This window comes from Vicugna pacos, chromosome 33 (genome assembly GCF_048564905.1).
Source record: "Vicugna pacos chromosome 33, VicPac4, whole genome shotgun sequence".
NCBI classification, from domain to species: domain Eukaryota; kingdom Metazoa; phylum Chordata; class Mammalia; order Artiodactyla; family Camelidae; genus Vicugna; species Vicugna pacos.
Genome location: NC_133019.1, coordinates 14495998 through 14640176, shown reverse-complemented (window position 1 = coordinate 14640176; position 144179 = coordinate 14495998). Strand labels below are relative to the sequence as shown.

Sequence of the window (144179 nt, the reverse complement as noted above, 5' to 3'; positions counted from 1 at the left end):
CCATTATTTCTGGAGAAATAAGGTATTATTTAGTTGACAGTGAGAAAATAACAATTTTATGAGTAAGAATTAATTTTTCACTTATTTTTTCCATACATATTTATTGGAGATTCTGATTTGTACTGAGTATTGTTTTTAAAATTGGGGGTCCAGCTAAGACTTAGACACATCCCTGCTCTCAAAGAGTTTTTGTTCTAGTGTGCTAACCAGATAATACATAAGTAAAAAAAATAACTGTGCTATTTAAAAAAGGTGCTGTGGTAAAGACAAATGGTGGAGGGCTCTGGGGAGCAGGAAGGGCTACTTTAATTAGAGTGTGGGCTGCCTTAATCAGGTAGCATTTTAGTCTAGTCTAGATAGACGGGAAGGAGGCACAGAAAACTATATCCTTGAGGTAGCAAAGAACTTGGTGTATTCTTGGAACTGTCAAGGTCAACGTGGATGGAGCTTAGTGAGCTAAGGGAGAAGGGACACTCGGCTCTTTTTAATAGGGCCCTAGTAAGTACTCAGTGAATGAGCCAATGAGTATAAGATTTTTATAGCAAATTCTTATTGCAGACTACAAGAGGGTGATCATGAGTGAGAGGTGGGTATCACTGGCGATAACGGTCAACTGATCAATTCAGAGACTCCAGAACAAGCTCCTAGTTGGGCGGCCAAATTGTAGGTTCCATGTTACAGGCGCAGAAATTTGATTCCATCAGTGCATCAGCAGTAGACCAGTCCCTTAAAGAGGAACTTATTCCAACAGACACACAGGGACTGCTATGTAATTCTGAATGCTGATCAGTTTACACTGGGGTTTCCTTTTCTAATGACTAAAATACCATATTAATGTGTGCTATATGGGGCAGCCCTTTTCCCCACATCAGAGCATCAGGAAGATGAGTTTGTAATCAGAAGCCTGCTCAGTAAATTTACAATAGGATCAAGAAGGTCTTGAATATTCTATATGGATCCAGTTGAGGCTTGATGATGAAATATCTTTGCTTCACAATGAAGAAAACTTTTTAGATCTTTTTAGAATAGGACTGGATATATGTGTACTTTTAGGTCGCTGGTTTGCCTTTTTTTCACGCTTCCTTTCTTATTATCTTCTTTTGACACAATCTTTCTTTTTTGTTTTGTATGTTTTTGTTTTATAGGTCAGTTTTTTTCTTATTATAAAATAACAGGTGAGTGTTGTAGAAAATAACCACCCTGCACAGAGAAGACGTTAATATATTCATGCCCGTCCTTTTTCCTTTGTGTTTATATATGTAACAGGCTGCTCAGGGAGGCTGACTTTGAAATGTACTTCCCCTACCATAAATATTTAAAGTCGGTAGCAGATTGTGTCAGAGGTGACAGCAGATCATCTTTGAACAGACTTCTGCTTTAGTAAGGTTGTCAGAATGCCTCTTAGGTTATACAATTATAATACATTCTTGTATTTTTTAATAATGTAGATAAAGCAATCAGAACAAGTCAAATGGGTATGCGAAGTAATCTGTTTAAAGATGTAAATGGTTCTCAGTGAAGGAGGGTACATCTCGACAGAAATTTATTTAAATTTTTTTATAGAAAGTTCTAGACATATGTACAAGTTAAGAGGCTAGTATAATGAAGCCCCACAGATTTCCCTTCAGCTTGAACAGTTCGCTCTGCTCTTGTGTCATTTTTATTTCCATCTGGTCTCTCCCCTCAGAGATTATTCTGTACTAGTCTCCAAACTGCGTGCCATTTCTTCTGTAAATACTTCAGTATGTCTCTCTATAAGGACTCCTAAAAAAATTAAAATAGTAACCATGATATGATTACTAATACCCAAACATTTTAACAGTGATTTCTTAATATTATTATACAGCAAATGCCTGTGTTTCCCCATTCTGTATTTCCCACATACAATTTACAGTTGTATCTAGTGAGTGGATGAGACTTAGGTTTGATTTTTTTTTTTTTTTTTTTTTTACCATTTCCGTTTCTATTCTCAGAATTCTTTGAAACTAGTTGCTAAATGCAGCCCACGAAGCCCTACCTTCTGGAGGAAGGGAGGAAGGGAATCCAGAGAGTTATTTTGAAGTCAAATAATTTTTTTTTCCCTAGTCATCTCCTTGGGGCTGGTAAAGAGTGGAAGGCAGAAGAAAGGACTCAGCTGAATAGATACTCTAGGAGAATGTAAGGAGAAAGAAATGGCCAAAGGGAGTTCTTCTGTTGGTTGATGAACTGTAGGAGCTGTGATGACTGATCCATAATTTTAGGTTTTCTTTTCATGTGTTATAATTTGTAACTTTAAGTGAAATTTATTAAGTTCCTGCTGTCTAGCATCCACATCAGTTAGCAAAGCAAAGTTGAAAAAGTGGAGCAGGTCAAGCTGTAGTAATAATAGTCATAGTAACAATAATAGTAATTTGTAGTCAGTGGTTCTCAGAAAGCAGCTGCAGAATAGCAGTCACCAGTGAAAGGCGACAAGGGACAACAATGAGACACAGCAGTCCCTCACAGGAATCCTCAAACATTCAGGAGGGACTTGAAATTCCTATCGTAAAAGAAGGGGCTTGATTTCTTTTCATTAGATCTCAACGACAAAGATGGCCCCAGCAGGCTGGAGTTCTGGGGTTACTCATGATACGTACATGTTTTCATAAAGCGAAACGGATATAACATGATCAATCAGTGAGGGATTACGGTGCGAAACAGTCTCATTTACATGGACCTCTGTTTGTTACAAAGTGGTCGTGTTTTGGATATAACACAGGGCCCAGTAGGAAAATAGCTGTGGAGCAACTCATAGGAACAATACTTACTTTTTACTTGCATGGCTGGCCACTTAGTTTTTTTTAAATTAAATTAAATTAAATTTTTTTTATTGTTCTTTTGTTTACTTTTAGTGGGGGTGAACTGCTACCAGAATTGTTAGTTCAAGGCCAACAGTAACAGAACTTGAGAAAGCTCATGAATATATACATTTAAAGGCTTATGAGGTTTGTTTTTTCTCCGATTTTATCGAAAATTATTTACTTTCTTTCTTGGGTCCCACATTTACTGAATTAAATTCCACACATTCCATTTCCTGAATTCCACTCCTCAGTTAATTCCCAGTGCATTATTATTGGTCAGTGCAAAATCCCTCTTTTTTTTTTTTTTAATAGACTATTTTTTTAGAGCAGTTCCAGGTTTACAGCAGAATTGAGCAGAAAATACAGAGTTCCCACATAGCCCTCCCTATCCACACATATATACTCCCCTACTCTCATCATCTCTCATCAGCGTGGCATATTTGGTACAATTGATAAACCAACATGGACACGTTATTATCAACCAAATTCCATAGTTTACATTAGGGTTCACTCTTGATGTTGTACATTCTGTGGGCTTTGACAAATGCATAATGACATATAGCCACCACTATAGTACCATACAGAATAATTTCATCGCCCTTAAAATCCCCTGTGCTCCATCTATTCATTTCTCCCTCCCTCCCTCTCCCCAAAAGCCATCTTGTTTTATATATTAGTTTCTCCATTTCTGCCTCCGTTTCCATCCCCCATCCCTGTTTTATTGAATGTATGTTCCATCATTCTACCTTTTTCTTAATGTTCATGATATTGTATGTATGTGTTTTACTTGACATAAATGGTATTATGATATAACACATTTTGTATCTTTTTTAAGCCCTACTTTGTTTATGAGATTGGACATATCACTAAGTGGACACATAGCTTCCTAAGTCTCACTTTTGAAAGTATTTCTTTATATGCAAATTCCTACATTTACTTTACCACAACCATTTCTGCCTATGAATATCTTGGTATATGTGTCCTTACGGGCCTGGGCAAGAGCTGTCTGCGCTACAGAGCCAGAAGTAGGATTTCCGGGTCACTGGTCACCCTGTACTTAATTTCTCTAAGCACTGGCAGCATTTGTGATGGCTGCAACAGTTTTAATTGTGACCAGAAATGCAATTTTACCATCTCCCTAGATCTTTGTCAGTAATTGGAATTATATGAATTTATAATTTCGCCATTTTTACGTGTATAAAATATTACTTCCTTATTTAACTTGCATTCCTCTGACTGAGTGGGTCTGAGCATGTCTTCACATGTATTGCAGTTTGTTTTGTAAATTGCCTATTCCTATCCTTTGTCCATGTTTCTATGGGATTTTTTTTTGTCTTAATTATTTTATTTTCAATGATTTACTCCCAGTCTGTTATCCATCTGCCGACTTTGTGCGTGGTGGCTTTCTTTTTTAACTAGGGACCTTTGATTTTGTTATTGTAACGTCTGTCACTTTTCCTTCTTAAGGTTTGTTCTTTGAGACTATTGTGTAAGAAATTCTCTTCATCAAGATCATGAAGACATTCTCCTATATAATCTTTTATTAGCTTTATATTTTACTTTTGCTTTTTATGTTTTGGTTTCTAATACATCTGGAGTCCACATCTGGAGGCTGTGTGAGGTAAGGATCCAATTTAATTTTTTCTGTAGAGTGTACCAGTTTTCCATCACTATTTGCTAAATAATACATCCTTTTCCACTTACCTCCGTCACACACCATGTTTTCATACACAGTTTTTAATTTTAGTCCATTGGTTTTTGTCTGATCCTATGCCATTTTTTTTAATAAACTGTGGTTTTGTACTATGTCTTAATTTCTTATAAAGTCTTTTAATTGGATGGTGACTATCCTGGATTTTCTATGTGGATTGTAAATTTACATAACAATCTCTTTTGGTTTTTGCCTGTTATTTCTTTTTCCTGTCTAATTACATTGGCCAGAATATCCTATACTATGTTGAACAGTATCTGTGGTGGTGGCAGTTTTAACTTGTTATTGACCCGAAAAGAAATGTGTCAAAATGTTTCCCATTTTAACATGTTTGCTATAGGGAATTAATACATAGCCTTCAAAAAGTTAAATAAGTTCTGTTCTAGCCTTGTTTTTCTTTTTAGAAAAAAATTATAATTGAATGTTGAACTTTATCAAATGTCTTTCCTATGTCTTTTGAGATAATGTGCTTTCTTTACTCCATTGCTGTGGTGAAATACATTTATAGACCTTCTGATAGTAAATCATCTTTCCATTTCTTGAATAAACTCTTCATAAAATACTTAATGAATGAAAGTATCATTAGGGTTTTTTTCCAAACTCTCAGTTGGATTCTATTAGCAGTGAAAATAACTTTGGTATTGGCAATTTTGAAACTTTCTACTTTATTCCCCCGTTTCCCCGTTATAGCTTTGATTTTAATATCTCTATTTTTGTTAATCTGAGGTTTCTTAGTAATCATATAGACTATGATTTTTTTCTGTTTTAATGTATTTTTTTAGTATCAGTTCAGACTACCCCTTGCAATGTATGGGAGTGCTCACTTCCTTGTCCCTTGGTGAGTATTGGATAATATCTTTCAAAAATAATTTTTGGCAATTTGAAATAGATATTTTTCCAGTTATATTTTATTCTTTGTAAGTAAGGTTTAACTTTATCCATACACTGTCCGGTTGTCATTCAATGTGAATTGTTCATGTCCTTTACTAATTTTTGTATTGTAGGGGCAATTTTTTAAAAATTAATTTTTAAAACCTATATATGTACTTATGTTGCTATCATCCCTTGTTGCAACCCCAGCATTTGGTATTTGCTTTTTAATTTCAACTTATTCTTTTTACCTTCTTTTTTCCCCTTTCTTCTGGAACAAATATCCCCACATTTTTCTTCTTATTTCATGTAGAGCAGTTTAGTCTTCCTTCATTGCAGGGAGAAGATGATCGTTTGGCAGAGATAACGTAGCCCAGATTGCAAAACTGAGTTGGAGGCTGAAGAATATGAGTGCTGATCCTCTCCAGTTCTGTAAGTCAATGAATATCACATCTATTCAGACAGCTTCCAGATAATAGATAACTCTGAAATATAATCTTCCTTATGATACAGTAGTGACCTCGAATTTAAGCATGTCAAGACAATATGACCTTCGGACTCCTTGACAAAGTTTCATCTCAAGTGACTTCATAAATACACCGTGCACTCTTCATCAGACAATCCAAGGGAAAACATCTATCTATAGTGAAAGAATAACATTGACATTTGACAAAGGTCAGAACTTCAGAAATTTAACTTATTGACAAATCTGTGAACTGCTACTATTTTTATATTGAGACGGTAAAAGAAAATTGCAGGAGTTTTTAAAAACGTGTTTAACCTCTACCAAGAGTTTCTAAGCACATTGTTTTTCTACTAAAATCCAATCTGTTCCACATTTTTGAGAAAAGCTAATCTTTCTTTTTGATACATAAAGAGGTCTTTTTTTTTTTTTTTATAAGGAGATCTATGTAGGATAGAGGTCTAGGAACTAGGTGAGCCTCAGCACAGGCTTCCCCACATTCCCCAAAACTGCCTTAAGATGACCCCCAAATAGGGCAAATCCTAAAGAGCCCTGGAAGTGGCGAAGAAAGACGTCCCCATGCCGCAACATTAGAGACCATCTGCTGTAACACAGGAGGAGCCAAGTTGAAAGAAAACACTGGAACTGGCCTGCAATATTGCTTTTTTAAAAAAATCACCAGTTTCACATGAAAGGAGGAGGGGAGATTATGGGAGAAGTCCACAGACAGCCCTTATTTAGAGGGGTGAGAGCGAGAGGTGGGGTGAGGGCTGTGGGACAAAAAGTAAACACTGTGATGTGAATCGATAGCGTCTGAAGCGGTTAAACCGAAGGACCCCTGTGTAAATATGGCCGCATCAAGTAGCAGTGTGTGGGCAGTGGGGCTTCTGACTGATACATCTGGGCTCTTCCATAGTGTGGTGGTCTGGGGCCTTGGAAAGGAGGAAGGCCATAGGCAAAGCCACAGAACAATTTAACAAATACGTACATAGCCTGTATTATATGCCAGGCATTGCTTTAAATTAGTGGTTCTCAGCTTGGGGCGATTTTGTCCCCCAGGGGACATTGGGAAATCTTTTGAGACATTTTTGGTCATCACAACTGGGCTGCTACTAGCATCTGGTGGGGAGAGAGCAGGGATTCTGCCAAACTCGCTAAACTGCGCAGAACAGCCTTCCCAGCAGAGAACGATCTGACCCAGAATGTAAACAGTGCCAGGACTGAATAACCTTGTTTTAAATAGTTTAACAAATATTAACTCATTAAATCCTCATGTCAACCCTTGAGGCAGTTAAGTAATACTTATCATCTTGCCCAATGTCATCTATCTCATGGAGAGGCCAGGCTAAAGGGAGAAAAATGCAAGCACTAAAGAGAGGGGCTATTACATTAATTCCAGCCTAAATAAAATTTTAGGAAAGGTGATTTGTAGAGAGGGTGATTTTTTTCTTAGGGAAATTAAGGTATAATTCCCAATGAAAACATTTTAGTCATGAAACTTCGGACACTAAATAATATAATCCTGAAATATATAAGGCAAAAACTGTTGGCCATGGAAGAAATAATTGAAATATAGTAGAAGGTTTTTTTGTAAACAGCCTTATTGAAGTGTAATTGATACACAACTGCACAAAGCGTGTAATTTCATAGATTTTGATCCATGTCTATACCTGTGAAATCTACTACAGTCAAGACAATGAACATCTATCCCTCCAAGTTTTCTCCTTTCTTTACAATGTATGATTCCTCCTTCCACTCCCTTGCTGGTCCTCCAAACCTAGTCAACCTCTGATGCATTCTGTCACTGTAGATTAGTTTGCATCTTTTGGAGTTTTAAATAAATTAACTCATATAATAATGTACTTTTATTCTTTGGGCATGTTTTCTTTCACTCAGCTTATTGTGACCCATCCATGTTGTTGCATGTGTCAACAATTCATTCCTTTTTATTGATAGATGGTGTGTCATTGTATGAATACACAACAGCTTGTTTATCCGATTCACCTTATGATGGACCTTTGGTGGTTTTCAGTTTTGGGCTATTACAAATGAAGATGCTATAAACATTCACGAACAGGTCTTTGTATGTATGGACAGACGCATTTGTTTCTCTTGGGTGAATACCTAGGAATGGAATGGCTGGGTCACATGGTTAGTGTAGGTTTACTGGTTCAAGAAGTGGCCAAACTGTTGTTCAGAGTTACCGTTTCATTTTACATTCCCACCAGCTTTGCAGGAGAGTTCCAGTTGCTCCACATCCTTTCCAATGTCTGTTATGGTGAGTCTTTGTAATTTTAAACATTCTAATAAGTGTGTGGTTGTCTTAATGTATTTGGGCTGCTGTAACAAAATACCATAGACTTGGTAGCTTATAAACAAGAAAAACTTACTTCTCACAGTTCTGGAGGCTGGAAAGTCTAAGATCAAGGCTCCAGCAAGGTTGGGTTCCGGTGAGGACATGCTTCCTGGTCCATAGATGACAATAATTTCACTGTAAGTTTACAGGGTGGAAGGGGTGACTGAGTTCTCTGGGGTCTCTTTTAAGAGAGCACTCTTCCCATTCATGAGGTCTCTACCCTCAAGACCTAAGCGCAGCTCAAAGGCCCTACCTTCTGATACCATCACCTGGGGGTTAGGATTTCAGGATTTCAGCACATGAATATTGAGGGGGCAGAAACATTCAGACCAGCAGTAGTGATATCTCATTCTTTAACGTAAATGACTAAAGATGTTGAATATCTTTCCCTGTGCGTGTTTATTAATAACTATGTGTCTTCTTTCATGAAATGCCTATTTAAATCTTTTATTTGTGTTCAAGTTATTTTATATATATATTTGAGCGATTGAAAAGTCCTGTGATCTGAAAGCTGGAGGCCCAGGAAAGCTGGTGATGTATTTCCAGTCCAGGCCCAAAGTCTTGAGGACCAGGGGAACCTATGGTGTAAGCCCCAGTTGGAGTCTGTAGATCCAGGAACCAGGGGAACTGATGATGTAAGGCCCAGTACGTTCTGAGTGCAAAGACCAGTGTCCCAGCTCAGTGGTCAGCCGGAGGGCCAGTTGTCTTCCTTTGTTTCTTCATTTTATTCAGGTCCTCAGTGGCTTGCATGATGCCTACCCACACTGGAGACAGCAGCTTGCTTTACTCAGGCTACCAGTTCAGATGCTAATCTCATCCAGAAACACCCTCACAGGGACACCCAGAAATAATGTTTAGCCAAATATCTGGGTACCCCATATCCCAGTCAAGCTGACACGTAAAATTACATCACAGTATTAATCAAGTTTCTTCAGAGAGAGAGAACCAATAGGGTGTGTTAGTATCTATCTGTCTGAATGTCTGTCTATCAATCTATTGGTCAATATAAGGAATTGGCTCTCATGATTGTAGAGGCTGCCAAGTCCAAAATCTTCAGGGCAGGGTGGAAGACTGGAGACCCACGGAAGAGCTAATGTTTTAGTCTCAAGTGCAAAGAGTCTGGAGGCAGAATTCCTTCTTCCTTGGGGACCTCACTCTTTTCTCTTCAGGCCTTCAAGTGGTTGGACGAGGCCCACCCACCTTATGAAGAGTATTCTGTTTTATTCAGAGTCTACTGATTTAAATGTTAATCTCATCTAAAAAAAAAAAATCTTCATAGCAGCATCTTGACTGGTGTTTGACCAAAAACTGGGTATCATGGCCTAGCCAAGTTGATATATAAAATTAACCATCACAGGTTTTTTTCTTATTGAGTTTCAAGAGGTTTTTTTTTTTTTTTTTTGTATTTTGGATTCAAATCCTTTATCAGATGTGCGATTAAAAAATATTTTCTCCTAGTCTGGCTTAACAAAGTTTTTCTAAGAGAGGTTCTTAATTTTGATGAAATCTAGGTTAGCAGTTTTTTCTTCAGTGGATCAGGCTTTTGGTGTCATATCTAAGAAATCTTTGCCCAGCCAGCCAAGGGCGAAAAGATTTCTCCTAGATCTGTTTTCCTCTTGACGCTTTACTGTTCTAAACGTCTAAGTTCTATGATCTGTTGTAAGTTAATTTTTGTATATGGTATGAGACATAAATTGGAGTCCACTTTTTGCATATGGACATTCAGTTGTTCCAGCACCATTAGTTGAAAAAAACTAGTCGTTTTTGACAGACTACATGTGCAAAACACAAATAAAGGTATAAATAACAGAATTAATATAGTCCACTTACTTAGAGATTACAGATTCTTTAAATGTTCATAGGGTATTTGCAAAAATTAATCTTATTAACCATATTTAAGCTCTCAATTCAGGCCATGATATAATAAAATTGTAAATTAATGATAAAGCATGAACAACAACAGCACAGAAGAATCTCCTGTCCTCAGCCCGTTCTGCTGTGGTCAGGGAGGCCCTTCCAGCCCGGGTACCGCAGCAGCTGCTGCTGATGTCCAGTTCCCACTGGTTGTTCACGACCCTTTTCCTGTCTCCTCCAAGCATCCTGTCAGTAATTAATGCCGGCCGTAGTAAACAATTCATGTGATGATCAGTTTATAGAAACCCTTGGCTGAATCACTGGGGCACAGTGACTTGGAGGAGAGTCATATGTTTCCTAGGGACTGAATGGAATTAAAAGCAAAACCAAACACACACACACCCAAAACACTAGAAGTGTTGATACACTCTGTCTTGCAGGTTTGCCAAAATTAGATGCAATGCCCACTTTCTGGTCTTAGCTTTACTTTAGTTCTTTTAATCCTCAATTATTTGGAAATTTTAGGATACCAAGAGATAATGATTCATTAAGGGGTTTAATGTCTTTTGATTCTCCATAAAAGACAGTGTGCTGGGCTGCATTCAGCTTCTAAGCCCCCCGACTACTTCAGCACTCACACAGTCTTTGTGCAGATGACAAAAAGGCACCCCTTCTGGGCTGAAGCAGCGTCATGCTAGCATGCCCAGGCTTGGAGGACAGAACACACACTGGGTTTCAACCCCCTTTATTCCTCGGGCAACATCCTGTTGGTCTTGCACAAACTGCAGAGTTTGTACCTGGCTGTCTAGCTCTGTCCCAAAGATGGGACTCTTTACTTTAATTGTTCTGGACCTTCTAAATAGTGTTGGGCCAGACACAGAGGAATTTGTTAGCAGCAAATGTCTAAGGGCAGGGCACTGTTTCAAATGGAGCAAGTTAGGACTTTTTTATTTATTTTATTTTATTCTTGTGACGGACGTAATGGGCCCACAGTGTCGCCCTGTCATGACTGACTTTCCTTGTTTGCGAAATGAGGGGCAAGTTTTTGTTGTTGTTTTTAGATCTGTTTTCTAATAAAAACTCCAGTCTTCAGAGAAGTTTTTGAGCCAGCAATTTTGAGGTGCTTTTTTCCTCATCCTTCGGTGTAGAGCATCATTTGGGAAAGAGACACACAGGCATTGCTCTAATGGAAGAAGAATAGACACTAATCATAATCTGCTAATTTCATCTCTTTCTCTGAGAAGATAAATAACATTAAATGATGAAGGGTGTCCAGTTTATTTTGAGGGTCTCCCATTGACTTCAGGTCAGTCTTGGGACAGTGATTGGATCAGCTTAGATTAGACCAAGTGTCTAGTTTTCTTGCCTCCTTCCTGAGCATTTTTAGCTTTCCATTTTCTCAATATTTCCTTTTTCAGAGTAGGATCTTAGCCTCATCTTTGCAAAACCAAAGAGTGGTTTTGTCAAAACAGTGTTAGAAGTGAGGTCAGTCCTCCGTTTCCGGAGAAACAGAAAAACTTGGCTTGCAGTTTTAAAACAGCAATATTTCTAACTTCTAATCCTTAGGGTTTCCAAAAAAATTCAAGTTTAATTTTACTGAGGGCATTTTATTACAATGGGTGAAAACATTATGATATATTTGAATTAAGAGAAACAAAAACAAAAAAATTCTAATTTTTAAAAATTATGTATACAAACACAAAAGCTATCAAACTGAAAGGGAAATTCCATTACAGACTGTTAAAGCTATGTTTTGGTTTACAAAGCTATGTTTTGTGTTAGGTGTACATTTACTTTCTGAAATGCCTAGTTGGAAGAAACGGTTGGAAAATGGTTATTTTTGTCTTTATCAAAAGTACTCTTGAAATTAGACCTCAGTATTTGGGGAAACCTTGATGTCTAGATTGAGGAAGTTTCCCATTTTAAAGCTCTTAAAGCTAGCCTACCTGGGTACACATCCCATTTCTGCAATTGTGACTAACTGTGTGACTTTGGACGAGTACGTAACTTTTCTGTGGCTCAGTTTCTTCATCTGTAAAATAGGGGTAATTCTAATGACTAGGAAGTACCAGTTTGACAGGATATGCCAATGGTTTTGATAAGGGTGTGTGTGTGTGTGTGTGTGTGTGTGTGTGTGTGTTGTGTGTATGAGCGCGAGAGAGAACTAGAGAAATTCAAATTTAGGAAAGGAAATTGAAAAGGATCAGCCTACACAGTAGGAGGAAATCAGGACCGTGTGGTCTTTAGAAACCAAAATGGTTTGTGATGAATTGAATTAAATGCTGCTGTCAAGTGTATTAAGTAAGACTCACAGTTACAATTGGATTTAGCCATTCAGCAGTGATCGGTGACTTTAAGGAGAGCAATCTTGGTGGAGGGGTGTGGACAAAAGCCTGATTGGAATGGTTTCAAGAGAGAATGGAAGGAGAGAAATAGGAGCAGCAAGTAGAGACATTAAAAAAAAAAAGGTTTTGTTTTAAAGGTGATTAATAGTATGTAATGTAATTAAAATAATAGGTGACGTTTATTGAGCACTTACTGTATGACGGATGCTGTTTTAGGCACTTGTATTAACTTGTTTAATGAGGAATAAGAAACAGCCAGACCTTGGTTTGCGTACTAGAGCAAGAACAGGCACGCTAAAACCACACAAAGCAATCTTGAAAATCAGTGGGAAAGATTTCAAATGTTCTGTGACCTTCAAAAAATTTTGGTCCAAACATTCAGCATTTTAACTAGCTCTAACTGTTGGTTATTAATGTATTGAGAAATGAAAAAAAATGTAAAACTAATCTTTATTTATGGTACGCTGTAATTTAAAACATTAGAAACGTTAAAAACGAAAGTGTTCTATTTCACTGTAACAAACGAAGATCAGTTTGAACACTGCGTGCTCTCTCGTCTGTTTGTGGATCTGCTTCCAACATTTTCTCCTTTCCTCTTTCAGTGTTGTGAAATACTTCCAAGAGTTCATTTAATGTGAGGTTTTTGCTGGTATCCCTCCCTCTGGGACATCTCATCCTTTTCATGACAACCACTTCCTGCTTCATGTTTATAAATTCGCCTTCACTAAGTCCCTCAGGCTGCACATCCACGCCTCTGTGGGTCTGGGTCTGAGCGTGCCCTGCCTGATCTCTCTATGGCTCATATGCCAATGTTTAAAAACAAAAATTCTGAGACCAGGAGAGAGAAGTCAGTGGGGACAGGAGCACAGTGTGTAAGTAACCTCCCAGTGGAAAAAAACTGGATTTTAAGGGCAGGATGTCTGACCCAGACTCAGCTGCGCAGGGCTCTCCGGGTGCGCTGGCTCTGATGAAGCAGGCAAGCAGCTCCAGCTTACCCTCTCCCCTGGTTAACACCCTTCCGGACACAAATTCCCCACCTTCCGTTTGGTCACCCTGACTGGTGATTGATACTGTTGGGGAAATAGAATTGAAAACAAAATCTCTTGCTAACCCAGAAAACCTCTCCACAAACATGGAAGATAAAACAGTTTTATTAAGAGTTTAAGCAGCGTGGGATGGACATCACAGGCAGTCAGCTAGAGAGACTGTAAAGGCAGAGGGAACCCTCACCGTCTCATGCAGCCGGGCAGTTACAACACACTACAGCCACGTTCTCAAGATAAACAGTAACCAGTCCTCAGGTAAGAGGATGTGATAACACCATTTGTCACAAATAGTTCATCCTGGATGCACTTGGTAATTGGGGTGGCCATCTGTATTTGTTAACTGTCTTCATCTGGAAGAGTAAAAGAAGCTTCTCATATCTCTGAGACAGCTAGGGAGTTGGAACTTGGAGCCAGAGGGCTAAGTTAAACTCTCATGGAGACTGGGAGATGGAGATGTTATCTCCCCTTGACATTTACACTTTGAAGAGGTGGCTGCAAGGTCCTTGAGAAAGACACCCCAGGGTTGCAAAACTGGCAGGAGGCTTGTTTAGCTTTTAAAAAGATTGACATGCATTTCAAAAGGACAGCAGGAAATTCACAAAGACAAGCTTTCTAAAGGGAAACCGAGGCAGGGGAGGTGTCTTTCCCTATGTGCCATCCCAGTACTTGGGATCACAAACGCTCTGAAATGTAGTCCAAAGCTTGTTTCTGTCCTCCTGATCTCATTGGAGGCAGGAGAAGAGCTTGTTACCAACCTCCGAATAATTACTTTGATTTTGAAGATTAAACTTTCTCCTTCAGGCCACTAGTTAATTACACCAATCATTGTTATCTGAGCCCTTTCTTTTCTGGGTCTGTGCGCTGTATCAACAAATGAAGATGTTTTCAGGCATATTTAACTAACCACGTTAAGGAGAAAGTCCTTCACGATAAATTCTGAATGGCAATGAAGAGTAGAGAGCAGATGTTGTGTCCCACTGTCGTGGGCACGAGGGATAAATGGTAAACACGGCAGGCAGGGTGCTTTTCCTCCTGGAGCTTAATCTCTGGCAGGGAATCAGAGTTTAACGGGCAGAAACCAGAAGTAGCTTGGAATAGTGAATAAAGTACCTACCTTAGCCCAGACCACAAGAGGACAGGTTACAGAGGGCCTGTGAACTTGAGAAAGACCTTGTAAAAGTGAGGATTTAGGTTTATGAATTCAGTGTCTTGGGCCTGTCCCTAGAGATTTTGGTTCTTTGGGTTTGGTGCAGCTCAAGAGCCAACATTCTGACAAGCTCCTTTATAGGACTCTGGGGCACTTAGTCCCAACATGTCCTTTCAAGACTCTCTGGACTTTTATCACCTTTGAAGATTTTTACAGGAAGAAGTTGACATAATTGGATTTCTATGGATTGGTGGAGGGAGGGGACAAGAATGGTCAGGTGGCTACTGCAGTAGTTGAGGAAAGAATGGTAGCTTGGGCTAGTGGGCATTTAGAAAAATGGACAATTTTGTGATATTCAAGAGGTAGAAAAGGACTCTGATTATTTAAATGTGAAAGAAGATGCTGAAGGAGAGAGAGGTATCAAGGATGAATCTGACTCTAGGTTTCAAATTTAAGTAATGGGCTGGATAGCGATATCATTTTTTGAGATAATGAACATTGGAGGAAGAGTGTATTGGGGTTGAGGGGGAGAAACGAGGAATTAACTATTTGGACACAGAGACAGCCACAGGGACATGTGTAGAGGCAGTGGGCTGTAGCCGTCTGAAGCTCAGGAGCCCTCGACGGGTCTATAATAGAGATGTGGGTTTGAGAGTGGTCAGCTAATAGATGGTAATTGAGCGGAATGCATGAGATCACCCAAAGAAAGGCTACAGAGGAGAAGGGAACAAGGTCTGGAACAAAGCGTGAGCAACATCAAGATACACTTTTGTAGGAAGACGAAGAGGTTCCAGTAGATGTTGAAAAGGAATGGCTGGAGGGACTGGAGAGAACTGGGAGCGTGTAGAATCCATGTGAGTATCCATGGAGAGTGGCCCTGGGTGATTTTTTATGTTTGTGATTTAGCAAAAACAAGTTAAAACCATTCTGTGTCATTTCCAATCACATGATCTATCTGGAGGGTGGACATTCTCAGTGCCACATGCAGTGGTTTTATTCCTGGCATCAGTCACACTCATGTTGAGATCTTATCTTCAGGCTAAGTGAGCTAGTAGAGCCACAGAAGTCACACGTCTCTCTCCTTCCATATGCGTATTGTGCATGTTTGCCGTCTCACTATGGTGTCTGGACTTCTCAGGAGCAGACATCCGATGGCTTTTTGACCTTGCGAAGGAAAACATTGATAGGAAAGGGTCTGAAGTGCTGGCCAAGAGGAATGACGGTGACTGCATCGTTTGCTGCCATCGGGTCAATTTCTGGGGGATGTATTTATCTTTCACTGAGAAGTGCTTCCGGGTGATAAAGTCCTTACCTTTTCCACTAAATGTGAATGTTTTTTCTGCATCTGGAAGTACATGTTTCTTTTCTTTTTCTTTAAAACCATTTTTATTTCAATAAGTCTGCCTGACCTCAAACTGTTGACCAGACCCACCACTTGCTTTCGTATAGCCCACCAGCTATGGTTTTTACATATTTAAATGGTTGTGTTTTAAGGGATTACATAAATATTACATAACCTCGATTTTTGCCTCTTGGCCCACAAAACCTAAAATGTTAACTGTTTAGCCCTTTATGGAAACATTTTGCAATCCCTGCTCTTGTAATTATTCCTTAACTACCTAAGACTGAAAAGAAATCTTTTTTTTCTCAATGGAAAAGGCAACAAGGCCAGTGGTTCTCAAACTTTAACGTGGGTCAGAATCCCCCGGAAGGCTTGTTCCAATGCAGATTGCTGGGTCCCATCCCCGGTGTCTGGAGTGGGACCAGAGAAGTGGCATTTCTTTCTTTCTTTTTTAATTAATTTTTTTAAATTCAGGTATATTTGACATATAACATTATATTAGTTTCAGGTGTGCAGCGTACTGGTTTGATATTTGTATATATTGCAGAATGATCACTACCGTAAGTCTAAATTAACATCTGTACCCAGAGTTACAAAATTTTCTTATGATGAGAACTTTTAAGATCTTAACAACTTTCAAGTATGATAGTATTGTTACTAACTATACTCACCATGGTATACATTATATCTTCATGACTTACTTATTTTGTAACTGGAAATTTGTACCTTTTGACTCCCTTCATCCATTTTGCCCAAAATCCTCTCTCTGTCCCCCACTTCTGGTAAATAGCGATCTGTTCTCTGTATCTATAGATGAGCTCAGGTTTGTTTGTTGTTTTTGATTATACATATAAGCGAGATCATACAGTATTTGTCTTTCTCTGTCTCACTCATTTCAGTTAGCATATTGCCTTCCAAGTCTCTCCATGTTGTCACAAATGGCAAGATTTCATTCTTTTTTATGGCTAAATAATATTCCATTGTATATATCTACCTCATCTTCTTTACCCAGTTATCTGTTGGTGGACACTTAGGTTGTTTCCATGTCTTGGCTATTGTAAATGATGCTGCAGTGAACACAGGGGTGTGCATATATTCCCTCGAATTAGTGTTTTTGTTTTCTTTGAATAAATACCTAGAAGTGAAGTTGCTGGATCATATGGCAGTTCCTGCCTACATCCTTGCCAACACTTGTTATTTCTTGTCTTTTTGATAACAGCTGTTCTAACAGGTGTGAGGTGATATCTTTCTGTGGTTTTGATTTGCATTTTCCTGGTGATTAGTGACATTCAGCACCCGCTGGCTAAGTCTTCTTTGGATAGATGTCTATTCAGATCTTTTGCCCATTTTAAACCAGGTTTTTTTGTTGTTGTTGTTGTTGTTTTTTTTTTGCTGTTGAGTTCTATGAGTTCTTTGTATATTTGGGATATTAGCCCTTTAGCAGGAGTACATATTTCTTAAGTAATCCATTTCCATGACAACAGAAAGACACACACTCAACTATTAAACTATTAAAATAGTTTTTTTGGGGGGAAAAGAATAGCATTTGTCACTTAAAATATTTGACTGTAGTTGTCGTATATCTGTCAAATCTGTCCTTCTCGGGGAGCCAATCCCCCTCATTCCACCAGGTGAGCTGCCATACTGTCAGCCTGTCTGGCCTGGTGCCCTGCCTCCCCACCATACGGGCTGTGGGCACCCGACTCTGTCCCCAGGGCCAAGTGATTGGTTTAGGGATGGCCACGTGGCCCATTCAGAGTCCTTCCTGGAATAGGTACCTGGATGTTAGCAGAGGGAAATCTTATTTTCCTGTTGTGGTTGCTGAGCTAGAAGGATGTGAATCTGGGTCCGTGGGCAGCCGCCTTTCTTGCCGCATGGTGAGGGACTTCCCTGAAGAAGGAAGACAGCCCACAGCCAGAAGCAAAGTTGAGAGATGGAGAGAGGTGAGCTCCAGGGACACTGTGTGAGTGGTGGGTCCAGCTGTCATTTTGAATCCCTGTATCCCAGTTATGTGATAATATTCTTTCTCACTTAACTGATCAGAGGTAGATTGCTATTATGAACAACTGAAAGAGTCCTAATTAATTTAGTGACCTAGTGGTTAAAGTATTCACTCTAATTTTTTCGGAGATGTTTATGAAACATCCTTTTATGGGCCTTAAGCCTACTACCTTGTTCCCCTGTACTTACCATGAGAAAAGAAAAGGGATCATCAAATTGTGACCTGTTAATTTAAGTCACTTAAGAACAGTATGCTCCCATTCAGGAAACTAAGTGATATTTATACAACAAGAGAAGAGAATATACAATATTTGCTAATTTCTCTGAGCACTCTCTCTAGACATGCTGCTTGCTTGCTGTTTTAATGTTTAATTTGAGATCAGAGAGGGATGACTGTGTCTGCCGAACTTGCCTCAAATGAGATGCTGGGGTTATGATTGGATTCACCAAGGACCATTTATTTCTCTCCCACGGGATGAGCAAAAAGAGTCAGAACCTTCGCCTTATTGTGTGCACGGAACTGGGTCTCTAGCCTTGAGTGCCAGGTGAGTTCCCAGCTTAGCGTGGGGGTGGGGTGAAGGCATCACACTGTGGCAGAAGGCTGAAAACTGTGAGGTAATATTTAATATTGCTCAGTGTTGCCTTGGGAAAGAGTGAACGGAGACCTTTGATTGGTGTCCTGAAATTTCCATCTCATTGCTTAACAAATTTCAAAGTAAGCCCAGCACAGTAACGAAACTTGTCCCAGATTTTTTGGTGAGCTTTTAAAACACATGATAAGATAACCAAATTTACAGCACGTTGCCTAAAAAGGGCAGAACCCTAGCTCACATGCATTAAAATTGCAATGACAAAACTCTATCGCAACAGGTGAAGAGGAAGAATATTTTTAACATTTCTTGTGACAGGAGAAGTGAAATTTTAAAAATTACTCATGAGTCTGAAAAGGTGGATGAGCCCAAATAAGACCAAGAGCAGAGGAAGGTCACATTTAAAGAAATTCAAAAAATGAGGCTTGAATTTAAAATTAAGATAGAAGAAACATGCTTTCAAAACCTTTTGGGAAGGAGTCAGTCAGGTGGTGTAGAATCTCCCATGAGGAAGAAATCAAATTTCGTTTCAGTCGGTCATTGATGGCATTTAATTCTTAGTCTGTTAGCAAATTTCTGAAATTCATCCCCCTTTCCAAAGGGCAACCGCTCGGAACTGAAAACTTACAGCCACCCGCCCACCCCGGGCCATCTTTTCACTCTCTGGTAAAACACATTACCTTGAAGTAATATTCAGCACCAGCATTTTTGTTACAGACCTTTCTGTACACTTGCAAGTATCAGAAAAATCAGCCCTATGTTTCTCCTACCTCTGCGTGTGGAGAAAGGATGCTCAGGTACCGTGTTAAGAGTATCCGTGCACGAGGTGGGGATCAGGGTATAGCTCAGCGGTAGAGCGCATGAGGGCTTCAATCCCCGGCGCCTCCATTAAATTAAATAATCTCCCCCCCCCCCGCCAAATAAAAATAGTAATAAAAGATACCTTTCAAAAAGTTTCCTGGACCTTTGGTGTTTCTGGTTGTTGTTTGAAGTGGGACTTTTTTCCCTGTTAAATTTCTTAATTGATTACTAGAGGTATATAGAAAAAAATATTGTTGACTTTTGTATATTTTAAAACTGGTTACCTTACTGACTCCTACTAGTGAATTTTCCTTTGATTTACTTAGGTTTTCCATTTAGAGAAGCATCGTCTGAGAATAGGTGAATTTTGTCCCCATGTTTCTAAAATTTATTCATTAAAATTTTTTTCTGTCCTTTATCACATTGGCTTAGAGCTTCCAGAAAAGTGCTAAATAATAACCAGCACACTGCTCTTCTTATTGAATTTAATAAGAATGGACTCTAGTAGTTCATCATCAGCTGGAATACTGGCTTTCTGTATGCAGTAACCAGGAGATTAAGGAGGTTTTCTTCTGTTAGGAAGCTTTTGTATTTATTTTAATATTGCACTTATTTTAATTATTTTTTAATCTTTGCATTTATTAAAAGAATTATTTTTTCATTTCTGAGGTATCGAAGTGACTAATTAATTGACTGGTATATTGAACATGCTACTGGATTAGCACGTTATTTATATCAATAGGGAGATTAGTTTGTGATTTCTTTTTTGTGCTGTGTTTGTTGGACTTGGATATTAGAATATTGCTGGTTTGGAAAAACGCGTTGGGAAGTGTGCCATCTTTTTCTGTGCTCTGGAACAGTTTAAACTACATGTGAATTATTTTTTCTTGAAGCCCTGCTAGAACTCATTAGTAAAATTGTCTAGACACGGTACAGCATTTGGAATTATTCCCTAGGCAAAAGTTTTCATTTCTTCCATGGTTATTGGTATCCAGATGGACTACTTTCTTAAGTCATTTCTGGAAGTTTATGTGTTTTTTAGAAAATCGTGTGTTTTATCCTTATTTTCAGAATTTTTAGCTTAGAGTGGTACATTTCCATTTCTTATCCCATTATAAAGTACTTGAATATCTGTGAATAAAGCCTGATTCTCATTTTTAACGATTTGAATGTATTTTCTATTGTTTAAATCTGTAAGGGCTTTGCCTATTTTATTGATATTTTCAAAGACATTATTTCTAGGATTTATTTATCAAATCTATTGTTATTGTCTAATGATTTCTACTTTATATCATTATTAACTTATTTCTCCTCCTTTCTTACGCTTCTCTTTTTTGATTTTTGTTTCAAATTTAGTTTCATTTTCTATTTTAAAAAATTAATTTATGTAAGGCTATGAGATTTCTTCTGAATATAGTTGTCCTTATATCAGTTTTGATTTGTAGATTTTGCTGTGTTTATAGGTTTAATGTTCTGTAACTGCATTTTTTTATCTTTTGTAAAAATCGAGCATAATTTACAAGCCTTAAAATTCACCTATTCGAAGGGTACAATTTGATAGGTTTTTCATTGATGTGAAATTTACATACAGTGAAATATATGTATCTTAACCGTGCAGTTTGATGAGTTTTGACAAGCCTGTGTACCCAATACACCAGACAAGATGCAGAACTTTTCCACTCCCCCAAGCATCCCCCTGCTCTCTTCCAGCCAGTCCCCTGCCGGGCAACCATGGTTAGGATTTCTTTCACCAGTCATTCTTGGTTCTTCAACTTTGTATAAATGAAATCATACAGTTGTGCTCTCTTGTGTCTAACTTCTTTCTCTCAGCATGATGATTTTTAGATTAACCTGTGTAGTTGCTTTTATCAGTGTTTCATTTTTTTTTCAATCTGCTGAGTTTTAAAAACTGCTGAATTTTAAAAACTGTATGGTATGACTCTTCCACAATTTGTTTATCCTGTCTCCTCTAGATGGAGTTTTGGGGTGTTTCCAGTTTTTGGCTATCATGAATAAAGCTGCTTGGACATTCCTGTTAAAGTCTTTTTGTGGACATGTTTTCATTTCTTCTGGGTAAATGCTTAATGGAATTGCTGAGTCAAGGGGTCCATGTATGCTTTGTTTTGTAAGAAAGTGCCAAACCGTTTTTCTAGTATTTGTGCCATTATATACTCCATCTGGAAATGCATGAGATTCCACTTGTCCACATCCTTGCTAAAAATTGGTATTGTCAGTTCCTAGTTTTAGCCATTTTTGGGGGGTATAAAATAGAATCTCTTTGTGGTTTTAATTCATTGTTCTCTGATGGAAAATGGTATTAGGCATCTTTTTGTGTGCTGCTTCTTGGCCATTTATGTAACATTTTTTGGTTAAATGTCTGTTCTAGCCTTTTGCCTGTTTTTAAATTGGTTGTCTTTTTGCCTGTTTGAATTATAGGAGTTCTTGATATATTCTGGATATAAGTTCTTTGTCAGACATATATTATAAATATTTTCTTATAGTCTGTGGTCTATCTTTTTTTTTTTTGACAGTGTCATCTGAAGAATAGGAGGTTTTGACTTTAATGGAATCCATTTTTATAATTTTTTTCTTCAATGGTTATTGCTTTTTGTGTTTCCTTTAAGAAATCCTTACCTACCTGAATATTGAGATATTCTATATTTTTAGCTTGTTTTTAGGATCTTACTATTCATCCCAAATTAACTTTTGGGATGAAATATAGAGGTCAAGATTTATTATTATTATTATTATTATTATTATTATTATTATTATTATTATTATTATTATTTGCATTAGCTATGTGGTTGTTCCAATGCCATTTGTAGAAAGAACAATCCACTTTCTATTGAATTATCTTAGTGCTTTTGTTGAAAATCGGTTGAATGTACATTGCAGGTCTATTTCTAGACTTTCTGTCCTGTTTCTATAATTGCAGTTTTGATATTCTCTTTGACCCATGAATTGCTCAGGGATATGCTGCCATCTTTAACACCATCTCTAACTTATGACCCTGAAAATGATTATGTTGGGGCCATATCAGGACTGAGGCTGAATGGTTATAGTGCTGAATAAGAATGTCCGTCCTCTAAAGAAGTAGTTCTCAAACCTAGCAGCATGTGCGAGGAGTTAACAAGCAAGAGCAGATTCTGAGACTCCATCCAGACCCAATTTTCTGTATAAAAACTGGGGAATTTCTGTTTTTAAAAAGCTCTCCAGATGATTCCAAGATACCCAGTCAATGTGGGAACTATTGCCCTAAGCACTACCTCTTACAGCAAAGAGCGGACTTTTACACGCTGGAACCTCAGGGGGTTCAATGTGTTCCATTATTTCAGTGTGTAGACTGGAGCTGCAAAAAAGGGAAACAGAAAATTAGCCTGATATTTCTTCTGGTGTCGAAATGAACGTGAATCTCAGGTCATCTTTGAATGAACTTCTTTTTTTTTTTTAACATTTTTTATTGATTTATAATCATTTTACAATGTTGTGTCAAATTCCAGTGTTCAGCACAATTTTTCAGTCATTCATGGACATACACAAACTCATTGTCACATTTTTTTCTCTGTGATTTATCATAACATTTTGTGTATATTTGAATGAACTTCTTTTTAGTTTAGGAGGATACAATATTTATTATTGTTGTAGTACATAGAAGATATTTTGCATGTTACAAAACTGTTAGATTCTGGATGGCTGTTCTGCTGTTCAAGTGTGGTGACTTAAGGTTTTAGGGAGGAATCTTTCGGGGTGTGGAGGCAGGTTATCTATTCCAGGGCTAATAGATCAGGGATGCTCCAGAAAAGCCAAGAGAAGTATCAAATGAAGTGTACTACAGTTCAGCAACGGAAGGAGGGACTTGGGAAATAATGGCTTTTGGAGAGACTTAAGACCTCAATGTATGAGTGTGAATATTAAAAAAAAAATTAGTTTCTAAGTAGATGCAATATTTAAAATGAAAATTTTTTGTTAGGTAAGTGCTTTTCAAATCTGTTAGATAAGTGTTTTTTTCTCTTGAGAAATTGAACAGGCCAAGACAGTGTCTTCCAGATATTGGTGCTTGGAGGGCTGTGTGTATTCCAGTGAATAGGCCTGTTTGCTACATTATCACTGCACAGTGAGACTGTCCTGTTGACCAGCCCCATCCATGTACGTGGAGCACCCAAGTGGCTTTTTAAGTGCACAGTGAAAAATATATGAACAGGGATCTAAGGATTTCAGGCATTTGATGAACACCTCCTACATGAAAGAGAGGCTGAATAATCACACATTTAAAGGAACCCAGAAGAAACAGAGACAATGCAAAGAAAACTTCAAAAACATAATGTAATAATAATAATAATAATAATAATAATAATAATAATAATAATAATAATAATAATAATATAATAAAAGCAACAACTGAATATTCTCATAGTGTAAGAGAAAATATTGCATCCAGGAAACAATAGGATGCTGTGAGAAAAGAATATTCAGAGAAAAAGTAGGAGTTCTAAAATGAAAAAAAAAATGATGACTGAAAAAAACATCAAAACAGGAGTGTCAGAAGATGAGATCAAGAAAATCTTGCAGAAAATATAGCAAAAAGTACAGTGCTATCCAGGAGATCTCATATTGGACTATTAGGAATTCCAGAAGAAGAGAGCAGAGAAAATAGCAGAGAGGCGATTGTCAAAGAAGCACTTCTGAAATTAAGAGCACGAGCCTCCAGTTTGAAAAGACCTGTGGTGTGTCCATCACCATAAATGAAAAAGTCCCTACACCTACCCACCTCAGATCAAATCATCATAACCCCAGGATGCAGAGATGATTTGAAGAAAAGAGATGAGAAGAGGAGAGAGAGAACGATGGCATAGAAAATAAGATGAATCACAATGGCACTGAGCTTCTCTGTAGTTACAGAAAACTGGAAAATAGCGGACTTTAAAATTCTGAAGGAGAATCGTCAGCAACTCAGAATTCTAAATTCAGCCAAACTATCCAGCAAGTGCCAAGGTAGAATAAAGATATTTTTAGATATGCAAGATGTGAAAATTAAATTTTCTTTTTCCTTTCTTTGAAAGTTTTGGGAAGATGGGCTTGAGCCAAATAAGCAGGAAACTCAGGAGACAGGAGATGGTGAAAAGGAAAGTGGTGAGCAGAGTCTTAGGTCATTTTCTACCCTGTTCAGAAGGCAGAAAGCAATCAGTCATTCCTGACCAGAGTAGACGGACAAGGGACTCTGGGAAAGAATTCTGCAGGGATAAAGGTAGACTAGAAACCTTAGCTGATGCCTTTGATGTTTTGGAAGATAAGAATGGAAGAATTTAGACAGATATGTTGGAGGATGTAGACAAATCAAAGATAAATACTTAGAAAATGAAGCAAGTGAAATTTCAGTATAACCAAAAAATCTGAATTTTTTTTTTTGAAAGATTGAAGACAAGTGTACTACTTGGCTCAATAGATAGCAATTTAATTAGCAAAATATTACTAATTTAACTTAAAAAAGCCCTTGTGTATAGTTAGAGAAAGTAGATAAGGGAAATGTGGTACACATATGAAGTAAGAGATGCAGTCTCTTACTACCAACCCAGGGAATTGATCTAAAAGGCCCAAATGGAAAAATCATGACAGAGCAGTGTTGTAAACACTGTTAGAGACCTACCCAGCATCCTTTCTTCTCTTTTCCTTCCTAACAGAACATAGAGCGGCAAACATGCTTACTGAAAAAAATTTTATTTCCCTTTGTTGTCAGTAAGGGTGGTCATTTTACATCATTCTGACCAATGATACATGTGATATGTGATCAGAAGTCACTGGGTGGCAGATGCAGCTGAAGTGTGCCACTGGCCCTTCTTCTTCTTGTTTGGAACACAGGTGAGTTGCTGGAGTTGCAGCAACCATCTTGAGACACTGAGGTGACGAGGATGAGCAAGAAAGTCATATGCTAAGGAGGCAGAGCAGAAAGGTCTCAGATGGGTTCTTGAAGGCCTGTTGGGTCCTGTGCCAGCCCTGCATTGCCTCTGGACTGCTTTTACCTGAGAAAAATAAATGTATTCAGAAAATTGAGATTTATATAGTTCGTCAAGCTATATATGCATAAGTTTTAAAAATATGGTAGTAAATAGCATTTAAAACAGTTTAAACAAGGGTAGGGAGAGTGTGGTAGAAATTGCTGGGTTTATAGTGAGCTCAATTTGATATTTTGGACCATGTATATGTATTAGTTTAGTAAAATACAGATGAATAAAAAAGCAAAGTATCTTCCTGCATGGAGCACTTTGACAGCTTCCCATTTTACTTGAAATAAAATCCAAACTGCTTTAACAGATTCTTCAGGCTGTGGCCCTGGCCACCCTCCTACCTCATCTTTCATCACTTTCCTCCTTGTCTATTAACCCCCAGCCACAGAATTTCATCTTATTTGGAAATGATCTAGATATTTAATGAATATCTTATTAACTTATCTCAATATAACTTGAAGACTTCAAATTTCTAAAAAGATTTAGAAACCATTTTTTATGTAAACTTACCATAAAGCATAATTACTGTTGAAAAGTTCATTTATAAACCTTTATCTTACATACATCTATTTATTTATTCTTGACAACTGTGTTTAGATTACTCATGAAATCTTCATGAGACATTAAACGCTAACCATCCTTTTAAGTTACCTTTCTTGCTGACAAATTGTGTAACAGGTAATGTGAGTAAACCTAGGTAGAATAAAAGTTATATGTCTGCATTATATTTTAACACTGAAAACTCTAAAGACATTCCTGTCTTAATTAAACCAACAAACTTAAACTAGCTTTTACTTATGAAAGATTATCTTAGATCATGTGAACTTGAAATACATTTGAGTAGTTTCTGTATTCCTTGGAGTACATTTAATTTGAGCCAATAAAATAGAGCTAAATGTACAAATTAATTTTGGCAATACTGATGAAGGAAAATAGACGTGGGGCATGAGGAAGGCCATGTCCCAGGTCTCGGATGAACCCCTGGGATGTGCCCTGCCAGGTGTGGGTCCTTGGCTTCACGCAGGAAAGAATTCAAGTGCAAGCCACAGTTGAGTAAAGGTAGACTTATTTAGAGAGATACATCAAAAGGCAAGAGAAAGGCCACGAGGTGTGGGGGTTGGGTGCTAAGATTAGTGTGGGGGTTGGGTGCTAAGATTAGTGTGGGGGTTGGGTGCTAAGATTAGAGTAGGTACACACTCCATAGACAGAGTGCAGGCCGTCTCAGGAACAGAGAGAGAGAGGGCATATTGCCAGTTTTATGGGCTCAGTGGCTTAATATGCTAATAAGTAGAAGGACCAGTCTAACTAGTCTGGGGAAGGGGCTGGGATTCCCAGGAAGTTGGCCATCTCCCACTCTTTGACCTTTTGTGGCTAGTTTTGGGACTGCCATGGTGCCTGTGGGCATGGTATTCACCATGTTAATATATTACAATCGGCGTATAATGAAGCTCAAGTTCTGCTTGAAGTCAAATCTCCCACCATCTTGAGCCTCAAGGCCTCCTGGAGGTTGAATCTTCCACCATTTCGATGTTAACTGCTGTATCATTCCTTGAATGGCTGTGCACTGTCCCCTTCCTGTCTCAATTCCATCCAGAGGGAGAAAAATCTCACATAGCTGTAACATATGTATATAGACATATATAAACATACAGACAGATGCACACAGAGATCTTACAGCTTTCATTTTAAAATTATAGCGATGAGACAGACATGATAATACAAAACACTAGTTTATAAAAGAACAGTGGGATCTAAATTGTGTTTCTGGCAGATGGAATAAGTTTAGGTTACATTTTCGGGTGGCTAAAACTTTTCACAAATATTTGTGGTGAAGATTATAAAGATTTTTTTTTAACTTACCTAGTTTCCAAATAGCCTTTCTTTTTTTCTCTCTCTCTTTTTTCCTTCCGATAGGAAGGACCCCCCTGAAGTTTGCAGTTTAAAGAGACAGACTTCAGTTCCTAGAGAAGAGAGGGTAGAATATTTATATCTCAAAGGCACAGGGAAAGAATACAAGTTCCTCCAAGAAAGACTTTTGTTACGTAAAGCTAGAGTTTTTTCAATACCTACAAGCCTTTTGAGATAAATAGGGGAGTTTTGGGGGTTGGTAAAAAGGATAGGTGAGCTTTTTCATTCTTGTAAAGGCTCCATTTGTAAGACAAATTGTACAAGTTGTCCCCAATTTGTATGATAGTTTGTAGGACAGTTGTTTTTAATTCGTCAAAGATTTCGGTTGCAACTTGGATGATGTGAAGGTGCCAACCCACCCACTTAAGTACATTATCTTCAGCTTGTTCCTTTACATCAGGGAGAAGATCTTGACCAAGATGGAAGTTAGAAGATTCCTGTGTTCCAGATTTAGCCGTGTTTGTCTTTGGAATGTTTTAGTAAATCCTCTCACAACTTCAGAATGTTTTTCTTTCCCTCTGGATATGTGGTTTCACTTTAGCTTAGGGGAATAGTCTAAAAGGAAATTTTCAGGCTCTGAATATCGGTTCTTAATTTGGCCAACTTCTGACCGTAAAGCTACTTTAAAAATCGTTTCAAATATCTTGTCAGGTTTCAGCGAGGACAAACAGTAAATACTCCTGGCAGTACTGAACAACACCATGGATGCAAGAGGTATCTCCAGAGAGGGTGCAGGAAACACTAGTTTTCCAAGATCCAGAGATAACCAAAAGAAAGAAAGATTTAGGCAGTACCCCTGAGAGCTGGTGACCGCTGGTTGAACCCTTGCTGTAAATGGTGTGCAAGCCCACATTTCTGTCCAGCCGTGTCTAGTTGCTAGTTGGGTGTCAGCCACATTTCTGTCTGGCCATATTTTGGGGGCCCCAAACCTGATGGTTGCCAAGTCAGGTTCTCAGGACAGAAAACAAGGCAAACACGAAGGCTGTCGCTGTCCCTGGGAGAGGAGGGCTAGACAGCCAATGGGTACCCAAAGCAAATTCACGATTCAAAGATCTAATTCTTACAGATGTTTTTTTACTGCCAATCTGAATTTGAAAAGAAAAAAACATTGTGAATTTTTTTCTCGACTAGGCACCACAGACAGAGATCTGGGAGAGCTGACTTTGGTGAGAAATCTTACCCTTTGCTGGCTTCTGCCAGTCTTCCCAAGATTGCGTCTGCAGACTCTGGAGTGAGTAGAGGGTCCCAGCAGGTCTCATCCTGGTCACTAGAAATTTGTAGAGGAGGAAAAATAATTTTCCCTCTACTTTTTATGGTGAGTTCTTGTCTGAGACCTCCTTTTCTCTAGGGCATCTGGTAAACAGATAAGCATATCTAGTTTAAGCGATCTCCACCATGGCTACTGTAATTCTGGATTATCTTTGGTAAGGTTAACCTACTTGTTCAGCCTTAAGACAAAATTTTATTCACCTGAGGCCTCACATTGGGCCCAGCCCAGTTTAAGTCAAACCCAATCTAACCGCAGACCCATTCCAGTTTTTAAACTGGACCCAGTCCAATGCTGGTTGTTTTCTGGACTCAGCCTGGAAAAGAAAATGCTCAAGAAAAATCTAAAAGCTCGAGACACAAAAGCTGCAGAGCTAGGACCCAAGAGGGACATACCCACCACCTCCAGAGGCAGCAAGAAAGCAAAGAGCTCAAGGAGCTTAGCAGGTACTCTGCCTGGTTGCTCGTTGCTCCTGGGAGCCGTTAGGGCTCTCCTTGAGTTCCCTCTTCTGACTCTAGAATTGCCAAAAGATATACTGAGGCTTACTAAAACCTGTACGAGCTTATTTGGGCAAAAATTGATTTGGGTTGAGCAGCATCCAATCTAGCAGATAGAAAGGAGTTCTGAGTTGCCGTGCAGAATGAATGACTTTCATAAGCAGAAGGGAGCTGGAACACAGGAAGTTACACTAGGTTAAAAAGTGGGCTGGTTATTTCAAGGTTACTTTCCTTTAGGGGATCGCAGGGGTCTGTCAGGCAGATGACCTAACTGATGTTATACAGGCTATCCCTGATTGACTGGTTTAAGATTCCGTTCCTGGGAGAGCTGAATCTGTGACTCAGTTTTGGCTTGGTGCCATGGGGCTTAGCATAAGCAGTGCCATTTTGGGTCTTTTTTTTTTTTTTTTTGAATAGGGCCTTATGGCCAGATCATCCCATTTGATTCCCAAATCAATGTCTCACTCAGATTCTACTCCTAAACTTGAGCTCTGCATGTGCAAATATCTTCAGGATGTCCCTCCTTGGAAATCCTCACCCTCACAAGCAGACGTGTTGCGGATGAGGGCCCTGTGTGCTCATGTCTTCCCAAATCCTTGTGCTGTGGCATCATCTTGGTGGCTTGAAAGTGGCCATGATGCAGACTTTTTTTTCCATCATCACTATTGCTACCTGGTACAGTCGTTACCGAGGCCTTGGTTAAGAATTGCAACAGTTTTTTTTTTTTAAACTTTATTGAGGTATAGTTTCCATATAACAAGAATACATGCATTGTAAGTGCACAGTTTTATGAGTATTAACAAACGTATACACCTGTGTAGAATCAATATAGAGAGTATTGCCTTTACCCCCAAAGGTGCCGTTGTGCCATTTCTCCATCAATTCTGTCCCCCTCTCTGCCACCTACTGTGCTTTATTATTTTTGTAGTGTTTTTGTGTCAGCAGAACAAAGATGATCAGAAGGGACCATGTTGGGCAGCTTTGGCTTGTTCCCATTGTTAATTTCAGTATTTCACCATGTTTGATGAAATGTATGATGTATATGATATTTGCTATTTTTTTTTAATACCTTCTATTAGATTAAGGAAGCTCTCATCTAAAAATCAGTTTGCTAAGTGTTTTTATCATTAACAGAAGTTGAATAATTGTCAAGGCTTTTTCTGACTTATTGAGGTGGTTATACTGTTTTTCTCCTTTATCTTAGGTGTTTTCTAAAGCTAAATCCAGCGGGGAGGGTGTAGCTCAAGTGGTAGAGTGTGTGCTTAGCATGCATGAGGTCCTAGGTTCAATCCCCAGTACCTCCTCCAAAAATAAATAAACTGAATTACCTCCCCCAAAAAAAATTGTTTTAAAAAAAGTGAAGCTAGACCGCATGACCTTGCTGGTTTAAACCCAACTGGGTCATAATATCATAATATATATTTCACTTTTTGTTTGTTTCTGTTTTCTTTTTTTTCTTTTCTCTTTTTTCATTCTTTTTACTTTTTTTGTTTTTTTATTTTTCTTTCTTTTTTGTTTTTATTTTGTCTTTTTAAAATAATCTTTTTGTTATATGGATTTCATCATTATACCTAATGCTGTTGTACTGTTGATGAGACTACAAATGAATAGAGTCATTTTTGAAAGCAACATGGCAGCAATTTTTTGTTTGGGAGTGTTTTTTTTTTTTTTTGAAATTGTATATACCTGTGTCCTAAGGTCAAGCAGTCCAATTTGGGCATATCACAGAGGACTTCTCACCTATAAAGAATCATGCACAAAATTTTATTTCAGTTGCTTGTGTATGTGTGTGTGCAGTTGTAGAAAATTAGATAGACTTTAATATGTATCACTGTGAAATGATTAAAAAGAGTGTAGTCAATGTGTAATGTGGAACACTATACAGCAGTTAGAAGCAATGTCCTGGATTTATATACAACACAGAATGTCACACACATGAAACAAGGCGAAGACTTATTGACTAAGCTGGTGCTTTTGACATTCGTCTTTCTCCACCTAGATGTTAGGTTGAGTGACTATAAACGTGCTTGCTCCCTATGGTGCACTGGGTACTTTGGCTGGTTGGTTACTAGAAAAGTAATTTAACTTCAAGACCTGTCAAAACCAGCCTGTCCTCATCAGGAAGAGAGGCTCTCACTATTGTCTTTTGTTTGCTTCCCACACTTGTCTTCTGAACTCTCTCCCTTTTCTTCCTTTCTCTTGCTTGAGAGAAGATATGTGCAGAGACAGTCTTTCTGATTCCTTTTGCATTTCTTTTTCCCCTCCCTTGCTGACCACAGGCAAGAATAGAGAGAGAAAGTGATGGGGTCTCCACAGTTTGGCTTACTCACCTGTTTTAATGACTTCTCCACCTGGGTTGTTAGAACAATACCTGTGAACTCTTAACTGACTGTCGTGGCTGCGGAAAACTCATTTTTTTCTTGTTTGTGAAGACATTTATTTTCATCCGCCTGTATTCACTGTCACTTTAAAATAATATATTTTCGTGGGGCGTAGATTTGAGGAGGCAATAAAAAATAGTGCAATTAGATGGCAGTATAATCCCACAGGCTCTGGTACTGGGTGTTTCCCAGAAATTCTTTGAGATTCCTGTTTCTCTTCTCATATGTTACCAGAGACCCTTGAGAATGGACATTGCTTAGTTCTAAGACAGCTAAGGTCCTTGTGGTCATAGTGTAAAGATGCCTTAGTGGTTCTACTGTATGGGTATACTTCCCCTTGAAAACCTGGGGTCGTAAGACAATTCCAAATAAGAGGACATATTGTCCTTGGACACCATGCAGAGAACTGATGAATGGTTGTGCTATTTCTACCAGTTTGAAAAGGATCTAATGAAAGGGGAAGGATGATTTGCTCTGTGGGATGGTGAAGGTGGGTGCAGGTCACTTTTCTCCTGAGGATCCTGGTTCCCCATGCCTCAGCCCCTTCCCCCTTAGCAGCTTCAGTTTTGTCACGTGACTGTCCCTTCAGCTCTCTTTCTGTGCCTGGATGCCTAAACCGTGTGCCAATTTCTAAGATGTGGTTTCAGAGATCACAAGTGACACATATTCAGCAAACAGCCCTGGTGCAAAGCCTCTCAAACTTGTTTGTGGTGAAAGACTATTTAGTTATTTATTTCCAAACCATCACCCACCGTGACTTTTGAAAACATAATGAAAATCTGCATGAATGTCATGGCAACGTGAACCTGTCTAGAAAGTTTCAAATGCTTACTCTCAATTTCCATGCGTTATCTTGATGAGGACCAGTAGCAAGCAGTCCATGAACTGGCACATGGACTGTACGTAAATGTCTGTGGACCATTCCTTGAGAAGCACTGCTGCTGAGGAAGGGCTGTGTAAGAAAAGAGGGTGGTAGAAATACACTTCAGGATGGAGATTACAGTGAAAGGCAGGAAGCATGAGAAAGTGGGGAGCATGAGAAGCCAGAGCAGGACTTTTCTGGGTATTCTGATATCTTTACATTCCCTTTGCCTTCATCATAAGCCTTTGGCGTGGAGTACAGCAGTATTTGCCATATTGATGAATTTGATAATGATAATCAAGAGTTAAGTCATTACACTGCATTATGTGCATATATTAATTCACTCATTTATTCATCCAACATGTACTTAGTACCTATGATGTTTAGGTACTAGTGAATCAAACATGGATAAGTAAACATTCTTGCTCTTAAGAATCTCATAGTCTTGTGATCCCAAGATTGTAATCTTTACGGCATTAATGAGCTGGTCCGAGGACATCTCATTTTACCCAGAGCTTCACCTGCCTCCTAGGTGCTGTATTCTTTTTTTTCTTTCATTTTTTAAAAATTGAAGTATAGTCAGTTTACAATGTTGTGTCAATTTCTGATATACAGCATCATGTTTCAGTCATACATGTACATACATACATTCCTTTTCATGTCCTTTTTCATGATAGGTTACTACACGATATTGAATATAGTTCCCTGTGCTATACGGTATAAACTTTTTCTTTGTCTATTTTATATATAATAGTTAGTATCTGCAAATCTCAAACTCCCAATTTATCCCTTCCCACCTCCTTTACCCCCTGGTAACCATAAATTTGTTTTCTGTCTGTGAATCTGCTCCTATTTTGTAAATAGGTTCACTTGTCTTTGTTTTTTTTTTTTTTAGGTTCCCCATATAAGTGATATAATATAGTATCTTTCTTTCTCTTTCGGCTTATTTCACTTAGAATGACAATCTCCAGGTCCATCCATGTTGCTGCAAATGGCATTATTTTATTCTTTTATGCCTGTGTAATATTCCATTGTATAAATATACTACAATTCTTTTAGGCATTTAGGTTGCTTCCGTGTCTTGGCTATTGTAAATAGTGCTGCTGTGAACACTGGGGTGCATGTATATTTTCAAATTAGTGTTTTCTCTGGATATATGCCCAGGAGTGGGATTGCTGGATCATATGGTAAGTCTATTTTTTTGAGGAATCTCCATACTGTTTTCCATAGTGGCTGCACCAAACTACATTCCCACCAGCAGTGTAGGAGGGTTCCCTTTTCTCCACACCCTCTCCAGCATTTATTGTTTGTGGACTCTTGAATGATGGCCATTCTGACTGGTGTGAGGTGATACCTCACTGTAGTTTTGATTTGCATTTCTCTGATAATTGGTGATAGTGAACTTTTTTCATGCCAGGCACTGCATTCCTGGATTCTTGTGTCTAGATATTTCCTGAGGACAATATACCCTTCTGGTGACTCACCTTTCAGGTGCCAGATGCAGATTGGAAATGTCCCAGTCTTGATTCTTGATCAAGTACTATGATCTGAGTAGAAGAATTTGTTAGAGGATAGCAAGATTAATTAGTCGTTATGCTCTCCCAAGATTGTTTTATGTTAAAATAGACATTTCAGCATCCCATTTATTCATGTTTACTATTTTCCCGTTTCTTGGCTTTCAACCTTTTTGTGTCATTATGTTTTAGATATATTTTTTGAACAACTTAAAGAAGCATTTTACTTTTTTAATTCTAATTTATAAATCACTGACATTTAGCATGAGAATTTAGAACATTTCAAGTTTGAATCGATTTCCACCATCTTCTTTTTCTTCATATTTGCCATACTCGTTTTCTCCCCTCTTTTCTGTCCTCCTACTGGAATGATTGCTTTTAAAAACAGACTTTATGTTTTAGGCCAGTTTTACATTCACAAAACTGAGCAGAAAGTACAGAGAATTTCCATACGCCTAATACCCCCACACATGCATGACCTCCCCTACTAGCAACATCATGCTCCAGAGTGGTACATTTTATACCTGTGGACTTTTCCTTTTATAATTTTGATCTCATTTTTGTTTCATTCTGTCTTCTAGAGGAATTCTTGATTTATTATCTCATCTCACCAGTTTATTGTTTTCATTTTGATTTTTAGTGTGTCCCTCAAGTTTTCCTTTATTTCATCTATCACATGTTTAGTTTAATGGACATCTAGTTAACTCTATGGCTGCAACATCTCATGTCACTCTAGAAATTAACTATGTTTATTTTAAATTTCTACACAACTTGCTGTGCTTATAAATTTCTTCTGATTGTTGTGCTTATGATTGCTTAATTTTGATTATGTGTCCATCTTTGACTTTGAGATTCCTTACTAGCCTTCCTGTAAGTTTTATATCTGTTTCTTGCAGTTTATTTCTGGGAGAATTTGTATCTGGTGCTGTGTGCCAACACCTAATCTTTCAAGAATCCAGGCTGCCTTTTTTTCCTAGATGTTGTGTATCATACTGCTTTGTTTTACCAACTCAAGCACATACCTTCAGTGCTTTCATATGAAGTGTAGAGGGGTCATACCTCCTGGCTTCTTTGTCAATCATCCCAAGGCTCCCTCCTGATCCTGGTGTATGAAATTTCTGTGGCAGTAGGGTCCTGTATTCATCTTGGACTGTAGTTACATATTTTAATCTCTTCAGATTTTAGTCTTTACATTATTGAAGGGAATTCTTTTCTACCATCACAATGAAATTTTTATAAATCTCCTTCCAGACATTTCTGTGGACTTATTTGAGAGGGAAGGTGGAAGCATATGCCAACTCCACCATTTTGAATAAATTCCACAGTTTTTTCTGTTTATCCTCAGCTTCCTACTTTATACTGTTAATCTCTTGTTATCTCTTTGCACTGTTAATCACTTGCTTATCAGAGCCTGTTTAATATTGGTACCCAATAGCTGATAAAGAAAGGTTCTCTTTAGACTGGCTGTGGAATCTTGGACAAATTCTTAACTTTCTAAGGCAGAACTTACTCATCCATAAAGGAGGGTATTTTAACAATACTAACTTCTTAGGGTTTGTGAGGATTAAGTGTAAAAACATAAGTGGGTGCTTAGTAGCTCCTTGAATCTGTTTCTTTCACTCTTTGTTTCAAAAGAAATCTGCAAGACAAAATCACTCAGCCTCCTTATGAACTCTTTATGTCCACCTTTATTCACCTCAGGAAGATTCACAGCAAAAGATAGACATACTCTCATCTCAGTTACTTCCCATATGTAGAAAGTTCTCTTTGGTATCAAACATAAATCCTGGCACTGTTTAATTCTGCTAATTTCCTGTGGTTATAATGACTTTTACAACTGCATCTGTGGTGTCTCATATTTATTACTATCCAGAGGCAAGTTGACTTCATAGAGATGTGTTATCCAGGACTCTTCCTATTGTAGTTTCCAGTTCATGCTAGTAGTTTCCATGCCAACTAAAGGAAGAAAAACATTTAATGACTAATCTAGGGGTTCAAATAAGGATAATCAAGCTCTCTAAGCCTCTGGGCTCTACTGTTCTCTTTTCTTGGCTCTATTTTCAGGCTGCTCCTTTTCAAATTCTAGTTCCAAGAAGCTTAAGCCACACAAGGTCTTCAGTGTTCAAGATCTCACAGTGAGAGAGGCCCATATCTCTTCAGAATTTATATTAAGTCAGAAAAAACAAACAAACAAAACTCCAATAATTCCAATAGATTCTGCTAGGACCAATCACTTATGCAGGGAGTAGAGTCTTTTGATGGATGGGTAGGAACCAAATGGCGGCAGAATCACACGATTGACAGCTCCACTACTATGATCTAAAGTGGGGAAGGTGCAGTTCTCCAAGAAAAGAGGAGCTCTGTTAGGAGAAGTAGGAGTGTTGTGCAGGACAGAAACAATATATGTTCAATACAAGAGGCAGATCAGAGAGGGAGTCGTATTTTCTACCATTAATCTGTTGTCTCTCTATCTCAAAGGAAGCTTGATCTGAAAATTTGCTTTCTCTCCATATGCATCTAATAGGGTACTTAGTTATTAACTCATTTTTCAGTTTATTTAGTCCCAGTCATTTATTGCATGCCTGTAGTTGCAAACTTGCAAATAACTGGGAATCCATGTATAGTCTCTGAGCTTGGAAGGTCTGGAGCTGTTTGTAAGTGAGAAAGATATATTCCCTGCCTGCAGGAAATATACACTTTAGTTTTAGTGTTGTCTATGTTATCCAACACCTACAGAATTATTTCTAACACAATAGAACATGTGTTCTATGAGCTATGAGTGTACAGATGAGGAAGTGGTTGAGTGTAACTGTGGATCTGGGACTTGAAGGATGACTGAAATCTCTTTAACTGGAGAAAGCTATGAAGGATGTTCCTTCCACTAAAGAGGAGCAGTTTGCACGATGGATTGAAGGCAGGAATTTATAGTCAGTATGCTCCTTACCTAGCTCTGGAAGTAGGAAATCCATTAAAAAGGGCCAATTTTAGAGCCTAATTTAGTCTGAGATATGGCAATGTAGCTTATGCGGCAGACCTTGGTTTCATTTGTAAGTTATTTCTGTGCAAGTTTGTCTCTTTAGTTGGATTACGAGTACTTTCTGGGCAGGGATCAAATCTTAGTCCTTCTTGTTTTTCTAAGTGTGTCGTCTTTTCCAGGAACCACTTGTATCAGTATCATAGTTTATGTTCCAAAGGAGCAAATCTTTTCTGGCAACACAAAGAGCACAACTCATGTATCCATGTTCTCTTTTGCCTTTTAAAGCTGCAGTCATCCATAAAGACGAAAAATACAATGACTGTCCCTAAATTCTTCATTTCTCAGTCACAACATCAAAATATTTTGTGATAACAAATCTCATGGGCTTTTGCTTATCTGATAAATCTTGGAGGCGCTCTGTCGTATCATGGATATAGTGCCCTAAATCTCCTTATTTCGTTATTACATCCTATGTCATTTTATACATAAACATCTTCTTAATTCTAGATAGGTGGTTATTAGCTATCGCATCCAGCTTCCTCCCTGGCAAATGTAAAAGGAATCTTTATTTTATTGAGCACATACAGACTGAACTAGTAATATATTCTAGGCATTGTTCTAGATGCTATGGGCAAAGCATCTAGTGAACAACACAAAGCCCTGACAGTTAGCTCTGAATCTAGCATTGAGTAGAATAGGAAAAATAACATACAACTGAACTTAATGACAGCACTTTGGCTGGTGATACAGATTCATGTGCAGAGATGGCATAGTCAAATAATTAACAAATGGAGATACAGGGAGACCTATTTCTAGGTTGTGTAGTCAGGAAGAACTGTCTCCCAGGAGGGAGCTGACCTGAGACTGGATTAACAAGAAAGACAGACTTGTGAGTCATTGGAAGGGAATTAAGAAGCCACTGAAAGACTTTACCTAAAGATATGGAATAATTTGATTTATGTTTTACAAGATCAATGTGGAGAGTGACTTGTGGAAGTTTCAAGATTATAAGCAGAAAGACCTGTCAGCCTGTCATTGCCTAAGTCCAGGAAGGAGGTGGTATAGCTTGGGCGACTATGGTAGCAATGGGAGTAGAGAAGAGACAGATTTTCTAGATATATTTGAAGAAAATATGGCAGGGCTTTGGAATGACTGGGAGAAATGGATGAATCAAGGACAGCTTCTGATTACTGTATGGATCTTGCTAACATTTTTTTGAATTGGAGAAGACTGAGAACAAATGTGTTTCAGAATATAAATCAGGAATTGCATTTTGATCATGTTGGGTTGAGATGCCTTCTAGGTAGGTAAATAGAGAGTTAAGTAGGTAATGGGATATGTAAGTCCTAAACTCAGTGGAGAGATCAGAGCTGGAGACAGATATTTAGAAGTCATTGAGTAGAGGTGAGATTTAAACCAGAGAGCCGATGTCACCCATAACGAGACCACAGATAGAACAGAGCAGGTGGTAGGACTGAACCCCAGCATATCCTAAATTTAGAGCCCAGAGGTGGAACTGGCAAAGGGGAGTGGAAGGAGTCTCCAGGGAGGCAGAGGGAAAGCACAGAGTCATGTCCCACAGACAAAGGAAAGTGAGGGTTTGAATAAAGAATGTGTAATCACATTTGGTTAAAAGCTACTGAGAGGCTGCATTGGATGAAGATAGGTAAGCGGCCACCGGGATGGACAACAGGAAGGTGACCTTACCTGGGGCAGCATGGAACACAAGTCCAACTGGAGCATGTTGTAACAGAGATGTGGAGGTAGTGAGGGCATTTTCAAGAAGGTTTTTGGCAAAGGGGAGAAGCTGTGTGACAGTATCTGAAGAGAAGGGTAGTATATGTATATAAAACTTTTTAAAGATGCAAACTATTATTGAAGCATGATCTTATTTTTTTCCAAAGTTCCAATTTCGCAGTAAATAGGAATGGGTTGAAACATACAGATTTATTGCCTCTCAGCTCTGAATTCACCCTTCAATATATTCTCTGCAGTAAAGCACAGAATTGTTTTAAGCATCTCTCCTTATAGGCAGCATGTTGTTGAGCTTTGTCAGTAGAGGGCTTTAGAGGAACATTACAGGAGGAAGGAGCTGGAAACACCCCATGGAGCTCTTCCTTATCTTGTCCGCAGAGCCGGATAATTCCTTGGTGACCTTGCATTCTTGTCCTGGCCTAGCGATAACTTTCCCTGGCCTTTGCTACACAGAAGACAGTGCCTCAAGGCTTCGCACTTGCAGGAGCACAGATTTCCTCTGCAGGTCCCCTGGGCAGCTTGCCTGTCCCGGCCCCAACCTGCGCTGCATGTGCACACCCCTTTTGCTGATCACCTGCACCCGCCCCGCACTACAGAGCTTTCTGCAGACCACATGGCCTGGGCAGACGAGCAAACTTCTCTGCTACCCAGTGCGCTGAACTACACCTTCTCCAGTAAGGTCTGAACCCCAGCCTTGGGGAGGGCCCCCTTCCAGGTGGCCTCTTCCTTGGATACCTTCCTTTTTTCTCCTTCAGGTACCATATAGAGTTTCCTTATATCTTACAGTCACTTGTTTATCCGACTGTAATACTTTTTTATATCAGACTTCATCTGTTTAGCCCACTGTGTGGTTTCCACCTCCTAACTGGATCCAGACCATACAATGATGAGAGAGATTAAAACTGCAGGAATTCAGCACCAACTGGTATTTAGAGTATAGCACTTTTTGAAACAATCTGCTTGGAAATTTACATGTAATTCTTAATCTCAGTTTCTTCTCAGTATACTCTTTAACATCCTTGCCTCGGGATAATCATTTCCCGGAAGTATTACCTCTCTGTTTCCTTTAGGAGTATTTATCCATCTTGTCTAAGAATCCATTCTGTCCAAAAGGCTGTGTGCCACTTTTACTTTTGGAAGTAAACTTGGCATTTGCTATATACATACTGGGTTACCACCTCAGACAGGAAATGGCCCGTCAAACATCAAGCAGACATGGTAACAGTCACCTCTGTGTTTATAACGATTCATTTTTGGAAGAACTGATAACTCTTCATGGAGTCCCCTAGAAAGTACTAAGTTCTGAGGGCTATCATTCGGAATATATTTTCCAGTCTGAGCTTACACTCCCTCTTTGGGTTCACACATTACAAACAAGCATTTCTTTCTTCTTTTCTTTAAAAAGAAAATCTCTGGGTCACATTCTAATTTTAGTCCCTGTTCTAAAATTATAGTCCTCTTGTGTTCTTTATCAAAACAAAACAAAACAAAACAAAACACCAACTGCCTCTTTAGCAAGAACTTCCACGCCCCTTATCCATCCTTACCCAGTTGGAGAGTGGTAATGGAAAGTCACTTTACTTTATTAATAGAAAGAAACAGATGCTGTTCCAAGATTCCATGGTTTCACAAGTCTTGTTCCTTCTGACCTTAGCAACTCTAGCAGCCTATGGTGATGGCTGAGTTATGGCTACCAGTAATTCCCTGCGTCCCTTCTAAACTCTTTCTCTCTCCCTCTGTCCCTCCCCACTCTTTTCCTTCCTTTCTTTTCTTCCTTCTGTTTCTTTTTTCCTTTTCTTCCTTTCTCCTTCTCTCTCTCCCATCCTTGCTCTTATTTTCCTTCCTTCCTTTTCTCCCTCCCTCAGCTGCCTTCCCATTATCATTGGGACAGGATCCAAACTCCTTGCGATGGGCAACAAAGGCCGGATGTGACCTGGCTCCTGCCTTTCTCTTCAACTTCGTCTCCCTCCATATTTCTTGCATTGACAATTCTCCAGGCTTAATGGGCTCCTGTTCTTGAAATAAACCAAGCGCCATCCTGTCTCAGGGGGTTTGCACTTGTCATTCTTTATTTAGGATCTCTGTCTCCACTTTGTCTCATGGACACCCCCTTTCCATTATTTTTTTCTCACTTGAAATGCCTTCTCCTCTGAGATGCCTTTTCTAACTGCTCTAACTAGCCACCTCCATGCCGTCACTCTCCATCATGTTACCCTGTTACATACTTTGTTCATTCTACTTTAGTAGTGGGGGATTGCTTTGTATCATTTTTGTTATTTATCTTTTTCCTTTATTACAATATGAAGTGTTCAATGGCAGAGGATTCATGTGCCCTTTGACCACCGAATCCCTAAAGAATAGAAAAGTTCCTGGAACATGCTAGGGGATTTAATAAATACTTTTGACCATCTGAGTGTTTACCGGGCCCTGAACTGTGAATTTTGGTTCATGAGCAAATACATAGAAAAATGATTATCCCCTGCCTGGAGGAAACCGGGTAAGTAGATTTAAGATGTTCCTACTATAATTGTTTTTTCCTAGATGCAGCAAGGGTAAGTGAGGGGCCCAGTGATATCTGGGGCATGGTTTAGAGGGAAAAATTAAGGAAGAATATGATACCAAGTTGCTTTATAATGGTTATATCACCCTATTCAACTGAAATTCTCATATCATTCGTTTCGGGAAGGCCTATTAAAGCGCAAGTGGGAGTGATGAAAATATTAACTAATCTGTATGCGTAGATTAGAAAAACCATTGTTGTTGATTATCTACGTAATGGTTTTCAAACATGTGTTAAGCAGTGGAACTTTTTTCAGCTCATAAGCCTGCCTAGAAGCCCAATACATGTACAGGTAAAAATGGCTGACATCCTGGCTGCAGTGGTGTGGCCGGACTTGGACCCTGCCCCGCCCACCAGGCACTTCTCTGACCTCCTGTCCCTCCAGTCAGTACCTGAAGTATCACCTACAGCACCCAGAGCTGCACAGAGCAAGGTCCGAAAGTCACACATCTCAGAATAACCCCTTCATTTGAGAAACTGAGGCCCAGAGAGTTGAAGGGACTTACCCAAAGTTATACAATTACTGTCAGCCAAAGGACTGAAGCCGAGCTTCCCGAATCCTAGAGCGCTGTGCTGTCAACTTTTTTATCCTTTGTCCCTGGAGGATAAATTCTATAGAATAAATGAGCTTCGAGGACTGAGAGTCCCTCTAGGGAGAGAAAAGTCAGAGGTTTTCGGTATCTAGCAGTTCTTGCTTCAAATTCTGCTGCTCCTCCAGGACTGTGGACATGGAGAGTTGCCTCATAAGACTTTTCTTGGAAATCATCTTGAGCTTATCTTAGAAATAAGGAGATGGGGCTTTTTTCTCCAAATGTGTATTTTATAATGATTTAATTGCTCTGAATTTCCACGTATCAGAGAGAACTTTCAACTGTTAGGTGTCTTGACTTCCTGTTTGTGAAAAGTGGCATGACTCTGACCAAAAAGGGTAGCTCTTTTTATGTTTATTTTTAAGCCCAAATTAGAAATAACTGACTTGGCTGAATTGCTAGTTAATAGATCAGCCATGGTATAGATTTTCCATTGCTAATAGAGAGATCAGAGCCAAAAGCATTTGGCATGATAGCAAACACATCTATTAAATGAATTCATTTCAGAGATATGTGCTATCTAGCAAATAAAGTTTAACATTATATTAATCTGATTTTTAACTACAGATTGAGGTGGGTGGACATCATTTGTACCATATGCAATTGTTATGTCCCAGGCATCAATGATGCCCACGTTGAGATCCTGGAAGATGTCCTTGATGGCAAGATGCTGGATGTAACCATGGAAGTCACTAAACCTCTCTGCATCGTTGTGCATCTCCCTGATGTTTTCTGCCTTGATGATAACCATAGTGTCTGGGCTTCTCAGAAGAAGACGCTGAACTGCATCATGGACGTTGAGGGCCCTTTGGATAAAAACATCAATGGGAAAGGGTCTGAAATGCTGGCCCAGAGAAATAACAATGATAGTATTCTTTTCTCCTCCAATTCTGTCAATGACCCGGGCGAGGTACTCAATCTCTTTGACTGAGAAGTTCAGTGATCCAACCAAGGGGTAACCATGTTTTTGCCACTGGATTTTGATATTCTTATCCAAGTCCACACCAAATTGGTGTTGAAACTTTCCAGTTTCGTGTAGATCCACTGACTTCAGTGCTGACGACAAGCAGGCAATACCAAAATGAAAGGAGAATAAAGTTACAAAGATCATAAAAATAGAAGAAAAGATTTGGTGTTTATGATGAAAAAGTTACTCATGGCTAATTTACAGTAGGTTTCAATGAAAGAATAGTTTGCAAATTACTGAGCAACCAGAAGTGCTATACAGAGAAGAAATTATATATGCCCCCTTGTAGAACCATGTAGAACTGAGTGGACTGGGTGGTAGGCAATGGGGTAACTTCATTAGATGATGATGTAGTCACTTTTGTAGGTATTATTTTATACATTTTGTTAACTATAGAAAAGAAAACCAAGAGCTGAAATGAAATGCTCAAGATTACACAGCTAGTAAGTAACAGAACCTGTGCTTAAACTTGAAGTTCCTCCCAATTCTTGAGGGAGGTCTACCCAATCTTAAAACTTTTGAAAATGAATTTAATGTAAATAGAATAAAATGAAGTCCCTCTATTTTTCATCATATTAATTAGACCCTTATCAGACGATCAAGGTCAGCTGCTTTGTAGCTAGAACTTCCAAGGAAAATTATGTAGAAAAGGATTATTAATGCTTTGTAATATAAGCCATCTTAGAAGCAAAGGGCTGCATTTAAAGCCTTAACCCAGTGAGGGTTGAAAATGGAGATGCTGGAGGGTTGGTTGGAGGAAAATGGCAGCATTTTTTTCTTCATTCTGTTTCTAACATGTTTCAATTTCCTTTTCCAAAGCACACGATGGCTGTACACTTTGACTTTGAACAAAATGTGCAACAGATGTTTTGCTACCACCACTTAAAAGGTCAGTCAAGAGGGTTGGTAATTCAATAATTCAGTGCTTTCTGTAAACTAAGAGACCCACTGTTACAGAACGTGATGCTAAGTTATCATCAGACCCTTAGTTTTATAGATGAGGAAACTGAGGTCTGGAGGAGTTTAGTCATTTACCAGAGGTCACAATTTAAAACTCTCCCCTTCTGTTGAGGGCAGGGGGCAGGTGCTACTGACTTGCCGTTTTCACTGGGAAAGTCAGCTTACTCTCTGAGTTGGAGATCACAGGAGCTAGGTATCATGGCAGGAAGGCCAGAGGAGAGCCACACCAGCTGCACCGTCCCTGATAGGAGCCAGGGCCCACGACACAGAGGGCAGGCAGTGACAGCTGTCCAGGTAAGAGTGCTAAGATCTGCTAGTGGATTCTGAGCTATCGCTGATGAATTCTTGGTTTAGTGAAAGGAACAAGTGGGACTAGGATTCTAGCAGTTGGATTCCAGCCCCAACTCTGACATCAACTAATGATAATAATTGCAATAGCTTTTGTTTACAAGGCACTTTCTAAGTGCCCATGTGCCTTGCAGTGTGTTAAATATTTTATAACCATCACCTCATTTAATCCTCATAATGACCACCAGATACTGTTATTATTTCTAGTTCATCGATGAGGAAAATGAAGGAAGAAAAAATAAGTACTATGAAGAAGAGGGGGAGAGGATAGCTCAGCAGCAGAGTATGTGCCTAACATGCACAGGGTCCTGGGTTCAATCCCCAGTACTTCCATTAAAAGATAAATAAATTAATAAAAACCTAATTACCGCCCCCCCCAAATAAAAACAATTAAAAAGAAAAAAGAAATATGAAGAAGAAGAGGCATTTCCCGTATTCCTTTCTCCCCTGGAAATGAAAAAGAAGTTTCTGAACGGGGAAGGAATGACAGCTTAGACAGAGGCATACTGTTGATACTGCTTTTGAAGTATTCCATCCACTGGCGGATCGTGGAATCGCCCAAGAGGTACACGAATTTTCCTTTCAGGCATTCTTTCATTTCAATCGGAGCCAAACTACAAGAGATGGGATTCCAGGTGTTTTTCCAGACATGTCCACTGGGGACTGTCGATGTCATTCCAAACTTGCATTTCTTTTGCACTGGAGCTGTCTTTTCTGCTAAAGAATCAACAGGGTAAGACCTTCTAAAATATCATTTTGCCCATCAGTATTTAAGAACCTACCATCTTTTCTAAGTATCCTTTTAACAGGGCATGAGGGTGGTGGGAAAGTCTTATTGAAACATCATCATCTTAATGGGATAGTTATTTTTCAGTAAAATTTTTCTCTGTTATGAATTTTCTAAATGACACCCATTAATGTACATTAGAGAGAACATGTTTTCTTCCAAGAAAAAAAAAAGGCCTTCTCGGTAACATTTAAGTATTTGTTTGCCTTCTTATGGAAGGAAGATCATCAAGTCTTGCTTAGTAATAAAAACTGAATTATGTTGTTATTTTATCCCACTTTACTCTCGTTTGTCACACACTGTCATAGTGTTTTAAATGCCACCATCAAACCATAAATCCTTTAAGTGCAGGGTGATATAAAAAAATTAGCAACTAATTTGGTTTGGGACTTGGACAGTCCTCGAGGATATGGCTGTAGGCTGGAGCAGAGTCCTGGAGGTCTATGGCTGGACAGGTATTAACCCGTTAATCACTGATTTGTGAAGAGTCTGGGAGTCTGAGGGACTGAAGTATCTAACCTTGGTGGGCGTGGGGCAGTGATTATTCACCAAAGGAGGTAGTTTAGTATTTTAATAACCAGTATGAGCATGCTTGTATATCCTGGGTGAAAATGCCATTTCTACCTCTAGGTACCTATGTACACTTCTGTGTAAACGAGTTTAGTAGCAGTTAGCAAGCTCTTAATGCTGAACTTAAAGAGACAGAAATGTTCTTGCCTTAAGTCATTTTAGGTAGGGATTTCCTAGGACGTTTTGAGCCAAAGGAATTGAAGAGCAATTAATAAATATAAGTGTGGGAGTGCAATTTTTTATGTTAAAGTGGTTTGAAAAGTGGCAGAGACAGAGGGGGAAATTGTAATGAATTGATTTATAGAAGGTAGGTTAGAAACTTCTAGATGGTGATTCTCGGGCTCTTAGTATGTGGGAAGTGCTAATGGTGGTGCTTTGGGGAGATAAAGACCTAAGTATAAATTGGGAGAGGGTTTTTTTTTTAAGTAACATTTTATTACAGTTTAGTTCCAGGGAGAGAGTTTTGACATTTGAAGATTGTCATGGCTGATGGGCAGGTAATCTGTTGCCTAATAAGTAGGTAGATGATGAAAGTTACAGTGATTTGTTAAAACTGGTTTATGATCCCAATCATTTATGCACTTAGGGATATGGTACTTTGGCCCACCATAGACAAGCCTGATGAGCAGTGTAACAATAGGACTGGTAACAGTGAACGAGTCCCTTGAAAGAAGAAACCCTTTAAATGGGACTAGGACCAAGGACCACCCATCAAACACGGAGAGAACTTACTGTTGCAGTTGGAGACAGTAATGGCGTCAAACTTTTCCATAATCTCTACACCCACATTTGACCTTAAAGAAACAAATTTAGAAATTAATCTGCAAATGGCCCCAAGATCAGGAAACGCAAGAAGCCATAGTACCTGATGCTTTAGTTATTTCTCGTGATAATAATTGTCTACTGTGCTCACGGTTTCAGGCCATTTATATGAATTTCCATTTCTTTGCATATTAGTCCAGGGAATACAGATCCCCAGAAGGTGTACAAGGTAATTTACTGAGATGCAGAAGGAATATATTACATCCCATACATATTCACATGTGTGTATTTCTCATCCTCTTTTAATTTTTATTCTGTTTGTATTTTTCATTTCAATGATGTGTTAAAATTCCAAAATATTTAGGGACTACTGGTGAGTGGGCACTGTCCCCAATGAATTCACAGATCTTTTCTAAAATGGCTCTTCACAGAGTCCCAAAGTTGTTTTTTAAATTGAAGTATGATTGATTTACAATGCTGTGTTAGTTTCAGGTGCACAGCAAATTGATTCAGTTATATATACATATATTTCTATATATACATGTCCGTATGTATATCTGTTCTTTTTCAGATTCTTTTCCGTTATAGGTTATTACAAGATATTAAATATAGTTCCCTGTGCTCTACAGTAGGTCCTTGTTTACGTACAGTCCCAAAGTTGATATACTCACAGCAGTTTCCTTTGGATCAACATATTTGGCAAATCATTAGTATATTTGCCCAGCTAGTCTCCAGAAGTAATAATTTACCTTTCAAACAGGCTCCTTTCTTGTTTGCTAAGATAAGAAACATTCTTGTTCTTGGAACGCATGTGGGTGAGTGCAGCACAGGGTACGCGTTGAGGCTTCACACAGTAGAAGGCTTCTTGGTCTCGAGTATCCAGGTACTCGCAGAGTTCAGTACTTGAATTTAAAAACAGGGCACAATCACTATTGACCTGGGAGGTGCCATTGGCAAACTGGCCTGTGAAGATCACCCTGTCGTAGCCTTGTTTCCTTGCCCTCCAGAGAGCCGACACCCCTTCACTGGGGTGGATGAGCAGGAGAGACAGAGAGACCTTGCCCACCCAGAACAGAGTGAAGCTGACCAGGTAGGTGCCATTGTTGAAGTCTGTCACCTTTCCTGAAGCGCCTGCCTTCAGGGCTGGGGAGAACATCCTGGCCCTCAGGAAATCCCCGCCATATTGTTTTCTGCGTCCCAAGTGGTCCTTCACTTCCAGCAGGACGTCTAGCTGGTCCCCCCTGCAGTATGTGTCTTGAGGGTTGAGGATGGTGGCTCTGCTCTGTTTGGCGCTGGTGGTGGAGGTCACATGGGTAAAGGGTCTGTTGGGGATCAGCTGGTCTAGTTTCTCCATGATTTTCTTTATTCTCAGCTCAGTCTTTCTTGGTGAAACTACTGGATTCAGTGGTGCTTCAGGACATGATTTCATGAAGAAATTCCAGTGAGGGAGGGAGATGGGCAACTTGAGTGCAGTCCATAACTGAAATGACAAGGAATACAATGGAGAACATAGAAAATGTACATATTTAATGTAATAATTTTAGTAGGTTAGCCAACTCCTATCTTGTATAAAATCATGGGAGGTACAAAAATGAAAATGCTATTGATATTTCATCATCATATATGTTTCATAGGAAAAGTGATTTTCCTTAGATCTGGTGGTGGGACTCCAGCTCTCACCAGCTAGTCTATTTTGAATGAGCCACTCAAACCCAAAGAGCCCTGGGATCTTCTTCCTTAACGTGGTGATCACAGAATATATTTTTGAATGGAAAAGAATCTGAAAAAAAATAATGTATGTATATGTATAACTGAATTGCTTTGCTTTACACCTGAAACTAACATTGTAAACTGACTACACTTCAATAAAAAATAAGAATAAAAAATATATACTTTAACTGGACATATGTGAAAACCAAATGAGAAAAAAATGTTTTAACTATACAGCAGAAAACAAATGTTTATTATTATATTATTTTTTGTCTTAAAACTAGAATTCAGTTATTTAAATAAATCCTTAAGAAAATGTTTAAGATGAATGGTGCTTTTATGAAAATTATAATTATCTATTTTTTTAATTTCTTTTTTTATAACTTTGTTTAAAGATTCTATAATATTTATTGATAGTTTTCAGCTTGTTTTAGCTAATAGGACAAAAGAAACATAGGATTATAAAAATCTGTATTTTCTAATCGTAAAATAACACTGACTTGTTATTTAAAGTTAAAAAAAGCCAAAACTCTCTAGGAAATAAAAATCAGTCACAATCATGACAATTAGCAACAACTGCTGTTAACATTTTGGAGATTTTTCTCTCATCATCTGTAGACCATTTCATATGACTGTGAACAAGTTGAATGTTTACCAGTGAATTTTGATTTTTTAAAAAAATAGTGTCATTAAAAACTTTTCCACCTTATGTCAAAGGCCCACATAATATTCCAGCCTGTGAATATAGCTTAATGTTTTACCTATTCCTATCTTTTTAGATATTTATTCAATTCAGCTTTTCTCAAAATATTACTTATAATTTTGAAAAGAACCCTTTTTAGTATAAATCTTTCATAGTAATATCCCCAAATTTCCAATAAAGGCAGAGGAGCTCATGTGGACTAGGTTACTATGATCAACATTATTACTGTTTTATTATTTGACATGTTGAGCTTTTTAAAAATAAAAACTTTCTTATTTATCAAATTATAGAGATAGAATAGAAAACACTTAGTATTTGCCTGGTACCATTCTAAATGCTTTTCATATGTTAAAACATTCTAAATATTTTCATAAGTTTCATATATTAGCCCACTAATCCTCACAATAACACATAAGGTGTTTATTTTTATGAGCCAATTTTTAGATAATGAAACTGGTTCACAGAGAAGTTAAGTAACTTACTTAGAAAAGCTTGCATAGCTGGTCAGCAACAGAGTTAGGTTTTAATCCCAGGCAAATGTCTCTAAAAATGAGCTACCCAGTGTTGCGAGCATGAAGTTAATGGCTAGAATTCTCTTTTACTGCAGGTTTAGGTGCAAACTGACACCAAGTCTCTGGAAGACAATTCTGTAGCATGTACTAACATCTTTGACAGTGTTCACTATATTTGACCAATAATTCTATTTACTGAGAGCTTGGTGAATCATAGCAATATCTCTGAACAATAAAGTTGGAGTAGCTTGTATTGGACTACAGGAGAGCTCCTATAAGTAATAGCAAAAAGCTGCAGATCAAAAAGAAACTTCTCTGGAGAGCACTGGAGAGCAACCACAAGCAGACAGACACTGGAGGAGAGTTGAAACTTGGAAGAAGGGACAACACTGGACTTGGATTATAAAGAGTGCTAATTAAAGTTCTCCAAGCTAAAGTCAGATTACCCCAAAAAGAAACACAGATCTTCAGGAAGAAATGAACAATCACCAGAAATGGTAAGTATATGGATGAATATAAAATACTATGTGTTTATCTCCCAATTTCTTTAAAATGCATGTAATTATTTAAAAACTGTAATTTTATAATAATATGACAACGATAGCATAAAGAATGGGGTGGGGAATAAATGGAAATAAATGATTGAAAGGTTATTACAGATTAAGTGAATTAGCACAATATTAACTCTAAAAGTTACGAATATGCATTGTAATCTCTAGAAAGATCACTTCAAAAAACAACTTAGAACTATAAAAATCATTGAGAAACTTAAAGGAAATAGTAAAAACAAAGCAAAGCAAAACAAAATAAACCCTCAACCCCAAATAAGGCAGGAAAGGGGGAACAGGAATAAAACCAGAATGGCAAAACAGAAAACAAATGGCAAAATGATGGTCCTAAATCCACTTATATCAATAATTCCATTAAAAGTAAATAAACTAAATACTCCATCAAAAGGCAGAGATAAAACTCTTCTTAGGATTAAAGTAATGTTACCAAATGCAAAAGAAAATACTATTTTGAAAGAGTAGAGTTTGCATATTTTTAAGGACAGTATGTATAAATAAAATAATGTTTTACTATCAATGCATTCACTGGCATATCTTTTAATATTTTTGAAATAGTTAAAATGTTTTGATATTAAAAGTTATGGTTTGGCATTAAAACTTACAGTTTTATCAAATTTTGGAAGAATTTTACTAAGTGAGTTTTTAATCAATGAATATTTGAGATAATTCATTTATAAAAAGGCAAAGCTGTTATATTTCCAGCTATGTAATACAGTCTAGGAAAAATGTGTTTTATTAGAATGATATCTAATAAATGGATTTTTTAAAATTGAAGTATAGTCAGTTACAATGTATCAGTTTCTGGGATACAGCCTCATGTCCCAGTTATGCATATATATATACATATATATATTCATCTTCATATTCTTTTTCATTAAAGGTTATTACAAGGTATTGAATATAGTTCCCTGCGTTATACAGAAGAAATCTGTTTTTTAAATGAAGTGTTAAACAAAACTTTTTAAAAAGGCAGAGATAAAACAGCAACAACCAACTATTTGCTATCTACAAGGAACATAGTTTAAGTATAAAGATACTTGTAGGTTGAAAGGAAATGGATAGAGAGCTGTGTACCACGTAAGAATAAAAAAGCTAATACTAATGTTAAAGTAGACTTCAAGCCAAAGAGTATCACCAGACATAAAGATGGACATTCCACAGAGATAAAAGGGTCAGTTTGTCTGAAGACATAGCAACCTTAACTGTATGTGCCTACACACACATCTATTTATATGTGAAACAAAAATTGACAGAACTAAAGGGAGAAACAGGAAAACCCACAATCATAATTAGAAACTGAAATCTCTCAGTAGTTGCTACAGGGACTAAATTAAAAAAATGAGTAAGGACCTAGAGGATCTGAAAAATATTATCGCAGGAACATCTTTTAATCATCACAGTATGTTGTCAGATATTTTTATTGATTGATAGAAGAGGTACTATGGATTCAGTTATTTTTAAATTGCTACAACTTCACCTGAAAATTGTAAGTGACTTTCAGTAAGGTAGAATATTATTCTGTGCACAGAATTTTTTGGTAGGAAAAAAACTGGAACATTCTGATTCAAGAAGGAGGACTAGGTATATTTTAGCCTTGCTTTCCCACCATAATAAAATCCTATAAAAGAAAGAAAAGAACTTAAAAAAAATTCTCTAATTATTCTGGGAAATAGGAAGAGATGCTTAAAGTAGACCAGAACTTATAAGCAATCTCCTGAAAAATGAAAGGCAGGTGAGATTAGATCAAGCAAGGAAATCATAGCTCTAAATGCATGTAGATGAGGATTCTGCAATCTATGGAAATCTCTCGAAGGATATCACCAACGTGGAGGGGGTTGATGAGAGGTGGTGAAGGGGAGCCCACGGGAGGACAAACCAGGAAGGCTGACACCTTCCCATTTCCCATCTGTGCCTGAGCCAGGCAGGAACCAGGACTTTTTACTCTGGTGTGAGTAAAAACTATATATATTTAAGTTGGAGAGGTCAATAGGCCCTTTGTTCCTGGCAATGCCTTAGACAAATAGGGAACATACATTGCCCTGCGGCTTTTTGCATCTCTGCCACGAATGTGCTGGAGAAAACAGGCAATGGCACTCCAGACTGGCCACCACAGAATCTCAAGTATAAGAGTGTACACAAAACCAAGAACTAGCAAACGTTTTCACGAAAGCCAACTCATGAGAGAGACGCATCAAGTTCAATAAAGAGAAGACACCAAAGGGAACAGAATTACTAGAAAAATCAAAACAGAATTTTAGAACCAGTATACTTTCTGTCCTCAGAGAGATGCTAGATGAGATTGTATCTATGAACTAATGAGTCTTCAGAGATCTTGGAAAGTAAACTCTTACTGTTCAATATGTAAAAGTCAGCTACGTTAACATGGATAGACCTAGAGATCATTATATTAAGTGAAGTTAAGTCAGACAGAGAAAGAAAAATGTCATATGATGTCACTTATATGTGGAATTTAAAAAAAAAAGAAGATACAAATTTTATTTACAAACCAGAAATAGACTCACAGACATAGAAGACAAACTGTGGTTACCAGGGAGGAATGGCAGGGAGTGAGGGGAGGGAGAGGGGTAGATTAGGAGTTTGAGATTAACCGATACACATTACTATATATAAAATAGATAAACAACAAGGACCTACCATATAGCACAGGGAACTAGATTCAGTTTCTTGTAATGAGCTGTAATGGAAAAGAATCTGAAATATATATAGCATATAAATAATGTATAACTTACGTATAACCAAATATGTTATATATATATATATATATATACATATATATGTATAACCAAATCACATTGCTATATACCTGAAACTAACATTGTAAATAACATGCTTCAATAAAAAATAAGAATTATAAAAAAGTCAATTGTATTCCTCTACGCTGCAGTAAGCAATTAGGAAATTTATTTAAAAGGACACTATTTACAGTAGCAATCAAAAAATTATAAAGTGCCTGGGTATCAGTCTTCCAAAAGATGTATAAGACCTGAATGCAAAGATTATACAATTTAGTGAAGGGTCTTGAAGAAGACCTATAAATGGACAGCTATTACATGTTGATAGACAGCAAAATAATACTATAAACATCAGTTTTCCTGATTCGATCTATATGGCTAATATAGATCTATATGGCATATAATTTAAGTAGAATTCTTCGTTACATTTGACAGGCTGAGTCTAAAACATGTAAGATAGTGAAGGTCCAAGATGGCTGAAAACCTTCTGAAGTAGATTAAGTAAGGGTAACTTGACCTACAAGTTTTCAAGACTAATTATGAAGCTCTGTTAATTATAGCCATGGGGCATTGATACAGGGAAGACAAATTGATCAATGGAATAGAACAAAGAGCCCAGGAAGGGACCTGTACATATTAGAAGTTTTGATACACAACCAAAATGACATGATAATCAGCTTGGAAAGAAAGGGCTATAAAATAAAAAGAGCTGAGGAAGGTAGGGTATAGCTCAGTGGTAGAGCACGTGCCTAGCATGCATGAGATCCTGGGTTCAATCCCCAGTACCTCCATTAAGTAAGTAAATACATAAGTAAACCTAATTACCTTCCACCACCACCACCAAAAAATAAAATAAACTAAAATAAAAGCTGAAAAAGTGGTTATCCATCTGGAAATAGAAGAAAGATTCAGCAACAAAAATCCAGGTATATCTCAGGGTGAAATGTCTAAAGCAACCTTTGAAACTTTAAGTAGAATATTTAGGTAAATAATTGGATGTTGGAGCAGAGAAGGGTTTATTAGTACTCAAAAAGCATTAACAGTAAAAAAAAATACACAGGTAAACATTATTACATAAACGTGAAAATATTCTGTTGTTCAGAAGTTCCTTAATAAAAAGAAGAATGTATGTGTTCACACACACACACACACACAGACACACACACAATATTATCCCCTCCCATGTTGCACAATGATGGCTATCAATTATGTTGGCTCTTAAAGTTTGCATAAGCTGTAGAAACTCCCCTAGCACAATCTATAGGTCTATTTGGAATTTGCTAGAACAGGTGAAGGGTCAAATAAAAATAGACTTGTGTAAAACATAGGGAGCAAGCAATTCCTACCTCTGTGGAGTTTCGGAAAACTGTAAAAGTGATCCAGGAGGCTAATATAAGCAACAGTACCAACAGTGACTTATGATTTGCCATTCTCATTGTCATGATTAGGATCCTATAAGAGACAACACAAAAACAAACACAAACACAAAACAAAACCAGAAAAGGAATGCGGAAATACTTGAAAAGTTTATGCTTCCTGACTCTTTTTGTCCTTAGATAAGTTACTCTCATAAACATCTGCCCATCCCTCCTCTTGTCTCCCCGCTGCCTTTGGTTATCAGCTCGTACCTTCAAGAGAAGCACTGTTTCCAGACACGCAGCCTTCCATGGACTCTTAAATTGAGCAGCTAAGGGCCTGAAGGATGCAAGTTTGCTCCTGCTTAGTTGAAATTTCCAGGTTATATGCCAACTAACAGGTTTCCTGTTTTCTTTCCTTACAAAGAGCTTTCGATACTGACGCTGATAAGCACATTATTCCGGGATCCTTTTGGTTTTTTTTCCAGAGTTATCTTTTTTTTTTTAAATTGTTATAGTCAGTTTACAATGTTGTGTCAAATTCCATTGTAGAGCACAATTTTTCAGTTATACATGAACATATATATATTCATTGTCTTACTCTTTTTCGCAGTGAGCCACCACCAGATCTTGTATATATTTCCCTGTGCTGTACAGTATAATCTTGTTTATCTATTCTACATATGCCTGTCAGTATCTACAAATTCCGAGACCCTTTTAATGTGACTTGATTTTTACCAATTTCCTTTTTACTAATCTGTTCAAATGTCCCCCTTCCTTGTCTTACCAGCCTTCCTTGTACCTGTGAAGCTTGAAAAGATTTATTTTAAAATTCAGATTTCTTTCTTTCTTTAAACAATCTTTTTGGCTTTTTCAGTGTTTTTCTTTGATTACATTTTAATTTCTGTCTTGGTCCTGGAATTTCAAGGTTACCTTTTAACATCAGATTGCTTAAACGCTACCCTTCTAACATTTTCCATCTCTCAAAATTTACTCTCCCTTAGAAGTACCTCCTACTCTAGATTCCCAGTTTACTCATGGACATTAGCAGTTTCTGCACCCAAGAATAAATGTTACCCTTTTCCCTGAGATACCCAATTTTGTAGATATGTTCATACCTTTAGTGTACAGACTTTGTTCAATCCCATATACAGGAACTACGGTGAGCTGGATGTTAAGGCTTTGCTCTGAAGCCACCAGTGTATTGCTGGAGTGTGTCTCCTCTGTATCAAAACAAGCCACAAGTGTAAGTTACAGTCTGCACGCTTAAAGCTTCGATCCCTGACCTGCTTGTTGCAGGTAAGGTGAGTGTCAGGCCTGCTGGCTCCACCTTAGGGAGGTGCCTGGATTACAGGCAAAGTTGTCATTTCATGCAGCGGCGGAGAGGAGAAAATAAGTTCTTAGTGGATTAGATAATTTTAATGTTCTGAGACTTTTGGTCTAACTTTAGTAAGTGTGCATTAAATACCTGACAAAACAAAGAGTGGATGAAGCTGGAAGTTTGAATGAATAGCTACCCATGGGAAACTGAACCGCCTCGTTTCCATCTGAGCCTTGTCATTAAGACCCAATTGCCAGGATTCAAGTGCATATTCTATCGCATGTAGTAAGTACTCAGTAAAATTTGCTGAGTGAAACTGAAAGAACCGCAAATACCATGTAGGCAAGACAGTGATACTGATTCTCTCTCAGACCAACAGAGTGATGGCTTGCAGTCATGGGTTGGAATCCATCTGGAATTTGTATTCTTGACATGATAGAAATGATGCCAGAAAGAACAGGTCCCCAGGATGAAGGCACTGGCACCCACAGGAGGTGATATCTGCCTACACTGTGGGTCCTGCCACGTTTCCACTTGTGTCGTCCAACCCAGGAAGTTGAATATCCTCATACATCACCATCAATCCTTCCGTTCATATGTATAAGCAAGAATGAAGACCTGTTTCACAAGGATCTTTGTGTATTTTGATAATCCTTCCAACATCCCCGGTCATGCCCCAACTGGCCTTAACAATACTTCTTTATGTCTTTCCAACATGACTGTTGGAAAAGCTGTTGGAGGTGTGGTTTGGCTCCTCCTCGGACACTGGTACCAGCAACCACCCAAGTTCACAGCCTACTCTGAGACACATAGATTGATGGATTTTAATTTCCTTTGGTTATATCAGTATTGATATTTAATGTTACCCTTGGGTAGGCATAATAGATGTGCTTGACTTAAAGAACTGGGATTACAGAGGAGAGTTTAAATGATTTGTCCAGGTCATCTAATGAGCTCTGAAACAGAGCTGAGACCAGGGTGCCTGTCACTTTTTCCTCTGAGTCAGAGCACTTTACTTAGCCTGACTCCAACACATATGGCAGAACAGAGTTCAAGTAGATCCTGTGATTCATATACTTATTGTCCATTATCCTTTAAAAAAAGAAAAGATTCTTTCAATTTGCTCAGAATCCTGATGTGAGCACATATATGTGCTGTCTTTGCAGTTAGTGTGTGCTTTCCTTATCATCTTGGCCTGAGTAGTTAGTTTCCTCTCCCCTACACTTATGGGTCTAAATGAGGGATCGGAACATGAGAACTCAGTCAGAGGTAGGAACATGGAGCCATGAGTTTACACAATAAAGTATAACCCAGGAGATCATCAGTTCTTTGCGGGAGTTGGTGAGGGGGGGTGAGTAGAGTGAAAGTGTCTTACCTTGGCCCATGTCTAAACGAGCCCAAGTGAAATAGGCAGACCATCAGCATCAGGCAAAGCAAAGCAAAGCAAAGCAGTTATCCAGGGAGCACACAGTGGGGACTGAGCCACAAGCTAGGGAAATGGTTGTCATGGCCTCGGGAATTAAACAAGAAGCACCCCATTGCCAAGGAGGCGGCACTGCATGGTAGGAAGTCTTGTGTCCACGGGCTTTGAGTACAAGGAGAGGGTCCTTGTGCCTGCAAGGATGGGAGAAGATGCAATAGCAAAAAGTCTCAAGGTTCCAGCAGTGGGAACTTGGCATAAGACCCTATCTCACTAATGTAACGAAGAAGGACACTGGCCGTTGCAGCTCAGCCATGCTGATGGAGGAAGAAGGTCAAGGCTGAGGCAGGCACGGTGGTAGACAGCTCACCATGGGCTCAGATTGACGAGTAACAGCCTCTGTACCATTTTCAGGTATACTATGGGGAAGCGCATGAAGTTTAGAATGACTGCCATGGCCACAGCCCTCTTTGGAAAAGGTGGTGAAACTGGTATAAAGCTGCTTCGGGTGGGGCAGCGGTATAGCTCAAAATGGTAGAGTGCGTGCTTAGCATGCACGAGGTCCTGGGTTCAATCCCTAGTACCTCCATTAAAAAAATAAAATAACAATAATAAATACTAATAAATAAATAAGTAGACCTAATGACCCCCTCCCCACCAAAAAAAGTTGCTTCATCATGTCTAAGTCATTTTTAACAGGGATGGGCACCTCTTTCAAAGGCAATAGGTTGGGAACCTGACAGGAGAATGCTGCCAAATATGGGTGCTCCCTTTCAATGGTGACTGGCTACCACTCAGATCTCCCATTTGTTGGAGTTTGAAAGAGATGCATGCACGTGGAGAGGTGAGGGGCCCCCAGATCAAATAACAACGGCTAATATTTATTGAGGACTTGTTACAGGCCAGGTGCTGTCCCTGTGTTTTTACACACTCAACCCCACTGAACCCTCCAAACTACACTGTGAGGTCGTCACCATTTTCAGATGAGGACGACGAGGCACCAGACATTTAAATATAAACTGAGTTCACAAAATCAGTATACATAGAAGAGGAAGGCCAGAAGCCACATCTCCAGAGTCACAGTTTTATCCACTCCAAGGTACTGCCAGCAGGCTTGAGACAGGAGAGGACAGGCAGTGGCTGGAGCCCGAAGCAGACAGTCAGAGGGTAGAGACAGCAGAAGTAGGAGGAGCAGAGACAGAAAGTCACTCGCTGGTGGTGCACCGCCAAAACCCAGCCTGCCGCGGAGGTGGGTCCAAGCCCACTCCCAGGGCCGCATCCTGTTCTAAAGGCCCCTCCAGTTAAGTTCTCCGCAACGCTTTCAATCCCTGCGAGGCACTGGGGCCCGTTGGGGGTCTGGGAGGAAGACTTTTATCTCACCCTCAAAATTCTTAGGTAGGATTCAATTCGAAAATGTGGGAAAAATGTTAACATTACATGAAACAAGCTACACATACTGCAAACACAAGTCATTCCAATTTTATTCACTGGTGGCAGAAAACAGCATGTTTTCCATAATGAAAAATAAAACACAGGAAAGCCGTGAGCCTCTTTCTCAAAAGCCCTTGACTTTGATACTTTAGTGTCCAGAGATTGTCGGGCTTAAGTAAATGAGTATGTTTGTTTCCAACAGTTACGTGTTTTGTTTCCTGAACAATTTTGTTGGATTTGCACAGCCCGAACAGGAGACAGTGGACATCTGCCATCTAGTCAATTTTTGACCAAATGTTGAGTAACAGGTTTGCCTGGGTAAGACTTTACTTCCCAGATAGATGAGGAGAAACTTACGTTAAAAATCTGAAATCAGTCTTGCCCTTCAGGGGTGGCCGGAACTCTTCCACTACCCATGACCCTTTTAGTTATATGATTGTAAAGCAAGTGTATGCCTAGTTTTTTCTTATTAAAAAATGTGAAGGAAGTGGAGCAACTTAAATACAGACATCTCAGATTCCATTTCTTAATGTAAATAGACCCACTGTCAAGGTACATCGCTTCTCTGCATTACAACCTGCAGGAATAATTGTAATACTCAAGATCTGCTGGTGAATCCCAAAATCCCTGGGTGAAAGTTTGAGAAGGAACCAGGATATCCTTCCACCAATGCGTTTGTTCATTTCAAAGTGAACAATAGTAACTTTACAGTGGAGAAAATCAGCAGGCACCAGCTTACCCACGTGGTCAAGTTTATTATCAGCAGCAATAAGATACATCTCTTTTCGTGATGTTGTGCAGAGGAGGCCATGCACTTCCGTGGTATTCTTGCCAAAAATGCATGACCCTAATCTAATTATAAGAAAAGACTGCATAGGACAAGATTAGTGAGGACAATAACTCACTAATACTCGTCAAAAGTAGCATGATCATGAAAATGCAAGACTAAAGCAGCTCTCAGAGACTGGATGAGATGAAGGAGACGTGATGGCTAAAGGCGATGTGGGGTCCTTGAACTGGGTTCTGAAACAGAAAAGGGCATTTGTGGAAATGCTGATTAAACTCAAACTCTGTAGTTTGGTTACAAGCCCCTAATATACCAATGCTAACTTCCTGCATTGTGAGCATTGTACAGTGGTTACAACAGGTATTATCATCCAGTGAAGCTGGCTGAAAGGTATATGAGAACTCTCTGTGCTATTTCTGAAACTTTTCTGTAGCCCTAAAATTATTTCAAAATAAAAAGCTAAAAGCCTTTCTCAAGTGGAGAAAATAATCTCTCTCTCCATGAAAGGATTCATTTTCCCCCATATTATCTACTAAATAAATTACCAGATAGTCCATCATGTCCACATAGATGGCTGCTGGCACTTCTGTCATTTCATGTTGCCATCTATACCTGGTATATTTCTGGGCTCTTCATCCTCATTGGTCTATTTTTTATCTTTAAGTGTTACACTTTTTTTTGGTTTTATTTTCCTTTTTTAAATGCAGCTTTGTATATCTACTTATCTGCTGGGGTAAATTTCCTTTGGTTGCTCTGATTTTTCAAAATTAGCTTTCCATGTCCCCCTTTCCCCCATATATTGTCAATAATCAGTGTTCCCGTAAGGTGGCAAGATAGGATACTAACAGGGGATGCTGATTCCCTCACTTGAGCCAATCCTGGAGGCGCCACAGGAGTGAGAAGAGGTGGAGTCGTTCAGGTATTAATAAAAACTGTGAGAGTGCTCACTTGGGCAGCACAGATACTAAAATTAGAATGATACAGAGAAGATTAACATGGCCCCTGTGCAAGGATGACACACAAATTTGTGAAGGATTCTCTATTTTTTGTGAACTGAATATACTTCAATAAAAAATATATATGAAAATTAAATTACATTTAAAAACTGTGAGAAATCCCTAGGAAGTCCAAGATGATTGGGTTCTGATATGCCTGATGGAGGTGAGGGTTTAGGAATAGGGAGCCAACCCAGGGCAGGAAGCCATGGACAGGATAAAGTCTGAAACGAGCATTCCGAGTCCTGTCAATCTCCTTACAATGCCCTGGTTAGAACCCTGGTTGCCCCCTTGCTACTGTAGGGTGGGGAAACAGGAGCATCTTCCAGCTCCTAACGGCAGGCACTATGGTAGCATCTGGCACCACTAGAAGACCCTGGCGGTAGAGAGGAGAAACCTACTTGTGCAAATAAATAACCAAGTCCTAAACTTTAGCCTCTCCCCCATCATTGCCCCCTGGGGGCACTGCTGTCATTTTGTTTGGGACATTACTTCATCATGTGGGATTTTTCTGTGCTTTATAGCATGCTTGTTATCCACAGCCCCTTGCCCTGAGTGCCCTGAGTGTCATTAGAGCAACTCCCAAATTTCCCTCATGTATTTCCAAATCCCTCCTCTGGTTGAGCACCTCTGGTTCAGATGACTAGATCACAAGAGGTTGACAGCTCTGGGGGAAGCCGTGCTTGGGTGGAGGTACAGAAAAGTCACTCAGGATTAGGTATGTGAGTAACAGAATTGGCTGTTGAGGACACATCAAAACAGGCTCTTAGCACTAAAGAACCTGTCTATGAATCTCTGTAAATTCACTACCAAGGGCACAAGCTGGCTTGGAATTTGACCTATTCTCCTAGGAAGACATTGTCATTGATAGCTGGTAATCCCAGGACATATGACCTCACATGAAAAATTAATGGGACCACTGAAGAATTGCAGTCACTATATAAAAAAGGAAAAAAGGAATGGGCCACATACAGCAAGAATTAGAATTAAGCATAATAAATACTATTAGAGAGAGAAAGAAGAGATACTGATTGCCTGATTGTAAGGCAGAAACGAGCGGTCAAAAGGGAGAACTAGTTGAAGATTCTTGGCCTAAAATATATAATAACTGAAATAAATAATAGTTGAGTGCAAGAGTAGAATGTATACAAAAATCAGATTAGTAAACTGAATGATCAGATTGAGGAACTCTCCAGAAATCATCAAGAAGGAGTTGGAATAATGTGGAAGACAAGTTAAAAGTTATGGAGGAAAGAAATTAAATGTCAGTATCTATATTTAACAAGAATCCCAGAAAGGTAGGGTAGAAACCAAAGAAACAAGCAGAGATATTACATTATTTTCAAATATGTGTGAATGTGAAAAACAGATCACCTACTGGGTCACAAGGGGAAATCTCAACAACTTTTAATTCATCACCTAGATGTAAAGCGCAGAATATCTATTTAAGATTAGTTCAAAAATGTTTTCTCATCAGTTATGTGATAAATAATTTGAAGTGCTGATATTTTTCCTCCAACAAGCTCTCTGACAGAATGTTGTGGTTATATGCTCATCACGTCTTGATGGTCTGTTCACAAAAAAGGGAGTGGCCTGAACTTGTTCAAAGTTTAAAAGTTTTATGGGGCAGAGTAATGATGTTTATCTTATCGGTAGTCATACTTAACTGGGGATTTTATCAGTACTAAATGTATCAATTCTAAAAATAAAGGGGTTTGTAAGTCTGAAGATTCAAAGCATGCAAAGACACATGTACCTTTTAAAGTGTTTTGTCAACTTCTCTGAAGCCCACATACTTAACATCGAGTGTTAGGGGGATAGGACATGGAGAACCAGAACTGATTGATATGAGTCAGGGTAGGTGGGAAGTTGTTTGGCATGTTAGAAAGAATTTATAATTCTGAGTATGTAGGTGGCAAAGTCAAAGTTAGGATCCAGGGACTCAGGAGGGCTGACTATCAAATTTAGAAGCTCCTCCTTGGAATGTCGTCTCCTACAGTGCCTCACTCTAACTAAAGCTACCATTTACTGGACATGGACAATGCACTAGGACCTTTACTTGCACCAAAACATATATCAGGCAAACCTCTGTGCTGTTATTATTATTCTCATTTTACAGGAAAAGGGACTAAGATAGTGGCAGAGGCAGGAACTGAATTTACATCTTTCTGATTCCAGTGTTGCTACACTGTTCCACACTACCCTGCATCTTGTGAGTAAATGCTCAGTGTTCAGTCTTTTTAGCCTTACTGCGCAGTCCCTGAAGATTCTTTCCACAGCTTTGAACAACGATGCTGCTCTTTGCACTGGCCCTATCTCTTTTCTTTGTGATTTGTGCTATCTTCTAGACATCAGAGAGGACTGGCCCTCTCTCTAAAGCCTGTCGGACAAGTTCTTTGCTTTTTTTTCTCCCCTGCAGCAGATTCATTCCTCTTTACAAGATCATCTCCCTGATACACATCACCATTTTTAGTTTTAAAACATTTTTTGCTGGCCTGAAGCTGATGTCAGGGTCTTCTTCTGTACAGTGAAAACCCCATGTTTCCATAATTATCCTTAACTGGGGGATGAGGACTTTTCTTCCTAAAAGAAAAATTTGATTATTATTATCAAGATTTAAAAGGTGTATCCCCAGATCAGCTGATTTGTTTTAAAATGTATTCTATGGACTCTCAAACAAAAATAGTATTTTTTCCCCAGAAATGGTAATATGTTGTAAGTGAAATTCACTGGACTGGAGTTTAAAAGATCTGTTCTCTCCAAAGTCCATCACTTAAACGACTATATAGCTTTCAATAAATCGTATAACTTTCATTTCTTCGTCTGAAGAATCAGAGACGGTTTGGCCAAATGGCTTCTAAAGAGGTCTCCAAGATCCAAGTCTCACTCTAGATTGGGACAGAATGAATGCATGTGAGAAATTTTCATTAGCCACAATGCCAACTTGTCTTGGAATGCTTTCTTAATGTATCTGTGTTTTCTTTGTATTTACAGCCTTTGTTTGAACTGAACTTGTGTTCAGTCATGATGAACAAAATTATCAAAGGAAAAACAAACACCACCCCCCATTTACAATATACCTCCCTCTCTATAAAACATATATAAAACACATACTCTCACACATACCACACCCACCCTGTAATGTAAATCCTGCCAACTTTTTTTCTTTCTGATAATGCATATTCCTGATTTAAGTTTTGATCTCCAAGGTAACCACTTCAAAGATGGCTATCTCGAGTAAACTCATCGCTAGCCACAGGGCTAGACAAAGAACCAGGTGGCTTCCCCCTACAGAGGCACCTTTGTTTTTGAGATCTTGGATGATTTTGACTATTTGACTATTTGATTTGACTACTGACTATTTGGGTCACTTCTTTTTTTTCTCTTTTCTTGCTTCAAATTCCTGCTCTTATGTTTTAAATTTACCAATAATGCAGCCACTATGGAGAACACCATGGAGGTTTCTTAAAAGACTGAAGAAAGAGCTACCATATGATCTAGCAATCCACTCCTGGGCATATATCTGGAGAAAACTCCAATTTGAAAAGATTCATGCACCCCAAATGCTCACAGCAGCACTATTTACAATAGCCAAGACATGGAAGCAACCTGTGTCCGTTGACAGATGAGTGGATAAAGAAGATTCAGTATATACATATAATGGGATACTACTCAGCCATAAAAATGGATGAAATAATGTTATTTGCAGCAACATGGATGGACCTAGAGATGGTCATACTAAGTGAAGTAAATTAGACAAAGAAACGCAAATATCATATGATATCACTTTTATGTGGAATCTTAAAAAAATGGCACAAATGAACTTATTTACGAAATAGAAAGAGACTCACAGACATAGAAAACAAACTTACAGTTATTAGGTGGGGAAGGGGGAGGGAGGGATAAATTGGGAGTTTGGGATTGGCAGATACAAACTACTATGTACAGGATAGATAAACATCAAGGTCCTACTGTATAGCACAGGGAACTGTATTCAATGGCTCTCAGTAACCTACAATGAAAAAGAATATTATATATATAAAACTGAATCACTGTGCTGTACACCAGAAACTAATGCAATCACCTGTATATCAATTAAAAAATGGGGAAAAATTTACTTATAGAAGGTGGGCCTGTGAAGCACTAGGCCCACACCCTCAACCTCAGTAAAAGCAGAAACTCAGCCCTCCCTACCCATCCTGTGACCTCATGGCCCTAGGTTTGCCATATAATTTCCAGGTCCTACAAGGTATTAACCTTTATTTTTTCAAAGTTTTCTGGTGTTTATTGCTGAAGGGTGTCTTGCAATTATAATAAGAACCACTAGGGCCCGTCCACAACGTTGGCTGTTGATAGGCTGAGACAGACACAAAAGACACCCATATGTACATCCCTCAGACACACAAATGCAGCGTTGGACATTAAAGAACATCTGAGCTCCCCACCTCTGAAGTCTGTACATGTTTGTCTTAGTCCACTTGAGTTGCTATAACAAATGACCATGGACTGGGCAGCTTATAAAGAACATATTTTAATTCTACACTTCTGGAGGCTGGAAATCTAGTATCGAGGTGCCAGCATGGTTGGGTTCTGATGGGCTGCAGACTGCTGGCTCTGGCTGAGTCCTCGCATGGTAGAAAGAGGGCAAGACAGCTCTCTGGGGTCCCTTTCATGAGGGCACTAATCTCATCATGAGGGTACCACTTTCAAGACCTAATCTCCTTTCAAAGGCCCCATCTCTTAATATATTCACACTGAGGGTTAGAATTTCAACATATGGATTTAGGAGGGGAGACACACATTCAGTCCATAACAAGAGTCATTCTTTCATTCATTCAACAAATTTTTATTGAGAATCTACTATATGCTGGCTGCTGTTCGACCTGTGCTTTGAGAACCCTATGGTCCATTGAGTCATCTAAGTACCCACAGCTATTTTCATGAAGGTCCAAATTCTAACTTTTTTTTAAAAATGGAGATACTGGGGATTGAACCCAGGACCTCATGCATGCTAAGCATGTGTTCTAACACTGAGCTATTACCCACCCCCCCAGATTCTGATTGACAGAGAATAATGGAACTAGTTTTGCTCTTATAAAACCTGAAAAAATATCTTTCTGAATTTTTCTAATTTCATTCTTTTCACTTTACAAGTCAGAAGACCTAGAAACAGAGCAGCAGAGTGAAGGTAAAAGGAGAAAGGTTTTTTTAATTAGCCTAATTATAATTAATAACTAGACAAGCTTCTCCTAAAACACTGATTTAAAGCATCACTTTGAAGTGACAGATTTTTAAGTATTTATTCAGTTGGAAGCCATGCATTCGTTAATTAAAACAAGCTACATCTCACTCACTGTGCTGGATTTAAAGTACCGTCTATAAATTCTTTGATATGCTTCCCTTTGAGAAGTGGAGACTACTTGATTCTCCACCTCTTGAGTGGGGCTGAACTTGACTTCTTTGTAACAAATATAACTTGGTGGAAGTGATAGTATGATTAGATCATACAAGACATCATGGTTTCCACCTTGCTTTCTCTCTTGGATTCCTTGCTTTATGGGGAGCCAGCTGCCATGTCATGAGGACACTCAAGCAGTTTCACATGGTGAGGACCCAAGGCCTCTTGCTAACAGAAAGTGAAGAATTGAGGCCTCCTGACAACAGCCATATGAGTAAACCATCTTAGGAGTAGATCTTACCCCAGTCAAGCCTTCAGATGATGATTGCATCTCCAGCTGCCATCTTGACAGCAACCTCACAAGAGACCTTGAGCTAGAACCACTCTAAGTCACTCCTGAATTCTTAACCGCACAAGCCAAGATAATAAACGTTTATGGATTTAAGCCACTAAGTTACACAGCAATGGATAACTAATGCACAGAGGCCATGGGAATGAAAGACACAGTTCCTGACTTTAGGTCATAAACAAAAAGAAGTAAATGCACACATTGTGATAAGTTCTATGACAGAAGTGAGATTGATGTCCTATGGGGACACAAAGAATGGGCTCCAGCCTTGACTAGGGAGAAGGGTATCCAGGAAGTCTTCTTAGAAATGACATTTGAGGTAAATTTAGGCAGATGGACAGTGCCTGTTACTACATACACTATTGCCCCCAACTCCAAACCAACTTTCTATATTCTGCTTTGTGATGCTAGGGCTGGGACTTTGCAAACCCCAGTGGGGTGGGTCCCTGCTAGGACACTAGAGAGAGACTTCAAGACTGAAAGAAGACAGGGACTGTTCCTTCCTGTCTGCTTCCTGTTCCTGCCAGTGAAGACCCATAAACTGCCTTTCATTCTGGCAATGGTATCTAGTTTCTTTTGGCTCTTCAAGAGCTATTCTTTACTGTCCTCTCCTCAGACTTTCAGCATCCACTGGGGTAGTACCCACTGCTTAGTTTCTCTTACTTCACTGAGCCCCTCGTTAAAGCTTGTGGGTTTTGATAACCCCACCTCCTCCTTCTGCTCCCCCTGCCCTGGGGTGGTGGCTGCTTCTGGCGGTTACTGTCTCGTGTAGCTCACTGTTCTTCCCCTCTGGCTCTTTGAAATATCTGTTTAACTTATTCTCCAATGTAACTTGTCTCTGTTGAAATATCTAGTGTATGGTTTCTGTTTTCTTGAGTGGACCCTGATTGATATAGGTAGGAATTAAGCAAGTGAAAGAGAGTGAAGGATACCCCAGAGGGAAGAATGAGGAAGGGCACAGCCATGAAGGCATGAATGAACACGAGGTAATTTACAGCCTGGTCAGACACAGAAGACAAGTGGGGAAAGGAGCAGGTTAGAAAGATAACGGGTGTGGATAGGGACTGTGACTATATATTTTTCTTTATAAAATATCAATAAGTACTTTGTTAATCTTTAATGGAAATGACAAGGTTCTACTGTATAGAACAGGATGCCTTGTAATATCCTAGAGTGAAAAAGAATATGAAAAGGACTATATACATTTATAACTGAATCACTGTGCTGTACACCAGAAACTAACACAACGTTGTAAATCGACAATACTTCAGTTAAAAAAATAAAACTGCTATTAACATCCATGTGAAAAAATCCTTTAATGGACACTATAAGTATAAAAACAGACTACTAGGGCATGACTTATGGAATGGGAGAATTTGAGCCTTGGCAAATCCTTCCGCCTAAAACCAACTGGACTAAATTATCCAAAACAATCATTTCAGAAATCTGGAAGTTGACCAAATTCATACAACAAATAGAAAAGAATTTGTCTGAGAAAAACTGCTGAACCTTGATAAGAAGAGTGGAATCTCTCACGTTTTAGCTCAGGGCTGCTGTCATCCGATTCCCAGCTCCACGAAGCAGCAGCCGGAAGGGCTGGGCTCGTTTAAAGCTGCACAGAAAAGCTCAGGGCTGACTTTGAAAACAGTAAGAATCCAGAGACAAGTTTCAGAACAGTGGTTTGAGGAGCAACACGGTCCCTCTTTCCAGCGAAACAACCAGAACTGGTGAAAATTCTAAAATAAACAAAGGTTTAAAGTCTCCGGACATTATCCTAACTTATCCTAAGAGCATACGGCAAATTAACAAACATGTTTAAAAGAAAATCTACTAGCTTTCAGTAAGAACAGCAATAGTTTATAGCATTTGAGACATGAGGTGCTTCCTTCCTCCACCCATCCTCCCCACTCCCCCCATTCAGAATGACAGAAACTCCATGCTGGTGGGTGTGACCAAGGACACAGGGCATCCCCTTTCCCTAGCTTCCAGTAGAGGGTATCTCTCCAAAAGGGCCAAGCCACCAGCATTTCTCACCTCTCCAGCTCCATGCTGCAGAAGCTCTAGTCCAGGCAAGAATGGTTGAGAAATCAGGGGCTCTCTTCCTCCTTCTAGCCTCTGCTTATAGGGAAGAAACTCTATTCCAGGTGTGGTAGGCTAATAATACTGGGCCCTAATCACCCCCCACTCCAGCTTACTTGCTGGAAGAGACAAGCTGAGAAGATCTGTGTACGAAGCTAGTGTGTCCCTCTGAAGACAGTGGGCTACTGTCCCAGTCCTCAGTTCTGGAGCAATAGCAGAGGTTTTAGAAAGGCAGGATACAGAACAGAATACTCCAAAGATCTCCCCAATGGAATCGACTTTATCTGGGAAGTTCAAGCCTTAGGACACTCTCAAAAGCAGTACAGATACTGCTGGTAGGCAATTAAGATGAGGCTGGTAGTTACTTGAGAGCAATAAGCTAAACCATAGACTGACTAGTTTATCAGAGAGAGCCATGGAAAGAGGCAGCTAAGAGCCCTCTAGAGTTGAAACAAACCTCAACTTCTAATTTCAAAGATTGCCGTTGCAGAGGGGCCCACATTTAATCAGATTGGTCAAAAATAATGGAGCCATCAATCCACAATTACTGGAGCCTAACAGCTGGGTGTTATACCAACAGATGCAGACAGCTTAACAGAGAGCACAGAATAAGAGATAGTCAAAGAGAGCCTGATAAAACCACTGTTACCTCGGGGATTGTATGCATTCCCAGGGTTACACCTTCTAAGGAGCAACGTCAGAGGTTACATACTCCAGCTTCTGCAAACAGACTTTACTAAAACACTCCAGCCAAGTCACTAAACAAATTAACAAGAATAAATAAGCAAACAACAACAATACCCTGCTCCAGAGGGGGAGAGCAGTGTAGAGAGTTACTTCAATACGTTATTTGAAATGTTTAGTTTTCAACAAAAAATATGAGACATGCAAAGAAACAGGAAAGATTGACCCCAGCACAGGGGGAAAAAAAGCAAACAACAGAAACTGCCCCAGCGAAGACCAAGGTGTCAGATCTAGTAGACAAAACCTTTGAAACAATCATTATAAATGCAGGCATACCTTGGAGATATGATAGATTCAGTTCCAGACCATGAAATAAAGTATCACAATAAAGCAAGTCAAATGAGTCCTTTGGTCCCCAAGACATATAAAGATTATGTTTATACCATACTGTAACCTATTAAGTGTGCAATAGCATTATGTTTAAAAGATGTACATACCTTAGTTAAAAATACATTATTGCTAAGAAATGCTAACTATCTTCTAAGTCTTCAGTGAGTAATAATCTTTTTGCTGGTGAAGCATCTTGCCTGGATAGATATTGACTGATCAGGGTTGCTGAAGGTGGGAATGGCTGTGGCAACTTCTAAAATAAGACAACAATGAAGTTTGCCACATCGATTGACTCTTCCTTTCATGTATGGTTTCTTTGTAGTATGCAATGCTGTTTGATAGCATTTTACCCACAGTGGAATTTCTTTCAAAATTGGAGTCAATCCTCTCAAACTTTGCTGCTGCTTTGCAACTAAGTTCATGTAATATTCTAAACCCTTTGTTGCCATTTCAACAATCTTCAAGCCTATTCATCAGGAGTGAATTCCATCTCAAGAAACCACTTTCTTTGCTCATCCATAAGAAGCAACTCTTCATGTATGAATGTTTTGCTATTAGATTACAGCAATTCAGTCACATCTTCAGGCTCCACTTCTAATTCTAGGTCCCTTGCAATTTTCACCACATTGGCAGTGACTTCCTCCACTGAAGTCTTGAACCCCTCAAAGTCATCCATGAGAAATGGAATCAATTTCTTCTAAACTCCTGTTAATGTTGATATTTTGACCTCTTCCCACGAATCACAAATGTTCTTAATGGCAGCTCGAATGGTGAATCCTTTCCAGAGATTTTTAATTTACTTTCCCCAGATCCATTAGAGGAATCACTATCTATGGCAGCTATAGCCTTACACAATGTATTTCTTAAATAATAAGATTTGAAAGTTGAAATTACTCCTTGATCCATGTGTTGCAGAATGGGTGTTACATTAGCAGACATGAAAACATTAATCTTGTTCAGTTGCATCAGAGCTCTTGGGTGACCAGGCACATTGTCAATAAGCAGTAATATTTTGAAAGGAATCTTTTTTTTTCCTGAGCAGTAGGTCTCAGACAGTGGGCTTAAAATATTTGGTAAGCCATGTTGTAAATAGATGAGCTATCATCCAGACTTTGTTGTGTCATTTATAAAACACAGGCAAAGTAGACATAACAAAATTCTTAAAGACCTCAGGGTTTTTGGAATGGTAAATGAGCACTGGCTTCAGCTTAAAGTCACCAGCTGCATTAGCCCCTAACAGGAAAGTCAGCCGGTCTTTTGAAGCTAGATATTAACTTCACCTTTCTGGCTATGAAAGTCCTGGATGGCTTCTTCCTCCAATATAAGGCCATTTTGCCTCCACCAAAAACCTTTTGTTTAGTATAGCATCCATCGTTAATTATCTTAGCTAGATCATCTGGATAACTTGCTGCTTCACCTTGTACTTTCATGTTATGCAGATGGCTTCTTTCTTTAAACCTTATGAACCAACCTCTTCTAGCTTCAAACTTTTCTTCTATAGCTTCCTTACTTCTCTTAGCATTCATAGAATTAAAGAGAGTTAGAGCTTCTCCCCAGATTAGGCTTTGGCTTAAGGCAATGTGGTGGCTATTTGATCTTCTATCCAGACAAATAAAATGCCATATGCCATATCAGCAATAAGGCTGTTTGGCTTTCTTATCATTTGTGTGTTCATTGGAGTAGCACTTTTAATTCCCTTCAAGAACTTTCCCTTTGTATTCAGTTTGACTAACTGTGGTGCAAGAAGCCAAGCTTTTTGCCTGTCTTAGCTTTTGGCATGCCTTCCTCACTAAACTTAATCATTTCCAGCTTTTGATTTAAATTGAGAGACATAAGAATCTTCCTTTCACTTAGAAGCCACGGTAGAGTTACTAATTTGCCTAATTTCAATATTGTTGCATCTCAGGGAATAAGGAGGCCCGAGGAGAGGAGGAGAAAGAGCAGTTTGGTGGAGGAGTCAGAACACACATACTTATCAATGAAGTTCACTGTCTTAAGTGAGTGTAGTTCATTGTGCCTCAAAACAATAATAGTAACATCAAAGGTCAATGATCACAGATCACCATAACAAAGATAATAATAGAAATAAGAAGAAAATTCAAAATATTGCAGTTATCAAAATTTGACACAGAGACACGAAGTGAGCAAATACTGTTGGAAAAATGGTGCCAATAAACTTGCTTGAGGGAGGGTTGCCACAAACCCTCAATTTGTAAAAAACAGTATCTGCAAAATGCAATAAAGCAAAGTGCAATAAACTGAGTATGCCTGTATATTCAAAGAACTAAAGGAAATTCTACTCAAAGACATTAAAGAAAGGTATTATGACAATATCTCATCAAAGAGAGATCAGCAATAAAGAGACATTATTGAGAAAATAAAGAAACAAATAGCAAAGTGGAAATTTTAGAGTTGAAAAGTAACTGAAAAGGAAAGTTCAATAGTAGATCTGAATTGGTAAGTTACCATATTTGAAGATAAATTGATAGAGATTTATATTCTGAGCAACAGAAAGATAATGAGAAAAATAAATAGATCCCCATAGATAATGTGGCACAACTTTAAGCACAACAACATACGCATAATGGGAGAAACACAGAAGAGGAGAGCAAAAAAAGAGTAGAAAAAATATTTGAAGGAATAATTGTTGAAAATTTCTCAAATTCAATTAAAAAACACTAATCTACATATCCATGAAGCTCAACCAGATTCAACTAGGATAGTATACAGAGATCCACATTTAGATACATCAGTGAAAATGTTGAAAGACAAAGTGGAAACATGTAAATCAGAAAGATAAAAATGAAAAGAAAAAAGTGGAGACAATTAAGAGGTACAAAACTTCAGCTGCAAAATAAACAAATCACAGGTATGCAATATATGGTGTTGGGAATATAGTCAATAACTATCTAATATCATATGTTGACATATCATGACTAGACTTACTGTGGTGATCATTTTGAAATCTGTAGAAATAAGAAATATCAAATCACTATGTTGTGCAATGGAAACTGGGTGGTAGCATCTGTCCTGACCCAGACGCATAAATATAACTATAGGACATAGCTACCATGAATAATGATAATCTACTGTATACAACAAGTGCTAGAAGAACCATTAAAAATTCTAAAAATAGTCAAAATATAATTAAAGGAATTAAGAACTACACTAGAAAATATTCATTTAATACAAAGAAAAGAGTAAAGAAGAAACAGAGGAACAAAAAGACATGGGACATATTGAAAACACAAAATAAAGCAAATATCTCAATGATAACATTAAATGTGAATGGATTAAACAGTCCAATCAAAAGGCAGAGATTACCAGATTAGTTAATAAGACAAGATGCAACTATGCACTGACAAAGGAGATACACTACACTTAATGATATAAACAGACTGGAAGCAAAATGATGACAAAAGACATATTATTCATACAGTGGTCATAAGGAAGCTGGGATAGCTATACTAATATCAGACCAAATAGATTTTAAAACAAATAAGGTTAAAAGAAATAAAGGGGAATATTTTCTAATGATAAAAGGGCTAATTCGTCATGGATATATGGCAATTAGAAAAATATGTGTCTAACAATAGAGCTCCAAAACACATGAAGCAAAAACTGACAGAATTAAAGGGAGAAATAGACAATTCAACAATAATGGAAACATTTTGCAATGCATGTAAATGTCAATCACTATGCAGTACAACTAAAACTAGCATAATATTATATGTCAATTATATTTCAATTAAAATGTATAATAAACCAAAAAACCCAATAATGGGGACTTCAATATCCCATTTCCAACAAGGTTGGAACAGTTAGGCAGAAGATTAACAAGGAAATAGAAGACTTCAACATTATAAACCAACTATGAAAGGGTAGGAAGTGAGCTAGCTTTCCTTATGCTAAAACTGTCTCCTGATTTTTTCTAAGAAATGCTGCAATTTGGATTCTCTTCTTTACTGCTTTTATGCTAAACAATGCCCCTCCTTGCCAGCTTTTCATTTACATTCAATAGCTTTAACCAGAAAGGAGGTAATGGACTGATAATCTCAGAAGAATGAACAGACCCTCTGAAGTTCCTCTGTGATGCCACGGAGGTTAAAAGGAATGTAGCACCCTGTAAAATGCCCTTACTGCTATCACCTTTTTTGTTCTGTCCAGTTTTTCTATAAAAGCTCAACATCCCAACCTTGAGATGGATTCACAGTCTCTAAAGCATTAACCTGATGTGACTCCCCTTTGTCTGGCAAAGCAATAAGGCTGTTCTTTTTGGATTCTCCCAAAACTGTGCCTCTGAGTCTCAATATATCTTTTGGGATATAGAGGCTGGTTTTGTGGCAACAACTAGACCTCACAGACATCTATAGAACGCTTCATCCAAAAACACCAGACTACGCATTCTTATCAAGTGCATGAGGAATGTTTTCCAGGATAGAACACATTCTATGCCATAAAACAAACATATGTAATATCTAATTATATGTATATGTAATGCAAAGTTTGTTCTCTGACCATATAGAAAGAAATCAGAAGTTGGTAATAGCAACAAACTTGGAAAGTTCACAAATATGTAAAAATTAAATAAAACACTACTGAATAATCAGTGTGTCAAAGAAGAAACCTTGAAGAAAGTTAGAAAATACTTTGAGAGGAATGAAAATGAAGGCACAATATACCAAAACTTACAGCATGCAGCTAAAGTAGAGTTTTGAGGGATATTTATAGCTTTACACACCTATATTTAAAAAGAATAAAGATCTCAATAAATAATCTTCCATCATGAGACAACGGAAAAAGAAGAGCAAAGTAAACCTAAAGCAGGAGAAAGGAAGGAAATACAAAGATCAGAAAAGAAATTAACAAAATAGGGACTAGAACGGCAATAGAGAAAACCACAAAAGGGGATTTCTTTGAAAACATCCACAAAATTGACAAAGCTCTAACTGGACTAGTCAAGAAGAAAGGGGAAGTCTCAAATTACTAAAATCAGGCATACAAGGGGAAATCACTAACGGTACTGCAGAAATTTAAAAAAAAAGGAATATAAGCGAATGTTAAGAACAATTGTAAGCCAACAAATTCAATTCACATGAAATAGATACATTCCTAGAAAGACATAAACTACCAAAACTGACTAAAGAAGAAACAGAAAATCTTAATGACCTATATAACAAGTAAAGAGACTGAATTCATAATTTTTGAACTTCTTATAAAAAGAAGCCCAAACCCCCATGATTTTATTGCTGAATTCTAACAAACATTTAAAAAAGAATTAATACCAGTTACTTACAAGCTCTTTCAAAAATGGAAGAGGGATCACTTCCCAACTCATTCTATGAAGCCTTTATTACCCCGACACCCAAACAAGACAAAGACAGTACAAGAAGACTACAGACAAACTCTTATGAATAGAGACGCAAAAATCCTCAATAAAATATTAGCAAACCAAATCCATTAACTCATAAAAAGGATTACACGACGCTATTAAGTAAGCTTTATCCCAGAAATGCAAGGTGAGTTTATTTAGCATGTGAAAATCAATGCAACTTATCGCTAGAACAGAGAACAAAATCCACAAGATTATCTTGATACCAAAAAAGCATTTGACAAAATTTAAAACCCTTTCATGATTGAAACAGCAACACACTAGTAGGGAACTTCTCCAATCTGATAAAGGGCATCTATTAAAAACCCACAGCTAACATCATACAGTTGGCCATGGGTTCATATACAGAGATATGGAAGGCTGCCTGTAAGGGACTTGAGCATCCATGGATTTTAGTATCTGCAGGGGTTTGGGGGAGGGTCCTGAAACCAATCCCCTATGGATACTGGAGGATGACTATACTTAATTGTTTAAGACTGAAGGCTTCCCCTAAATCAGGAAAAAGTCAAGGATGCCTGCTTTCACCATGGCTATTCAGCATCTCGGTGTCTTCTGCTAATACCCATCATCACCCTCATTTTTTTTTATTTTTGCCACCTATCAATCTTTCCCTTATAGAAGAGTTTACTATTGAGTTCATGACCCTCTTCCCCACCCCAAATCCCACTCTCGTTCTGTGTGTTTTTAACAGTCATGTGGGTGGCATCTCTGATAGCTAAATCCTCATAGTTTTCTTGTCTCTCCTCAATCCAGTGACTTTCCTCTTTACACCACTTTAGAAAATCAGACTGATGGGTGTATGTTACACCTTGTCATTAGCCATCATTCCTCTGCTACTCCACTCGGAAAACCTTTCCTTCCTGCAGCCCACTCACTTTTCCACACTTGCTAATCTAATAAGTTATTAGATTGCTTATACCAGGGGTCATAGGCAAACTTTTCCTGTCGAGGGCCAGATGATAAATATTTCAGGCTGTTGGGTCACATGAGCTTTGTCACAGAGACTCAGCTCTGCAGTTTTAGAGAAAAAGCAGTCTTAGACAATTTGTAAGGAAATGAGCATGGCTGTCTTCCAAGAAAAACTTCATTTACATAAACAGGCCATGGATCAGATTTTGGTCCAGGGCTTTCTAAAGGGGTTCTGACAAAATCTGCTTTCTTGTAGGCTGAGTTCTGAATGAGCTGAGAAATTAGAAAAGAAACAGCCAATGGAGAGCAACCCCCCAACCCCCAACCCCCCCAAATTCACAGTTACTTATAAGAAAGCTGTAGTTGGAGAAGGTAGTTTATATCTGTAGGCAAGTCGCCTTTCTAATACTGAACTCCCAAATCAGAGACGCTTACTTATCCTGTCCAGTCAGCACCAGACCAAGCGAAGACTTCTCAAACAGGAAAAAGCTGAGGAGACTGGGTACCTTCTTATGAAAACTCATTAAGGTCCGTCCAAATGCATGGAAATGTCAGCAGTGGGTTCTTAATGTTCTGCCTAGAGCAAATATTCACCCCCTTCCCCCACTGTTCCCAGACTGGGTGCTAGTGTTCACGAGGTCAGGGCCTCCTTTCCTGCAGGGCTGCTAGCAACACACATTTCTTCATGTTTCTCGAGCGTGTGCCAGGGGGAGGGGGTGTTTTCCTGGGTTAGCTCACACTTCTCTGTGAACGCATTCCAAAAGCAGACAGGAATGGAGTTTAAACCTCAGGAGCCTTTGGATATTGCAAAAAAAAAAAAAAAAAAAAAAAAGATCCTGCTAAGGGGGAAAGATCCTTTGGCAGTCTTTTATCTTAAAAATGTGTACTAATGTTGCATTTGCCCAAGGGTATGTTGAAGTTTAAATTGGCAAAGTTGTCTGCTCATTTCCCGATTCAATAGCTTTAATTCCACCCCCCATCACTGATAAAATTAACACTATATATATATATATGTATATATATACTTTATATATAGATATTTATTTATATATATATATATATGTTTTCCTTCTTCTCCTTCCTCCATTCCTTTTTTTAATTTATGTATTTATTTCACAATATCATATTTTAAAATTGAAGTGTAGTGGATGTACAATATTGTATGTTACAGGTATATAATATAGTGATTCACAATTTTTAAAGGTTATATTCCATTTATAGTTATTATAAAATATTGGCTGTATTCCCCGTGTTGTACGATACATCCTTGTAGCTTATTTTATACCTCAGAGTTTGTACCTCTTAATCCTCCGTCTCCATCTTGCCCCTCCCCCTTCCCTCTCCCCACTGGTAACCACTATCTCCTTCTCTACACCTGTGAGTCTGTTTCTTTTCTGTTATAGTCACTAGTTTCTTCTATTTTTTTAGATTCCACATGTAAATAATATTTTACAGTATTTGTCTGTCTCTGTCTGACTTATTTCACTCAGCATAATGCTCTCTAAGACCCTCCATGCTGTACACCAGAGAAATTAATACAACATTTTAAATAAACTGTAGTTCAATTAAAAAGCAAACAAACAGCCCATTTAAAATATGTGCAGCAGAACTGAACAGACATTCTTCCAAAAGAGGAAATGCAGATGGCCCATAGGAACACAAAAAGCTGCTCAAAAATTAACACTATAGAAAAGTGTACTGTTTACAACCTGGGACCCCTCTCCCCCGCACATGTGGCCTCCTACTCCCCACACCATTGGCTAAAATAATTTTAATTTGAGAAGCAAAAGTCAAGACTGTGTCACTTCAACCAAAAACCAGCTCCTCTTCGTGACATTGATTTCCTCTCAAATCAGTCTCAAAGCTGGGGAGCCACAACCCTGAGCCCACCTGGCCCATTCCTGGGGGCTGCAGGCCCACACAAGTCAAGGGCCGGGAGCTCTGGCCTCCGCCCAGCCGCTGACGACATCATGGTCTCAGGCCAGCTTTGTGGCCCCTCTCTGTGCCCCGGGCTCTTGGTTACACGGGGGTGGTAGCAGCGGTCCCGACTAACTCAGCAACTCTTATGAAAACAAAGTGTGTTAATTATACGTTTTGGGGGAACAAAGCATTTGTTTACTGTGCTGTTGTCCACGCGGCTGTGGTAATTGTGCTGTGGCTCAGAACACACATCAGTCAGCAAGGATTTAGGGAGCCAAGTGTCTTCATTTAGTTCAACGCAAGAGAGGAGCCTTTCAGGGTTTAGTTGAAGAATCCTGGACCCACTAGCATAACTGTCACAATCCCACAGTACAAGGCAGTAGAGAAGAATGTGCCTTCTAAAGGGCGGGGAAGGCTTGGCGGGAGCGACGTCTCTTTTCTTTCAATACATTCTTTTAGTTATTACAGTTATTACCTACTAAATCTCTGCACCAATTCCTGCATGCTGTGATTACAGCCCCGATAGCCATACAGTTATACAGATATGTGCCTGGGCAGATTGGTACAGATACAAACAAATGCTACATGTATACGCATATATCATGTACATGAAATACACACGTGTGTATCTATATACGTATCTCTGTGGATGTCTCCGCGCAGAGCAATGCAAATTTGAGTATGGCTGGTGGTGACAGGCCACCTGGTGGGTAGTTGCGCTGCGATCCTTTAACCACCTTTATTTATTTTATTCTTTTTTTTTATTGAGTTATAGTCAGTTTACAATGTTGTATCAAATTCCAGTGTAGAGCACAATTTTTCAGTCATACATGAACATACATATATTCATTGTTGCCTTCTTTTTCACTGTGAGCTACCACAAGATCTTGTACCGTTAAGTGATGGTGTGACCCCCACGTCCACATAGTTTGGACTCTCTCCTACCCTGCTACGGGCGCATGTTGCAGTAGGATTCAGACCGATGGGTCCTCCTCTTGTGACCTGAGATTTAATTTAAAATATCTTTGTTGGAGCGCTTAATGGATGCTGCTGGGTAGAGCAAGGGAAACAGTTGTCAGAGAAGGCACGCCAAATTTTGAGAGGAACCAGTCAAATAGAATCTCAGTCATTGAGGAACTGTGGACAAGGGCTTCTGACAAGGCTCTCCTTCCTTCCAGTTTTCGAGATCCTTCTCCGGTTACAGTGGACGTCACTAATCCCACATGACAGCGACATGAGCAAGGGAAGTCCACTACATACATAAGTATGTTTGGCCTCAAGCAAAGGTGACCTTGGGCTGTTACTAGATGTGTCCATTGTCTGAAGTGAACTTCCTCTTGGCTTCTTTCTCTGGCTCTGTGGAGTGAGCAGTGGGCAGGTCACCACCAGGAAGGGCTGTGTTTACAGCCCTGGCCACAAACGGAATTTAAGCTTTTGATCAATGAAGCTGATAGGGAAATTCCAGCCCCAAAATAAATGCAAAGGCTGATTTGCCCAGAGAAAGTCTGGACAGCTGCTATACTGGTGGAAGAAAACAAAGAATATGATGGAGGAGATACTTATCCAGAGGTGCGGTACCATCCAACTCTTATTTGCAGGTTTCGTGGTGGGACAGGAGGCAGAACCACAGACTAATCAGTTCTTTTCAAATGGTGCATTGCCACCCTTTAGGGGATAGTAAAATTATTTCATCCAAGCATGAAAAATGCTTTAAAATTGAAACAGAGCAGCACAGAGAAAAACAGAATAACCAGAGAATATCATAGTACCTTGCATGCAGTAAAGGTAAGTATTGTTTTATGAAACTCGTATGTGTTTTGTGTTTGTGTGTGTGTGCGTGTGTGTGTGCACAACCTGAAATGAGATTTGATATGATTTTCTTATGATGGGTCCTGGGCAAAAGAAGCTTGGGAAACTGCCATAATTTAGCTCTTTGCCATATACTTTTGGGATTCTGGGTTTGCAAAACTAAAACAAAAATTCTGGCCACTCAGCAATGACCTTCTTTAAAAAATACACCCTTGTGCTTGACGGTAATGTTTCTCAACTACTTTAGCAAGAGGCGATTAAAAACCTGAGGTGGAGAGCAGGGATATGTCTATGTCCTGGCTGGACCCCCAATTTTAAAAACAATACTCAGCACAGATCAGACTCTCCTTTAAATATGTGTTAAAACAATAAGTAATACATATGAATTCTTACTCATAAAATTGTCATTTTCTCACTATCAACTAAATAATATCTAATTTCTCCAGAAATATGGACACGTGCTAACACATTTAAGTAATTTATCTGTTTTCATTCCCACAGCAATGACCATTCCCGTATGTAATTTTAGAGCTGTTTTTATCAAAGGTCTGTAGCACGCCATTCCCAAGGGTCTTCTAGTAACTTAGTATGTCATGTTTTTCTCAACCACAGGAAATCTTTAACTATATTCTTCAAACCTAAACTAGATTTAGGATTTAATCCACATGAAATTACTTTAAAATTTTTCAGGCTGCATCTGAAACACTAAAATAATGTGAAATCTCAGCTCCCTAAACTCCCCACCCATCCTCAGGAAGCCAGTGTTTGATACCAAATGCTTTGTAGCTAAAAGTCACCCAAAACCAATTTCAAAATGTTAAAACTGGAAAAACAAAGTTTCAAATGGCCAGGAAATTCGCAGCATTCCTAGAACCACCTGGAAAACCTGGAGAAGGCCAGCAGTAGTGTAAAACACATGAACAAAATAAGTCTTTCTTTGCACAAATGAACTTATTTACAAAACACTGGATGGACCTGGAGATTGTCATTCTAAGTGAAGTAAGTTAGAGAGAGAAAGAAAAATACCATACTATGTCACTTATATGTGGAATCTAAAAAAAGAAAGAAAGAAAGAAAAAGAAAAGAAAGAAAGAAAGAAAGAAAGGAAGAAAGAAAGAAAGAAAGAAAGAAAGACACTAATGAACTTATCCACAAAACAGAAACAGACTCATAGACATAAAAAAACTTAGGGTACCAGGTGGGTAAAGGGGCAGGAAGAGATAAATTGGGAGTTCGAGATTTGCAGAAACTAACTACTATATATAAAATAGGTGTACAACAAGTTTTTTCTGTATAGCACAGAGAACTATATTCAAGATCTTGTAGTAACCTATAATGAAAAAATATGAAAACAAATATAGCATGTATGTGTATGACTGAGACATGATGCTGTACACCAGAAATTGACACAACATTGTAAACTGACCATACTTCAATTAAAAAGAAACCTGAGGTGGAAACAAGCTGCCTAAGAAAACAAATGGGAGCCTTTGAAGGCAGCTACCGGGGCAGATAAGACCAGGGAAAGAGGACACCAGGTAACACATGTGTGTATGTGCATGTGTGTGAGTCTGCGTGAGTGTGTGTGTGTATGTGTGTGTGCGGGAGAGATTTAGAGACCAGGATTCATTAGAGGACACCAGAAAAAAAAGATGTTTTTGAGGGTAAACAGTTGCTATGAAAAGTCTCCGAGCCCCGATGTGACTGCAAACAGAAGAGTTTATCTGAGAGTCAGGACCCAGGAGCTCTTATCTGCTTTACCCAGTTCAGCTCCCTGCTTCTGGGAGGACAGCTGTTTCTGATTCCTCGTAGCACATGTAAAGGAACGTCCTGAGCAACCAGCAGACAGCAGCTGTAGAGAACGTAATGGTCTTCTGGAAAAGTACTGAGGAGGAACCTAGACATGCAGGGCGATGTCACGGTTATTCGGCTTAAAGTGTGATGATCCCTCCTGTTTCTCTCTTAGGACCCTCGCTTTGTTTCCAAATGCCCGAGCTCGTAGATTACTATTGATGCTGACGTCTGTCTTAGTTTTCTGGGTCATTTACTTCTCTGCGAAGGACCACACAAAGGTAGGAATTGTCTTCTTTTTCAAAATTTCAGAAAAGGTCACAGTAACTTCGAATGCTCACCTTGACCAACGTGAGGGTTAAAAGTTAACAGTGCCTTATCTTAGCAACAGATGCGGATGAGAGACTCCTTTGTTCAGCGTTAATTCCTTTGACATTATATACTCTATGGTCTTTTTGTTTTTGCTTTTGTTTTTATTTTTAGCAGCAGGTAGATTTGCAGCCATCTCTGTAGTTTTTGGCATAGCTAACCATCCTACCTAAACATTCTTTTCGACGTTAGCCTCTGAGACTCCAATCCAATTAAATCTCAGATTCAGTTCTCTACCTTCCTCACAGGAGTTTTCTTATTCTTTGCATAGTTCAGTTAGCATTTTTTGATTTTTTCCCTTTCTGCAGTCTTTTTTTTTTTAAGAACAGATCTTCTTTAACTTTCTCCTCTTCTTGACCATTTAGTACAAAACTAATCTTTCATAAATTCTGCTTTCGTCATCTTCTTGTCCTGATCAAAAACTTTCACCAACAGCTTTTACAGATGGCAGCCCAGATCACCTCCTTGGTTAGCCATTCAAGCTTCTCATCTTGGTCTGATATAAACTCCCAGCTCCAAACAAGAAGGACCACAAGTCTAGGATGTTCAGACCATGCTGTGAACTGATAAATGGTAGCATTCTCAGACCACGGCTCAGAAGGTTTCTCTCTGTGAGTTCTCTCCATAAATATGCATTGTCTAGATTTTTTTCCTTCCATCCTCTTCTTGTTCGTGCTTATGTGCTTTAATTCATATGCTCAGGTCCCATCCACCACTGATATTTCTGTTCCTTACAGTGAGGTCTGGACACTCTCTGCCCCAGAACACCCGTGTTTATGCATGTATAAAATGCATGTTCCTGGACCTAACTCCAGAATTACTAAAAAAGAAATCTCTGGGCTTGAGCCTAAAATGATGAAGGAGTAACAAGTGCCCCAGCTGATTCTTACGTCCACTCAGGTTTGAGAATGTCTGCTTACTTACTCCCAGAGCCAAGACCCTATTCTGTGTCCCCTCTTGAATATGCCCTGTTTATGAGTTAACTCTGCTTCTGTTCCACCAGTTTTACCAACAGAAGAAAAGCACACTGAGTTCTTCCTCTTCCTCAGCATCCTCTGTGGCAAAAACAAAACAAAATCATGTAGAAACAAATTCCCTGTCTTCCTCCTGTCTCTCCTGCATGGTGGTTGTGGCATCACCCACAAGTCAGCCAAGCCAGAACGCTCTGCACAGTCGGCCACTAAGTCTCATCAGTTCTACCTCCTAAATGTCTCTCAGATCTCTCCTTTTATCTCCATCCCTGTAGTCTTGCTTTAGTCCAATTCTTTGTCGTTTCTCATCTATCGTGTTGAAACAGTTTTCTAATTAATTTCCCTGCCTCCAGTCTCAGCCTGCTCTCATTCATTCTACTAACGTTTGTTGGCTAGAGATTGTGGGGCTGAACTCAGGTATAGGACATCATCTTTGTGCTCAAGAGTGTGAGATTGTATTTCTAAAATAAAAATGTGGGTATGTCCCTTGTCAGTGGCAGCATGGCAGGGCCCAGACTCCCTGGCACGGTGTCTCGGTCAGGCTCATTTACTAGAGGACACTGAAACCCTGGCCAACGGCATTCTTGCGCTGGCCCTTCCCTCTGCCTGTTCTTCCTCAAGGTTTTCACATGGTGAATACTCTTCCTTCAGGTCTTTGCCCAGATGTCACCTTCTCGATTTAACACTAGAAACAGCTCCATCCCTACCTCTTAGTATTTCCCTTTGTCTGTTTGACTTTTGTTTTTTTAAGGAGGTACTGGGGATTGAACACAGGACCTTGTGTATGCTAAGCAGACGCTCTACCACTGAGCTATTTCCCTTCCCTCGACTTATTAAAAATAATACTAGTTTTCACTTTCTAAAATATTATATAATTTACTTATTATGTTCCTTTACTATTGTCTATCTTGACCTGCTACAAGGTGACTTTCATAAGAACAAGGATTTTTATCTATATTTATTTGTTGGTATATCCTAAGTTGAATATACAGATTTGAAGCTGAGAAAGACTTGGTTTAGAAAAATGGTTTTAGGAAACGTCAGAATATAAATGGCAGCTCATAATCACTGGTGTCTGTGACAGTTCCTTGGGTGAGCTATATATAGAGTGAGAAGAAAAAGTTGCTAATGATACTGCCCCAAGGAACAATAAAAGCGCTGGTCTGAGAAGTGAGTGGTAGAAAAGAAAGTGATTGAAGAGAACTCTTGGGAAACTCAGCTGGGTAGGACTAGGGAATAAGCAAAAGTTAAGACAGCAGTTTTGTTTTGTTTTGTTTTTAACATCGAGATACTTGAATACATCTAAATTTTTATGGAAACAAGTTAACAGAAGCAAATAGGAAGTAGGAAGAAAGGTGTGGTTACAATTAAGTGACAGAAAGTTGAATTGCCATCTGACTGATTTTTTAGGTTTCCAAAGCTGAGAAGGTTAAGGAACAAAGAAACTTAGGTATTGGAGGAGTTGCCTCCTGGACATTGAGGTCTACTAGGAGGATATAAGGATTTTTAATGATGAAGAAAACTAGAAGCCAAGTTCTTCAAAATCTTCAGTCAATGAGTAGAAGGTACCAATGACTACAAAATTATTGAAAAGAGGAGGATTATGTAGTAATTAATGATATTTGGTCAGATGTATCACGGAGAACAGAAAATCTTAGAATTTTCTGAAAAATACTGTATATATTTTTAGTATGATTACAACTCGATAAAATATATGCATGGAAGGAAAAAGAAAGAGTGAATGTAATAATTTAAAAATACCATGAAGACAGCAAAGCTTAGGTAGGATCATGTTAAAAACAATATGGCTATTTGATTTTTAGAAAGAAAAAAATAAGTCAAGTGAGGAGATGGTAAAGGGAAACACTTAAAAATCCAATCATTTGCTAATCTCGAACTCCCAAATTTATTCTCGAACTCCCAAATTTATCCTTCCCACCCCCTTACTATATTTCAATAAAAAATCCCATCATTAAATAATACATAATTATTGTATATGATTAATTTTTAAGCCCAAAGACTTCTAAAAGAAATTCAGCAGCTGGTAACAGAGGACATCACATCTCATGGGAATCAATTCTGTGATTCCAAAATGGGAAATTAGTTAGAATCCATTTCTGTTATGTGATTACATGAACTAAAGTGTGTGTAAGCTAAAGCAAGCCATAGTATCTGCTGATAATATATCCCTTTTCCTTCAATACTTCAGTTCATATTTAGCTTGAGAAACCCTCTCTATCTGAATCATTGGAATATCTTTAGAAAGTCCTTCCCAGAAGCTCTGCTGGATCTAGAAGCTTCACCAACAGAGACTGAGCTGAGAATAAAAGGAATCATGGAGAAACTAGACCAGCTGATGCCACCCAGACCCTTCACCAACATCACCACCACCACCAGCGCCAAACACAGCAGAGCCACCATCCTCAACCCTCAAGGCACATACTGCAGGGGGGACCAGCTAGACGTCCTGCTGGAGGTGAAGGACCACTTGGGACACAGGAAGCAATATGGCGGGGATTTCCTGAGGGCCAGGATGTTCTCCCCAGCCCTGAAGGCAGGCGCTTCAGGAAAGGTGACAGACTTCAACAATGGCACCTACCTGGTCAGCTTCACTCTGTTCTGGGAGGGCAAGGTCTCTCTGTCTCTCCTGCTCATCCACCCCAGTGAAGGGGTGTCGGCTCTCTGGAGGGCAAGGAACCAAGGCCATGACAAGGTGGTCTTCACAGGCCGGTTTGCCAATGGCACCTCCCAGGTCTTCTCTCAGTGTGGTCTGACCCCACACTCCAATGCTGAGCTGTGTGAGTACCTGGACTATCGTGACCAGGAAGCCTTCTACTGCGTGAGGCCTCCACATGTTCCCTGTGAGGCACTGACCCACATGACCACCAGGAATGCAAACATTTCCTATCTTAGCAAGAAAGAATGGAGCCTTTTCCACAGGTAAACAGACCTTCAAACACAAGCACTGATACGAAGAGGGAGACTTAGGTTTGAACCAACTCTGCCTGATAACTTTTCTTAATCAAGCTCCCTTATCACGTCAGTGAATATTGATTAGATTATAATCAGACCTGTCACTCGGAGTCAGTGCAGATGGTAGCATATTAACAGGGCCCCATACAGATTACCTCTGCAACTGTGGTTTTATTCATAGTTGCTATACTTGTTGCTAAAAGAAGTGTAACCAATGAAGGAATCCATGGTTTGTTATGCTTCCAGTCATTTCTTTAGAGGTCAATATTTTCTAGAATGTACTCCATGGAATACCAGTCCTACAGCGTGCTAATAGGTGCTAAGCAAAACAACACAAACAAACAAGCAAACAAAAAAACCCAAGGAAGGGGAGGCGAACATCATTACTGAGTCTACTTCACCCTTCATAACAAATGAGTCACCAAACCCTGTGAATTGTACCTCCCAAATATCTTCTGAACCCAGCCATTTCACCCTATTTCTGTTGCCTCTATCCTTGTATAAATTATCATCATACCTCAGGTAGGTTATTGCAACAATCTCCAGAGATGGTTTCCTTGCTCACAGCCTCATTTCCTTCAATCTGCTCTCCACACTGCACCTGGACTAATGTTTCTAAAATGTAGACGACTTTTACTTTTCCTTGCTGAAAATATATTGCTCTAAGGAGGGAATCCAAGCTCTTTAGTATGTTTACAAGGGCTTGCCAAGCAGGGAAGCCTTATCTCACCTTTATGATCCCTTGCTCTCTGTCCGTTGAACTGAACTTTTATCTCACAAACATTATGCTCTCTCTCTACTCTGGCATTTCACAAGGCTTCACATAAACATCATTTCCCCTATGTTTAGGTAAAATGCTAGTCTCATATTCTTCTATCACATTCTAGTCTTCCCCAATCATAACACTTATTACACTATTAATTTTCAAATATATATTTTATATCCCTTGCTAAATTGGAAGCTCTCTGAGATAGTAACTAACCATTCTTCATCATTCATTCATTCAATTTATAAGTAGTTAGCCCTTTCTGTATTCCAGATACAGCTCTAGGTGTTAAGAATTCAATATTCTAGTAGGGTAGAAAGACAACAAACAAATAAACAAATAGATTTGTAGCAGAAAGTCATCAGAATAGGAGATTTGACTGTGAAGGTGGATGCTCTTTTAAAAGAGTGATCAGGTAAGGCCTGTCTTGAGCACCAAACTGAGGGTGGGTCGCTTGAACAGCCACATAAATGAAGTAAGGAAGTGAGCCTCTTGAGTTTTGAGGGGATATCATTTCTAGGTAGGGGAATAGGACCTGAAGCAAGAGCATTCTGGAATGTTCCAGGAACCATGAGGGGGAACAATGAGGCTGGAATGCAATGAGTGAGGGAGAAAGAAGGGGAGTGGGTAGGTAGAGCCTGAGAGGCCATCTATGTATGATAGGAAGCCATTGAGGGCCACCATTTTGTCTCACAAGGCTAGCACAATGGCTAACATGTAGAAGGTTCTTAGCTGTTGAAGAATAAGTGTTATACAATCTGGGGAAATAATTGAGTAGGTTTCTTTGCACCAAACCTTCTCATTAACTTTAATATTTCTTCTTTCAAGGGGGATAGAGCACAAAACATCCCCCTGAATTATTTAACGATGGAACATTATTTAATGGATCATGTTAAGAGATTCTGGTTCCATAATTTGGTAAATGCTGCTGTAGATGGGCCTTAGTTTTCCAGTGTGGGTTCAGAAGGGCAAGCTGGATAGCATAATATCCTGGAACTCAAGTTCAAATCCAATTCAAACATTATGATGACACAAGGCAGGAGGCAGGATACAATGGACCCTACTTGGCTACAAGATTTCCCTTCCACTCCTTTGTCACCTTTATGTCTTGTTTTCCTGATCAAGGTATAAAAAAAAAATCAATTTATCCTATGGCTCAGCCAAAGGAAGCTGGACTTTTTCAAATAGATATTTTACTGATAACAAAAAGAGACATAATCATGGAGACAGAGACTTTCCCATCTTGAAGGTCTCAGAACCACATCTTAAAGCTATGGGCAATGACTACCTGTATGGAGTCCATATTCCCTGTTGGCCACACTGGCTCCCTTTTGAGATGGTTCTCGTTGCGGCATGGGTTGGAGGAGCTCTCTTGCACACTCTCCTGATTGCTCTCAAGAAATGCTAAGTCCCTGGTCTGGTAGAGCTGCAGACCTGTATTTTGGGTCTAATTGTGTTTCTTGAGTGGGCTATGTTCACGACAATAATCTACCTAACCCTGTTTTACTTCCTAAATGACACATTTACTTCCTGGATGCTCTGCTCTATTCAAACTGTCTGTTTTTACCCCCACTGCATGGAAGTAGAGATCTGAATCTTCTCATGGGTGATTTAGTGCATACACAAGGAATAGTTGACTTAGTAAGTGATTCAAGATCCAAGAACTCTCACCGATCATTTTATCACTGAGTTCTAGGGCCCCTTCTTAGGCCCAAGCCAGGTTCTGTGACATCTGTTTTTCTCACAAGTCCGGGGACTAAGCCTGTTTCTCTTTCATTTGTAATGTAGTAAACCAGAGTTCTCTCTCCCAGCCTTGGCTGCAGAATCAGATGCTACCTCCTCAGATACTTATTCAAAGTTAAAATCTTTTTCTTTTTTAATTTAAGAGTTTTATTGATAATCACAATGGGAAAATAAACAAGGAATTATCACATGACAAGACATCATGTGAGCAACACAGCTGTTGACAATTTTTTTTCTATTTCTGTTAAGTTTCTAATCTTCTGAAATGTAATACACACAGACACACTCAATACTAAGACACACTGAAATGAATGCCTTTAAACCATGAGCACATGTTTTTAATCCTAATTTTAATATCCTATCACAGTTTGGCTTTGGTAACCAAATTTACAAGGTAGCCAGATATTGGTCTCTTTTGTCATCTTCAACCTTACCTGGAATAAATATGGGAGAATAAATGTTTCAAGTTTCAAAAGTTCAAATTTTCTACTGAGACAAATTTTAATTTGTACCAAAGAGGATCCTCGTAAGATACTCTGGAGTGACTATTACTCTGCCCATTTTACTTTTGTGGAATTTAAGCACAGACATATTAAATAGCTTGGCCAATGTAGGTTGCATCTAGTAAGCTGCAGAGTGAGAATTGTAATCCCAATATACCTTCATCTAAAGCCAGTGGGCTATAGCACTGTCTTCCATGATCCCAACACTCTATGCAGCCATCACTGTCCAGACACCCTAGCCTCCACCCCTCTGGTGCCCTTGATAAAGGAAATATTATTCTCTTCACCTAAAAGAAATGCTTTCCAGAGATTCAGGCAATCCTTCTCAATTTTGGAAAATACATCCTTTGTCCCTCTTAGACATCTCTATGACTATGGCCCTGGAAGTCCTTCCTTCCCCCAGATGGACTTCATTCTGAGGGAATGAATTGGATTGACCAGTAAAGTGACCATCTTCATTGGTAAGATCTATACCTTCAGATGGAGCTCATTTTGATAGGCCCTTGAAACACTGTAGTGAATTAAGATTGACCTAAGTTTTACTCTCAAGGAGGTAACAGGGTACAAACAATAGACCCCTCAGGGATCTGGGAAGGAAGAGAGTGCATGGAGATGAGGCTCGGGGAGTAGACACTTCCAGGTTTTATGCTAGTTAAGGAGCTTGGTCCTTATCCTGTAGGTTGGCGATGGGAAGTCATGGAAAGATTTTGTGTAAGGGAATAAAACAGGCAGAACGGAGGATGTATTTAGGTGGGATAAACCAAAGGGGCAGAAATATAACATTATAACAAACTAGGATATGATTCTTGAATTAATGTCCTTGGATCAGCAGCCTCAGCATCACCTGAGAGTTTGTTAGAAATCCAAATTTGTGGACCCCATCCCAGAACTAATTTTTTCCAGCTTGAGGTATGATTGACAAATAAAAATTGTATATATTTAAGGTGCATAAGATGATATTCTGATACACATACATGCTATAAAATGATTATGATAATCAAGCTGATCAACATAGTGATCACCTCACATAGTTTGCATTTTTGTGTGTGTGGTGAGGACACTTAATATCTATTTTCTTATCAAATTTCAAGTATACAGTACATTATTAACTCTACTCACCATGCTGAACATTAGCTCCCCAGAACTTAGCCATGTTCTAACTGAAGGTTTGAACACTTTAACCAATGTCTCTCCATTACCCCAAGCCCCAACTATTGGCAACCACCATTCTTTTTCTATGAGTTCAGCTTTTTTAGATTCAACATAAAATGGAGATCATGCAGTATGTGTCTTTCTGTATCAGGTTTATTTCAGTTAGTAAAACATCCTCCAGTTCCATCCATGTTGTCACAAATAGCAATATTTTCTTTTTCTTAAGGGTGAATAATAGTCTACTGTGTATATAAACCACATTTTTCTTTATCCATGTATCCATCAATGAGCACTTAGGTTGTTTCCATATCATGGCTAGTATGAATAATGCTGCTATGAACATGAAAGTACAAATATCTCTTTAAGTTCCCCATGTTGCAGCAAAGTGTGTTAAAGCTCAGTATTACAGTTCAGTGTTACAGCTCAGTTGTGACATCAACCTGGATCTGGGCGAGAGACCAGGTAGTACTTAGAGAGTCGGAGAACTCAGGTTTATTAAGCCAGTGGGCCCAGAGGAGTTAACACTCCAAGCTCTTGACCCTGTTTGTAGGTTTACACAGGCTTTTATAGACTGCCAGTCTAGACTTTGCAACATCACATGCAAATCAGGTGTAACAAAAGTTGACTAATTAGGAATGAGCTTGTAGAAATGGACCAATCAGGAGTTAGCTCAGGGAACCAATAGAATCTTAGGGGTAAGTTCTGCTTTCCTAGAAGCAAGCCCTTTCAGAGTTAAAAAGTGAGATAATGCTGCTAGCCCAGGGAAACAAATGGTGTTGGCAGGAGAGTAGTGCCCCTGCCTGGGGGTCCTGCAGTCTTTTTTATGGGGCTTCCCACCTCACCCAGAACTATTGAATCAGAAGCTCTGGAAATGAAGCCCAGCATTCTGAGTTGTAACATGCACTCCAGATAATTCTGATGCATGTTTAAGTTAGAAAAGTACTGGCCTAGGAAAATATTGATGAAGGCCTGAATTACTGTGAGTGGTAAAGGTGAAGAAGATGGCTTGTAGTAGAAAATCACTCAGAAGGTAAAATCAAAGATATATATTTGATTAATTGCACAGGGAGGGTGAGTGATTCCCTCTGGATCCCTGTCAATAGTAGGGGAACAGTTTCCTAGAATCCTGGCCCATTAACATCCCTAGAATATCTAAAATATATCAAAATAAAGGGGGGAAAAGCATTTGAAGAGTTAGGAGTGGTTAATTCCTTCCAAGTCCCCTGTGATTCATTCTTACTTTAATGTCTAGACAGATATCAGGCTAATTCATTTTCCTATTTCTTGAAGGTCCAACATGGGGGTTGAAATAATGAAGAACTTCAACCCCATCAAGGTCTTACCATGTAACAGTAAGTCTACCATGTTCACAGTTGATCCATTTAAAGGACATTCTTACTTTAAGAGATATTTCTTTAACATTAACCATTTCAGTTTTCATCTCCTGCAACAAATAGTATTAATCATCTTGGGTTTTGCAGACGCGGTTTTATTCTTGGAAATTATTTTCATATCAATTTAAACCAATTTTCATCTTGAGTCAGATATGAAAGGCTAGGTAACCCTTCATTTCAGCTGCCTGTTCTCAAAATGTACAGGTTATTTGGACTTCAACTTGAGATTTATTCCTGAAAGGCCAATAATTAGGTACTGGTGACAATGTCTCAGTTAAAGTACAGAGCTAGGAAATTTCTTTGGCGGTTTCTAATCGTTTTCAGCCAAATCATCTCAGTTAAACTTCTATGCACTAGCAATTTCTGTGGATTTTTTTTTCCAGTTTTATCACACAAACTTCAGCGGTCAATACAAAGCCATCTCACTCATATAAGTGATGTTTTGTCTACAATGGAATTAAAGTGAATTTCAGAAAAGCAAATTACTTTCATTTTAATGGAATACATTTATGGGGTATATGGTTACCCGTTGCCGTTTCTCTTGCATTCGGCCAATATTTATGGAGGATCTACTGTAGGCAAAGAACTTTGCTAAACCCTACGGGGAACCCTATGGGGATCTAAATCATAAGCCCAGACCCAAAACTCAGAGTCTATGGGAAAGACAGAACCCTTCTTTGCCAAGGCAGTCACCTTCCACACCCAACTTTTACATCAGAGAAAGTTCTTTGACTCTTGAGGCAACTTGAGTTGAGCCCTCTTAACACCTCTGTGGTCTCCCTCTTTCCTGGACAGTAATTTCTAGCAAAGTCAGGCAGTTTCTCATAAGATAGTGCCAGACTTCTTTTGGGGAGCCGTTTACAAACCTGATATAATTTGATATGGATAAACCTAAGTCCTGAAGCACATACCCCAAGTCCCAACAATATCAGTAGATGACAAAAAGATGTGTTTTGTAAGTGGAAAAAGTACAAAAATGGCCCGAGTCACATAAGAAGGAAAGCTTGATATGAGTCAGTGAGTACAGCTTCGACCACTTTCAAAGTGGAGTGTTCAGAATACTCAGGTAACGGTCTTCCCTTTTTCTGCGATAATCAGACCACCCAGAATATTACATTCAGGTCTGGGCACAACAAAGAAACACTTAAGGGTTTTTCCTATCAACTTGAGACCATGATTCTGGTACATACAAAATACACAATGTGTCTAACACTTGTTTCATAAACGTGTTCTAGCTTTCTTTATGGATAAGTAGTTTGAGGAAGAGATTTACAGTTCTGCCCGGCCAGAGTCATGGGTATGATTTTTAGCTGGACTATCGAGTCCTGCCCTTTCTCTGCCACATATCTCCTCCTGATTTGGCTAGCTGTCTCACAACTGAGTGGCCTTAAGGACAAGGTGAAGTCCAGGGAAACACTGCAAATGTACAAGGAAATACCCATCCCAACTCCAGAAAAAAAACATTCATTAGTGAGATTATTTGAAAATGAGAACTTTTCACTCATCCCTTCAACATGATCTTGTTACATAGACATCTGTGGATGAGAGGAGGGCAGAAGTAGAGAAGGGTGGAGGGAAAAAAAAGGAAAAGGATGAAGAAAATGAAGAAAATGTTCCTGAAATAATGTGACAAAATTGCTTACTGTGGGAATTTTTATTGCCAGAGAGTGAGAACATAGAAACAAAATGTCAGCTTGGAATGAAGAGTCCTTTCCCCAGTGGTTATACTGTGGAAAGAAGGTGGATTACAGTATTTTGCAAACAGATGGAGTTAAATGAAAGAAAAAATACAAATGACTGCTTAAAGAGGAAACTTATTTACCTCATGGGAGATTCAACATTGCGTCAGTGGATTTACTACTTACAAAATGCGGTGAAAAGTATGCATTTTATACTTTATTTTAAAACTGTAGTTGCCTTTAGAGCTTTTTTTTTTTAATGATAATTAGAATTCTTTGCTTTCCTTTTCTGATACCTGTTTTATTATTTTTTAAAATTTGCCAAATATTTGGACTTGGGCTTTTAATAAACAGTTAAATTTTATTTTTTCATTCACAAATATTAATGTTTCTTCCTCTTTCTATCTGCTGATAAGAAGTTCAGAATTTTGTTAAGATTTTTAATGCACCTGGCAATGTTCTTTTCCTCCCATAGGCAGCAATTCCCTTATAGTTAGAAGTGATCTTGGTTAGAGTTTTACAGATGTGTGTATTTAAAAATTGTATCGTTTTTCTTTTGTTAAAAGGTTTATTGATTTGTTTTGTTTCAGCCTTAAAAGTTTTTGATCATCATGGAGTTGGAGTCTTTAAAACACACGTGCTTCTGGATGCTGAAAGACATACTTTGATTCAGTGGAAAAAGCATAGTCATCCATTTGTTACCCAACAGCTGTTCTCAGTGAAAGATGAAAATTACATCCCACGGGAAATCGACCAGATAGCGGGAGACGATGGCACAGTCATTGTCATTACCCTCGGTCAGCATTTCAGACCCTTTCCCATCAAAATTTTTATCCGTAGGGCCATCAATATTCAAAAGGCCATTGAACGTCTGTTCTTGCGAAGCCCAAAGACCAAGGTGATCCTTAAAACTGAAAACACCAGGGAGATGTATCTAAATGCAGAGCTGTTCAGTGACTTTCATGGTCATATTCAGAATCTTATCATGAGGGGTATTTTTGAGGGTCTCAATGTGGGTGTCATTGATGCCTGGGACATGACTATTGCATATGACACTAGAAATGTCCACCCACCTGATTACGTGATTGGAAATCAGATTAACATGTTCTTAAACTACATTTGCTAGAGGATAAATACAGAAAAGCGGTACCAGCCATTCTCTCTAAATGACCTCACTTACACTACAAGGATAGTTTAATGCAGTCCAAAGTAGGAGGAAACAAAAAATTTTTAAATTATTGTTAAAATATACATAATAAAATTTACCATTTAAACCACTTTTAAGTGTGCAACTCAGTAGTCCAGTTAACTACATTCACAACATTATGCAACTACCAACATGATCTATCCCTATAATTTTTCATCACCCCAAACAGAAACGTTGTATCCATTAAACAACAATTCTCCATTTCCCTTACCCCTAGCCCCTGGCAACCGTCATTCTACTTTCTGTCTCTATGAATTAGACCATTCCAGGTAATTCATATAAGTGGGATTATGTAGTGTGTGTCTTTTGTACTGTCTTATTTCACTATTTCATTATTTCATCACATAATGTCTTTAAGGTTCATTCATGTTGTAGCGTATGTCAGAATTTCCTTCCTTTTTAAAAGGCTGAATAATATTCCGTTGTATGTATGTATCACATTTTGTTATCCATTCATCTGTTGATGGGTACTTGGGTTATTTCCATCTTTTGGATATTGTGAGTAATGCTGCTATGAAGAGGAAGCCAAATTTAAAGAGAATAAAGGGAATTATGGAGAAACTAGACCAGCTGATGCCACCCAGACCCTTCTCCAACATCACCACCACCATCAGCGCCAAACACAGCAGAGGCACCATCCTCAACCCTCAAGACACATACTGCAGGGGGGACCAGCTAGACGTCCTGCTGAAAGTGAAGGACCACTTGGGACGCAGGAAGCAATATGGCAGGGATTTCCTGAGGGCCAGGATGTCCTCCCCAGCCCTGAAGGTAGGCGCTTCGGGAAAGGTGAGTATGATGACAGTACAGGAAAACATCATCATTCATAGTTTAATTTTAAGAAATGTATGTCCTGGAAAGGGGGAATCTAAATGATTCAAGTATAGAGAAAATGGGAAGTGTAGGAGAAAACCTAGCGGAATCATAATAGCAAACTTTTTTGCTTAAGGGAATTCTTTGAAATGTGGAAACCAGTTGTTCTCTCGACTGCAGTAAGAAGCAGGGATCACAGCCCCACATCCACAAACTCATTGAGAGAAACAAGCTAAACATTCTGTCAAGGTCCAGGTCCTATAACCTCAGTTCTTGCTGACCCTAAGAGTATGAGGTGAGGTCCCCTCCAGAGGAACTCAAATGACTTTATATGCTTTGTCTCTAAATTGTCCTCTCAGAATTAAAGTACCCTCCCTTTGCATTAATATAGTTGAGGTCCCAAGGGTGGAAATATGGTTGATTAAGGATGATTTCTTGGTTTGGAATATGTTTCTTAGGGAGAGGAAGTGAAGTACAGAGGTCAAGGCATACAGCTTAAGACCAGGCTCTTCTAAATAAAGGAACACACATTAGAAATCTTTTCCTTTTATGAAGCTACAAATTGGTTCTAATTCTTTGCATAGGAATCTTTCAAAATAAATCTCATTATTCTTTCAATCATTGCACTCTTAAATGCTCACATGAGTTATCATTTTTCCACCAAAGTTACCTTAGTTTCCTTTAACCTAATTCTAAGATGATAAAGTTTCTAGTTTTGTTACCATTACTCTTCTCTGATTGCACTGAAGTGTGTCTGTATCATTCTGCAGCATGACTTCTACCCCATCTCTTACCTCAACAAATTGAATGTCCTAATTTAAATGTGATCAATCAGCATAGAATAATGAAGTTCTATTACATCTCTTGTTCTAAGGCTGCACTGTACAATATTATAGCCATTAGTCACATGTGGCTGTTTAAATTAAAATTAAATTAAAATCAGTTCCTTGGTTATACTAATCACATTTCAAGCGTTCAGTACCCACATGTGGCTAGTGGCACTGTACTGACAGTACAATATTTGCTTTCATTTGTTTCTGGAGAGTATTTTTTAAAAATGTTTTGTTGTAATATTTTTGATGTGTTTTTAAAAATAAGCCTAATGATATTTTATAATTTTTATGGTGAGTAAAAAAAAATCATTGAATGTTGCTAAGTGTCAGATTCGACTTTTAAGCCATTTTCTATTGGTCAGTCTTTTAAAGAAATCCTGGTATCTATATATTTAATAACGTCCTGGTCTTCATGTGATAGCCTCAGGTTACTGCAGATACTGATTATGTCGCTAATATATGACTTGAACAAGCCATTTGAAATGGTAAAGATGCTCTTTACTGGTATTATCAAGCCTCTTTCAAAAACCTTTGTGTGCACAGTGGAATGAAACTAGCAATCAGTAACAAAAGGAAAACCAGAAAGTTTACAAATATGTGGAAATTAAACAATTAGTCTTAAACAATGGATCAAAGAAGAAGTCACAACAGAATTTAGAAAATATTTGGAGGCAAATGAAAATGAAAATAACATATTGAAACTTATGAAACAGAACAAAACAGTGCTAAAAGGAAGTGGAAAATGCTTACGCTGAAACAGAAGAAATTTCTCAAATCAACAAACTAAATCCAAAGTCAGTAGAAGAAAGAAAAGCATAAAGATTAGAGCAAAGATAAATGAAAGAGGAAAAGGAAAACAATAGAAAAAAATCAACAAAAGCAAGAGTTGATTTTTTCGAAAAGATAAAAAAATTGACAAATACTTAGCTAGACTAACTAAGGAAGAAAAGAGCAAAAAATAAAATAGGAGAAATTATAAAGGAAGGAAGAAACATTACAACTGATGTCACAGAAATAAATAGAATTATAAGAGACTGCTCTGAAACATTATTCACCAACAAGTTGAACAACCTAGAGGAAGTGAATAAAGTCCGAGAAACATGCAACCTACCAAGACTGAATCATGAGGAAATAATAAATCTGAATAGACCTATAACTACACTGAATACAAGAGACTCTGAAAGTAGTAATCAAAAAACCTCCCAGCAAAGAAAAGCCTAGGATGAGATGGCTTTAGTAGAGAATTCTACCAGACATTTAAAGAAAAATTAATACCAATCCTTCTCAAATTGTTCCAAAGAATAGAAGAGGATGGAACATCCCTGAGTGTTCTATGAAGCTAGCATTACCAGATACCAAAACCAGACAAAGACACAAGAAAGAAAAATCTACAGATCAATATCCCTGATGTATAGTGATGCAAAAATCCTAAACATAATAGCAGCAAAACAAATTCAACGGCACATTGAAAAGATTATACATCATGATCATACATCATTTATATCTGGAAACAAGAACATACCAAAATCAATCAATGTAATGTAGCACACATAAAATGAAGGACAGAAACCACATTATTATCTCAATTAATGCAGAAAAACATTTAACATAATTCAACACCATTCATGATAAAAAAAAATCCAACAAACTAGGAATGGAAGGAAACTATTTCAACATAATAAAAGCCACATTTGAAAAGCCCACAGCTAGCATTATATTCAATATGGAAAGGCTGAAATTGTTTCCTGTAGTATCAGGACCAAGGCAAGGATTCAGCACAGTATTGGACATTCTAGCCAGAGCAATTAGATAAGAAATAGAAATAAAAGGCATACAAATTGGAAAAGAAATAAAAATTTCCTCATTTCCAGATGACATGATCTTATTTTTAGAAAATACTAAAGTTTCTACAAAAGTACCTGTTAAGAACGAATAAACAAATTGAGCAAAGTTGCAGAATACAAAATCAATACTCAAAAATCAGCTGTATTTTAAAATCAAAACCACAATGAGGTATTACCTCACACTGGCCAGAATAGCTGTCATAAAAAGTCTACAAATACTAAATGCTTGAGAAGTTGTAGAGAAAAGGGAACCCTTGTATACTCTTGGTGGGAATGTAAATTGGTGCAACTACTATGGAAAACAGCATGGAGGTTCTCTGAAAAACTAAAAATATCATATGATCCAGCAATTCCACTCTTGGGTATATACCTAGAAAAAATGAAAACTCTAATTCAAAAAGATACATACACCGAAATGCTCATAACAGCACTATTTATAATAGCCAAGACATGGAAACAACCCAAGTATTCATCAACAGATGATTGAGAGGACAGACAAGTTCAGAGATGTTGCTCCCAGATGCTTATGTTTCTCTGTTGGTTTCATTTTCAGGCAGGATTTTTACATGTGACAGCTGAGTTCCCATGATCCTTTGTGACTTGTGATCCCAGAGGAATAGAGCCCCCTCCTAGTGCCTGTACATAGATAAAAAATCATACAGAAGACTCTGGTTGTCCCAGTTCAGGTCACATGTCCATGATGGATCCAAGGACAGTGGCCCGGGGTATAAATGATTTTGATTATCAAGCCTAGACCATCTGCTTACTCCTGTAGCCAGATTCTATTGCTAGAAGTAAATGGAAGAAAATAGACACAAAATATTTTTCTTCTACTGCAGATGATTTGACAAAGTCTCACAAAAATAATACCGAAGGGGCAAACAGATGACTGATTCCATAAAATTTAATTATCAAAGATTTGTGGTTGTATTTCTCTTTTATATTTCCTCTTTTACCTAATTGCATAAAAGCACCACATTCAGATATTTGAAAAGAAGCTCTTCACTTTTGGTCTAAAATTATTTTGAGTTGAAATTATTTTTCACTAATTTTACCACTACATTTAATTTTAATAACTCACTCTTAAGCCTTCAAGTTCCTTGTTTTTGTAGTGAGAATATAAAATTGTATAAAGGAACCAGTAAGGTGTAAATTTAACATAAACAAACAAAACCCTGAAATGATACAAAAAAAATGTTTAGGAAGACCAAACGCTGCATGTTAACTGAACACTAGTCAAGATTAACTGACCAAACAGAACTTAGGATTCATACACCACCTTTGAATAAGCAGTTTTTATTAAGGACATGGAGAGATTTGGGGGAAAATCATAATGTTGCCTGATAATTGTATCAAGTCTTTCGTGACTTTAATCCTCTGTATTAGACAAGATTTTTTTTTATGCATGATAGAAATCCACCTCAAATTAGCCTAAGGAGGGTGTGATGGAATGTATTTCATTCCAAATTTATAAAATAGAAATAAACAAAATATTTAAGTGGGTTTTTTTTTTTTTGAGAACTACCAAAACACTTCCTGACGCTTTGATAAACTTCCACAGGCCACACTCAGAATTGGTACTTTTCCCTACATGGGTATTTTCAAAATCAGCTCCCCCGTGAGCCTGGACTCCACAGCTCCCTGGGAAGCTTTTAAAATACATTGACTGACAGACCTAACTTCTGACCAACCTAATAAGGTTTTTCCTGAAGGATGCTCAGGAAATCTCTCTCTTTTTTTTTTTTTTTCATATATAGTCTTCCAATATGATTCTAACACATCCATCCTGGCATCTGGCAAAGTGATCAATTTAGGAATCACACACTCAAGTATCCTCTCTCCATTCAGTACCTCAAGGTCAAACAGCTGGTGCTTGCCCATTTGTCCTGTCCATGTCTCTCCTCGGTTCTCAGCTAAACATATCACCCAGCTGAGTCCTCACCACAGGATGCTCTGGGAAGCACACTTTGGCGGAAGTGTACACATAAATGTCAAAATGTAGCTTAAAAACAACTGCATCAAAATTTCATCTACATGGTAAAAACAGTCCCGAGGTTGTGTTTGCTTTTCATTTGCTTATATCTAAGACTTTTCCATCCCTGCAGCGTCTGATATTTCTTAACAGTTTTTTTTTTTCCCCTAGTCCCCTACCTTCCATATTCACATACTTTTCTTTTTACATTGGAAGGTAATTCTGGGTTCACTTCTCTCCCGATTTTTTTCAGGCTCTAGCAGCTGTGGATAAAGTTTCACATGTGATGCTTAACTCTTTTTATAAATAGAAATTGTGGAATAAAAGCTGAGGTCCCCTTCCACTTAGGGGTCTGAAAAGGAACTCTCACTGGTCAAATACGGGGCAGTTTGAACACTGAAAAGAATGACTGCAATTGTTTGAAACATTGAATATATAAAAGTCTTTAAGCTTATGGGAGTGTAAGGGAATGAGAGAGAAGAAATCTCATTTATCATGATTGGAGGTAGGAAGTGCAAAAACACTTTACACTAAATGTTGATAATTAAAGCTACAGAGTTAGCATCCAATTTGCTTTTCCTGTGTGAATTATATTCAGGGAAACCAAAGAGCTCCAACTGATGAAAAGTTCTTCTTAACAGAATTATTCCAGGGAATAAAAGTGGAAAGCATTAGAAAATGGACAGTTTTTAAACTAATAATGAATTCGTCTATCTAGATAATAATCATTAATAGACGTTAAAGTAATTACAGATATTCACAAGGTGCCCAAACATCGCCCCAAAGATTACTTCCTGGCTATTAAGAGGAAAGTGCTTCTACACAATGAGGAAGTCAGCCTGCCACCACCCAAACCAACTCAGCATCACTATACGTGGGACAGTTGGCCACTGTACCTTCTGACATGATGCAGCGTGAAGCATTTTTGTCCAGAATGTTGAACTAGAATCTGGTTGAGTTTCAGATCTATTTCTAGTTTATAGGAAACTTAGAGGCATAAAGGAACAAATTTGATGGCACCTTGAGGAAGGAATAAGAAAATCCAGAAGATGGGATATTCTGCAGAACAGCGGCCTCATTTCTCAACATGTCAATGTCAAGAAAATAGAGAGTTGTGAGATGACTCTTCTAGACTAAAAGAGATTTAAGAAGTGAATGGTGGTTGCCAGGGGTCAGGGGTTGTTTGAGGGTATAATGTTTCTTCTATACTACATGAATAAATTCTAGAGAACTTCTGTACTATATAATGTGCAATTAAAAATTGTCAAGAGAATAGATCTCACATTGAGTGTTTGTAACACACACACAAACACACACACACCCCAAACAAAAATAACCAAGTTGCACAAGGAAACTTTTAGAAGTGATGGATATTCTTATTACCCTGATTGTGCTGGCTTCATGGATGTCACACATATGTCCAAGCTCATCAAATTGTACACATTAAATATGTAAGGATTTTTTTGGTATATCAATTACATCAATAAAGCTGTTTAAAAAGAGAGTGACTTAAGAACTATATCATTCAATTATTAAAATGTATGACCATTTATTGAATCCTGGTTTGAACCCATAAAAAATGTTTTGGGGACAACTGGGGAATTTTAATATGAACAGGATATTTGATGAAATTAAGATGTTACTGGAAATTTTGCTAAGAATGAAAACAGCACTGTTCTTAAGTAAGAAATGTCATAACCCATTTGGAGATAAAGTGTCATTTGTTTGACATTTACTTTAAAATCCTTCTGCCAACACAAAACAAAATGGAAAAAATACAATAAAACATGAATCATTGTTAAAACCAGATGATAGGGATCTGAGGATTAATTAGTCCATTCTCCCTACTTACATAAATGTTTGAAAATGCTCAATAAGTGAAAAAGATGTGAGGGTCCAGCATTACAAGGAAATGAATGAAGTCATGTCCATCATTGCTACTTTTTGCATAGTCAGTTGAAGTCCACAATAAGGGTAGTAAATTCTGGTAGAATTTCCAGTGAAACTGCTGTGATTAAAGGTACCTAAGATCATTAGTGTAACTGATATGTTCAAGCTTCATTTATAAAAATCAAATGTCACAAATCCTATTAAAAATTTTTTTTAAATAAAAATAATGTACACACAAGTTAAAAGCAAGGCCAAGTACAATAGAATGGTATTACGAGGAATACCACTCCTTCCAAAGAGTTAAAGGTTTCTGTTTTAGGTTGGCCGGTGGTACACCATAACTTTCAGTTTGCTTCTATTTGTTGATTATACTGACATGAGATGGAATTCATTGAGTCATCACTGGGAAAGATGAGGAACCTAGATCACTTCCGGCTTCTCTCCACCACTGTGAGATTTGTTTCTTACATTACTGCTTTTAGTACTTCTGTTGATTGCCTTTTTATCACTGTAGATAATATAGTCAAGCCTCTATTTCATGTTAGATCACCTGTAGTCAATATGTCTTCACTGCCAGCATGTACAGTAAAAAACAGTACTCTTCCATTTCTTCCTCCTTCCTTTTACCTCCCTCCCAACCAGCCAAGGAAATGGCAGAAATAATGAATAAATTAACAACAATGTTAGGAAACAAGGAAGAGTACCAACAGAAGATGAGACATATTGAGAGTCAGAAAACCATGTCGATCCTTGGGGGTATGGGAAGCAGTAGCTGAGTGCAGTAGAAGGTGGGTGCTGTGGACCCCTCAAGGTGGGAGATCTTTGGTCTCCTCCATGTTGCTCTGGGTGGACTGTTGCCCATCCGGTTGTCACTATGGGCCCCTGGTATGAATCAGAGGTGGCAGCGACCATCAGAACCATTGAATCCATTTGGTCAGGGAGAGTGTTTAGAACAGTTACACACACCCTCAGCTTCCCCAGGCCTGGTGGAGGGACTGCAGAAGCAACTGTGGCAGCCTCATGTCCCCATTTGACCCAGGAGCTCTGGTGGCTGTGGTTGCTGTGGGTCCTGGGCCACAGTGTTAAGTGTCACGTGTCTCCTGTCAAGCAGTTTCCTGGCCTCTTTCCTCTGCTGGGAACCTTTCAAGGCAAGTAAGCTGTGGCCCCTGCCCTCTCTTGTGCCATCCCCCTTCCTGGGTTCTGCTGGTAGTGCTGTATCCCTCACTGGTACCTGAGTGGCTGTCCCCTAATGAAGGGGACACATTGGGAGACAGCCTGGCTGTGACAGCTGTAGGTGAGCTGTGCCTGGTGTCTGACCCCTCATAGCTTTGCACCACTCCTTGCAATGGAGGAGGCCTGCAAGGTCCAGTGGGCACCCAGGATGCTGAGGGTGAATTCAGGCCATGGGTGGCCAGTGCCTGCTCTCCCATTTCCCTCCTCCTGTCAACCTACCTATGTCTTCTTAGAGTTTCCTTCCTTTCTTGAAAACCTCAAATGTCCCCCATTCCTGAGCATGTCAGGTACTTTGGTGTTCAGAGCCCTGCAGACCTGGTCGTGATTCCCCTCACTCACTGTTACACCTCCCACCTCCTCATACTTGCTCGGTCCCAGGCGCATGCTCCTCCCTTCTTAAAACCCAGTTCATGCATGTTCTGTCTCCTGCCTGGGCTCTAAGGTTCCTGGACGTGTGTGTCTCAGCCTGCAGGGGAATGTGGGGTGTGTCAGTCCTACAGGCCGGGGCACGGTTGTGGTCATCACCTAGCTCCACAAAGATCCGTTTCCAGTCCTTTCCCTACCTACCAGCAGAATTGGAGAGTTGGACACTCTCTCCTCCTTAAAATCCTTTAACTAACTTGTCTTCTGTAGAGGCTTCCTCTCTGGGTGTTCTGCTTTTAAAAACCCCTTCTGGGAAATGGGGCCGAAGCAGAGCAAGTAAAATAAATAGTTTCTTGTAAAGAGACTCCCCAGCTCCCTCAATCCACAGGACACTGAGTGGATGGATCCCTGAGCACATGGACCCTACTGCGGGGCCCCACGTAAAGAGTGGAGAGACTCAGCTGGGAAAAGACCTACTGGGAGAGTCTGAGCCAGGTCTCCTGCCACCCTTCTGCATCTGTTGATGAAGGCCTATTTATCTATAGAGCAAACGCTTTTCTCTGAAACCAAGATGCTTTGCTGTTCCTGCTCTTCATGTGGGCCAGGGAACCTGTCAGGTTTCATGCAGAAGGCATTGTAGGTTTCTTGAACTGTAAGTTTCTTGAAACCTATGGTGTCCAATTCTGTAGCCACCAGCCACATGTGGCTCTGAAGCCCTTGAAATGCGGTGGGTCCAAATGGAGGTGTGCTGTCAGTATAAACGTGCTCCAGATTGCAAAGTCTATACTAAAACAAACAAACAAAACCCAGGATGTAACATATTTCAATTTTTACATTGATTCCGTGTTAAAATAAGATGTTGTTAAATACAATATATTATTACAATTAATTTCATCCACTTCTGACTTTAATACAGCTACTAGAAAATTTGAAATTATAGAGATGGCTCACATATTCCTATTTTTCATGCATCCAGTTAAGCTTGTTATTTTGTACTGAAACCACACGCAGGATTTGGGGAGGATGTGGCAAAGGGTTTCTTGTCCTCTAGGGAGAAGACACCCCTTCCTTTCTCTGGGGTGGTGATGGAACCCTCTCCGAGCCAGGTGAGCTGGACAAGGGTGGGCCTACTGGGGAAGTTGGTCACCCTTCCTGAAGCACCTGCCCTCAGGTCCTGGCCTGAAAAACAATCCCCATCATGCTTTGTCCTTTTCCCAAGTGTTCTCTCACTCCTAGAAGGAGGTTGGATGACTCCTCTGAGGCCCATCCTGAGGCTGAGGATTGTGTGACCACTGAGAGCTGAGTTGGCAATTGTGGGCGCGTGAGATCGTCTGGTTTAGCTTACTTTTAAACATTGTCAAATTAGTCATCACTGTTCTGTGGGCTTCAGGGCACAATAGATGATTCTTCAGAGCAGAACCATAATGGAACAATGAGGGACATGCTTGAGTGCTTTGTGCAAGTCACAGAGCTTGTCTCTGCGGTATTATCTCTGTTGGCGGGCTTGGAACTCTGCTTCTATAACCTGCTGCTGTCTCCTGTCTGGATTCTGTCCCATGTCTAGATCCCCATTGTTGGAGAAAGATAGCATGGGACACATGTAGTAGACTTCAGGGGAGTCAGGGGAAGTGAGGTGAATAAAAACAAGTGAAAATTAACTGACAAAATTAACTGACAAGAAGAGAATGGAAAATGCAGAGTCAAAAGATGATGATGATATTTAATAGCTTTGGGGATTTGACTATGTTTCCACCATATACGAAAGGTTTTTAGTATTGATATTATTTCTCTTGCTCCCCATAATAACCCCTGAGGAAGGTGCTAAAAGCATCCCATTTCACAGATGAGAAAACTGACACAGAGGGAGGTTAAATAATCTTCCAAAATCACCCCAGTGATCAGCAGCTGGACCAGAATATGAACCCAGGGCTGACTCTATAGTGTTAGCCTTTTAAGACTGAGGTTTCTTGTCCCTGAGTAGAATTAGGAAAGGGAACTGAGTAGCAAAGAGGAAGGCACATCAAAGGCAAAAGAAAACAGAGGGAACAAAATTAAGGCACCCTAGAAATGTGAGCAGCGTGGAAGAAGAGAGACGTGGAAAAGTTTGACTAGAAGGAGATGGTTTTAAAAAGAGGGTAGGAAGGAAGTGGAAGGAAAAATATTCGTTTCAACCCTTGTTTGTACACCTGGAAGATCTTTGTTCTCCGTTTACCAGCCAAACTTCTATTTAAGCTTAATTGCGCTATATAGTTTAAGGAGTTCTGTTTAAGAGACAATCTGTATGGGAGCCACTTTTCCCAGTGCAGAACTTTGTGAAGAGGGAGACTTTGTCAGACGGGACAACACAGATGTTACAATGAGGTATTCTGGGGAAGTGGGGAAGATACCTTTTGAGAGTATGAGGGTTTTTCCCATGGAGACAGTGGACATAGCCTGCATAAAGACAAAAGGTACCTTTGAGGTTAACTGCAAGCCAGGGCCCTTAGTTGCTGTCTTGCATTTCTTGCCTAGGGTTCCTCACAGATCCTTGAAAGGGGACATAACCTCTGAGAAGCTATGAGCAGAGATGCATGTAAGCATGGCTGGACCACTCCCTGTTCTCAGCTTGGGACCACATTTCTGTCAGTCCAGGGGAAAATAGGAAAGCAAAACCAATGTAGTACCTCACATAAAGATACCTGTAACCTAATTTAACAAACAAAGGATTTTGAGATTATTTCTAATTTGGAGCACTTAAGTGTTACCCTTATCAAACCAAAAATTGAAAATTATGTCTCAAAAGCAAAATGTTGAGAAAAAAAGTTGCAAGACGTAAGTCATATGAAATGATACATATAAAGTTTTAAAACCCACAAAACAGTACCCTATATGTGTATGGTTATATTCACATGTGGTAAAATTCTAACATCATGCACGTGAATGATAAACACCAAGTTCAGGGTAGTGGATGCCTCTGGAAGTGTGGGAGAAGAGGAGATGGATTGGGGATGGTCTACAGGGACCTTTATTTTAATTTCATTTCTTAAACTGGGCAGGGAGTACCTGGGTATTCAACACAGATTCCTTAGCTTTGCAGGAAATTTGCAATGTTTTTTTAAAAAAAAAAACTGCAAGGGGAAAAGGGAGGAAGAGAGAAGTTAGAAAAGAAAGAGAGGGAGGAAGAGAGAAAGTAGAGGAAGGACAACATGGAAGGAAGGGGAGAGGGAGGGAAGGATTATGAGTTTTTGAAATACCAAGCATAGTTAGAAAAGTGTTGTCAAAAACACAGTAACAAGTGATCCCATTTGGGCGGGAAGAGGGAGAAAAACTCAAGGTTATGTCATATGGCAGGGTTTCCTGGGGGCTTTGGAAGGAAAGACCCTTATGATAGGCTTTGTATTTGTGTGCAGTTATGAATTCCCCTGGGCATGCACCAGCTGTATCCCCAAATCTGAGTTACCTTCAAAAGGAGACAGATTTACTTTGAGCTGCCCAGAGAGACAGATTTTTATGAAATTACTCCCTTATCTAATGTAGTGAGTGAGCAAATATTTCCTAGTTTTACAGAGTCTTCTGGGGAGTGGCAGGGTGGGGGCCACAAAAATGATCCAGGCAACTAGTGCAAACATCGCTACGGAAAATAATGTATGTTTTTCCTTCCAGTATAAAATACATGGTATGAATCTTATTATAGGTAAATATGAAAGAAATTTCACACACAATCACAAGCAACATGGTACCTTTGGTGCTAACACTGCTTTTCTCCACTAGGTCTCTTGTGCTCAGAATCCTCTCCCAACTGAGGTTCCAAGCTCTTTCCAGAATTTATCAACAATGCTTCCTACAGATGGGGAAAATCAGAAAAGAACTTCCTAAACTTCCTGTAGAAAAAAGATTGTCAAACTGATTGGAAAGAACAAAAGACAATCATAAGGATGAGAGACCATTATTATCTCCATTTGACAGATGAGGAACCTGGAATTCAAAGGGGATAAATAAAATATTCAAGGTCATGTGAAGAGCAAACCTATAATCTGAGATTTAATGCCAGATATGTACAATTCCTAACCCAGGTCCTAACCACAAAGCCATACTGTGTCTCATGCCATCATGGCAGCCCACCGCCCAATTAGATTCTCATCTCTCAGTCCTGGGTGAACTGCCGAGTAGAAGGCTCTTTGCCCTTTTCCCACCAGAGTGAGTGATGCCACAGAGTTTCAACATGTTGACATTGAATGTATTACATTCACTTCAGCTCATAATGTTACAGCCAACAGCTAGCATCTCAGCCTTTGCATTCTTTTTCCACCATCTTTTTTTTCTACACTTGACCAATCCTTTGCCATATATAGATCTTTGAAATCCAAATGTTACCTGGCCATGCCAAATAAAGACTTTTGCATACTCTGTTGCAGTAATTTAAGTGCCTCTGATCCTCCTAGCAGCCCAAGCAGGAACTTCACGATCCTCCATTGCACTCCCTCTGAGCCCAAAGTCTTCCCAGCTGTTTTTCTGCATCCTCAGATGGGTGTCTCATATGTGCCTATGAACTGTCTGCTGACCTTACTGTGTTTGCTTCTTCTACCCCTCTCTGCTTTGGTACATGCCTACTGACAAGCAAAGCTTGCAAAGCTGCTTGAAGTATCACTGTGACTTCCATGGCCTTATTTTACACTCTAGGTAATGTTACCTTCAGAAACTACCTCCTCCTAATGCTAATAAAGCTAGTGATCCCTGTAGTGCCACGATAGTGATTTCAGGTAGAGGTCAGGAGACTACTCGCTCTAAAACTGCATGCTACACTTTTGCACTGGAGTCCTGTAGTGGCATTGTTTGTGCCATAGTTCACTAAAGTATATTCCCCACACTAACAACATCTGAGGTCTAGCTCAGCCAGCCAAAAACTCTTTACTGCATGTTATTAAATCATGCTATCATGGGACTTAGAGTTAAAGGGGATGGTGAAGATCTTCTATGTTAACCTTATATATGGTGCCAAATTCTCATTTAAATCCATGGTTTTCACTGTTAATGATGAAAAAAAAGAATGAAATAATGCCATTTGCAGCAACATGCATGGACATAGATTATCATACTTAGTGAAGTAAGTCAAAGGCAAACATCGTATTGATATTACTTATATGTGGAATCTAAAAAAATAGTACAAGTGAACTTATTTACAAGACAGAAACAGACTCACAGACATGGAAAACAAACTTACGGTTACCAAGGGGAAATTGGGTGGGGACAAGGATAAATTAGGAGTTTGGGATTAGCAGATACAAACTACTATACATAAAATAGATAAACAACAAGGTCCTACTGTATAGCACAGGGAACTATATTCAATATCCCGTAATAATGTATAATGAAAAAGAATATGTATGTATGTATGTATAACTGAATCACTATGCTGTACACCAGAAACTAACACAACATTGTATATCAACTATACTTCAATAATAATTAATAAATCAGTGGTTTTTCAAACTGAACATGTATCAGAATCACCTGGAAGTCTTGTTGAGTCACGAGTGTTTCTTGTAGTGTGTATCATTGACAAAAAATTTTTCTTAGCCTATTTTATCCAAATATGCTCTATTTTACCTTTGTTCCTGAAGGGTATTTTTTGCTGGATATAGAATTCCATGTTGAGAGTTGTTTTTCATAAACATTTTAAAGATGCCATCTCTCTGTTTATTGTCTTCTATTATTTCCAGTATTATTATTTCCAGTAAGAAGTCAGCTGTCATTTAAGTCATTGTTCACTTTTTATGTATTGTGTCAGTTTCCTCTACTTTCAAGATGTTCTCTTTCATTTTCAGCAATTTGACTATAATGTGCTTAGGAGTAGTTCTCTTAAAATCTATCCTGCCTGTGGCTCTATGAAATATTTGAATCTGTAAATTTATTTCTTCTCCAAGCTTAGGACATTTTGAGCTGTGATGTTTTAAATCCTTATTTCCCCCTTCGTTCTATTTCTCCTCTCCTTCTGGGACTTGTTAAAAATCAAAATCAAATAAAGACCAGCCTTGAAAATTCCCTGAACAGACAAAACTAGTGTAGTCACATAAGCAGAGCTTAACCTAGCTTACTTTGCAAGATTAATTTGACCTGGATCATTTCTTGTTTGTTTCTCTGGAAATCATAAGCAAAACTTAAACTGTTGACATGAGGTAACCACTGACCAATTCCCTATCATTTAAATTCTAATAGTATAACTAATCACCGTGAAGAATAAATAATCACTGTCTCCTCATCCTGGAGCCTCATTCCATGTTTGATTTGAGTGCTGCAGATTCACAAACTGACTTTTTGGTGTGTATGTAATAAACTTTTACTAATTACTAATTTCATAACTCATTGGTTTTACTTTGGCTATTTCTGAACTTTTGACAGATTCCATTTACATATATGTTAAACTTTTTTATGTTGTCCCTGGGTCTTGGTTTATCCAAAACATTTTTTTAATGTATTGGATAATTTCTATTGATTTATTCTTAAGTTCACTGACTCTCCTATGTTATCTTCATTCTGCTGTTGAGCACATCCAGTGACTTTAAACAAATCTTAGTTATAAAATTCACATTAAAAATTAGTATCTATTTCTCAGCTGGTATTTCCTATATTTTCATGTATTGCAAGCACATTTTCCTTTATGTTATTGAGAATAGTTTAAAACCTGCTAATTCCAACATCTGAGTCATCTTGGAGTTAGTCTCTATTGGATGCTTTTTTCTCCTGAAAATGGGTCACATTTTCCTGTTTTTTCATAAATAGAAAAATGTGGGATTGAATTCTAGATATTGTAAATGTTACGGTGCAAAGGCTATGGATTCTGTTATATTCCTCTGATAAGGATTGTGTAAGCACTCAGTTTCCTCGATTGGACTCACACTGCAAGCCTTGTTCCTTGGGAAGCAGCTCAAATCTCAGCTCAGTTCTTTAGCCTTTGCTAAGCAGCTGGAAATCTGCCTTGCATATGCATGGTCTGGGGACATCCAGAGATTTGATTAAAGATTGTATATAGCATTTGGGAATACCTATCTTTATCTCTCATTTCTAGGATTCTCCTCCCACTCTCCAGTGACTTTCTACTGGCTATCTTTTCTGGCTCTTCAAGTCAGAAAAATGGAAGATTTGCTATATTAATTTTAGATACCCTGCATAGCACCATCTAAGGATTTTCCTTAGGCTCAAAGCTGTGAAAACAGGAAACACATCACTACTAGTCTCTTTTTCCAAATGTTAACTCCTCTCCAGAATCTGCCTACTTTTGGTTTTGCTCCTTCCCACCCCAGATTTTATGAGTTTTTTTGTGGAAAGATTTGCTCCATAGAAGCTTGCTCAGCATACTAGAAGCAGAACCTCCTCTAGTGCTTTGAAAGATATACATTCTATTCCTTGTTTTAGTAGTAACCATAAAAATGTTAATAGATACCTTTAATTTTTATTTAGGCATTAATACCTAGAGTTAATTAGTATCCATAGCTTATGAAAACCCAAACATCAGGAATCTTAGCAGGACTTATTTCTATCTTTTCTCCTTCACCGTTATCTATGTTGAGATCAGCTGGGATTCTAGTTTCAAGGTATTAACTCTTTCACATTTAGCCTTCTTTAGTTTCTTTGCTTGCCCTTGCTTCTTATGACCTGTTTCTTCTCTGAATTCACTTATTTCTCCTTTTGAAGTATATCCTCTAATAATTCTTTCAGAGTATGAAGTTGGTAACCTTTTTGATTTAGTTTTAATTTTTAATTAAAATTATATATGCACACACATAGATTAATGGCGTATTTTCTGACAAAGCTTATAATGAATAAGAGCAATCCCCTAACCCTTACTCTATAAATTCTGCTTTTTAGATCTATTAGCTATTTTTTGTTATGTTCATTGGCTTATTATTTAGGAGATAACTGTTCATTTCCCTTACCCTACTCTCCAACCATATGTACACACACACACACACACACACACACACACATCTTTTTCCTTCTCTTCCTCTCAAAAGATAACTTTGATTTAACTGCTCAGGATTTTATATTGCTGGTGTATTACTTTCCTATTACTGTTGTTAACGGAATACCACAAACTACTGGTTTAAATGAACATAAATTTATTACCTTACATTCTGTAGGTCAGAAGTAAAAAATGATCAGTCTCATTGGAGTGAAGTCAAGGTGTTAGCAGGGCTGGTTCCTTCCTGAGGCTCTAGGAGAGAATCTGTTTCCTTGTGTTTTCCAGCTTCTCGAGACCACCTGCATTCCTTAGCTAATGGCTCCTTCCTCCGTTTTTCAAACCATCAGAATAACATCTTTAAATCGCTCTGACTCTTTGACTTTTTACTTTAGTTGCCTATCTCTTTCTCTCAGGCCAACCCTCCCACCTCTCCTATAAGGATCTTTTTGATTACATTGGGCTCACTTGGAAAATCTCCCATTTTAAGAGGCTTAACTTAATCACATCTACAAATACCTGTGCCACGGAGGTTAATGTATTCACAGGTTCTGGAGATTAAGATGTGAAATCTGGGGGAGGGGCTTGGCACCATTTTGCCTGTCACACTAGGACTATATAAATATTTCTCATAGATGAGGCACATGGTGTACTATGATTAAATTTTCATTACAAATCAATAGACTCTGTTAAAGCAGATTGCCCTTCATCATGTGGGTGGGCCTCATGCAGATATTTGAAGGCCTTAATAGGAAAAGGCTGACCTTCCCTCAAGAAGTTGGAATTCTCCCAGCAGACTGCCTTTGAGCTCGAACTGCAACTCTTCCCTGGGTCTCCAGCCTGACAGCCTACCCTGCAGATATTGGGTGTTCCAAGCCTCCACAATCTCATGAGCCAATAAACTTCTCCCTCTCTCTTTCTCTCTGTCTCTCTGTCTCTCTCTGGCTATATACACATCCTGTTGGTTCTGTTTCTTGGAGAACCCTGACTAACACAGATTTTGGTACTGAGACTGGCTCTGGTGGAAAAGAGTTTTAAGGATGAGTTTTCTGAATTGGTTCTGGGGTTTCTGGAATATCAGTTCTTTGGTTTGATTAAAGACACTAACGACTCTATGTCCAGTCATTAAGAATGGTGTCTTTATAAGAGGAGTCTAGGACACAGGTATGTATGCAGGTAAAGCCATCTGAAGAGCCAGAGAGGATATGACCAACCACAAGCCAAGCAGAGAGGGCTCAGAGGAAACCAACTCTGCCAACATTTTGACCTTGGACTTCTGGCCTCTAGAAGTTTGAGAAAATAAATGTCTGCTATTTAGGTTACTCATCAATAGGTCTTTACAGCAATTCTATAATATGATTTCTTAGTTCCTCATTTTTAAGCATGTTCTTATTTAATTGATATAATATTCTATCTTATCCCTCTGAAGATATGACTTGACTCAAAAAAAAAAAAGAGAAAAAGATTCTGTGTTGTTCCTTTAATTACATTCTTGAGTACTGTACACTATGCTGTACACCAGAAATGAATACAACATTGTAAATCAAGTATACTTCAATAAAAATAAATAAATTTAAAAAAGAAACTCTCTGGGCCTGAATTAGTGGCAGAGTTCTGACTACCTGTAACAATTCTTCTATGAATATTAGACTTTGCAGTGTTTTCTTTATCTTGGTCCATTTTGATCATTTGTGTTTTGCTTAAAAACCTATTTTTTTTACATAGATCTTTTAATCTGTTACAAATTTGATGTAGTAAACTCTTATAATTTTAAAACTCTTCTGTGTATCTACAAATATGAGTTCCAGATAATGCTTATTTTGTGTAATGGGCAACTCTTAGGGAAAAGCTAATTCATCTTGTTTTCTCCACAGTGTGTGAGCACATTACTTTATATATCCGTTTAGTTTTCTTTTTAATCCTTTTCAAAGTGCTCATTGTACTGACATTCGTCATGGTTCAGGGGACCAAGCCTTTTGCCAACACCAGGTGTGTGGCTAATAATTCACTTTTCTATATATACACTGTTCATCTTTAAAGCTATGGCTATCACTAGGAAGTAATGAAAGTTAACATGACCTTCAATTTACTTTGCTTCACAATCACATCATCTCTTAAACATGTTATTTGTACCCTTGTAGGGTTGGTAAGCTTGGTAGACTCTCCATCTTCTCTTGGATACATGCTCTGGGAAAAATAAACAAGTGCCCCTATGTGATTCAGTGGTCACTTCTCAAAATTACAGCAGGGGGTCATTAATAACCTTTACATGTCCCTTCCTCCTGCAGGGTTTGGGAACTTTTCTTCTTTTCTTGGCATTTCTGAAAGCATGCTATAGTTTTACTTTTTTTTTTTTAAAGCATATTCAGAATAATCTTCTACAAAAGAGCCTCAACTCTAATCTATATTGCTGAGGGCATAAAAGTTTTTTCTCTTCTTTACTTCTGCTGTTGGGATCTTTCAAAATCCACTTTGAACACAGGCAAACCCACCTAATTTCTCTGAACAGTTTCCTTGTTAGAAAAATGGAGGAGTTAAAATTATTTCCCATCTCGTAAGATTGGTGTGACGATGAGATGAGATAATGAATGCACATTGCTTAGCTTGGCACACAGGGCTCAATTAACATTAGACAGTGTTGTCAGTCATCACCTAGTCACCGTCGTTGACAGCATTTATGTGCCAATTTCTTTCCTCTGATATCATGCAAGTACTGCAGCTTAAACTTGCAGGAGGTATTTGGGGCGATCACTCACAACAGGAAAGTAACCATGGCACCCTGTCCTATAGGTCTTTGTTACAGATATCTGTCTCTCTATATTTGATCTTTAGCTAATCAGTCCAATGGGTGCACCGTGTATATCTGTTTGTAGTGTTCCTGGAAAGCGTGCTTTTAAAACCTGCTTCTTCCCTTCTCTCTCTAGAAGTGATAACCCACCAACCTCTGAGTGCTAGCAATTTGCAAAGTATTGATTTACCTGACTCTTGTACTCCCTCCTAGAACACACACCGCATGCGTGCACACACACACACACACACACACACACACACAGTAAAACCTGTTTCTTCCATTATACAATTGGATTTCTCTTATTTTCTATATTCTGACAATAGTCCGACTTCGATCTTTGCCCCAGAATTTTAGTGCTGTGTTTTCCTTTCAAACCGGTTCTTTCACCACTGATCAGCTAATGCCTCAAACTCTTCTCTGTCTGCTGATATCAGTAATACCCTAATCCCACTGCCACCAACATCTGTTAATGCTCATATCCATCTTCACCAATAACAGCTAATGCCTCAAATTCCTCTCCACATAGATAGGGTGGAGATGGGCTTGGGGCATTAGCCATTACCAGTGCTGAACAAACATATTTAAAAGGAAACAGAGCAATAGATTTCTGCAGCAAAGATCAAAATTATGATAATAAAGTATGAAAATGAATTTAAAATGTTAAATTATAAATATAATAGGCAACATTTCTTGAGTACTTAAAATGTGCCAGTCACTCAGCTAAACCCTTTTCTCGGGTTATAACCTGTCATCCTGTCAGATAGTCTTTGGGGTAGTTTCTGCTATTATCCCCATTTTATGGATGAGAAAACAGAGATGTGGATGGATTCAATCACTAACTCGTGATCACACACATCTGTTGAGCAATGAATCCTGGACACAAGTCTGGGGTTTGAGGGACTGTAATAAATTATACTTCTATGCTACTCTCTTGAATTCTAAACTGACTGAGAGAAACAAAATAGTCAGAAGGCTGGAGATCAAAAGATTGGCTCTTTTACTGATATAAGTTGTACTGGAGGGTGTGGCTTACACAGTAAAAATTGGCCTCCCAATTCTCAGTGTCCCTCAAGCAAGATCATGGGGAAGTCTGATTCCACAGGGCAGACACCCCTAACCAGCTTACTGCCTTATATCACTCTAGGATGGAGATGGAAAAAATAGAGATCATCTTTATCACTAAAGTTTGATCTTGTCAGTAAATTATGTGTATTATGATATTTCCTACCTATGTAATCCTAGCTCTATGCCTCAGTTTCCTTATCCAGAAAATGGAAATGATGGTAATATTTTCTAATATTTTTTCTTTTTAATATATTTTTATTGAAGTATGGTCAGCTTACAATGTTGTGTCAATTTCTGGTGTACAACACTTCAGTCATATAGGAACATACATATATTCGTTTTCATATTCTTTTTCACCATAAGTTACCATAAGATATTGAATATGGTTCCCTATGTAATATAGTATAAACCTTTTGTTTATCTATTTTGTATACATTAGTTAGTATCTGCAAATCTCAAACTCACAATTTATCCCTTCACACTCCCTTCCCCTTGGTAACCATATGTTTATTTTCTATGTCTATGAGTCTGTTTCTGTTTTGTAAATAAGTGTGTCTTTTTTTTTAAGATTCCACATATAAGTGATATCATATGATATATTTCTTTCTCTTTCTGACTTACTTCACTTAGAATGACATTCTCCAGTTTCATCCATGTTGCAAATAGCATTATTTTATTATTTTTTATGGCTGAGTAGTATTCCAGTGTATAAATATACAGCTTCTTTCTCCCGTCATCTGTCAATGGACATTTAGTTTGCTTCCATGTCTTGGCTATTGTATGCAGTGCTGCTATGAACATTGGGTGCATGTGTCTTTTTGAATTAAGGTTCCCTCTGGATATATGCACAGGAGTGGATTGCTGGATCATATGGTAACTCTATTTTTAGTTTTTTGAGGAATCTCCATACTGTTTCCCATTACGGCTGCACCAAACTACATTCCCACCAACAGTATAGGAGGGTTCCTTTTTCTCTGCACCCTCACCAGCATTTTTAATGATGGCAACTCTGACTTGTCCATTTCTTCTAAGTTATCCAATTTATTGCCATATAGTTGTTCACAGTATTCGCTTATGATTTTGTTTCATTTCTGTTGTGTTGGTTGTAATTGCTCCATTTTCATTACTTATTTTATTTGTGTGCGCTCTCTTTTCTTCTTGGTGAGCCTGGCCAGAGATTTGTCAATTTTGTTTACTCTTTCAAAAAATCAATGCTTGGTTTGATTGATTTTTTTCTATGATCTTTAAAAATCTCTATTTATTTATTTCCTCCTTGATCTTTATTTCTTTATTTCTTTCCTTCTCTGACTTTGAGTTTTGTTTGTTCTTCTTTTTCTCATTCTTTTAGGTGGTAGTTTAGGTTGTTTATTTGAGATTGTTCTTCTTTTTTGAGGAAGGCCTGTATCGCTATGAACTTCCCTCTTAGGACTGCTTTTGCTAAATCCCATAGATTTTGTGTGGTTGTGTTTTCATTGTCATTTGTCTCAAGGTATTTTAAAATTCCTTCTTTGATTTCATCATTGACCCATTGGTTTTTTAGTAGCATGTTGTTTAATCTCCATGCTGTCATTTTTTTCTCATTTGTTTTTCTGTGGTTGATTCCTAGTTTCATGCCATTGTGGTTGGAGAAGATGTGTGGAATAATTTCTATCCTCTTAAATTTGTTTAGGCTTCTTTTGTGACTGAGTATGTGGTCTATCCTAGAGAATGTTCCATGAGCACTTGAAAAGAACGTATATTCCGTTTTGGGGGGATATAATGTCCTAAAAATATCAACCAAGTCCAGGTATTCTATTGTGTCATTTAGTATTTCTGTTGCCTAATTGATTTTCTGTCTGATTATGTTAGTAGGATGTCAAAGTCTCCTACTACTGTTGTATTCTCATCAATTTCTCCCTTTATGTCTGTTAGTATTTGTTTTATATATTTAGGTGCTCCTATATTGGATACATATATGTTAAGGAATGTAATATCTTCATCTTGTATTGCTCCTTTGATCATTATAAAGTGTCCTTCTTTTTCTCTCTTTATGGACTTGTTTTAAAGTCTATTTTGTCTGATATGAGTACTGCTACTTCCACTTTCTTGTCATTTCCACTTACATGAAGTATTTTTTCCATCCTCTCACTTTTAATCTATGTGTGTCTTTCACTCTAAAGTGGGTCTCTTGTAGGCAGCATATTGTAGGCTTTTGTTTTATTATCCAGTGTCTTTCAATTGGAGCATTTAGTCCATTGACATTTATAGTAATTATTGATAGATGTATATTTATAGCCATTTTTAACTTTGTTTTTCATTTGATTTGGTATTTCTTCTTCTTTCTTTTCCTTTTTCTTTTGTGGCTTGATAATCTTCTTTTGTATTAGCTTGCTTCTTTTTGTTTTTTTGTGACTCTATTATATGCTTTTGATTTGTGGTTACCTTGTTTTTCAAGTATGTTAACCCCTTACTATATCCGTTTGCTTTAGACTGATGGTCATGTAGGCTCAGACACATCCTAAAAAGAATGAAAAAAAAAAGATAGAGATAGAAAAGATCTATATTTCCTTGCTCCCCTCTCTGACCTTTTATGATTTTGAAATACTTTATTTATGTATTTATTTATTTTTACATCTTCATGTTTATTCTCTTGCAATTCCCTGTAGCTATTGCATTTCCAATTATGGTTTTCTCATTTCTATAGCTTACTGTTTCTTTTCTATTTAGAGTAGACCTTTCCATATTTCTTTTAGCATAGGTTTATTATTGCTGAATTCTTTTAGTTTTTGCTTGTCTGTGAAATTCTGTATCTCTCTTTCTACTCTAAAGGATAGTCTTGCTGGATAGAGTATCCTAGGTTGCAGCTTTTTCTCATTCAGGACTTTGAATATATCTTATCACTCCCTTCTGGCAAGCAGTGTTTGTGTAGAGAAGTCAGCTGAAAGCCTTATGGGGGTTCCCTTGTAATTAACTCTGTTTTTCTCTTGCTGTCTTTAGAATTCTTCTTTTCTTTAACTTTGGCCATCTTAATTATAATATGTCTTGGTGTAGGTCTGTTTGGGTTCTTCTTGTTTGGGACGTTCTGTGCCTCCTGTATTTGGATATCTGTTTTCTTCTTTAGGTTTGGAAAGTTTTCAGTCATGATTTCTTCAAATACTTTTTCAATCCCCTTTTCCTCTTTCTTCTCCTTCTGGGACCCCTATTATGTGTAGGTTGGCACACTTTATATTATCCCATAGGTCCCTTATGTTGCTTTCATTGGTTTTTATTTGCTTTTCTGTCTGCTGTTTTGATTGGGTGACTTCTGTTGTCTAGCCTGCTTTTGACTGCCTTTAGCTCAGTTCTTATCTCAGCCATTGAGTTTTCTGTTTTTATTTGGCTCTTCATTATAGTTTCAATTTCCTTTTTAAAATATTCTCTGTCTCTCTTGATAGTCTCTTTTAGTTCCTTCATTGCATTGATCATTCCCTTTTTGAAGTCATGATCTGGTAGACTATTGAGGTCTATCTCATTGTTCATTCTTTCAGGGAGTTTCTCTTGTTCTTTTAATTGGAAGTAGTTCCTATGCTTCTTCATTTTACTTATATTTCTCTAGCTTTATGGATTTAGGAGTATCATTTATCTACTATGGTCTTGAAGGCCTGTTTGTGGTGTTGTCTGTCATTTGTTATGCGGGATTACAAAGTATTCTTTGTTGATGCTGCCTTTGTCCCAGCCTTAGCTGCAGGAATGTCAACCACCTACTCTGGTGTCCCCCAGGCTCTGAGCCCCAGGAACCACCAGTGCAGATCTGCCAATGTCATTTGCTAGGACCCACCATAGCAAGCATGCAGTCACACACCTCAATCTGTGGTGTGCCACAGGGTTGGTGCAGACCCCAGGCCAGCCTCCACATACAGTATGGTATGCAGGCCTGTTGTAAATACCTGTACTCGCCCCCACTGTGAGCCCAAACTCTGCTCACTGCCTGTTTGTCCCACAGGCACAGATCTGCAAAGGGTCCAGAGAGAGCAAATCCACCCTCTCTGCTGGGGCTGTAAATAAATCTCAGTCCTTCCCCAAGAAATTTCAGGGCTGCAGGGTATGGATTCAGCCTTCAGTCCTGCCTCAGCACAACAGTGATGGCTATGATGGAGCCCCACCTCTCTTCTTGTGAGAACACATCAACAATGGAGACAAGCGGAGAAAGCATCTATGGCACCCACCCCTCCCCCCTATACCAACAGTGGTGTTTTTTTATAGAGGGTCCCAGGCTGCTCTGTTCCACACACATCCCCAGCCAGAGCTCACATTGCCCTCCAGTCCCCTGAGGCTGCCTCTGTGCAGTGGGCCCCCGCCCTCTGCTTGGGCTCCTCACTTACCTCCAGTAGCTTGTCCCAGCTTGTCCCAGCTTGTCCCTGCTGGCTTGCATCTAGGGCTGGGGATTGCAGGGACCCTCTGTGGCATCCTTCCTTAGTTCTATCTGTCAAGTGGTTGTCACTTTCTCCTCTGAGCCTCGGAAGCTCCACTTCTGTCCCTGCTGACCTCCTGGCTGGAGAGGGGGTGGCCCAGCCTTTCTTCCAATGCTACTTCCTCTCTGCAGGATCAGTCCTGCACTGGTTTTTTAGTTTTCCTTTTCTTCTTACTGGATTTTGTGAGAATCCTCCTATATTTCGAAATGAGAGACACTCTGCCAGAGTTCAGTAGGTGTTCTGCACAATTCAGTGGGCTTGTTGATGTAATTCCTGGTGTATTTGTGGGACAGGGCAAGCTGTGAGTCTCTCTACTCTGCCATCTTGGCCCCACCCCTAATATTTTTTTATAATGTAACCTGTGAGCATGATCAAAATAGTACCAATCAAACAGGAGATGTGAGAGTGTAAGCAGAATAGAATAAAATTTCTTAGTGAAGAGCTTACTTGGAAGTTTAAAATCCACTTATTTTATGTAGAGCTTTAGAATTCTGACTAAAAAAGTCAGGAGCCAATAGTTTTTCACAATCTTTCAAAAATACAGAAAGCTTCTTGCCATTTGATTCCAGTCATCTTCATGGTCCAGAAACCACACCCATATTCATAATTCTATTTTTGGCTTATTATTTTGAAATAATCTCAAACACATTAGAAAAGCTGCAAGTGTGGCAAAGAGAACTTCCCTTTCTCTGAGCCATATGGTAGCAAGTTGCTGATCTGAAGCCTCATTGTCCCCTTGTGTGTGCATTTCCCACTAACAAGGATGTTCTACATAACCAAACTATGATCATCAAAGTCAGGAAATCAATATTGATATGTTACTATCATTTAATCCTTAGATATGTTCAAATTTTGCCTGATATTTAAAAAATGTCCCTTATAGCAAAAGAATTCAGAAGCATGAGTTGATTTCCATTTTCATATCTTTTTTGTGTCCCTCACAATGGCCCAATTTCTCAGTCTTCCCTTCTCTTTCATTACCTTGACACCATCCAAGATTATAGACCAGTTACATTGCACTGTGTCCCTCGATTTGCATTTGTTTTATGTTTCCTCATTATCAGACTCAAAGTGTACATTTTGTCGGGACTATTGCAGAGATGATGCTGTGTTCATGCCATTGGGTGACAGAGTTTGATTTTTTTTCACTTTGATCACTTGAATGAGATGATGTCTTCCATGCTTCTCCACTACAAATTTATTCTTTTTTCCATTTGTAACTCATAACTATTGTGGGAGGGTACTTTGGAACTATGTGTAAATCCCATTTGTCGTCAAACTTTCAATTATTCACTTATTAATTTGTATTTAGAATACATATGTTTTCCATTTTATTTAACCAATTATAGTCCATTCTCATCACTATTTATTTTGATAATCAAATTATCCTAGATTTGATCAGCAGGTGCCCCTTCAAGTAGGCATCTATGTCCTTTTAACATGTCTTTATCATTCTTTGAGCTATTCTTTGTCTTCTAGGAAAAGAAGATATTCCAAGCTTATTTTATACTTTTCTTGCTCCAGCTCTGGAATCAGCCATTTCTCCAGGGAGCTCTGGTTCCTTTCAGTAGAGAAGGGGTATATAGAAGGTATGATCCAGTCACTGGTGTGCCCATTGTTATTTGAGTGTCACTTTCCCTAGGGTCTCTTAGAGGATAGAGTTATTAAATCAGTGTATGTATGTATATACATACACACATATACATAAATATCCACATTTATAGCTATCTATCTACCTACCTACGTATCTTATATATAACACACACATATATATATTTATATTATATATTATGTTTATATATATTATATTATATATTATATATTATATTTATATATATATAATCCATGAGTTCATATGATGCATCACAGAACTCATTTTAATTTTCTCCATTTTCATATTTGAAGTGCCCTTCTCTGACAATGAGAAACCCATCTCCCATTATTCCTATTTCATCAATCCCTTGGCAATCCTCCACAGCTGCTGCTGCCCACTTCTCTGCACCAATGCCCTCCTTCCTGTGCTCAGGCTCTGACAGCCTGTCCCAATCTGCTCTTCTGGTGTGAATGGCCCCTCAACCTACTCAAGATCTGATACCCATGCTAGGTTGCTACCCAACAAAGACCCATTTTCACCCTGCTGGGTCTCTAATTCCCATAAGTGGAATACCCTTTCACTCTGGCTCTGAAACCCCATGACAAGCCACCCTCCAAGTAAACGTCTTCTTCACCCAGCTCTGGCTTTGCCACCGTATGCCTGATGTGCCAACCCTCCCCTCCCATCACTATAGATGGTTTCCTCAGCTCACATGGGGCTCTGACTCTCTATGCCAGTGTGAGCTTCTCACATGAAAGCCCTCTGACACCCAATACCAGGGCACTCCTCCAGCAAGTCTCTTTCTTCAGCCTCCCAAGGCTCTGACACCCCTTGCCAGGGTTCTCCCCTCCAGAGGGATGCCCTCCTCACCCTTCTGAGGTGTTGACCCCTACACTCCCTCCTCCAGATGGACACCTTCTTTGCCCCAGTCAGGCTCAGAACTGGGCATCTGACCTATGCAGATGTCCTCCTTATTCAGCTCAGACTCCAGGACCCCCCTCTGAGTTGCTGGGGCTGCCTGCACCCCTGCACCAGGTATGGAGGTCCACCTTCTTCTGCCCACCTAATGGCTTTAGGGCTAAATTCTTTAAAAATAAAAGGAAGAGAAGAGAAGATTCTATAATTCACTGGGGACAGATTTCTCATATCTGATATGTTTCTTTGCATTTTCACTCCCAAAGCTTTCTTTCCCTATCTCACTTCTGCGGGCAAGTTTTACCCTTAATATTTGACATGAGTAATTTTATACAGTTGAAAAAGATTTACTGAGCAATATACCCTTAATCTGATCCTTGCCCTTAGGTAATATAATCTGCTGAAAGATTTTATTAGCATCTCCCTTAAAATTGCTTTCTGACTCGTATATTTTACTATCTGGAATCTAGGAGAAGTTGGGGCTTTTTTTTCTTTAACCCTGTGAAGGCCCAGTTCCTAAATCTCTCAATTTCCTTTCATTTTTGCTTTCAAATTAGGCAACTTTCTCCTGGGCTTATGTCTTATAATACCTAGCCAAATACGACAAATATCACTAAACAAACATTCTAACGTATTTTCCCCTGGAGCTGCACTTTTACTCAGATCATGATCTATTTCTTGTGTTATATGAATGACAGTTCTACTGAATATTTGGTCACTACAAAACATGGATCAGAGCCTTTCTAGCCTCTGTTATCAGTTTCCTTGCCAATGACATCTGTCAAGCCAGTGCCACATATTTTGGGTTATTTTTCACAAGGGCACCAAATTTCTGGTAGGAAATTCTGTATTCATCAGGATGGATTAAGTTATGTTTTGATAACCAACAATCCAAGGTTTCAGCGTCTTAACACAACAACAGTTGATTTCTTAATCACGTTGTATGTCCTATTCTGGTTGGTAGAGATAAAAGGAAGGCTCTGTTTTGCATAGCCACTCAGAAACCCAGGCTGTCAGAGGGTCTGCCATCTGTAGATACATCGTCTGAAATAACTAGCTCCCTAGCTGCCTCTACAGGGGAACAGGAACTCGTGAAGAGTGCATGGACTTTCCATTGCCTTACATCAGAGATGACATGCATCACTTATGGTCACATTCCAATGGCCAGAATTTGTCACATGGTCCCAGCCAATTGCAAAGAAGCTGAAAGTGGTCTTCCGTGTGCCATCAAGGGCAGAACTAGGTATTCAGCAACCACTATCTTCTGTATGTACGTTTTATCAACAGATTCCAGTGGTGAGTCTCATTCTAACATGAGTTATTATTTAGGAAGTGTCTTTCACACTCACTCTGCAGACATTTATTGAGTGCCTGTTACATTCTAGGCATTCCTCTAGACACTGGTAATATAACAGTGAACAGAAGAAACAAAGCCCACCTACTCTCATCCTAGATATAAAAAAATTAAGCTTTTCTTTGGGGGTGGGGGTGGGGGGAAGGTAACTAGGTTTATTTTATTTAAAAATTATTTTTTCTTGATGGAGGTACTGGGGATTGAACCCAGGACCTCGTGCATGCTAAGCATGCACTCTACCACTGAGCTCTACCCTGTCGCCCTGACAAGTTTTAGATATACAGTGTGTCAGGTGCTGATAAGAGCTATGAGGAAAAATTAAGCAGGAAAAAAATTTAGAGCTTTGTGGTGGGGGAAGTGAAATCTGTAAGCTTAAAAATTTCAGTTGGAGGAAGTCTAGTAAGGTCACAGTGGTTGGCTGAATAATAGCACCCAAAAGTGTCTACGACCTAATCCCCAGAACCTGTGAATAGGTTACCTTTTATAGCAAAAGGGACTTTGCAGAGGTGATTAAGTTAAGGATCATGAGATGGAGGGATTATCCAGGATTAAGCTGGTTGGACCAAAGATCACAAAGGTCTTTACAAGAGCATGGTAGGAGGGTCACAGTCAGAAAAGGCAATGTGACAATGGAAGCAGAGGTCAGAGGAAGGGAGATTTGTAGATGCTATGCAGCTGGCTTTGAAGGAGCCAGGAGCCAAGGAGTGCAGGTACAATCTAAGGTTTGAAGATCAGAGAGATGAAGAATAATCAACAAAGGAAACGGAGAAATTTCCATGGTGAGCTAGAAGGAATACAAGACTATGTTACATTTAAGTCAATTGGAAACATGTTTTAAGGAGGGAGTGTCAAATGTTAGTGAAATATGACATGATGCTCAAAATCTTTAACAATCAGCTTGATAACATAAATTAATGCAAAAGTGTATATATTAACAACCAAAAGGAAATCCCCCTTTATCCTTGAAAAAGCTAAGCTAAATATAATTCCATCACATGACATTGCCATAGTATAAATTGTTCATCAAATCATTGTGATAAATTCTAAATCATTTGTTAATGTTTAGAAATTGTCAGTGTGACCTTTCATTTGAAGAGACTGTCACTAGCTAAATGATGCCCCTGCCTATGATAAAGGAGACTGCATCAAACACATAAAAACTTCTCTGCTAAGTTAATTATCATTGGTGACTTAGGGTCTCAAATTAACATCAATAATATAGATCATGATGCCAGATGCTCTCAGCTTCTATTGAAAAGCAATTATATTAAAAATGTTCTACCTTCTCAAGAGTTTTATCTCTTATATTACTGAGATTTTGTGAATTAAAAATCTTTATTATCAACTAAATCAAGAAAGTCATTTTAGAATGTCATATTTAATTGGGAAGAGTATCATCCTTCGGGCCAAACAAGAGGCAAAGTACAGTAGCAGCTAAGAGCATTGGCCATGTGCCAGACTAAGTTTGAATCTTAGTTCTGCCATTTAAGTTTTAAATAACCTCTCTGTGTCTCAGTTATCTTATCTGGGAAAATGGAGATGATATAAGCATTAAATACTTAAATGAGTTGATATTTACAAGACAGTGTAAGTGATTGTCCTCATTTTTTATTAATAAAATTATTTCTGCTAATTCTTGTGATAGATGAGTGTTTGATGGGTTTTAATGAGCTGATTCAATTAGATGGAGGTGAAATTCAATAGTGATCCACACTCTGGCTATCCTTGACCTCAAGCTGTCCCAAGTGTCCCATCCATTTCTTCCTGCCCACCTGTTATCCTTGCATATCCCAGATCCTCCCTTAGGCAAAGTCCTGTGGAGGCTACAGTCCCATGTGGCCGTGTGAAAGTGACACCAGGATGAGTACCAACAGCACCAGGCCATGGTTTGAGGGGCCAGATGGATCTTGGGCATTAGCTCGCATGAATACTGTGCCACCAGGGAGACTTCCTACTAATGTCTGGGCCTCCTAGAGTCAGGATCTAAGGTTGGCTCATGGGAGCCATGGTGGGTGGGCTGGCATTCTGGAAGCCTCCCAAGCATTGTCACTCACAGATCCTCAAGGATGTGTGCAGTGTGGGCAAGGCGTGGTCTACTTTGCTGGGGGATGGGGGAAATGGCCATGCCAAGGACCCTTGGGAAATATAACTGGCCCTTCCACTATTGATCAATGGGAAAAGAATCTGGCCTTAGTGCTGGAGCAGGGACTTGGATCAGCCCTTTAATTTGTGGATTTTGAGAAGGTAAAGAATGGGTTACAGGGAGTAGCAACGGTTGGCAGGGCCAATCAGAGGGCTTAGAAATGTGGCTATTCATCAAGGATGTGGGAATATTTTAGTATTTCAACAACGAGTATGGCTATAGCTGTGTATATAGTTGGATATTTGCTTTGCTGTTCATTCAAGTAAGCTGAAAACTATTAGATTTTTACAACATGGAGGTCATTGATGTTTTGGTGAATCAATAAAGGTGTTAGTTAGACTGAGTAGGTATCGGGGAAATGGAAGGAAAACTGGTGATTCTTTTAAGGGGCTCTGCTATAAAGAAGAGTAGAGAAATGGGGTTGGAGATGGAGGGGCTCAAAAGAGGGTTCTCTTAAAATGGGAGAATTAATAGTATGTTTGGATGCTGATGAGAAAGGCTTTGCAGAGACACGATGCCTCCCTTTGTTTATTGCCCAGGAGCTGTGTGCGGGATGTACTAAGGCTACACATTTTTTTTTCAGTATTACTTTCAGCTTTTCTTCCCATTATTTCCATTATGAAATATCAGGCATCTCTCTCACTTTTATTTTTTCTTCTCTTGTTGTAGATGCTGCCCTGATTCATTTATCGGAATTTTTCTTTCTCTGCCTCTATTTTTACAGTAAAGTCAGCTTGATGAATCAATAAGCATCCAGGTAGCCTGCATATACTGGATGTGTGCTCTTTTCTCCGCCAAGAGACCAACATTTCAGTTTCTTAAACCACAGCCCAGAAAACCAAAACCAAATGTCGTCCTGTAATACTAGCTTTGCCGACAGGTAGCTTGCATCTATCTACCTACCTGTCTGTCTGTCTGTCTGTCTATCTATCTGTCTGTCTATCTATCTATCTATCTAATCTGTCTATCTGTCTGCCTGTCTGTCTGTCTAATCTATCTATCTGTCTGTCTATCTATCTATCTATCTATCTATCTATCTATTATCTGCCATCTATCTATCTATTATCTGCCATCTACCTATCTACTATCTATCATCTATCCATCATCTATCATCTAGTTCTAGAAAGAAATTAAACCATTTGGCTATCTGTTGAACTAATTTCTCTCCCCAAGCACCAATCTTAGTCAAAATGAAAAATAGGACCTACTTGAAACCCAAGTTTTATAGTTTACTGTTAAGACATATCTCTCTAGAGTGTTTCCCCATTCCCTGCACCTCCATCCCTCCAGGAATGAGTTGAAATGGTTGGGGATGAAAAGAGTGATAACATTCTGTCTAGTGTCCATCACATCCTGGATTCTTCTGCTCCAGAGACAGCCAGCCCCCCTTGTGACTTCTCACATCTACCATTTAGTGTTTCCTCCATCTTCTCCAGTTGATGGTCTCCTTTATCCTGGCCTCAGTAAGTGGGTTTCTCATACTTTGTAGCACTTGTGAATTCTCTTTATTATTCTACAGACGAAGAGATGCTGCCTCTTTTCCAAAGGTCACAGAAGGAGGCAATAACAGGGAAGTTAAGAGCCCAAACCATGGAATAAGACAAGCCTGCGTACAAACCCCAGGCCTGTGCTGAGTAGCTCTGTGCAGCATGCTCTTTGTAAAAGGGGATGAAATCATAATGCGTTATTAAGGTTGTGGACCAAATGAGGGAAAAAAGTAAAGTTCTTAGCCTTAAAACAGGTCCTTGTTTCTATGTATAGTAAAAGATTTCTACTTCACTATGAGTAGCACACTGAGTTTTGAGTTTCTAAAATGTGATTTCTTCCCATGTTTCTAAATCCTTCAGTATAATTCTCTCAACAGCCAATAATTTTTCTCCATAAAGAAAACCTTCTTTATGGCTATAATGGATGTCAACAGAAAAACATAACATTCTGCAATCTTTCTTTTGTAGTGACCCTCTCAGAAACCTGTTTTATTTTATACGACAAAATGACCCTATTTGCAGAAAGATGTGTTTAAAAACCTGGACCTTGAATGTATAAGTAAATCACTTCTCCTATGTTTAGTTTCCTTATTCATAAAATGAGAAGTGAGATGCAGGGGATTTCTAAGATCTCTTTTAAATATATGCAACCAACAATATCAGTTTCACATTTCCATGAGGAAGGAGATTTAAGGGTTGAATAAAATAAAAGGTGGGGCCTTGGTGAATGTTTACTACCCGCACTTCTCGTCCTCATAACAGTATTGGGTGGATTAATGAAAACACCAGAGCAGGGTTAGCAGGTACTTGGGAGTCGTGGCATTCCTTTTTTCTCTCTATGATAGACCTAGACCTTGGTAATGTGTCACAGCTCTTCCCAGCTCTGTTGATGAGCTCTCAGAATCCTTCTCAACACAGTGCTGCAGCAAGCCATTACCCATCCCTTGGCACTGGCTTGCACATGGAAACCAGGTTTTCCATTTGTCCCAGAGAATGTCTTCACAATATACAGGAAGCACTCAGTAGAGTTTAATTTTCTTTTTCCTTCCAAGACAATATCAACTACAGTGAAAACCACCATCTCCCTCCAGAGCAGATTCTTCCTGTACCAACTGTGCAACCCTTCAAGTATATGATAGATACCCATTGAATGAATCTGATGTGTACAGACTTTACAAGTGAATGAAAATTAGATGGACAAATTCCACTCAGGCAGAATCCTTGCTGCTGGAGAAGGTAGAGGAAGGTGGAATGACTCTGTTGGAAGACAATACAGGATTATTTGGTCCAGCTTCCTACTTAAGCGGGAATCACAATCTCAGCTTTCTTTCAAATGTTCACCTGCTTCTCTAGTAACATGGGATTGGGAGGTATGGTTCAATGTTCAAATGTTCTTGAGCAAGAGGCAGAATATGTTCTTGGATGAGTAGGAGTGAACTTACTGAGGTACTTTGACATACTAGTTGGATCACAGTGGAAGTTTGGGATATATAGTTACTTAAACAAGGCAGAGAGCACATGTATTTGAGTCATACCCGAATTCTGGTTCTGACTCTCTCACTGAAGAGGCAGTAGTGTGGTCAAGAGGGCGTTAGAGACAAACCTGGCTGGAATCAGAGGAGAAAACTCAAGTTCTTCATTTCAGTGGGCTTCTTCCAAGGACCTGGGAGCAGCCTTAGAAATATTTTAGTAAAAAAAATTCTTTATATTATGTATGTATTTATATATTTACATATGTAAATAAACATACATTAGGCATACACACATGTTTTATAAAAAGTATTTTTATTATTTATATATATTAATAAAATTGCAATTAGTTAAGACTAAGGTTTCTTTTCACCCCTATTTTATATGAAGAGTCAATCAAAGGGTAAATAACCACTAAACTAATAAACATTGATTAAGTGACTATTATAAATATATTTTAAATTTTTATTGAAGTATGGTTAACATGTAATATTATGTTAGTTTCAGGTGTACAACATAGTGATCCAACAATCAAATATGTTACATTACAAAATGTTCACCACAAGTCCAGTGACCGTCTGTGACCATACAAAATTAATTACAGTACAATTGACTATAATCCTTATGCTATGTATTACATCCCTGTGACTTACTTATTAGCGGAAATTTGTATCTCTTAATTCTCTTCACCCATTTTGCCCAAACCCCAAACCTCCTCCCCTCTGGCAGCTACCAGTTTGCTCTCTGTACCTGTAAGTCTACTGCTATTTTGTTCCTTCCTTTGTTTTGTTTTCTAGACTCTACATATAAGTGAGATCACTATATTTTTATTGGAAATACTTTGAAATGTACAGCAAGGGGAGGTAGGAAAAATACAAACATAGTGAGAGAACTCAGCACCCCTCTCTCAAAAATTGTCACAACATGGAGACAGATAATCAGTGTTAATATAAAGCACTTAACACTATTAACCAACTAGACACATTTGACATTTGTTAAACATCTAACCAACACCAGCAGAAAACACGACACCTCTTTGTTACGTGTCAACCGGAAGAGGCTGAAATACACCTACCAGAATGTTCACCCTTGTATATTTCTGGCTCTGCTGACAGGGAGACTCTTGTGGAAGATCTGCAAGGGGGCAGTGAAGCAGCAGCCTTTCTGTAGCACGTGCGTGTTGTTGATCTGCTGAGTCAGCCTGATGCCTGAGGCAGGCGGACCGCCATCACTCCACTGTCCCCTGGATCTGCCAGCTTTCACAACCCCTGGGGGCAGGTATGCATAATAAACTCCAAGATGAAAGAGCTTAATTCTGCCAGACCTCCAGAACACTCTGTCAGGGGCGACAAGAATGAACATGATTTTCTGCCCATCTCGAGGGATTTCAACTCCTGATATTGGATCCAGTTTTTCCTGGATCTCTCTCTTTATATCCATAGTCCCTTCCCAACTGCCTCCCCAGTGGCCTGGAATTTCCAGCAGGAGATGTGAAGAATGAACCTTACAAAACACTTAGTCAGCTCTCACAAATGTGTAACATCAAATTCCTGTTAGAGATTCATATATACGTGTTGTTCTTCTTTGAATAAACCCTCTCGGGTACAATTAAACACACACAAAGTAAAACTCCAAAGATAAAGAGTGAATAACCAAAAAAAAAAAAAAGAGGAAGGAAAAGACAGAGATGTGTCAGAGTTAACTAATACAAATAAGTTATTTTTCTGGATTTTGTAATGTTTGGTAGGTATCAGCTTTTAAAAATGTGTAAATTTGTTATGATTTCTTTTCTTGTTCTAAGTAAGTCTTTACTTTGACACCTAATTTTTTCTTTTTTCTTTTTATTTATTTTTTATTCTTTTTCCCCCAGACAGTGCTGGCAGATCCAGGTCCCAAGGAATTCATATCCATCTCTGGCTGGAATCCTAGCACCATTCACCAGCTCTGTGACCCTGAGCAGCTCACCCCTCTGAGTCCCAGTTCAATCTGTAAGACAGCACTAATCTGTGTAATAATCTTATAAAACTACTTTGGTTATTGTGAGGACTAAAACTGATGGATGTGAAAATGCTAACAAATATTAGCTATTACAATTATTTATAATAATATCCTATGTTCCTGCAGATTTCCCCATCTTAAAATGGATGTAATAAAATACACTGTCATTTGCAAGAGGTTTTGAAGACTCAACTGAGGTAACATTTACATTGCTATGAAGATGTAAGTTTTTCTTTTAGTCACCCTAAGAAGGTGATTACACACACACACACACACACACACACACACACACACTCCTCTTTCTAATTCCAACCTAGGATTCACACTGACTGGGGGGCGTCACCCACACATGTTGTTTCACTTTCAGCCCGGTGACCCCCAGGGATGCTCTAAACCTCCTCCAGACAGTTTGAATTCTGGCTCCACCAAGCCCTGATGTAAGACTTGGGCAAGTTACTTAATGTCTCTACTTCTCTGTGAAATGAAGGTAATAATAGTAGTCACTTCTAGGGGATGTTGTAAAGATGAAATGAATTAATACGTGTAAAAATCCACATAAAACAAACCATGGTAAGTTTTATTACTTTTGTTTTACCAACACCTAGTGGGTGCTCATGGAGGGTCAGCGAGGGCTCGTCTGTGCATCACGTCAGTTTCCGCTGCTGTATCAGAGACTGCGTTTATGCTAAGCCTTTTCCTAGTCATGTGGGTATTTGGTTGGTCAGAAAGTAAGCTACAAAATGAGGAAAATTAGGACAAAGAGTAAGTTTTTCACAAAGCAAGTTGTGTTACATTTAATTTCCTTTAATCATTTTGATCGTGTTCTTCCTAACCTTTCTATGTTACGTAATTTTGTTAGTGGCGAATGGTAATTTATTTGTTATGGCTTTGTTTGGCGACATAAAGAACTGATGTCCCTTTTTGTTAAAAAAAATTTTTACTGGCCCATGAAATCCAAAAACTTTTGTCTGGTTCACGAAATCCCAAATCCTGAGAATCACTGGTCTCCTATTAATTATGAAGTTCGGTAGATGTTAGTACTTTTCTAAGGGTCGCTGCTTTCAAAAAGGTACCAGAGTCGATGCTTAACAAAACTTCTATCCATCTGACTTTGTCTGCCTTGATTTTTTTTTCACGGAGCTCCTAAACCAGAGGGAGAATCAAAACTCAGGCCTCTTTTCCCCACTCCCACCAGCACGGGGTTACAGATAGGGACTCAAATGCGAAGCTTCAGTGATTCTCAGGACTGTCCATCCACTGACAGTGAAAAGGAAGATACAGGAATTTAGAAGCTCCTAATTGAGCCAAGACGAAGAAATGTCAGTAGATACAGAAGAGTCCAAAATGCCTGCAAACCACAAAGTGTCTGATTCCAACAAAGGACTCTTGGCACCGGCACCTTCCTTCTGTCTCTCACACGGAACTCCTCCCTCCCACTCACTCTACTGTTGTGAAGACAGAGCTGTTTAATAATCAAGACCATCTTAAGGCCAAGGTCAACCAATTAATAACAACACTTCCCTGAAATTTCCCCCCCTCCAAAAAACACACCCTTTTGAATCTTTTAATCAAAAGAACAGCCCTCCACGTCCCGCCCCTAATAGATTCTGGCCTCTGTGCCCCCACATTAATCACTCCAAGATGGCCTGAGAACTTATTTAATGTCACCGACTAATCACTTTATTAAATGTCATTGCTCCTGGCTGTGAAGACTTGTTTTGTTTCTCATCCCCTAGACACCTCTTCTCTTCAAAGGTGGAATTAGAGACCCTACTGTGCGCTGCTTCTCTGCACACCCCGCCAAGATCTCAGACATTTTGAAATGCGATGCTTTTCTGCAGAGGTGCTGTACCATCAATGGAAATCCTCAGAAAGCAGGGAAATTCAGCTCCTGGCTCCTAGTGCTTCTCCCACTTTCCTTGGCAGAAGTCAGAACTATGGAAACTGAGCTATTTTCAGGCTGACATTTTGGGGAAGCACCCAATTTTGTGATCTTTGTTAGGAGAGCAGTGTGTTCAGCTATGGCTTGAGGGAGAAATCAGAGCTCAGCTACTTTTCACAATTACCATGATAACCAACATCTACCATGATCGTCTATCATTTGTCCCATCAAGCCTAAATTTCTCTGCCTGACATCCAGAGCACCCCACAAGGCAGTCTCATGCGGCCTCCTCAGTGTCACGTCCCGCTAAGTCTCTGGAAGGACCTCAGCCCAAGCCAGGACCCTCTTGTGATCTCCCTTTACGTCAAAGGACTTCGTTGTTTGCGTATATCCTTGCCTTCTCCCTTGTCCCTCCATGTACAGTAACTAATAGTCTTCAGACTTAACCATTCACTTATCTAGCCCAAAACTGATTTTTTGTTTTTTGGACAAAGTGAACAGCCACTTTATTGCTCAGAAGGGGAAACGGAAGGAAAGTGCCTGAGCAGAAAGAAGAAAGGAAAGGCGCTCAAGCTGGGAGCAGTCAGCCAAGATGGGCAGTAGAGAGAACTCCGGCCCGGGAGGGGCTGCGGGGTCTTTGGTTAGAAGGCTCTGCCATCAATGCCTTCATTCTGGTGGTGGTGTTAACTATTTTCTGCCCTAGTCTCCTTCCTCCCTCAAACTCAGCCCTCTTAAGGAGCTGTTCCACTGATGCTAGGAGAATGTTGCTCTTCGTGGTTGAGCCGGTCTTTCTGCCCATGGAGGGGGTTCGGTCGATGCCTAACGTAGATATACAGGGCACAGTGGAGGGAGAGACGAGCCCAAAGGGCAGAAAATAATCCTTATGTTTACATTGTTCTTGTCTTGCCATAAAAATCTGAATTTTATTTCACACCAAATTTACAAAAAGCACAGTAAGTTCAAGTAATCTCTATCACAAAATTAGTAGGAAAAATAGCTTGAGATGATGGCTGACTTTATCCAGTCACATAACGTAGCCTGACATGGGTGACACGGGTAGCCGGACATAACTGTTAAGAGCAAGTCAATTAAACAGATGTTAAGTAGGATAAGTGGTTTTTAGGTGAAAGTTTCAAGCAGTTTCTGTTGGGGGACAAGGTGGGCTGGCATCATGGGCATTAAACGAGTTTACCAGAGGCAAAGGATGAGAATAGAAAATGGGTTTATTAGGGTATGCTGCCATAGGCACCAGCAGCCCACAGAGGAGAGGTGCCTGTGTGAGCCCCCAAACTGATTTATAAAGCTTTTCTGTGTGCCAAGCACTGGGGGCTGGTAACCCAGAGAGTAAGGCCTTCGCCTTCAGGGTATGTAAGATCTTATAGCTAAAGACTGACTTGTAAACAAAGAAGTAAATGAAAGTTCCCCAGGTGAAAAATGTCTGCTCGGGGAACATGGCGGCATAAAGAATGGAGTAGCTAGATCTCTTTGTGGGGGCAGGAGGGGGGCTTCTCATAGCCAAGGTGGCTCTCCAGGTGGATTTGGGGAGAGGACTGGGCGCTCTCCAGGTGGCCGGGCAGGGGTTATGTTATGCACCTCTGGGAGCTGTGCCCGGGGTGGGGCTGGGCTGGGGGGCTCCATCGGGGGCGCCCGTTGTGCTGTCCCAGAGCGAGTCTGTGTCATGTGAGTGTGTTGTACGTTCCTGGCCTGACGTTTAGGAGCCTCGGTGCACGTATGTGCAGGATGTGAGGCAACGAGGCTTATTTAACATTCACTGGGGGAAAATAAGAGAAAATTAAAAGAGCAGTTTTAGGAGGGAATAATTGTTTTCCATACACCATAATTACAACTGCTTGTAAATGCTGCTATCATAAACGAATCTGCCTTTTAGAGTTCTCTTAAATTCTCTTGGTAGTGAACAGACGCTAAAGGAAGGGGACTAATGGCTCCACAGAGAAGCTGGGGTTGCACTGCCCCCTGGTGTCTGTCTTGAGCAGAGGCCTCTTACTGCTGGCGCAGAACTAGGTTCCGGGGTTTGGACAGACTCAACAACCCCTTTAGGACTGGAAGTGAATCTTAGAATCTCAGCCTTTCGAGGTCTTCTGAGGTCATTTCCTAATGTTTATCTTCAACTCTATTTCCCCTCTTGTGCTCTTTCCCGATAACATCCAAAACTGCCATTTAGAATCTGAGTGTCATTTTTAAATATATATTTTTACTGAAGTACAGTCGGTTTACAATGTTGTGTCAATTTCTGGTGTACAGCACAATGCTTCAGTCGTGTAGGAACATACGTATATTCGTTTTCATATTCTTTTTCACCATAGGTTACTACAAGATATTGAATATGATTTCCTGTGCTATACAATATAATCTTGTTGTTTATGTATGTTAGTCAGTATCTGCAAATCTAGAACGTCTAGAACATTCTAGATTCACAGATACTGAATGTCATTTTTGATGCCTCCCTTCCTCCCCCCACCACGCTCAAGTTCCCAAGCATTGAGCTACCCAGTCGCGGAGACTGATTGCCTGTCCCCCTACCTAACGCCCCAGTCCATCCACTGCTGGGAATCAGGACGCCGTCACCCTGCTTGGTTTGCTAGCAGCAGCGTCCTGACTGGCTTCCTTGCTTGAGACTTTGTCACCAGGGATATCTCACTTTGAGCTCACTAAGTTTATTCTTCAACTAACCTTTGATATGCTAGAAGGATTGCTGTTAATTGCTTTCTGGTAAATAACTGCAAGGACCTGGGTATGTCACTTGGGCAATCTCATCATCTATAAAGTACGGGTTTGGGGCAAGAATAACGTTTTTCTCTCTTTTCCCTCTGAGGACTTAACACTGGTAGTTCCCGCAGCACCCTGCCCTTTTCCCTTGTTTCAAAAAGAAATCTCTTTTGCCTGAATAAACTCATTGATTAAAGAAAGTTTATTTGTTATCCATTTCTTTTCATCCATCAAAGATGTCTTTAACTGCCGTGGGAGCACCTGGGAAGCAGAAGGTAACGGATGTTACTGGAAAGAGTTAATGTAATTCCAGGCAAAGCTAAAACAAAAAATGAGAATAAAACTCTGATATTTTATCTAGATGGTGCAGCCTTATCCCAAGTAAATGCAGTATTTCTGTTCATCGTCTTGAAATACTGAGAGCAGCACACAGCCTTGCGTTATGGCCATCATAGACCCCTATGATATAAACGGATCTATTGAAATAAATAACCACAAAGGGCACACCAGCTCTGAGTGTCTTGGTTTCTCAGTCCCTTTTATCTTAAGTTCCTCTTAGCTTTCCCACTAGTGAACATCGCCCATTCCTCTTTAATTGCACCTGGTCCATAAATAAATATTCCGTCACCAACGCCAACTCTAATTAATTAAAGTTGGGAGGAGATGCTACTTGCAGATTGAGCATATATGTGGCGAGAACTTAGAACAAATTAATTTCACAAAGATTTAATGATTTATTATTTAATGCATGGTAATTAAACACTTTTGGTGGAGTATAAAGAGTCTAATTAATATTCATTTTTACATTGCCAAATCACATTTCAATTTTTTTCTTTGTTGGTCCTTTAATATCTAAGAAATGTCATTTTCCTTTGATGCTATGCACCATTCATCTTCCTTTTCCTCCTCATCTTCTCATCAGCACCACCACTACCATGACACATTTACAGATAACCTCAGCCAAGTCTCGTGTTCTCCAACCAAGCAGATCTCCTTCTGTGCTATAACTATTTCCCCATAGGGCAGATCTGGCTCATTAAAGGGTCAGGCTATCCAAATTCTGCATAGGCAACCTTACTGCTTTTGATTACATATATGTATATATATATGTACCAAATGCAGTGTGTGATCCTTGATGAGGTCATTAATGGGGTGGGGGCAACAGATGTCTGCAACTTTAAAATGTTGGCTTTTTTTTTTAATAAAAAAAGAAAGGATGTGTGTGTGTATATTTATATACATACACAGAGAGAGAAAGCAAATGGGGCAAAATGTTAGCAGCTGGTAAATCTGGGGGAAGGGCCTATGAGTGGTCACAATTCTACTTTCTGAACTTTGACATTTTGGAAACATGTGTTGGGAAAAAGAATTTTTTTGAAGAATCATTTGGATACTAGTGCAGTTGTAATTTCATACCCTTTCCCCTCACCTTAAAACCCAAATTCCCCCTGCTGTTCTAATCTCAGGAAGCAACTTTCTCCCTGTGTTCAGCCAGGATGGGCTGGGTTATGCTGCAGTAACAACTTGAAGATCTCAGTAACTTAAACCATCAAAGATTTCCTCCTCACTTGTGCTCTGTGGCCATTTCAGGTCAGTGGGAGATTAAAGGCATCGCTAGGGACATCTTCTCTACTCATTCTCACAACATAAAAGCTCTGTCTCTGAAGTGGGCTTTCCTCCTTTACTTGCATAGGAAAAGGTTTCTTTCCTCTTATTTAAAGAGAACTGCTTCCTGTGAACTCTGGACCTGTGTTTCCTCTGGAATTCTGCTTCCACGAGAAATCGCTGGTTCCTCCATCTCCCACAGCTTCAGCCTCTTTCTCTCCACCTGCTGCAGTCTCCATCGCTCAGAAAGACTTATGTTTGATCCCATCTTACCTTCTCATTTCCCTTCTTCTTTTTTCCTGGTAAACTCTCCAAGCTGATGGTCTTTGCAGATGTCTTCACCTCCTGATATCCCAGTCTTGGTTTTCATACCGGCTGGCATTTACTCTCAGTTATGCTGAAATGCCTCCTTGCAGAACAAGTCCTCTGGCTCATTATTCCTCATCTCTGCAGAGTGGCACTACAGACAGTTCCCTCATTCGTGATGTTCTCTCCTACTTTGATCTTTGTATATCTTCGGATTTTGGGGGTTCTGCTCCCATCCTCTGGGATCGCTTCTCATCTATTTTCTTTAATGTTTCATTTTTATCCCAGCTTCCTGAATTTGAGGCTTCTCTGGGGACCTTCCTTTAGCCCTTCTCCCTTTGTCCCTCTAACCACTTCTTCCAAGAGCCTGCTGAATTTCACCTGCAGCAGGTCTCTCCTGTGCACACGGCCAGCCCTGATCGCACTGCTGCCATTTCAATCTCACTATCCCAGTCGCTTATATGATTTTCCTAGTGGAGTGACTTTCCCATCATCTCACACTGACACATTCTAACTTAAAGTCATTACATTTCCTCTTTCCCAAATACTTAATTTCTCCCCCAGAGGCACCATTTTTCTTCTGGTCTACCAGCCTAGTAGACTCTTGGCAAGATTCTTTGACTTTTTCTTCTTCCCCATTTCTCACTTTTATTTCTGATACTTCAAGCCAGATCATTTCCCCTCAGATCTGCCCTTTCCTTTTTGTTCTTACAGATGCAGCCTCATTAATGAAGCAGAAATCAGAGAATCTCTAGTTTGGGTTTTCTTCTTCTTGTTCTTGGTTCCCCCCAAGCCACACCTCAAATCAACCAAAACGTCTTACTTAACAACAATCCCTGTTACGAATTGACTAAAGGGTCAGTTTGGCAAAAGCATCAACTCCAGACTTTTCAGCTCAGAATATAATCTGATTTCATCCAACCTGTTCTGCTGTCACTGACTCTGTTTCAACAGCCTACTAGCCACGCCCTTCCAGCTCTATCCCTGCCTCTCTGCAGATGCTCTAATTCTGTTTTTGAGCACTTCTCTCTCTTTACTCCTCTTTCCTTTTGTTCTTACCTTTCCTTATTTCTCTCCAATGTTTCCTACTTCTCCCCTTTCCTCCTCTCCTCTTCAGTCTTTTCCTCCTTCGTTTTTACTCCCCTGTCTTCTTTTCCCAAATCTTAGCTTTTCAAGATTTAATTCAGTTCTCACCTCTCCCATGAAAGCATCTTTCATTGCTTGTGCCTACGCTTAATTTTTCCTTCTTCCACAGTGACCAGAGTTAGTTGAAGTTTGGTAGTTAATTATGTAATACATTTTTTTTTCTTTCCAACTAACTCATTAGCTCTTTGAAGTTCTACATGGAAATCCCCACAGTGCTGGGCACATGGCTGTGGTCAGTAGATACTTGTAATTGGATTGATTGATCTCTTTGAGCTCTAATAGAAATACTGATTATGTTCTTTATCATCCTACTCAAGGGAGAATTACCCCTGCCAATTTCTGAAAATATTTCTTCTCTTCAATTCCAAATGGAGACATTTGATCCCAGAAGGGGTGGCTGGTGATGTCAAAGTTCCAAGGATTTCAACTCATTTCCTTGGAACACCCACACCTGTTTTATTATACTGCTACTAATCCTGAATTATAGAAATATTTACATTGCTTTTATGTCTTTTGATACTTAACTTTCCCATATTTTCTATATTTGTCATTATCATAATGAATAATAGTTCTTTCATTTACATTAGCTGAGTATATCCTCTCCTTAACTTTTTAAGGATTGGTAATATCATTAGACTGGTATTTTTGTAATCCGACAACAACGAAATAAAAAGGATTTGAACTGGCTTAAGATCGCAATAACAGAACTCAAATTCAGTTTCTTTTTTTTTTCTTAAATTCACAGGCTTTTGGTCCTGCCATCACTTTAAGTTCATTCTGGTCTAGATGTCCCTCCTCTGAGCTTGCATAATTTCCACCCACCAAAGCATGCAATGGCAGTGCAATCATTAATTTACAAGTTAGCCTCCCCTACCATTAGACTGTGCGCTTCCTGAATGTAGAGACCCAATGTTATTTAATTCCGTTTTTCTAGTGAATAGAATAGGCAGGCTGATTCAATGTCTGAATTAAGGCATGAATGAATGAATGGCTGGGAGAGGATTGTGACTTGTCCTGTCTCTGCTTCTTAGAGAACTTGGCCCAAGATGCCACATGACTGTGTATATGGTATGTTGTACATGATTGTGAAAACATTTGCAATTTCTTTTTCTTAAATCTCCTTACCTATCTATCCTTTTCACCCCAGCAGTCCAAGGTCCTCAGAAACACACATTTCGCTGAAGTCTGTGATCTTATGTAACTAAGACTCACACAATGTTGGATTCACACCTTTCTTCTGCTAGCTATTATTAGCTAGTTGAATGTCTGTGGACAAGTTATTAGTCTCCTAAGGTTCCATTTTCTCATCTGCAAAATGGGCATAATGGTAAAGATTCATAGAGTCTATGTGAGAAGTCAATGGGATAATTTATCTGAAGCCCTTGGTAGCAGTCCTGGAACATGATACCTTGTCTGGGGAAAGTTAACAATAATTCTAGGGAAGGGTGACCACTGTATTTCAGGGACCAGTGGGCTATAGCGAGGGGCTCACAGGCTGGCTTGTTTTCAGCTTCAAAACCACAGAGGTCTTTTCTTGGCCAAACTAAAGCAGAGGAGGTAGACGATTCAAATAATTCAGGCCCTAAACTCTACTTTCATTTGAATAATTCTGAGAAGTAAAGGGATAAGATAACCCTGGTAGGTCCTTTTTAGCATCCCTGAGACTCTGACAGAGTTGGAACAAGAGGTTGTTTGCCATTTATACTTGTAAGTGGAACCTTCCTGCCAGAGTCCTCCCAGAGTGGTTACTGTGTGTGTGTGTGTGTGTGTGTGTGTGTGTGTGTATTATGCTTCCTTAATGACCTGAGCTGCTGTTACCAGGTGTCCAGAGGCACTGAAATAAAGCATCACTTTGAGGTACTGGTGAAATATGTTTAGCACATATGTAAATCCATCTCCTGGGGCAGGGAGCCATATACACAGAGTTATCACAGCACTGTTTATTGCCAAGTGCGGGGTTTGGATTTAGAGAAAAGGTGGCCTGCATCTCCATACAGGTTATCTCAGTTTTACTACATCTCTGGGGAAAAAAAACAAAAAACGGCGGTCACTTCCTTCATCACAAAGCACTGCCCCAGCCAGTCCATTTTATAGGCGAGCAAACTGAGGATGAATGAGACCAGACTACACACAAGCCAGGTTTGAAGAGGCTCCCGTTTGGAGAGAGCCCAGAGTGGGCTGTGGCCAATGTCTCGTACTCATGTTGAACTGGAAAGAGAGTGATCTTTGGCATGAGGAAGAAAGACCTAGGTTCAGATCCTAGCTCCACTGGTGAGCGAACTTCTGCAAATTGTTCACTTTCCCTAAACCTTGATTTTCACTTCTGTTCAATAAGGACCGTAATACCTCTCGGTTTAATTCAATTATTTACCCTTTTTACTTATGCTTATTGAGGACATATTATGCACCTGGGTTTGACAGTATAAGAGAGAAGAGATATTACAGATGTGAACATCTGATTAAATGCTGGCCTTATGGTGAATATTCAACAAAAGTTCTCTCTCCGTCTCTCCAGCTCCATGGCTTCAACTGATATTTCTCCAGGGAAGAATGTGTCCACCCCCATTTGAGAATGAGTCAGGTCTGGGGTATTTGCAGACTGACTTCAATCCCTGTCTCCTCTGCCCTGCCCCACTCCACACTCCCCCTCAGCCTCCAGAACTTTTCACTCGGGGCTCCTGGGACTAGAATACCCAACTCACTGTGACAGATAATCTTCGAAGGGAGAGAAATCTAACATTCCTGGCCCTAAGTGACAGCACACGGATATTCAAAACGACCCGGCTAAGACTAGATACAGGTGACTTGTCAAAGGGGGACAGGTAGCGTTAGTGCCAGAACACGGGAATGCTGACAAGGGAAGAGTTTTCTCCATTCTAGGGCCAAGCTGAGACTCTCCTCAAGGGTGAGGAAGATGCCAGGGTCACAGGGAGATAGAAAGCCTGAGAAGCAGGTCAAATGGAAGGCGGGATCGCCTAAAAGTGAGAATGACTCAGGCAGTGTAATCACATATTCATCCTCTTGAGGGCTCTCTCCCACCTCGCCCTTTGCTCCGAGTGCCTTCTCCACTCTGGTTCAAGGATGACCTTCTTCCCCCACCAGCAGCATCCTCATCTGACTCCTGTTAGTGCCCTGCTTCTTTTCCCATCACGGCCTCAGCCACCGCAATGAGTACAGGGAAATATAACAACATAATCCTCTTCACACCATTCAGTCCCCAAAGGTCCTTACTCAGAATTCTCCATTTATCTGGTCATTAGATCTAATTAAATCCCTCCAACTTAGAGCACTGATGAGTGGCGCTACTTTCTCTCAGCAATTAAGAGAGAGGAGATTAAAGAATGCCCTCGACACTCTGTCCTTGTGAGGGTAGTGGCAGGGGAAGAGGCAGGGGAGGAACGCAGGAGACTGCCCTTTATCTCTGAAGACAGTGTTGATGTAATGTGTGTTCCTGCCAAAAAAAATGTATCCTTTGCGTGGTTCACCCAGCTGTGGCCATGAATGTGCATTAAGTAGTCTGTTGCCTCTCATAGAAATATCTACTTCTTTCCAAAGATAGTTTGAGCAACTTAAACAACAGACATCTGCAATAATTAGAAATCAAAGAGGGAAACCAAGATTGAAGAGAGGTGTTAACAAACATATTAATCCAAGGGATTAACATATTTATTGAAATTAACACAAAATCTGACTGGAGCTTCCTGGTAGCTAAGGCGAAAAAGGAAACATAACAAATTATCATAGCTCTCATCATTGAAAAGAGGGAAGTGCATTTCCCCACTACCCCTAATAAGATATATCCTGGTTCTAAATTCTGAAAAGAAGTTCTCATGTGGGGCATCATTTAGGAAAATTGGATGAAAGACCCAAGTTTCCAATGGTATTACTTAACATTCATTGTCTCGTATTTGACAGGCAAGGTTCTGAGTGTCCAGGGCTTTGGATTTTCTTCCTTGAAGGGTTGAATTGCCCACATAAGGCTCCAATATTGACATTAGCTTTATTAGGACAATATTCTATTAGAACAGATCATCTCAGTTCATAGACTCACACAGGGAGAGAAAGGCTGCTGACTCCTGTCATATTCCACTCCCTGACAAGGTCGTTCTGAAAATGGACCTTGACTCTTTGCCCCTATAAAATAGACCTACCTTCTCTGCCCAACCCCACTGACACATTTGCTTATGAAGATAATCATCAGACAGAAACAGGGGCTCCTCACTTTGAGGAATAGAGGTCGGGCTCCAGCCTCACCCTCTGTAGATCCGTGTAATCTTCTGTCTCTCTTCATCAGAGCATTATGGAACCAGAGCATGCTTTTCTTCCTCTTCTCCTGACTTTCCAGGGTGTTATCTGGAAAGGACATGCATGGAAATCTCTTTCGAGTCCTCTCTAGTATTCAAAGTAGAATTGATTCTGGTGTGGTTGAAAGGATTGGAAGGCAGTCGGGCATAGAGGCAGAAGAATGAATAAGGTGATCTCAGGCTCACTAACCCTGAGATTTGCTCCCTGCCATGAAGAAATAGGGGAGCCAGGCTTCCACTAAAGAACAGGTACCTGGAGAAGCATATTTTTGCCAAAGAGATGCCTTAGTGCACAACTTCCTCTGTTCTCACCCCGAACTCCTTCGAAAGAGACTCCAAAAGAGAGCCTTGGGTTTGGGGTCAAGCTCATGCCTTAAGTACCCTACTCCCACCCCACAGCATCCTGAGCACTCACAGATCTTCCTCTGGCTCTCTGCATCCCTAGACCCACTCAGAGTGCTGTGTCTTTAAGATGCTTTCTGATAAGAGCTCCTTCTTTGCCCTTGACTCAACAAAGATCTCCCTTCTGGGGAACTGCCCTTTGCTCTCTTCTCATACTCCTATCTCCAGTATGGGCCACCCGCTGGCTCCCGACTTGACCCCTCCCCCTAGGATCCTGGATTTCTCCCTGCACTTTGGACTAGCTCCCTGCTCCTCTTTGTGTGATCATCAGACAATACTTCTACAGTTCTTGCAACCACCTCCTGGCTGCCTATCCAAAAGTCTGGCCTTTTCTCTCCTTACTGACCAAACCCTGCTGAGGCCAAGCCCTATGTGCCAGAGCAGGTTTCTGATCCCAAATCTGGGGCTCTTTTCATGCCCTGGCACCTGCCACCTGTTCAAGATCACTGAGAACGGAGAGGAAGCAAAGCAAGATGAAACCACGGGGAGGAGGGACATGTGTGAAACCAGCTCTTGACTATTGTTACTTCAAGTGCACTCTCCACTTCCAGCCAAAGCCCCCTGAAACTTCTTGTGTCAGTCCCTTGAACGCAGGTGTTTCTTCTCATTGCGGTTTCAGTGAAGAATTTGAATAGCCTTTGTGGAGAAGGATGAGAAGGGAGCAGCTGCCTTTCACAGTTTTCTTGAACCAAAGAGCATGGATTTGGTTATCCCAGGGACTGGTGCCCTGACAGCCACTCCTCCTATGCCCTTGGGAGGCTCCATGTCTTCATTACGAACCTGAGTCTGGGATCTTATCTTGTGTGTGAGCTTTTAATGAAATTACTTATAAGTGTCTTACATGGTGCTGGCCACACAAGGACAGAATGAACATGTACCCCCGGTGCCCCCTGGAGGTCAGTTTCCTCAACACCTGTCCGCTTTTTCCCCGCTCCCTTCTTACTTCCCTGTCCCTGACCTTTCTCTGTGCCTTCCCAGAGCTCAAAAGTGTGCAGAGAAGGCTGCCAAGCCAATTGTAGTAGGAACTTCCTTTCCAAAGGGGGCGCTCTAAGATCAGGAAAAAGGCCTTTGGGGACCTTGAACATGTGTCTGTGAGGGCTGCATGCTGGTACCTATGGCTGGACATTAAAAAAATGACTTTTATGAAATCTTTGCCTTGATATGCTATCAATTTTTCCAGATGCCTTTTCAATATCTGTCTACAGAACTGTATGAAATTATAGTAAGCCTTACAGCTGGGGGGATGGCGATACGGCAACTGGAGACAGGCATCTCTGATTCTGATGAAATGCGGTAGATTCTCCCGGTAGCAGGTCCGTTCTGGGGGGCTGCTGAGCTACAGGTCTCCTGAATGCAGCTCTCTGGGGCCACCGAATGGGAGCTGCTGACAGCTGTTGCCCCGTCTGCCTCTCTCTTCCTCCCTATGTCCCTCTAGGTCTGTGCCTTCCAGGCGGGAAACAGATCCAGGCTTCAGACTTCGGGGCAGTGCACGGTGAGAGGCTGGCCTGAGCTTGCCTCCCTCTGCTGGACTCAAGACCTGCAGGTGGGGAGGAGAGAATGGAGGTCTAAATAGCCCTCTCGAAGCCCTCCTGGACTGGAGAAGGGAGAATACTTTTAAGGAGGCTAAGCAGACAGCTCCATGGGCTCCCCACCACTCACCTGACTCCATTTATTACCTTTCAGGTTTGCAGGACACCAGGAGAAACCACTGAGACTCTGCAGATGCAGTGACCCACGCAGCTGGGCTAGGATGTCACTGAGCTCCTGGGAAAGAGCAGGTGAGAAGGTGAATAGTGCCTGACACTGGCTGTCACCCAGGTGGGAATGGATGAGTGGACACCATCTGAAATAAACCCAACGCTTCCCGTCTTGTGGGTCTTTGTCTCCCTATCTGGGAGGACCTAGGCTTTGAAGAAGACCCACTAGGAGACAGCCTTGGAGGGCCGGGAAGGACCCGCCGTCTGTTGCCTCTGTTCTGGTGGAGGACCAGGACCGGGGACGCACAGCAACTTCCAAAAATCGGGAGGCGCACGGTTGCTCCTCTGGCGGCCGGGCCACGCGGGCTGCACGGGGAACCCAAGGGGAGGACGGTCCTAAGTGCGTGCTGCAACAGCCCGCGAGCTGCAGTTTAACAGCGCTTGTCATCTTGTCCGTTTTGTCCACCTGCCAAGCCTGTATCCACTGAGCACGCCGGAGTGGGAGGCGGCCGAGCTCCCATCGGCGCTGATAACAGACGGCCTTGCGCGGAGCGCAGGAAGTTAAGAGGCTTTTCTTTGCTGTTGTGGAGAGACCTCTGGCTCAGGCAGTGCTCTCGGAGGGCAGCGGAGATACTGTCAATTACAAACCTGTCCTTCAAGCCTCAGGCCGTGTGGCAGTGGGGTCTGTCGGCCAAGGGGTACGTGCAGGTCCAGGGAGGAGCCCGGAGCTGGGAGCAGGTGGGCATGGCTCCCAGTCGGCCTGCTTCTTCCCTTCCCTCTTAACTCTCTGTCAGGTCCTGTAATCTGTCAAGATGCTGTCATCCTGGAGGACATTAACAGCCTATCCGAGGTGGTCCTATTCAAGGTGAGTGAGCTTTCCCCCTCCGCCATAT

The 144179-nt window shown here is 39.3% G+C and overlaps 2 protein-coding genes, 1 long non-coding RNA gene and 1 other non-coding gene across 7 annotated transcripts; 2 read left to right on the top strand and 2 right to left on the bottom strand.

Moving 5' to 3' along the window:
* Positions 1–25050: 25050 nt before the first annotated feature.
* LOC140691146 (uncharacterized) lies at positions 25051–27676 on the bottom strand. The gene is made up of 3 exons (XR_012066650.1): positions 27615–27676; positions 27208–27308; positions 25051–25362 (listed from the first exon to the last, which is right to left on the bottom strand). It is a non-coding gene; the product is annotated as an uncharacterized lncRNA (long non-coding RNA).
* A 10003-nt stretch (positions 27677–37679) lies between these two features.
* Positions 37680–54869, bottom strand: LOC102526965 (NXPE family member 4). 3 transcript variants are annotated; one of them, XM_072953838.1, is made up of 6 exons: positions 54773–54869; positions 53646–53751; positions 46802–47532; positions 46023–46084; positions 44441–44650; positions 37680–42714 (listed from the first exon to the last, which is right to left on the bottom strand). In XM_072953838.1, exons 2-6 carry the CDS (start codon positions 53739–53741, stop codon positions 42179–42181), a joined length of 1635 nt encoding a protein of 544 aa, XP_072809939.1. In that variant the 5' UTR covers positions 53742–53751; positions 54773–54869; the 3' UTR covers positions 37680–42178. The 3 variants fall into 3 exon arrangements, with proteins under 3 accessions (XP_072809939.1, XP_072809941.1, XP_072809940.1); XM_072953840.1 differs by having other exon boundaries at positions 44441–44647; XM_072953839.1 differs by lacking the exon at positions 54773–54869 and adding an exon at positions 53928–53999 and having other exon boundaries at positions 44441–44647.
* Positions 44577–93083, top strand: LOC102526706 (NXPE family member 2). 2 transcript variants are annotated; one of them, XM_031670490.2, is made up of 7 exons: positions 44577–44666; positions 49073–49474; positions 80505–80610; positions 83879–84609; positions 90097–90158; positions 91865–92080; positions 92470–93083. In XM_031670490.2, exons 2-7 carry the CDS (start codon positions 49455–49457, stop codon positions 93003–93005), a joined length of 1671 nt encoding a protein of 556 aa, XP_031526350.2. In that variant the 5' UTR covers positions 44577–44666; positions 49073–49454; the 3' UTR covers positions 93006–93083. The 2 variants fall into 2 exon arrangements, with proteins under 2 accessions (XP_031526350.2, XP_031526351.2); XM_031670491.2 differs by lacking the exons at positions 44577–44666; positions 49073–49474 and adding an exon at positions 78439–78514.
* LOC116276793 (U6 spliceosomal RNA) lies at positions 59554–59660 on the top strand. Its single transcript, XR_004186297.1, has one exon. It is a non-coding gene; the product is annotated as a U6 spliceosomal RNA (small nuclear RNA).
* Positions 93084–144179: the final 51096 nt, after the last annotated feature.

Coding starts and splice junctions, on each gene's coding strand:
- LOC102526706 (XM_031670490.2), top strand. CDS start 49,455: ATGAACAATCACCAGAAATG. Junction 49,475..80,504: donor ATGAACAATCACCAGAAATG/GTAAGTATATGG, acceptor TTTCTCTCTTAG/GACCCTCGCTTTGTTTCCAA. Junction 92,081..92,469: donor CTTACAAAATGCGGTGAAAA/GTATGCATTTTA, acceptor GTTTTGTTTCAG/CCTTAAAAGTTTTTGATCAT.
- LOC102526965 (XM_072953838.1), bottom strand. CDS start 53,741: ATGACAATGAGAATGGCAAATCATAAGTCACTGTTGGTACTGTTGCTT. Junction 44,651..46,022: donor TACTGTCTCCAACTGCAACA/GTAAGTTCTCTC, acceptor TTGATTCTTTAG/CAGAAAAGACAGCTCCAGTG. Junction 42,715..44,440: donor CTTCAAAAGCAGTATCAACA/GTATGCCTCTGT, acceptor GCTTGTCGTCAG/CACTGAAGTCAGTGGATCTA.